This window comes from Heterodontus francisci, chromosome 10 (genome assembly GCF_036365525.1).
Source record: "Heterodontus francisci isolate sHetFra1 chromosome 10, sHetFra1.hap1, whole genome shotgun sequence".
Lineage (NCBI taxonomy): Eukaryota > Metazoa > Chordata > Chondrichthyes > Heterodontiformes > Heterodontidae > Heterodontus > Heterodontus francisci.
Window position 1 is genome coordinate 50808496 of NC_090380.1, and position 144179 is coordinate 50952674.

Consider the following 144179-nt stretch of genomic DNA (forward strand, 5'->3'; position numbering starts at 1 on the left):
GAGGGTGGTGGTTGATGGTAAATGTTCATCCTGGAGTATAGTTTCTAGTGGTGTACCGCAAGGATCTGTTTTGGGGCCACTGCTGTTTGTCATTTTTATAAATGACCTGGATGAGGGTGTAGAAGGGTGGGTTAGTAAATTTGCAGATGACACGAAGGTCGGTGGAGTTGTGGATAGTGCCGAAGGATGTTGTCGGTTACAGAGGGACATAGATAGGCTGCAGAGCTGGGCTGAGAGATGGCAAATGGAGTTTAATGCGGAAAAGTGTGAGGTGATTCACTTCGGAAGGAGTAACAGGACTGCAGAGTACTGGGCTAATGGGAAGATTCTTGGTAGTGTAGATGAGCAGAGAGATCTTGGTGTCCAGGTACATAAATCCCTGAAAGTTGCCATCCAGGTTAATAGAGCTGTTAAGAAGGCATATGGTGTGTTAGCTTTTATTAGTAGGGGGATCGAGTTTAGGAGCCACGAGGTCATGCTGCAGCTGTACAGAACTCTGGTGAGACCGCACCTGGAGTATTGCGTGCAGTTCTGGTCACCGCATTATAGGAAGGATGTGGAAGCTTTGGAAAAGGTGCAGAGGAGATTTACTAGGATGTTGCCTGGTATGGAGGGAAGGACTTACGAGGAAAGGCTGAGGGACTTGAGGTTGTTTTCGTTAGAGAGAAGGAGGAGAAGAGGTGACTTAATAGAGACATATAAGATAATCAGAGGGCTGGACAGGGTGGATAGTGAGAGCCTTTTTCCTCAGATGGTGATGGCAAACACGAGGGGACATAGCTTTAAGTTGAGGGGTGATAGATATAGGACAGATGTCAGAGGTAGTTTCTTTACACAGAGAGTAGTAGGGGCGTGGAACGCCCTGCCTGCAACAGTAGTAGACTCGCCAACTTTAAGGGCATTTAAGTGGTCATTGGATAGACATATGGATGAAAATGGAATAGTGTAGGTCAGATGGTTTCACAGGTCGGCGCAACATCGAGGGCTGAAGGGCCTGTACTGCGCTGTAATGTTCTATGTTCTATCAATGATGCACTCCAGCCGCTGTTGTGCCCACCGGTCGTGGAGCGTCCTATCCTTGCGGCCGAACCTCCCCCCCACCCCCCCTCTCCCCCAGGCTGGTGAGATCCCAGTGGCGGCGGTGGCCTTAATAGGCCACTTAAGGGCCTCAATTGGTCTCTGGGTGGGAAGGCCTTCATCAGCCTAACCCGCCCCCAGGAAGATCACTGGATGATGGGGAGGCAACAGGCCCTCTGCCCCGCCGTGATTCTCTGTGCCCCCACCACCCTCTGGCTCAGGCGGGCTTATAAAATCCCAGCCTTGATGCCAGATGAGGAGAGACAAGAGAAACCGAGGTTCTTTTTACAAGAATAGAGAAAATTGAGGAGATCTGATACAGGTATTTAAAATCATTGAGAGGTTTTGAGAAGTTAAGTAAGGAATCAGCAACTGGAGGGCACAAATTTGGGATCAGTAAAACAACAAACTGGATCTTTATCTTAAACAGTGGGTTTTTATAGCATGGAAAGTCCAACCAGAAACAGAATTCATTATGGCTTTTGAAAGGGTAATGGGGGGGTCTAGATCGAGTAGATGGAGAGAAACTGTTCCCATTGCTGGAAGGGTCGAGAGCCTGAGGTCACCAATATAAGGTGAATGACAAAAGAACCAACGGTGACATGAGGAAAAACTATTTTATGCAGCGAGTGGTTAGGATCTGGAATGCACTTCCTGAGAGTCTGATGGAGGCAGATTCAATTGGGGCTTTCAAAAGGGAATTGGGTAAGCAGCTGAGGAGAAAAAAATGCAGGGCTGGGGGAAAGGAGTGGGACTGACTAAATTCCTCTTGCAGACAGCCAGCTTGGACATGGCAGACCAAATGGCCTCCTTCTGTGCCGCAACCATTCTATGAATCGAAGATTTCAAACAGCCTTCACAAAATTGATGGGCCAAATGGCCACCTACTGTCTAGTAAAAATTTATGATTCTAAAAAAAACCCAATAAAATTGAAGGGAAAAAATAATTATCATTTAAGTTAACCCTTAGGTTAGGTTCTCTCGTCTAGTATTGGTAATGCAATGCCGTTGCAACAATGCTGCTAAAGGGAGGGTAACGCCCAAAGGCTGTTTCGTTTGAGAGAATGCTGTTTTTTTTAAAAAGAGATACAGCACTGAAACAGGCCCTTCGGCCCACCGAGTCTGTGCTGACCATTAACCACCCATTTATACTAATCCTACACTAATCCCATATTCCTACCACATCCTCACCTGTCCCTATATTCTCCTACCACCTACCTATACTAGGGGCAATTTATAATGGCCAATTTACCTATCAACCTGCAAGTCTTTTGGTTGTGGGAGGAATGTAATGTAAAATATCTGAGCTACTTCATAGTGACATAACGTATCCATTCAAGCATCTTTCAACCACAGAGCATGCATAAAACAGCAGGAAGCATAGTTGTTTAAGAAATTCACACACCACACGTAAATATTATTAAAATCCCATGCTGATTAAATATAGGATATCCCACAGAGCAGAACTAAATCTGACTGACAAATGTGAATGACATTTGATTTGTGATCCATACCAATTGGCATATAAATTATAATTTAATTTTACTTACACGAAGTACAAAAAATAAACAATTATTTTAATACATAAAAACAATATTATTAAAGACAAATCATGTGCTCAAAACTATGATGCTAAGTCAACAAAATCAGCTTAATTTCCTGGTGCTCCAGATAGCCATTTTTGGTTAAAATTGAACTGTGGATCAGCAGAGCGAGACAAAGAATGCAGGAGGTCTTTTAATAGTTATGAAAAAAAACAATGACAATAACAAACTGATAGAGCAAAGGAGTATTTTACTCATTTTAAGATTGAAGTATGTTGTCAAATGATACAAATGAACTGTGTTATGAGAGTGCTTCTATTTTTTAAAAATATGTTTTTAAGGACTTATATTTAAATTGTGGAAATGGATTAATTTGGAAGTCTGAAGAAATGCTGGACTTTGTTTTTTTCACTGGGGTCATTGAAAGGACACTTGACTGCGAAAATAATTACTGGAAGTATCAAGGAGTGCTAAAAACAACCTTTACTGCAGATCACCTGTCTTAAGATAAATAAACAACAGGAAGCTTGGACTAAGGGGAGCTGTTCACATGTCAAGGTTTATGGAGGTCAGGAGGTTGGCTTTCTGTTTGGTGTTTGGATTTTGTTTTCAGTTCAGTTGGGGTGTGAACTGTTTTGAAGATGGTTGAAGATCAGCCTGCCGAGGAAAAAACACCCAGCTCATCTCTTTCCTCTTGTCGCTGAAAAAAACCTGCGTATTCAGTGTGATAACCGAAACCCTTGATGCCACATTTCTCCTGAGAAGCTGAAAAATACCTGTCAGTTAATTCTCAACGCCACCTGAAAAGAACGGCTCCAGAAAAGATCCCAGTGACCTATCTACGTGTACTCGGATGCCAGACCAAAAGGGACAACTGACATCTTTCCATACGTTTTTTTTCTGTTCAACTCCCACCTCGGTTGTAACAACAGTAAATTACACCCCACCCTTGGTACACATCTAACATTTGGGAAAGAAAGCTAATGTTATCACTGGGTGCCAATTTGAAAATGCTCTACTTACCAGAACTGTTCATTCTCATTGTGACATGCAAAAAACATTTAAAACTTTGGGATTTTTTTCCAACATGAACTATTCCATATTTCTGGTTATCTATGCAAACCCCAACAGTGCCAATATCCTTACAGTGCCTAAATTTTGCCACTAGTGGTTTCCCCACAGAAATAGCCTCATTACAGAGACTCCAAAGCTCAGAATACTGTATTGCCCAATCATCTTTTTCTGATTTAGAAAAAACTGACACGACATAGTCTTATTATAAGCGATAGCGGGAAGTGTAAGAACTGATAACGAAAATCTATTTGAGCAATAATCTCCAATTATACAAGGCATATAAGCAGCTTTCTGGCTAATCATGCGAAGAATGTTCCAATGAAAGGTTAGGTTTTGATTAACCATAAACCACATCATAAAGAACCTGTTTATGATAATGCCACATGTCGTGTATAGAGATAGTCTTCAATGTTTACTGCTTCTGTACATTTTATTTGAAACTGTAAATATTAATTGAAAGTATTCATCATCATTTTGCTGCACTGTATTGCATGTATGTATGATAAAAATCCATTTGATATCTTCCTTAAATTTTTAAACTTTTATGTAGCTAGATTCCAGTCCCACAGTGACTGACTCTTAACTCTTCTTTGAAAAGGACCAGCAAGCCACTCAGTTACCACTACAAAGTAGTAAAATAAAATCAAACTGGATGGACCACTCGGCTTTGTCCTAGGTATGGGAATGGACACGAGAAAAGCACACCAGGACAGTCAACCCTAAAAAGGTCCTCCTCACTAATATCTGGGGACTTGTGCCAAAATTGTAAGAGCTGGCCCACAAACTAGTTAAGCAGCGGCCTGACATAGTCAAACTCACACAATCACAACCTTTCAGCTAACATCCCAGACTCCTCCATCAACATCCCTGGGTATGTCCTGTCCCACTGGCAGGACAGTCCCATCAGAGGTGGTGGCACTGTGGTATACCATCAGGAGGGAATGGTTCTGGGATTCCTCAACGTTGACTCCAGATACCATGAAGTCTCATGGCATCAGGTCAAACATTGGCAAGGAAACCTCCTGTGGATTATTACCTACTTCCTTCCTTCAGTGGATGAATTAGTGCTCCTCCTTGTTAAGCAGCATTTGGAAGAAGTACTAAGAGTAACAAGGATGTTCTCCGAGTGGGGATTTTAAGGTCCGTCACGAAGAGCGGTTCAGTACTACCACCGCTGACTGAACTCTGATGGCGGAAGATGCCTGACTGGGCCTGTAGGTGGCGAGAGAATCAACACAAGGGAGAAACCTATTTCCTCGCCAATCTACCTGTCTCAGATGCCTCAATCCATGACCATATTGGTAGAATGACTGCCGCATAGTCCTATGGAGATGAAGTTTCATCTTCACACTGAGGACACCCTCGAATGTATTATGTGGCACTATCACTGTGTTAAATGGCATAGTTAAGAACAGATTTAGCAGCTCAAAACTGGGCACCCATTATGCACTGTGGGTCATCACCAGCATCAGAATTGTATTCTACCACCATCTGTAACCTCATGGTCCAGCATATCCCTTGCTATACCATTGACATCAAACCAGAGGGCCAACTCTGGTCCAATGAGGATTATAGAAGAGCATGTCAGGAGCAGCACAGGAAGTGAAGCTACAACACAGGACTGCATGTAGGCTAAAAGCAGAAGCAGCCTGCTAAAGGCAAGGCTAAGCATCCTACAACCAATGGATCAGATCAAAGCTCTGCAGTCCTGTCACATCCAGCAACAAATGGTGGCAGACAATTAAACAACTAACAGGGGAGGAGGAGGTTCCATGAATATCCCCATCCTCAATGATGGCAGATCTAGCATGTGCGTAAAAGGCTGAAGCATTCAGTCAGGAGTCCCTAGTGGGTGCTACATCTCAACCTCCTCCTGCGGTCTCCACCATCACAGATGCCAGTCTTCAGATAATTCAAGTCATTCCATGTGATATCAAGAAATGGCTGGGTGCACTGGACACAGCAAAGGTTATGGGCAGCAACAGCATGCTCAGTTTGGGTTTTGCCAGGGCCACTCAGCTCCAGACCTCGTTACAGTCTTGATCCAAACATGGGCAAAAGAACTGAATTCCAGAAGTGAGGTGAGAGTGACTGCCCTTGACATCAAGGCAGCATTTGACTGAGGGTGACTCCAAGGAGCCCTAGTAAATTAGAAGTCAGTGAGGATCGGGGGAAATATCTCAACTGGATGGAGTCATATCAGGTACAAAGGAAGATGGTTGTGGTTGTTGGAGGCCAATCATCTCAACTCCAAGACATCGCTGCCAGAGTTCCTCACAGCAGTGTCCTCTGCCCAACCATCTTCAGCTGCTTCATCAATTACCTTCCCTCCATCATAAGAACCGAAGTGGGTATCTACATTGATGATTGCATAGCATTCAGTTCCATTTGTAACTCCTCAGATACTGAAGAAGTTCATTTCCGCATGTAGCAAGATTGGACAACATTCAGGCTTGGGCTGATAAATGGCAAGTAACATTCGCATCACACAAGTTCCAGGCAATGGCCATCAACAAGAGAGAATCTAACCATTTCCCCTTGATGTTCAATGGCAATACCATCAGTGAATCTCCCACCATCAAAATCCTAAGAGGATCTGGGTGGGGGTCACCACTGACCTGATACTTCACTGGACCAGCCAAATAAATGCTGTGCCTACATGGAGGAGGTCAGAGTGTGGGTGTTCTGCAGTGAGTAACTCACCTCCTGACTCCCAAACATCTTTCCATCACCTACAAGGCACAAGTAAGGAGTACAATGGAATACAATCCACTTGCCTGAGCACAACTCTAACAACGTTCAAGAAACTCAATATCATTCAGGGCAAAGCAGCCTGCTTGATTGGCACCCCATCTTCCAACACCTTAAACATTTGCTCCCTCCACTACGCACTATGTCTACAGCATATGCCATCTACAAGATGCACTAACAACTCACCAAGGCATCTTTGACAGTATCTTCCAAACCCGCAACCTCTCCCACCTAGGAGGACAAGAGCATCAGGCACACGGAAACACTGACACCTCCACGTCCCCTCCAGATCACACCACACCCTGACTTGGAAATATATCATTGTTGTGTCAAAATCCTGGAGTTTCCTAGGTATGAGCACTGTGGAGGTACCTTCACCAGACAGACTACAGCAGTTCAAGGAGGTGGCTCACCACCACCTTTTCAAGGCTAATTAGGGTGACTTGTCAGTGACACCAACATCCTGTGAATGAATAAAAGAAAAACTGAAGATAAAAGGAAGCACAGCTCATGTTAATTTTGAAAACAGGATATTGGAAGCACTCAAGAAAGGAAAAACTCATTATGGTAGAGCCGAGTTTTGACTCACAGATGGTTTTTACTGATTATTCAAAAAAGTATAACAAATGGCCAAATTTTAAATGCAAAGCATAGGATTGGACTGATAACTGTTCCTTTTTTCTAAAAAAAAGTGGGTAGGCTATAATTCAAAAGCTTTAATAAAATTACAATACGAAACCATTTGTCTTTTTCCCTCATTTCCAAAAAACAATATTTATCAAAGAAATATTTTGCCCATTTTGTATTGTTGCTACTTTTACTTTGGATCCATTTTGTATCAAAAAGTTATGTCAAAAATTGATACAGAGTCATAATGCCTTAGGATAGCGTAACAGAAATTGTGTGGGGAGATGGCTGTGAATGAATCATGCAAAATAAAATTTCATATCTAGTATAAAAACAAGTATTTTCAAACCTGTTAGTTACCTGAAAATTGTATTGTTAATGAGCATCATGAAAAAGCTCTTTACAAAAGCTGTGTCCTCTGGGAAGTACAATGTAATATCAAATTATCAGCATAATAATCAGCACAGATAATAAGATGATTACACATCATAAAAAGTAATGTCCTTGTAAAAGACACAGTCTTGTGGTTTTGTATTATGCATTTTCTCACAGCACAAATGTTTGTCACACTGATTTACTAATCTCACATCAGCACAGCATGGCCTGGAAACTGGATCACGCTAGGAATTGGGACACAATCCCGGTCCAGTACTTGCTGCACGTGTCTAATAAGGCAGTACAACCACAGCAAATGGGTCCAAAAAGTGAAAGGTTACTTATATAACTGTGTTTAACAAAAGTATGTGCTATTGTTTCAATGGCATAGTATGGATAGTTCAGGATCTGCCAGGAAACATCAGCACCTTTGGTGACAGACCTGCTCCTTCAGCCTATTAATCCCCACAAACTTCAACTGAGCTTTTCAAATACACAGGAGTTTGCAGCAGTAGAACATCGCAGATCTTCCCCAACTCGTAAAAAAAAGCACTGATAAACTGTGGGATTAATTTGCAACCCAGAAGCAGCTCACAGGTTGCAGAGAGCAAGTGAATCCAGCATGCTTGGATGCGTGCCTAACATCTCAGGTGAGTAGGAGGTGAAATTGGGAGGAGGGGTGATTGGTGGCTAGTGTAATGTCCTCCACCAAGTTTAGTATGATATGTGAGACAGACACTGCAGGCTGTTGAACAAAAAGGCTTCTTTGTTATTCTGTTTTACTTTCACTTTCCCTTTGCTAGCATGCGTTTTCTACAGCAACTCCAAATGTATAGAAAGCACAATACAATTGCAATTTCAAAACACCATCTCAAAACACAACAACACTACATCCCTCCCATTCTTAGTAAATGAGAGACATAGCATGTTTCAAGGGTTTGTTTCCAAAACTGTAAACAATAAACTTAAACATAAATAGTTCATTTCGTAACATAGTCACTTAAATATGGTGGGTATTTTCTCTCTCGAGTAGGATATCGTCTGACATCAGATGTAGTTGATGTCAGAATCAGATTCAATGCTTGCGAGAGGTGTTTTCAGTGCTTTGAAGAATAACGCGTTTGTGATGGTTTGTGAATCGCGCTTGGCAGTGATCATTGATCCTTTTGTGTTGGTCACAACAAATGGTTAGATGTCATAAGGGGTTGTTTGTTTTTTTTAATATGACCATCATGTTTCACAAGTACTTTATCTCCTGGCTTAAGCAGTGTAGCTCTAAATTTCATGTTTCGCTCTGCATTTACTTTCATTCAACCCTTCTGTTCTCGATCGCGTTCACATAAATGTTGATCATTAGTTTCGCAGGGTAGCTCAGGTAGATGAGTGTAGCTGGAGGTTTTCCAGTAGTCAAGTGAGGAGTCACTCTGTAATAAGAAGGTGATATAGTTCTTGCTTCCATGACTTGTTCTCAGCTGTAGCTAAACAAATCACTTTTTCAAGTTTCACATAAATCTTCCGAATTCTCCATTAAGTTTTGGTCAATGCGGTGTGATTTTCCTATAAGTAAACCTTAGGTAGTTCACGAATTTACTGAACTTATCGTTGTTGAGTGGGGGTCCATTGTCATTTCTTACCATTTGAGGGATTCCAAATGAAGTGAAGAACTGGTTAAGCTTTGGAATGACTGCTTTTGTTGAAGTTGACATAATTAATTCTATGATTGGGAATCTGCTGCAGTCGTCAGTGACAACAAGCAGATGTTCATCTGTGGGCAAATCTGCAAAGTCAACGCTAACTTCAATCTGTGATCCTGGAGGTAGTTTGGACATCTTGAGAGGATCATGAAGATCTGACATTGTGGTTGCTTGACATGGCAAACACTGACTGATTTTGTGTTCTACCATGCAATCGATTCTTGGGAACCATACCTTTTCCCTAAGGAGTTGTTTGGTCTTGACTATTCCCTGGTGTCCTTCATGTGCTATTTTGACAATACATTACCTCAATGAGTGTGGAATGACAATACAGTTGTTGTGTAATACAAGATCAGATGTGATTATAACAGTGAGCTCATTTCGAACATTACGAAGACTTTGTAGTGTGCGATCGATTTCGCTCATAGACGCTTTCTCGATCACGTCTTTCCAGTTTCCTGATTCTATAGCCTCATCTTGTTTTCTTGCTGCTTTGAGCGGCACAGTGGCACAGTGGTCAGCACCGCAGCCTCACAGCTCCAGGGACCCGGGTTCAATTCTGGGTACTGCCTGTGCGGAGTTTGCAAGTTCTCCCTGTGACCGCGTGGGTTTTCGCCGGGTGCTCTGGTTTCCTCCCACAGCCAAAGACTTGCAGGTGATAGGTAAATTGGCCATTGTAAATTGCCCCTAGTGTAGGTAGGTGGCAGGGAATATGGGATTACTGTAGGGTTAGTATAAATGGGTGGCTGTTGGTCGGCACAGACTCGGTGGGCCGAAGGGCCTGTTTCAGTGCTGTATCTCTAAATAAATGATGTCAACTAGTTTTAGCGGCATTGCCAATGCATTTAGGCTTTCAGAGTTAAGATGTTGTTCAACAACTTTTTCCACACAACTAGTAGGACTGACTGTTGGCAGCGGATGTCTTGAAAGGTAGTCCGCTGGGTTGAGCTTGCCTGGCTGATACTCAACATAGAACTTGTACTCTTGTAGTTTGAGTATCCAATGTTGTATTTGAGTTCGTGCTTTGCTATGTGGATTGTTGAACAAGCTCACGAATGCTCAATGATCAGTTATTACTTTAAACTCACTTCCATATAAGTAAATATGAAAGTGTAAGCTACCCCATATAATTGAGAATGCTTCTCTGTCTCTGTTTGCTAATAACATTGCTCTACAGATGTTAATGATCAGCTTGCCATCGCAACAATTGGTGGGTTACCTGCCTTGTTTTTCTGTACGAGAACTGCACCCAAGCCAACTAGGCTTGCATCCACAAGTAGTTGGGTGGTTTTCTTAGGGTTGAGGTAGACATTTGTGCAACCTGCTGACAAATGTCATTTGATCTGGTAAACCTTTTGTTTGTGTTTTATAGTCCAATTCCACTTGGTGGCATCTTTCGTCAGATTGCGTCAGGAGAACATATAGTGAAGCGAGGTCAGGAATGAAACAACTGTAGTACATGACAAGTCCCAGCAGAGTCCAAACTTCATGCACATTTGTAGGATCTGCAGCGTTTGCAATGGCTTCAACTTTGAGGATTTGGTGATATCCCTTCACCGCTGAACACATGACCGAAGAATTCAATTCTGCTTTCATTAAACAAGCACCTGTTTTTGTTCAAGGTGAGGTTACATTCTCTGAGACGTTGGAGGCATGCATGTAGGCATGTCTTGAGTTCACTTTTCTGTGCAGCCTTAGATGAGAATGTGATCACTGATGTTCAATGTGCCTTCAAGCTCTTGAAGTGCACTTTGAATTAAGTGCTGAAAATACCTCAGCTGTTGAGCTCACTCCAAAGTTAAGCCTCTTGTATCAGAAATATCCAATGTGAGTAGAGAATACAGTTAGATCTCTCAGTTCTTCTGCAAACTCGATTTGATGGTAGTCTGCATTGAGGTCAAGTTTAGCAACTTTACAATTTCCTATCTCCATTCAGGCCTTTCTGCCTGTGGACTGTTGCCAGTGTGGAGGTTGATTCACCACTGTTCCTTTTTCACCTCTGTAATATGTAGGGAAATTTCCACAGTCCCATGTTTGAGATTAGAAACTCAATATGTGGGACCCGCATTCCACTGTTCAGCAGCATGTTGGAGTTTTGACAGGGCCATTAAACTGAAACAAAGTCTTGTGCATAAGTCACTAAAGGTGGCAAGACAGGGTAAGAGCAGTTAATAAAGCATATAGTATCCTAGGCTTTGTTAATAGGGGCATGAGAGGGCACAGATTTAACGTATTTGCTAAGAGACGCAAAAGCGACATGAGGAAAAACTTTTTCACACAAGTGGTTAAGGTTTGGAATGCGCTGCCTGAGAGTGTGGTGGAGGTAGGTTCTCAATTGAAGCAGTCAAAAGACTATTATCTGAAAAGGAAGAATTTGCAGGGGTACTTGGGAGAAGGTGGGAGAATGGCATCAGGTGAATTGCTCTTTTGGAGAGCCAGTGCAGACACAATAGGGCAAATGGCCCCCTTCTGCACTGTAACATTTTCTGTGAAAATGTTTAACACCATTCATTTTCTCTATATCATCGACTATTGGTGTCAAGTGTCTTTCTCGTTGTATGGCTTGGTTTGTTGATCACATATCAACGCGGATTGTAATCTGGTTCTCACTCTTGGGTTTCTTGACTACTTGCATGTGTGAGATCCAAGGGGTAGGCTCATCCCCAACCTCTCAATAATGTCAAGATCAAGTAGGCGTGAAGTTCTTTCTGGTCTGTTTCCTGACATGAAAATGGCATTTGTCGCCATTGATGCACAACTGGAGGCACATTCGGGTCAACATGCAGCTTGCATGTAACACCTTTCAGTTTTCCGATACCAGTGAAATGATCAGCTTACATTTCAAGAATGTTTTTGTTATGTGACAGAATTGCATATGTGCAGATCTGCTGCTGTGTCAAAACTGATAAGCATGTTATATACTCCAGATATATCAAACAGAGCTTTCATTCCAGTGTCTTTGAATTAGACTGGCATTTCAAAAGTTCAGAAGATTTCCAGCAGTTTATCACTGTTGTAAGGGAAAATTTTTCATACTCCCTGGTTTGCAGAGAATGGGGCAATCTTGAAATTGGTTGAATGTTTTGTCTCCCATGACATTGGCAGACGTTCCTGTGTCTATGAGAGCATCTGTGTCTGAGCAGTGAATGTTACTGACACGTGGCTGTTTATTGTGTCTGAAAGGGAGCTCAAAAGTATGCTCAGGGTTATCTGCCTCTTCGTTGGCTACATTCGCTTGCCTTTTAGCTATGGTATGCATGCGTGGCACCCTTCTGTTGGTATTAGTCTTAGTACTTAGTACTTAGATTTTGCTGATGAGCACAAATACGAGCAAAGTGGTTAAGTTTTCCACAAGCTTCACACTATTTACCAGTAGCAGAACATTCTGTCTGGTGTAGGTAAGCACCGCCACAGTGGAAACATTCTTTGGACAAGTCGCAACACTGTTTGCGAGACAGCTGTTGTTGCTTTGCATGTGGTTTCCTGGCACATTCATGATGAAAGGTGTTCACAGGAGTTGAGATTGGAGTTTGGTACTTACTGTTAGTAGCTTCAACTTCAGTAGCTCTGGACTCTGAGCAATAGTGATCTTGCTAACTCCAGCAGCTCTGACAGCTTTCTATCTTTCCTGAATGTTTTTTTGGCATATTTGACTGGAGAGACAGCCTTCGATAATTTGTGTTTTGATTTCCCGTTCGACATGTTCAACATCACCAAAGTCACATCTGGTTTCTAGTTGCTTCAACTGCATGCACTATTGATCAATTGTCTCGTTTGCTTCTTGCTTTGCGTGCCAGAAGACAATGGGTTTCATGTATGGTGTTTTGCTTGGGCGTAAAGAAGGTTGTGAGCGCATTCTTTGCTGAGTTGTAGTCATTTTGCTCAGGCGTAAGTGTCCCAAAGATATCTTTTAATTCTTCACCTCCATAGTATAGAAGCAAGGCCTTTTTCCTTGTCATGTAATTGTAAAACCTGCCATCATGTCTTGAACCATCACAGCCACTTTTGCCAACATGGGGATACAAATGATGGCTCAAATGCACATCAAAAGGTGTGAGATTAGGCATAGACAACGCCATACTGATCAGCAACACAGTGAGAATGTGAGATCAAGGATTCAGAATCAGGCTCCTTTCCAGAAGAAACTTTTCAGCAATAATTTGAGATTTTTTTTTTGAACAGATGGTTATTTTGGAGAGATCAGTGTGTGTGTATCCACTGTGCCAGATTACTGTATGTCATTCTAACACAGTCTGAAACTTCAAATGCTGTTTTAAAATGCTGAGTTTAGTAATAAGATATGTGAGACAGTGACTGCAGGCTGCTGAACATAAAGGCTTCTTCTTCGTTCTGTTTTACTTTCCCTTTCCTAGCATGTGTTTTCTACAGCAACTCCAAGTGCACACAAGCACAATGCAATTGCAATTTCAATACACTATCGCAAAACACAACAACACAACGAAGGCCTGCTCCTTCTTTGCTCCACATTAAGGTTAAGTAAAAAAAAACTTGCAACTTATCTTTGGTTGGCAGCCTCCAGCAGTCAATTTAAAGACTGCTGATTTGGCGGCTGGGCAATTGAAAAAAATGACTGCAGCATACGTAACCACTCGTGAATGGAATCCACAAATAGGCTGTCATAAGTTTCGGACACGTCTCCTAACCAATCTGGCTTGCAGTGTACAGCTGATGCGGAATGAATGCGTGCGCGCCGCATGCCATAGTGGGTCTTGCAGTGCCTGTTTTCTGCCTGCGAAATGAGTGGGGCACCATCTAATTCCGAGACCCATATATCACAGAAAACACACAGTTTAGTAGATAATATTTTTTAAGCCATGTTATTTTGATTCTATTTTTACTTGTTTAACATACTGGGAGGTACATCTGGTTTGGAGTTTGTTTTGACCTAGTACACACGTATTTGTAAGATTTGCATGAAGCAGAGTGCATAATCTTTAGTCCCTACTATCCACTATAAAAATTCAGGACAAATATTTAAGAACTTGATTCTAAATGATATCATTGATGTGCAATAGTAGTGAAAGCAGTGTTCTAAGTACATATCATGAAATAGTAAAACTTTAACAGAGTCAAAGACCGTTGTTTTTTTTTGGCTTACAGAGCTCTCATCAATTTTACTGCAGTGTAAACATGAGCAATGTTACAAATTGATATTGATGGGTCACAAATGCTGATTTACTAAAACCCATAACACAATGGACTTGTAATAAAATGAAGTAAGTTGACCTTTTGCTGAACCACATTACCTTCTGGCAGACAGTATTCTGCTGAAAGCTGAATTTTGTATCATCCTGTTTAGATGCACGATGCTCAATTATGTGTATCTATGTAATGTGACTAAATATGCATCCACGAGTTGAGATGCCCACTGCAGAGACATCACTGTCTAGACAGGAGAGCAGTGTTTATAAGGCAAAATGGATTTGATAAAGCTGCAGCAGGATGAAAACTGAGCGCAACTAGGGCAACATAGCACTAAGACACAATGAAAATTTTATTTCCCTGACAATTAATGTTAGTGATAAGACAGCACTGTGCACAGTTCTGGTCTCCACATTATAAAAAAGATATAGAGGCTCTGAGTGGGTGCAATGATATTTACAAGGAGAACTGAAAGTTCATACCTATTAGGAAGATTGAACAGGCTGGGTTCTTTTCTCCAGAAAAGTATGGTTAAGGGGTAACCTAATGGAGGGTAGATGCAGAGAAGATGTTTCCACTTGAAGGAGACACCAAACCAGGGGGTCATAAACATAAGGTAATTGCTAATAAATCCAATAGGGAATTCAGGAGAATCTTCTTTACTCAGTGAGTGGTTAGAATCTGGAACTTACTACCACAAGGAGTAGTTGAAGTGAATAGCAAAAATATATTTAAGGGGAAACTAGATAGGCACAAAAGGGAGAAAGGAATAGAGGGTATGTTGATAGGGTGGATGAAGAAGGGTGGGAAGAGGCTCGTGTGGAACATAAACACTAGCATGGACAAGTTGAGCTGAATAGTCTGTTTCTGTTCTGTAACTTCTATGTAATAATATCATGGGTCTAAAATGAACCAATAGAACAAACTGCAAAACATACAGATATATTTAACGACGATTGAAATTGAATGTATATTACAGATTCCCTGACAAATGTTAGAACAAATAATTTCTTATAATTGAAGATTACAGAATTTGGGCAGATACCATATACATAATAGAAATCAGTCAAAAACTCAACTCATGAAATCTGTAACGTCAGCAGATCCATGAACATCCACTATCCATCTCATCAATCACTTTTAGGAATGTTATCATAAATACTCTCTGATCCCTAAATAATCCAGGAAACTCCAGAATATTTTATCGACACCTACATCTGTACTATTCTGCTCTGACTAGCTGCCCTTTGACAGTCCCTTGCACTCAGATATAATTACAAATATCAGCCTTGGTTTATTTTCAGACCGGCAGAAGTCCCACTCAATCAGTGGTGGTGGCATTCAATCCGCTCATCTTATTCCACCTTAACCCCAGTGGATCTGTCATAATTATGATGGCCTGCTGATAGTATTTTCATGCCCATCAAGCTGCTTTCTCTATTTGGACAGCATGAGGGATTGATGCTGAGATATTTGCTGCAGTTTAGGATGATGGTCGGTACCGGATCAAATTTTTTAAAGTTACAAATTCATGCATTTAAAAAAAAAAATTCAAATTGCCTGCCTCGTGCTTCCAATTACAGTTCGCTCCAGTTAGCTTTGTCACCATAAAGTCATCCTTCAAATTATAAACTCTCCTCCATCATTTTAGCAACACTGGATATTAAGAATGCAATATTTTCAGCATCCACCATCACTTCCAGCAGGAAATACCAGAAGTTGGCAGATGACAGCGAGCCACTGAAAAGCTAATTGAAATAAGGCATTAAAAACCTTTGAGAATCAGGGCCATGTGCTTCATAAAGTATTTGATCATTTCAGTTTGTACTTCTCTCCAGAATATTAAATCTTGTTCCCAACCAGTTATTTGTTCAGTTTTTTTTTTTAAAGAGAGGGTAATCCAGCATAAGCTGTTGATGCTGTACAGAAGTGTGTTCAACATATTAACTACTCTTGGGGCAAAAAAAATCTTCTGATCACGTCACTTCAGGCTTGTAATTTTAAACCACTGCTCTCTAGTCCTCTATTCCTAGTCCAAGTCAAAAGCCCCAATTTCAACTGAGAGCAAAAAGCGAGGGGTGGAGTCAACAGGAGAGTATCAGGCTCATGCCAAATCAAACACTCAAGGTCCAGGCTATTTTAACTCCATGAGAAATAAGTAGAAGACAGTGATGTAGAACATGAAGAAGAATGAGGACTTTGAGATCTATTAGATATGTACACTTGAAGGGTAGGAAAAGGTCAGATGAAATACTTTGCTGAAAATTTTCTCTCTTCAAGTGACCTAGGAATCAAGGAACAACTTTATTTAGCAATAAGCTAAACTGAATGCAGAGGTCTTAGCTCAACAAAAGCCATTGTCACTTTCTTTTAATCATGGCAAAAAGAGAGAAACCGTGAATCAGTTTGTTCATCTGTTTGCTAGATAACTTCGGTGTTAGTAAAGGATCCATTGGCAATTCTGCTCACTGCTGTAAACACCATTCCTAATGCAAATAAACTTGCCAGGCTTCGTAGCATCATACAGCATAGAAGGAGGCCATTTAGCTCTTTACGCCTGTGCTTGCTCTTTGAAAGAGCTACCCAAATATTCCCACTCCCCTCCTCTTTCCCATAACCCTACATTTTTCTCTTAAGTATATATCCAATTCCTTTTTGAAAATTCCTATTAAATATACTTCCATCTTCCCTTCAGGTAATACATTCCTGATCATAACTTGCTGTGGAAAAAATATTCTATTTATCTCCCCTCTGATTCCTTTGCTAAGAAATAAAATTACAGCGTTGTTTCAAAGGAAAGAAAGCACAGAGCCAAGTATATTTCATGAATCTCAGGAATTTTTTGGATTATTCTGCTTTTGTGGTTTGATTATTAAATACAGAACTGATTGAAGAAGTTGTGGCTCAATATAAACTACTTGGGTGGGGAGGCGGGGGGGGGGGGGGGGGGGGGGGGGACCGAATTCAATTTTATACGTGGAAGGATAGTTCTAAGAAAAAACGCAATGTCTAGTCAGATCTTTGACAACTCATGTTCAGTTCACCTCATCTGCAAGTGTACCAATTTTCATTGAAGAACTGAAAAAAATAAAGTTTTATCTGATTAGCATTGGGACAGGTTCAGATGCACTAATTAATTCACTGCCCTCTTTTAAATAAAAGGACGCAAGTAGCTCTTGAATGCAGAATGTTTGTAGCAACTGGAGCAGAATGCTGCACATGCTTCTATAATACCTTATGTGTTGCTGAAGTCGTATTCCTTATTGAAAAGTTTACCCTTGCCAATCATGCAAAAATACTTGGTATTCTCATCTAGCAGCACAATAATTTCTCTCACAATGAAGTGTTGTTAGCTAGGGGGATCATTCTGACGTTGGTCAATCATGTAAAACAGGCAATATCAGATCAGCTGCCTGTTATACGTCTCTTCTAATTGAATTCAATGGAAACAAAAATCAAGAGAGATGTATAAAGGCCACCTGATCTCATGAAAGGTCTGATTAAAGGTCACTGACCTGAAACGTTATCTTTGCTTCTCTCTATCCACAGATGCTGCCAGATCTACTGAGTATTTCCAGTATTTCTTGTTTTTATTACACCTGATCTCATACTGCTTTGCAATATCATGCAAGGTCAAAATCACCCTCAAAGTTTCTACTGAAAATGATATCAAATTTGGTAATTTGCTGAACGTGTTAACAGCAAGGTGCTTCACCCACTGGGTACATTTATCAGGAAATCGCAGGTGCATTACCCACTATTTCCCATTACGCAGGCAAGGTGCCCTTGCCAAAAGTAATTATAAGAATCAAACCTCTGTTGTTAATAAGTTTGGATGTGTTTTACATTAATCTACTTAATGCCAAACTTCAGTGAAAAATTTGGAACTGTAGCTTAACATTTAACTCTTTGGAAATGTAAGCAAATAATGATTTTATTTGGATAATGCTCAACATTAAAAGAAAACGCATGATTAGTTCCCATCAGGTTTTCGACTATCAGAAGTTCTGGACTGGTCATTTACAATTTTTTCAATTTATACACTGTCAATAAAACAAACTCTTACAGTAATAAAGCTATCCAGATATCAATGGCTTTATATTAACCCCATAAAATTTCCGATAAAACTCAACCATTACATTGAAAATATATTATTCAATCAACTCTTGAGAGATGGCAAATTTTAAAAGATAGTTATACAAACAACAACTTGCATTTATACAATGCCTTTAACATAATAAAGCATCCCAAGGTGCTTCACAGGAGCATTAAAGGACAAAATTTGATACCAAGGAGATGTTAGCATAAATGACCAAAAGCTTGGTCAAAAAGGTAGGTTTTAACAAGTGTCTTAAAGGGGGAAAGCGAGGTAGAGGGGTGGAGAGTTTCAGGGAGGGATTCCAGAGCTTAGGGTCAAGGCAGATGATAGCATGGCCACTGAGAGTGCAGCAATTGTGCTTGGAGGAGATTACAGCGATAGGGAAGGACGAGGATTTTTAGATTAGATTAGAGATACAGCACTGAAACAGGCCCTTCGGCCCACCGAGTCTGTGCTGACCATCAACCACCCATTTATACTAATCCTACACTAATCCCATATTCCTACCAAACATCCCCACCTGTCCCTATATTTCCCTACCACCTACCTATACTAGTGACAATTTATAATGGCCAATTTACCTATCAACCTGCAAGTCTTTTGGCTTGTGGGAGGAAACCGGAGCACCCGGAGAAAACCCACGCAGACACAGGGAGAACTTGCAAACTCCACACAGGTAGTACCCGGAATCGAACCCAGGTCCCTGGAGCTGTGAGGCTGCGGTGCTAACCACTGCACCACTGTGCCGCCCATAAAGGATATGGAGGGATCTGAATGCAAGGACGAGGATTTCAAGATTGACGCATTATTTAACCGGGAACCAATGTAGGTCAGTGAACACAGGCGTGATGAGTGAACAGTACTTGGTGTGAGTAAGGACAAGTAGCAGAATCTTGGATGATGCCACTTTACGGAGGTTAAAATTTGGGATGCTGGCAGGAAGTGTATTGGAATAATCAAGTTTAAAAATAAAAAAGGCATGGATGAGGGTTTCAGCAACAGGTGAGCTGAGGCAGGGGTGGAGTCGAGCAATGTTACAGAGGTGGAAATAGGTGGTTTTAGTGACGGCTTGAATAGGTGGTCAGAAGCACATCTCAGGGTAAAGTATGGCACCAAGGTTTCAAATAGTCTGGTTCAGCCTCAGACTGTTGCCAGAGAGAGGGATGTAGTCAGTAGCTAGGGAACTGACTTCGTGGTGAGGACGGAAGACAATGGCTTTGGTCTTCCCAACATTTAATTGGAGGAAATTTCTGCTCATGCATTGCCAGATGTCGGGCAAACAGCCTGACAATTTAGAGACAATGGAGGGATTAAAAGAGGTAGTGGTGAGGTAGAGCTGTGTCATCAGCATACTTGTGTAAACTGATGCTGTGTTTTCAGATGATGTCGCCAAAGGGCAGCATGTTAGATGAGCAATAGGAGGGAGCCAAGGATAGATTCTTGGTGGACACCAAAGATAACAGTGTGGGAGTGAGAAGAGAAGCCATTGATTACATAGATAAGAATAGAGCCAGGTGAGGGCAGTCCCACCCTGCTGGATGACAGTGGAGAGAAGTTGGAGAAGGATGGTGTGATCAACTGTGTCAAAGGCTGCAGACAGGTCGAGAAGGCCAAGCAGGGATAGTTGACTCTAATCACAGTCACGTAGGATATCATTTGTGACTTTGATAAGACCTGTTTCGGGACTGAGAGAGTCTTGGAAGCCTGTTTGGATGGATTCCAAAATGGATTTCTGGGAAAGATGGGCATGAATTTGGGAGGTGACAAAACGTGCAAGGACTTTGGAGAGGAAAGGGAGGTTGGAGATTGGGTGGTATGTTGCAAGAAAGGAGGAGTCAAAGATTTGTTTTTTTGAGAACAGTGATGATGACGGCAAAAGTGAAAGGTGGGGACAGTGCCTGACAAGAGGGCAGGGGGAAACTTTGGCTCGGTGGGCTGGGGAAGGGAGGGAAATGGCAGAAGCAGCTGATTGGATGGTCTCAATCTTAGTGACAAAGAAATTCATGAGGTCCTCATGCTTGCTGTTGGAGGTGGGGGTGGAGGAGACAGGGGAGAGGGGTTTAAAGAGGATGGTTTGCAATAGAGAAAAAAAGCCAAGGGTTATTTTTGAATTCCAGGGCGATTCTGGAATAGTGAGCAATTTTGACAGATAACAGCAGGACCTGATCGTACTTTATATCGTTCAGCCATATCTGGCAGTGAATGCTTAAACCAGTTGTCCAACATATCCATTCAATTCTGCACAGCTTGGACTAATGGGAGCGGAGATGAGGACTGTACGAGGGAGTGGCCAGAATGTGAGAGAGTAATGGATTTAATGGGGACCATTATATCAAAGATGGAGGTGAGATTGTGGTTGAGCAGACCATTAGCTAAAAATGCTCCTTAAAACCTGCCTGTTTTGTCATCTGTCCCAAAATGTGGCTCGGCATCAAAATTTGTTTGCTAACACTCCAGTGAAGTGCCCTGGGACACATTACTACATTTTAGGACATTTTAAAGGTACCATACAAACCAACTCAAAATTCTGGCAGCAGTGGAATACAAACCCACATCTCCAGAGACTGGAGCCTTAATCCAGCGCCTTAGATTGCTCAGCCACGCTAGCATACCATCTGGCCAGGTAAGACTCATCAGCCTTGGTTGGCAGCCTACCTAGGAGAAGAAAACTCTGATTCTAGACCCTTAGCTATGGGCCAAATAGTAAAGTACGTGGGCTGACATTGCGGAAGAACACAGACAGTGCCAACGATGTAGAAAGGGCAGATCAGGTTTTCCAGCTTGTTTAGCAGCTCATCTAGAAGAAGAACCCCAAGATTAAAACCTGCATCCTTTCAGCAGCTCCGCCTGTGGCACACATTGCACCAGTGCAGCATTAGCTGCCTCGGACGAGAGAGTTGGAGTGGCTCACCCACTTAAATATAATCAATGTGCAGGTTGTTCAGCAATCACCAATCAACATAGCAAGCTTTGTGGCAATGGGGATGTGGCAACAGGGACAGGTAGAAGATGCTACTGGCAGTCTTCAGTCACAGCCCTGCACAGAGGCGGCCTCAGAGTGATAGTCATTCTCTCATATAGTCCTCATCTCCACTCCCATAAGTCCAAGAGGCGCAGAATTGAATGGATATGTTGGACAACTGGTTTAAGCATTCACTGCCAGACTTGGCTGAAGTACAATTAGGTCCTATTGTCATCTGTCAACAATGTGTGTACATGTTGTTTCTGTCTGCAAAGAACAGGGTCCTGTGTAATAATATATGTAGCTTCCAGTATGCGCAAATGTGAGCCTGACTGACAATCTGAAATTGGATGTCAGCATAACACTTAGCACGCTGAGGATTAATTAGCAAATGTTGTCCAATCGCAGAATCACATCTAATGTTGGATACTGTGTTTGGAGTTTTGCAAGCACGGGCTGGTGGGTACGGTCTGTACCTTGCCCGTTGCAAACAGGAGAAGGGACATGCTGTTTGATAATGATCCCCCAGTCTTTGGGACGTACGGCCTATATATCTAGCATTGCACTGGCATTGAAGTTCATATACCACATTAGTCATTTGTGTGACAGGCGGAACGTCTTTTTGGCTTGACGGCAGCATCCTGTTAGTTGTGAACAGCACATGTGTTGCTACTGCATAGTCACAGCGTGAAACAGCTAGCTTCACCTGTTGCTCCAATTTTTGGGATATATTACCCTTCCAGGATATTCTGAGGTAGAATGGGTACTTTTCAGGGCCAAAAATGACAGCTTTAGACCTGTTCATAAGTTTGCGTGATGTGCAGCAAGAAATGATCTGATCAGGGTAACCTTTGTCACGCAAGATACCTAAGGCCGTCAACAACAACACCTTATTAGATGATGAAATTGCCCATTGTCTGGCAAAAGCATGCTCAGCAATCGGCAGGCTCGACCACAGGCTTTGGAGAGAGCATGCAGTCTGTCCCCAAACAAAGATCAAAGTCGAAAGTGGTTCTCACATCACTGCTCAATGGCTGTGAGACATGGACAACCTACTGGCATCAGATAAAGCAACTAGATACATTCTACCTTATATTATATATATTATTATTGCATTCTACCATCGTTGCTTAAGATATATCTGCATCAAGTGGCAGGACAGAATCGCTAACACCGAAGTTCTTACAAGTTGCCACATACCTGGTGTTGAGAGCCTGCTCATCAGAGCTCAGCTTCACTGAGTTGGCCATGTGGTTTACATGGAAGATTCACGCATACCAAAGGCAATATTCTACAGCCAGCTGAGCACGGGAACCACACCACAGGATGTCCCAAACTTGGATACAAAGACATTATGAAAGCCAATCTTGAAGCCTATGAGTTGGACCCAATGGGAAAAAACAACTATAGACAGATCCAAATGGAGAAGCCTCTGTCATCAATCAATCGCAATATTTGAGGAGAACAGAGTCAGGTCCCTACAGGTCAAGCGAGCACGCCACAAAGCCAGTACTTTCACCCATCCCGCCAACATTGGCCTCACATGAAACATTTGCAATTGGATCTGCAAATCAAGATATGATTTCACATATGAGATAACACCAAAATAGATGGTGAACAACGAGTCTCCTTGCTGAACACTCATCTATTGAAGTGACAGGAGAATCCATTAAAAGTACCATATGAATGCAAGTTATTATTTTTGAAGTCTTATGGACTCTGTGCAACTGGGAAGCGCAATAATTATGAAAGCCAATAGAAATAGAGAAAAGTAATTACAATATTTTTCTTCTATGGCAATCTTAATTTTTGACACGTTATTTTCTCCACTGAAATAAATATATTAACTCTTAAATTGCCATTAGAGTGATTTGCACCCAGGAACTCAGACAAACATACTTACCTCTTAAACACTGATGATCCTCATGGAAAGGTGAATGTTAGAAATATATATTTATCTGCTTTTGTACTACTTAGGATTTGCAGTGCTTTCCCACCTCTGACAAAATCCAGAACCGACGTGACCACCCCGAATTACCAGGCAGACAGTTCCAACGCGATTCTCCATCTACCCATGCTGCAATTCCTGCTTTAAACAGCCACATTAAATTCTGCCCAGATGGAGCTATTGACAAGGAATGATGATTAAGTCTGACATAGCTTATAAAATTAGGAGAAATTATGGATTTTATATGTTCCCATATATAGAAATGCCATAATGAATTTCAGATAAAAATATTTGTGTTATTTAAGAAAACCCTAAATTTTTTTACTTGTATTTTTTCCATGTCAACATAAAAACATCCTTTCAGCAACTGTTTATACATTCATTGTTCACATGGTAGCAGTGCCTAATTAAATGGAACTATTAGTACTTTTTAACTAGTACCAGAAGAGTGGGAAAGAAATGTGCAATTGTAGTTAACACAGATTGACAATGAGCTTCTCTGTGCAGAGCAGAAGTGATGTCATGTTCGGCAGTCAGCCAGCTAGGATTGTACAGCAACATTCCTGAAAACCTGATTCACACTTAGTAGGGTGCTTCTTATCCAAATTCAATGCAGTTCTTTGTGGAACCTAAATGTCAGACAATGTTTTCCAACATTACATTAAAATTGTAAGATTGAAAAAATTTTTAATGTGCCTAAAATAATAAAATTCGAAAGGGTTAAACTTCTCTACAGCTGTTTGTTGTATCTAAGATTCACATTGAGATTTTTGTCATTGATTTTTACATTTGAATGTGAAACAATGTTAAGAAGGGACACTGTTCTGTTGAAGAAAGCAGACAAAAGCTACAGAATTGTAGTAAACATCCACCATTGTGTGATTCAGCACTCCACATATGTCAGTGTTCTGTTGGACAAACTCTCCGGTTCCTAATTGATCTTTTCAGCAAAAGTCCTGGGATTAACAGGCAAACAAGATGTACTAGAAAAAGCTAAGACTTGAATAGCCATGCTGAAAACAAATGCATACATTCTGAAATGTTTCCAGTACAAGATTCTAAGGAAATCTTCCTTTCATTGCATTGTTGAAGTTGGTGCGTGTTTTATATTACAGACAGACAAAGGGAATAGATTTTCCATTGTTACACTTGGGCAGAAGCATCACATAGGTGTAGCACATTAAAGAGAATTCGGGAAGTTGCATTGTAGATATGCACCTGTCCCATGCGTTATTTTATGCCCAGGAACTAAAGAGAAAAATAATCCTCAAAATGGTAATTCTGAGCACACTAGGGCCATGTTTACTCACCTGGGCATGATGTTCAGAGAGTCGCTAATGAATTTATTAATTTGTTAGTGATGTTTCCCATCTTGCTGTGTTTTGTGTGTCAAAGATTGACTGAGTTGTGTCCATTATGCAACCAATTCAATGTTTGCAGCTTTAGCATTCAAGCACTGAGAAACTGTTTTCTTCAGCTAATTGGAGATCATTTTTTACTTTCCAAGTTGTCCATATATCTACAATAGCAGGTTGGAAGCCAGAATTCAGAAAATAAATAAAATAAAATACTTTACAAATATGGTAGCATAGATAGTATATTGTATTAGTTAGAAAATAAATAAAAGAGGAATATGGGGAAAGTAGCCACGAGCAGACGTAAAATGCTTAAAATATATTTTTAAATAAAATTGTGTTTCAATGTTTGATGCTTTTGGCTAATGTGACAGAAATAAATCTGTTGTGACATGAGAAACTTTACATCTATAATGCTAGTGTTTTGCAGTGATTTCACAACCTAGGTCTTGCAGTGGGAAACAGTGCTTTCAGGAGTCTGCAGCTTAGGGAAAATATGGGCACACAGCATGCTAGTTCCCATCCATAATTCTAAATGGATGGAAACCTACAGACAGCATGTCAACTACTTTCCCAAGATGTGCAACTTGCAAACGGAACAGGCTTGAGGGGCAATGGACTACTCTGGTTCCTATGGCCCCTCGCTGGGTGCACCAAATTGCAGAATCACCCCAGTTGTTCCAATATCACTATATGTGAGCTAAACTCTTAAACTCAACTGGCCCAGGGAGACTAGCATTTCCCTGTATCTGCCAGGACTCCACGGATTAAATTAGGCTACTAGTATTACTTTTACATTAGCAATATTTGTACAATTTTGATGTTCAAAATATGTTTCATGTTCTGGCTTCTCAAGCCAATATTTAAAAGGTTACTGAATCACTAATGTGACTTGGACAAAGATAAACTTTCCCTCCTTGGCCCTCTCAATTTGTTGGGATTTGCAACCTCTTTAAAGTTTATTTACGGGACCACCTCTCTTGTTTCGTGTCTCTTCCCCTCCCCACCCCCCCTAGTAAATGACCAGTATTTAGACTTTTTCATATGACTGTAATTGATTTTTTTCTTGACCATATGGAAATTCAATTAACGCATTGTTAGTAATATATAATGTTGAACAGGCTCCCTTGCTCCCCCCACCTGCAATATTTCTGAATCATCAATCATGTTGAATTTGATCATTCTGTGCTGTTGCTATTCCTGAAGACGTCCATTTCCTATCTTATCTGGGTCACTAAATATTACCCAGTCTAGATGTAGACTATCTCTTGTGGCAAACCTGACATATTGGTTCATAAGTAAGGATGTGATGCATTATGTTTACTAACTCTCACTCCAAATCACTTGGGGCTTCATAATTTATATATACATATTGAAGACTCCCATTGAAATAACCTTCCTGTTTCACATATTCTTCATACCTTCTTTTCTGTTCAGTCTCGGTATCTGGAGTATGCTCCAACTGTTAGTTTTACCCTTTTCATATTCGGGGTGCCCAACCAGAACGCAACTCATTTACAGCCTTTCTACTTCACACAGAATCATCTTTTAATACTTGTTCTTCTGTAAACTAGATTAGAACCACTTATTATAAATGTAGAATTCATTTATTCCCCAAATAACCATTGACTATTGCTCTATTCTGTATTATTATAACAGGCAGCCCTTAACACAAGTGTCACTGCATAGTCTCAGTAACCAGCATTTTCTGCTTTGACATTTGACAATCTCTACTTAACAGACGCTGATTGGTGTCAGCTTCTAGATACACGGTGGTGAAGCCACATAATGTTTTATACATTTTAGCAACTCCTCTTTTAAACTCTAATCTTACATGTCTATTGATATCAGAAGTTGTATTTCAGTAGTCCTTCAAATTAGTCGAGTTTTACAAAACCTGTGATTTTGCTAAATAATAAATTGAAACGGAAATTGTATTCAAACACAACTGCATTATCGAAAATAATTGAGGAAAAAGTAATTACAATGAAAATATTCATAAAACTGCACTGTATTTAAATACAACAATCTTAAATATGTTATAAGACACTGACAATTAAAGAAACTGATGCACAGAATTGTATCTCTGCTGTTACAACATCTGGTGTTTGTTTTAAGCCATATGAAATCAGTAGCCCCAGATCATTACTCGCCTTACTAAGAATGGTGGTGATTATGAATGTTAAAAAAGACCATTACATCTTTCACATTATTTATCTGTTATATCCAGTTCTAAAAGTATAATTTCATTGACATAAGTTTCTTCATGTCAATAGAAGGAATTTGATAAATAAGCATTTCCTTGCTTTAAAGATAGATTATCTTGCTACAGCAATTTCTGTAAATCCTATAGACCCCCTATATTAATTATAAATGACATGCTGTACTTTTATATTCCTTCAGGAACAATAATAGTATTAGCAGTTTCCAATGCATGGGTCTCATGCAACTCCAAAGAAAACTTACCAGATTCATTAAAGCCACTGGCTGTACGAGACCCACATTCTGGGAGCTCCTGAGAGTCATATGATACTTAATCCAAAATAAAACTAGCTAATGTAAATCCATGCTTTTAAAAGCACAAGAAAACACAGGGGCAATATTGTCACTGCATAGAGCTGACAAAAATGAAAGTTAACATGAGGCCTGCCCACGCCCATTTGATTTCTATGACTTCTTGCACTGGCATTGCTATAAGTTAGAGATCCAAATGGGATGGCAGTCTCTACAGAGCATTTGGGACCTGCGAACAGGGCAAACAACTGTGTATCTTCCCAACAAATCAGACTGAAGAATTCTCAAAGAACAGCACAGAGTCTGAACCAAGTGTAAGTTAGAATAGTGAATTTAATGTGAAATTAGGTACAAAAAGTGAAGTAAAGAGAAGGAAAGAAAGATTTAATTAAGAAAGAAAAAGGAGACAAAGAAAAAGTTCAAATAATTAATTTAAAAAATCTCCAACATTAATTAAAATCTGAAGAAATGAGACCCCACACTTGTTGAAGTTAATTTTCAGTGCCAGAGTGGTTTCTTGGCAGTAATTAAAGACTTACAACACCATTAATAAAAAGGGCAGTTATACTGAAATAGACAAGCCTGAACTTTCTGTGGTGAGTTTAACCTATATTTACCATGCAAGTATAGGAATTTCACATGTTCAGATGGCTAGATACCATTTTCACACAGTTTATGGAGGAATGACACATCTAGGACAGCAACTTAGTCTCAAATGTTTAACTGCCCATCTGCATTTGCTTGAAATTGCTGTCCAATATGCACATCAATAATGGTGAGTATTATTTGCATCACCACTACCTTTAGAGTAAATTCTGGCCCAAGATATTTTGTGATTCTTTTCAAATAAGTATACATAAGAATAATGATAATTAGGGTGTGACAGGAAGGGACAGCGCATACAAACTCAAGAATGAGCCAGCAGATAAGACGAGAGGATGTGAACTAACAGAGTGGGTGGAGGGTTCAGAAGAGGTGAGATTTAGAAATCCAAAGAGAAAGGCCAAGGCATCATAATGGTATAGTGTTGTGGGTAAAGACAAGCAGAATGAGACAGGAAGGGTGTTACGACCAAGGCAGAATTAACAAAATTAACTATTTATTAATAAACTAAGTTCTAAACAATATGAGATAACTCTACATGTGAAAAAGATTCTTTTAAAGCTTCTTATTCTTCCTAACCCTCATGCACACACACATACATTAAAAAAAAGAGTTAACCGGGGAAGGCGGCTTTTGCGGTTTACAACTGTTTCTCAGAAATAATAAAATAAATGGGTTGTGACAGTCTGATAGGCTACTTCTGGGTCGGTGAGATGTCCCAGAGTCGAATAGTCAGATACCACTCAAAGTCTTGAAGTGAGATTGTTGAACAGTCTGTGATGGATAGGCATTCAAGGCAATTCGTCTGCAACAGGCGTCACACAGGTCTTTCAGCAAAAGGGTGTAGCAACAGGTCTATTTGGGTTTTGAAGTTGCAGTCTAGCAATAGAAGCTTTCTTGAGATTGCAGGATCTCCCAAAACACAAGAGGAAACAGGAATCACTCTTGAGGCAGAGATTTCCCAGAGACTGGAGGCAATAGGAATTTGTTACCTTTCAAATTGCAGGGGCTTTCTCTATGCAAAATAGTTTTCCTCCACAGAGTAGCAACTCCTTTTTTCCTGGGTCTTTTTTCTCTCCAGGCAGACCCCAGCCATCACCTCAAATGTAGGATTTCTTTTCCCAAGAGAGGCAAATCTTCTTTTACAGAGAGTAGGCCTTTTTCTCTGGTCTGCAAAAACAGGTCTCAGCCAGCTCACTGCATGCTGCTGGTCTAGCCCACACTTCTTTCACAATGCAAAGTGAATCTAAAACCCACAATCAAGTCATGTGACAGTCGTAAATCTACCTGTTGAGCTGCTTGGAAACAAGTGCCTTGCAGTCTGTGCACACTTCGCTCAGTCCACAATTCAAATATCAGCTCTTAAAGCATTTTTTGCAAAGAAAAATAGAAACAGTCATGTAACAAAAGGACAGAGAGTTTAACAGAAATTATACATCAGCAATACGGTCATTGAAGGGAATAGAAGCAAAAAATGAAATTAAAGGTTCTATATCTGAATGCATGAAGCATCTGCAATAAGCTAGATGAACTAGTGGCACAAATAGAGGTACATGATTTAGATCTAATCGCCATTACAGAGACATGGTTACATGGTGATCAAGGTTGGAAATAAATATTCCAGGGTACACAATACTTCGGAAAGACAGACAGAATAGCAAAGGAGGAGGGGTAGTACTGATGATAAAGGATGACATAAGGGCATCAGTGAGAAAAGATCTGGCCTCAGAAGATCATGAAGTAGAATCAGTATGGGTGGAAATAAGGAATAGCAAGAATCAGAAAACATTGGTGGGAGTAGTTTAGAGGCCCCTAACAATAGTTATACCATTGAACAGAGAATGAAACAAGAAATTATTGGAGCTTGTAACAAAAGGTAATATAAAATTTGTGGGGGACATCAATCTTCATATAGACTGGGATAATGAAATTGGCAGGAGTGGTCGAGAAGATGAGTTTGTGGAATGTTTTCGGGACAGTTTCTTGGAGCAAAATGTTGTGGAACCAACTAGGGATAAATCCATCTTAGATCTAGTATTGTGTAATGAAGCAGGTTTAATTAGCAATGTCATAGTAAAAGATCCACTGGGAAACAGTGATCATAATACCATTGAATTCCATGTTAAGTTTGAAAGTGACATACTCTAATCACAAACTAGCCAGTAATATAAAAACAGATTGTAAGGGCTTTTATAGATATATCAAAAGGAAGAGAGTAGCTAAAATAAATGTTGCTCCTTTAGAAGCAGAGACAGGAGAAATTATCATGGGGAATGAGGAAATGCAGAGGCATCGAACAAATATTGTGTGTCTGGCTTCACCGTAGAAGACACAAGTTTCATACCAGAAATAGACAACAACCTAGGGGCTAAAAAGAGTGAGGAAATTAAGGAACTTCATATCAGAAGAAAATATTGGAGAAATTGAAGGGACTCAAATTTGACAAATCTCCAGGACCTGATGGCCTACACCATAGGGTTCTAAAAGAGAGAGCTGCAGGTGTGCTGGCTATGATTTTCCAAAATTCCTTAGCTTTGGGAACGGTACCATCAGATTGGAAGTTAGCAAATGTTATACCGCTTTTCAAGAAAAAAGGGAGAGAGGAAACAGGGAACAACAGGCCAGTTAGCCTATCAGTCATTGGGAAAATGCTGGAATCTATTATTAGGGAAGTCTTAACAATGCACTTAGCAAAGTACAGTCTGATTAGAACAAATCAATATGGTTTTACTAAAGGGAAATCCTATTTGACAAATTTATTAGAGTTTTTGAGGATGTAACTAGTAAGGTAGATAAACAGGAACCAGTAGGTGTAGTATACCTGGATTTCCAAAAGGCATTTGATAAGGTGGGAACTGATTGAGGTATACAAAATTATGAGGGGCATAGATAGGGTAGATAGGAAGAAACTTTTTCCCTTAGCGGAGGTGTCAATAACCAGGGGGCATAGATTTAAGGTAAGGGGCAGGAGGTTTAGAAGGGAGTTGAGGAAAACATTTTTCACCCAGAGGGTGGTTGGAATCTGGAACACACTGCCTGAAGGGGTGGTAGAGGCAGGAACCCTCACATTTAATCATCTAGTCATGCTAAAATATTACCCCCAACTCCATGAGCCCTTATCTTGCAATTAACCTTTTGTGTGGCACCCAAGAGTCATGGAGTCATAGAGACATACAGCATTGAAACAGGCCCTTCGGCCCACCGTGTCTATGCTGGCCATCAAACCTATCTATTCTGATCCCATTTCCCAGCACTTAGCCCGTAGCCTTGTATACTATGGAGTTTCAAGTGCTCATCCGAAGGGCCTGTTTCTGTGCTGTATGACTCTATGACTCTAAGGTGCCACATAAAAGGTTAATAGGCAAGATAAGGGCTCATGGAGTTGGGGGTAATATATTAGCATGACTAGGTGATTGGTTAACAGACAGGAAGCAACAAGTGGGCATAAACAGGGCATTTTCAAGTTGGCAGGCAATAGTGGACTGCCACAAGGATCAGTGCTGTGGCCTCAGCTATTTACAATCGATATTAATGACTTAGATGAAGAGACAGAGAGTAATGTATCTAAGTTTGCTGATAAGCTGATGATACAAAGGTAGGTGGAAATGTAAGCTGCGGGGAGGACACAGAGAGGCTACAAAGAGATATAGACAGGTTAAATGAGTGGGCAACAAGATGGCAGATGGAGTATAATGTAAGGAAGTGTGAAGTTGTTCATTTTGGTCGTAAAAATAGAAAAGCAGAATATTTTTTAAGTGTGTGTCGATGTTCAAAGAGACTTGGGTGTGCTTGTACAAGGAACATAGAAAGTTAACATGCGATACAGCCAGCAATTAAGAAAGCAAATGGCATGTTGGCCTTTATTGCAAAGGAATTGGAGTGCAGGAATAAGGAAGTATTGTTACACTTGTACAGGATTTAATGAGGCCACATCTGGAAATCTGTGTGCAGTTTTGGTCTCCACATTTAAAAACGGATGTACTTGCACTGGAGGCAGTGCACTAGATTGGTCCCTTGGATGAGGGGTTGTCCTATGATGAAAGACTAAGTAAATTGGGCCTGTACTCTCTGGAGATTAGAGGAATGAGAGGTGATCTCATTGAAACATATAAGATTCTAAAGGGGCTTAATAGGGTAGACACAGAAATTATTTCTGCTGATCGGGGAATCTAAAACATGGGGGCACAGTCTCAGGATAAGGGGCTGATCATTTCAGACTGAGATGAGGAGAAATTACTTCACTCAAAGGATTGTGAATCTTTGGAATTCTCCACCCCAGAGGGTTGTGGATGCTCCATCATTGAATACATTTAAGGCTGGGATAGACAGATTTTTGGTCTCTCAGGGAGTCAAGGGATATGGCGAGCAGGTGGGAAAATGGAGTTGAATCCTAAGATCAGCCACAATCATTTTGAATGATGGGCCATATGGTCTACTCCTGCTCCTATTTCTTGTGTTCTTATGTTCAAATATTTGAATATCTTAGCTATGTGTTGTAATGCGGACAGCTATTTAAATCTTCTTAGTTCTGGTTCCTTTTAAGGTATTATCAGCCAATGTTTTTTTAAAATCTGAGGATTAATCTTTGAAGAAAGTCAGATCAGATAGCTTATATAGATAGTGAGAAAAGGAAAAGGTCTATTACATAGGAATATTACTTGTATCAAAGCTTAGCATTATTATTTTCTATTACATGAGGAGCTAACTTAAGCTTATCAAAATCTATAAAAATATGTTGTATTCCCACTATTCTTTTGTTATTTCACTGTTTAATAAATCAGTTTGGTAAATAAAACTTTGTCAAAATCTAATGTGTTGTTACTCTGCTGCTTTCTAAACACAAGATCACAGGATAAAACCAATTGCTGAAATAAACTGAAGAATCTTAATTCTCTAGGCATCCTACAAACTTACCGAGCTTTCTCGAATGGGAAGTAATGTATATATTTTGCACTCTCCACCTCTGTTATCAGAAGTCTACAGAGATGAGCATGTCTTTCATTCCTCATCCCCAAACTATCCTCCATTCTCTACCCCACCCCCAACTATAATACAATTCTTGACCCCCTTTCAATGCTCCACTCCTTAGCCCTGCTGTGTTCGGTTTCCTGATCCTTTCAAAGTGCTTCACTTTCCAGCCCGCTATGCTCCACTCCCAATTCAAAATTGCACGTGGCACAATCGCCCTTCAGATTATCCTTCAATAATGTCATGAGAGATCAGCTAATGTATTGTTGAAAACAGCACCACTTGCATCCCAAATTATGCTGAGGAAGTAGGACATGTGAATGACCAGCACGGTGACATATGTAGAAATTGGTTCTTTGGCCCAACTAGGCTAGTTTGGAGGTGCTAGATTTGGGAAAGTTTCATACTACCTGGTTATAACTGTCAGAAAATGGCCTTGTCCCAAGAGAATTGACACAGATACAATGAGCCTCCCCTGTGCTCTAACATTCAATGTTCACAGTTGCCCGTGGTGTAAGTGAAAAGCCAAATAATAACTGTCCACAGAACAGAAGATTTATCATTAGAATGAAAATATTTTCTACAAGTGGGGCAATAATTAATGCTGAAAGCATTCCCACACTTTTATTGCCTTAATATTAATTGAATATTTGTTTACTGTATGGTTAGGTTGTTTTTAATGTGTCCAGCCATTTCCATTTAACATGTTTGTGTGATTTATTAATGAATTGCATTTTTACTTTAGGGCTTCTTGATGTTTACTTCATTTTTGCTGCAAAATCATCTAGGTTTTTTTTCAGTGTGACTTAAAACTTACATGTGCCCAGCAACACACACTTTTTCTTTTAGTGCTTGAGGGATTTTTTTTCAAGTGCGCAAGGTTTTAACATGATTTTAAATGAATTAAATATTCTAATTTGAACTTCCTGGTTTAGATTGTGTATGTCTGAGGATTCTTCAATCTGACTGGTTGCTTTTTCCACAGGTCCCAGATCCCTGCAGAGAAACAGAACTGTGTCAGACACCCGATGACAGCAAATTGTTGCTCAAAAGCCCACAATATGTTTGTGGGCAGCAGTAAACATACTGAATGGCAAACGTCATTCATTCAGCACTAATTGCAAAATCCAGGCCAGGGATTATTTTGAGAATTATTTGAGAATTACTATAGGCGATCAGGCATTCTGGCTCTGTCCCTGGTACCCAATTCTATTTTGTGCCTCAAGTCAGAAATACATTCTCTTCATCATTGCCTTGACACTTTTCAGTGGGTAATACTTCAGGGAATTGAATTTAGAACTATACTCCATCAAGTTATCCTTTCAATTGGACCAGACACCTGCCAATCTCTTGTAATACTGAGACTCCCTAGGGCAATCTTACTTCTCATCTGCAAGCTAAGTATAGCCAGATAAATCATAAGCTTCTGCTTTTCTCTGTTTCTTGCTTCTGCCCATCCACCACCAGCAACACTTTGCTGTGTAGCCAAGTGTTTCTCATCACATTTCAAAACAGGAATAGATCGGTCATCTCTTGAATGCAGATGGACATGTGCATTAAGCAACATCATTGTCATTTTCTCCAGGTAACAGGAAAGACCACATAACAAAAAAGGCTACTGTGACTTATACTGCTGCAGTCAGAGCATTGCAATCACTATGACATTTTTAGACATGGAGCTGGATTCTTTCTGTATATTCGTAATTGTTTCACAGGTTAGCCAAAACCATCTTATAGACCGCACCTCAGAGAACGATGGGTAATTATTCCTCAGGTTTTCAAAAGGATGTAGCCTTATCAATGACCTATGATTTCAACCTTCAATTCTTCCTGTTCCTCCATGAAGAGTTGCTGGTACAGTGCCGTACTTAGTTGATTGTGACATTAAGTATTAGCAGAATGGACTTAAAACATTAACAAGTGGCACACTAACTATACTTCATGAAATGTCTCCTGAATAACTGAGTATTTTTGCTTTACGAACAGTAAATGTTTGCTTCCTGTTTAATTCCAAATCAGAAAATGCAGAAAATGTGAAATAATGTTAATACCATAAAAGTATTCTTACTTTACAATACCTCAATTTTAAAATTCTCATTCTTGTTTTCAAGTCCCTAGATGACCTCGCCCCTCTTAATCACTGAAACTTCCTTCAGCCATACAACCAGCTCTACTACCCTCTGAGGTCTCTGTACTCCATGAATTCTGGCCACTTGCACATCCCCAATTTTAATTACTCCACCATTGGCATGCATGCCTTCAGCTGCCTGGGCCCGAAGCTCTGGAATTCAGTCTTTCCGCCTTTAATTCTGATGTCCAAACATCTAAACATTCTGTCTTTCTTTTTATGCATAATGAACATGCAAGTAAAATAACAATTACAGCTCACATGTATATAGTGCCTCTGTTACGCCAATGTACTTTGTTGAATGATAATTTTCTTTAATCCACTGATGGAGATCTGAATTGATTTTTTGAAGACATGTTTTTAAAAGACCAGCTAAAAGGATGACTTTGCTGGCAGCTTAAGATGGCTACCTAATTTGCAACACTATATCCTACACTGTAATGCTTGTGAGGAGGGAAACAAAATGTTTGCTCACGCCCCAGCAAGAACCAAGACCCAGGACGTTTAAAGGAACTATCTGTTCTTTTTAGCAAGCGATAAATACTGCTAACTGCTATGTTTGAATGACTGAGTGACTGTCATGTAACAAGCCCCTCCCCATCTGCGGTTTTAAGCTTGTGTCTTTCTGCAGCACAGAGCAGAAGCAACTGGACTCTGACATGTGCAGACCCAAGTGTGGGTCTCTCTCTCTCCAGTCCAGCTTGAAAGCCTTCAAAATCTGCTTGTTGACTGACCACTTTTGCATACTCCGGCTACAAGCAGAAACCCCACTGGAGGAAATCATCCTCATCGCTGTCTCCAAGGGACCCACTGAACCAGTCATCTACCTTTTCAAACTAAAAGCCTCAGGACCACCAAATTCAGCTAGAAGCCAGCAGAATCACCAAATGCCACAGACTGCATACCCCTTTTTCTATAGGTTCTAACTCAACCAATCTACCTTTCCCCACTCTGTAACCTATTTGTCTGCGTGTGTAAACCTCCGGAGTGTGTGCGTGAGTGAAAGTTGGCACATTGTTTATTATTTTATTAGTTTGGTTTAGGTGCAATAAAGTTAACCTCTTTCTTTGTTAACTCAAGAAAACCTGTACGATTGATTCTTGTTATGATCATAAGACCATAGGAACATAGGAGCAGGAGTAGGCCATTCAGCCCATCGAGCCTGTCCTGCCATTCAATACAATCATGGCTGATCTTCCACTTCAATCCCTTTTTCCCACACTATCCTCATATGTCCTTATGTCATTTGTATTTAGAAATCTGTCAATCTCTGCTTTAAACATACTCAATGACTGAGCTTCCACAGCCCTCTGGGGAAGAGAATTCCAAAAATTCACAATCCTCTGAGTAAAGAAATTTCTCCTCATCTTGGTCCTAAGTAGCTTCCCCTTTATTTTGAAATTGTGTCCCCTGGTTCTAGACTCCACAACCAGGGGAAACATCTTACCTGCATCTACCCTGTCTATCCCTTTAAGTATTTTGTAGGTTTCAATGAGATCACCTCTCATTCTTCGAATTTCGAGAGAATAGAGGCCCAGCTCCCCAATCTCTCTTCATAGGACAGTCCTACCATCCCGGGAACAAGTCTGGTGAACCTTCATTGCACTCCCTCTATGGCATTAATATCCTTCCTAAGGTAAGGGGACCAAAACTGTACACAGTACTCCAGGTGCAATCTAGCCAAGGTTCTACACAATTGCAGCAAGACTTCACTACTCCTGTACTCAAATCCTCTTGTGATAAAGGCTAACATACCATTAACCTTCTTAATTGCTTGCTGCACTGCATGTTAGCTATAAGTGACTTATTGACAAGGACACCCAGGTCCCTTTTGTACATCTACACCTTTTAATCTCTTACCATTTAAGAAATACTCTGTACATCTATTCCTCCTACCAAAGTGGATAACTTCATATTTTTTCACATTATATTCCATCTGCCACATTCTTGCCCACTCACTAAATCTGTCCAAATCCCTTTTGCATCTTCCTCACAACACACATTCCCACCTAGTTTTGTGTCATCTGCAAACTTGGAAATACTACATTTGGTCGCCCCATCCAAATCATTGATATATATTGTGAACAGCTGGGGCCCAAGCACTGATCCCTGCAGTACCCCACTAGTCATAGCAAGTAAGTAATCAAACACCTACTGAATTAGCCAGTACATCCACTTTAAGAAAGAATTAAACCAATTGTGGTCAAACAAGGAGAGGGAAAAGACAGAAGCCCTTTGACCCCTCCTCACTTGACCGTAACAGCCTCAAACCTTAAAAAAAAGTTTGAAGGTGTTTCACAAATAAACATAATGAAAATCAACACTGAGTCAGGGAGGGATTGGGAAGGATGACTGAATATTAAATGAAGGAAATGAGTTTTGAAGAATCTTTTTTGAAAATAAGGTGGAGAGATAGCTGCAGTAATTCCCAAGGCTTTGTCACCAATGATACGTCAAAAGGAGGGAAGGCAGGATGTGCAGTTGGCCATTTTTCTCTCAGACTGTCTGTAGATGCTCATAAACTAGTATTCCTGGTCAATTTTTCTGAACAGTGTGTGGCAAGTACTGGTATAACTTTGTAGTCTAATAGCTCTTAAGATTCTTCTAACCATCTCAGTTGCCAAAGCTATCAAATTGGGCAAACCCGAGGCATAAGCCAACTGCATAGTAAGAGAACAGCTCTTGTCAAAGTCAAACATGGTTAAATACAGCAAGCATTGTCTACATGCATTGGGTTATACATGTTTTCAGCTGATTTCACTACCCTGTTGCAACTGATGTAGTCACTCCAAAACTCTGAGGGGGTGAAATGGTTCAACACCAGTGGTGAAAAACAGGCCAACAACAAATCACCAGCACTTTTTATCCTCAGCTTCTCAATGAAAAAGATAATTGGTCACGGTGTAAAGAAGTCTGTTGATTCACTCTCAGCTTGTTTTGCTCTGCTGACCAATTTCCTTTCCTGAATTTCTGTAGTTATTACAGCACTTTATTCATATGTTTGAGTATGCATGCCTAGATCTCAGCCTCGCTTAACTTTTTACCTATGCACGCAAGCAGCAGGGGAACTAAGTGCTGTTAACACCTGATCAGACTACATCTTCAGTGCAATGCAAAAGTGCTGTTACAATTTCCTTTTGCCTTTTTTTTTTTAGCATCTATGCCATAATTTTCTCTGTTCCTTCTCCCTTTTTATTTGAAATTGAAAGTGTTTGGTAGTGGTAGGAGTTGGCATGTTACCAATGGCAGTAAACGCCAAGCCAGTACAATATTGTACAAACCATGGAACCTGCATTAAATAATACACGGAACTAAAACTCTTCAAAAGTTCTAGCTTAGCTGCAACCCTCATTTAGATTTTGTAATAGGACAAATTTTTCAGCTCATGACACTGGTGCTGACCTAAAGTGGAAGTTTTTTTGTATATTTTCAAACCGTTTAACATCTGCTTTTATTGTGTTTGTGTATGTGTGGCATGGCATGGGGAGAGGGCAGAGATACCTTGGGAAATAATGAAAATTAAAGTTGTACTTCAAAAAATTAAATGACAAAAAACAATTTATGTGGATGTAATTCATCACAGAACCAACAAGCTTTCCAAGCTAGCCATCCAAAGCCAGTGAACTTTATTTTCTTTCCAGAAGTTTGATTCCTACCCGACAGCAGTCAAACTCATGGCTCACCTTTTTCTCTCAAACTAATCAACTTGCATAGAAAGCTGTCCTGGTTCCACTTGCACATCCAAAGACAATCCTTTCCCAAACACAGAACAGGTAAAAAGCTGCTCAACTGGGAAACTGCTCCCCCAAATTCCCAAAGGAGAGTTAGTTATAAGTTGCTTTGTTTCTCAAGGCCTCAAACTATTTTCTTTTTAAAATCTAACCTTCAAAAAGCATTGTTCAAATAAACTGATCTCAAAAATATAATTTAGGCATCTAGTAAGATATTTCATCTATAATCCATTACAAGTATAGGTAATGCAACAATATGAAATTTAAAGCCAATTAGTAATGCATCTCAAGCTTGAGTAAACATACTAATGAAAACTATTCAGGTGAATAAAGACTTTTCCTATTTTTGCAAATAAAACCTCAACAATTGAATATAATGAAAGAATTGGTTCTCATCATTGCAGAATTCTGAATGCAAATGTCTAAACTAGCACAAATATTTGGATAGGTTGACAATGACAAATTTATTTCCTTCATATTGAAAATGGAAAATAACATTAAAATTAGGGGTAGAAACATTCCCCAAATAATTCTCCATCTAATATGTGGTATTTAAAAAAAATCAAACTACGCAATTTTTTCCCTTAGTAAACAGAATCAAGCTTAAGCTTGGATTTCCTTCCACAGTTGTTTGTTTCTTTTTCTACAAAGATGAAGGGAGACACAATGGTAGGTCCATTTAAGGCATTTGTGGATTCACAAAACCAAAAACTGTACGTAAAATTCCATGTTGTGATAATTTACAAATACTTTCCTCCCTCCAAAGAATAGCAACCATAATCCTTTGTGACTTAAAAAAGGTGTGCAGTAGGACAGCAACAATGCAGTCTAATTTTATTCAGTCTTGCATGTCGTGCATGCTTCCTGCAAGTTTTACACTTATTTCCTCCAACTCTTCCCAAATGACACTTTGTTGATTTGATAAAGGAAATTGGCTTCTTCAGTCACTGTAAATCAGAAGTCCAGATATTAATACATTGTGCATTACATGGTATAATTCTTATAAAGCAGCATTTCTTCAGAATCATTGTCAGCAATGTAACAGGAGATCAGCTAGTGTAGAATTACATTTACAGATGACATTTACTTTAAATGTCTTAAGAATATCTCGACAGTGAAGTTTTCAGAATGCATCCATTGTTGCTGAGCTTGTTCAGTAGAAATTAGCAAAGGAGTTGATTTCATAGTAAACACAAACCAACATGTCCAAAGAAAATTCTATCCTCCATTTTCCAAAAGAAAGAATCTTGGAAAATTAAAAACAAACTAAACTTAGAAATGGGGTCTCCCTTAGTTGCTCGATTTGATTTTGAATTCAAACTGATCTTAAATCATTCAGTCTGCACAATGGAGCCAAAGGCCTGGGAATTCAGATTCAATCCCTGCACCTGAATGGTGACACCCGTGGTACCCTGATATTGGGCTCACACCTGGGTGGGGGGTCTGGTGACTAAGCGGTGGGGTTGGGAGGACACAAATGACCCACTTTCTTTTATTGCTCCTCCCAAAGTCCCATTTAAATACATACAGGGGCCTTCCTGATGGTTAACTGTGTGAGATCAGCATGCGGCAGGTGAAGCAGTAGGACATTCGAAAATAGGTTTCACAAGGTTTGCAGGACTCTAATTTAAATAAATTATTCTGGGCTTTAGATGTTCCCAATGTGTGCTACTGCCACCAGAACATCTTTCTTATCCAATCTGATGGGAGGTGCACTTCCAGTCAGAAATGTGCATGTGCTTCCTGCCTGCCATAAGTGGGAGCTTAGGCTGCTTAGCGATCCAAATAAATTGGCACTGCATGGCTGAATTTCTAAGCCAACAACTGCAAGACCAAATTGTTATCTGCATATAAGACAGATTTTTCTTGCACAATGGATCCTATCTCTGTCAATACCCCATAATAAATTAACGAATAAGGTCTTGGAATGCAGAGTCAGGGGACAAGTGGCAGAATGGATTTCTAGCTGGCTTCAAGACAGATAGCAGGGAGTGGGAGTAAAGGGTAGTTATTCAGAGTGGCTAAAGGCGGGTAGTGGTGTTCCACAAGGGTCAGTGTTGGAACCACTGCTGTTCACAATTTACATCAATGATTTGGACTTTGCAATCAAAAAACATAATTTCTAAATTTGTGGATAACATCAAATTGGTGGGTGGGGGTATAGTCAATACTGAGGGGACTGCAAAAAATTACAGGAGAACATTCGTAAACTTGCAGAATGGGCAAATAATTGACAAATGAACTTCAAAACAAATAAACATGAGGTATTACATTTTGATAGAAAGAATAGGGAATACTTGGAAGGTGCGAGTCTAGTGGGGCAAAGGAATAAAGGGATCTCAGAATACAAATATACCAATCACAAAAAGTTGTGCCACAGGTTAGCAAGGCCATAAAAAATCAAACTAAGCACTAGGATTTATTTCTAAAGGGATAGAATTGAAAAGTAGGGAAGCTATGCTAAACCTGCATCGAACCTTAGTAGACCACACTTAGAGTACTGTATGCAGTTCTGGTCGCAATATGATAAAAAAAGGATAGAGAAGCACTGGAAAGGGTTCAGAGAAAATTTATGAGGATGATACCAGAAATGCGAGAGTATACCTGGCAGGAAAGGATGGACAGGCTGGGTCTCTTTTCTCTTGAAAAAAGGCTGAGGGGTGACCTAATAGCTGTCTTAAAATTATGAAATGTTTTGATAGAGTGGATATAGAGACAAATCTTCCCACTTTTGGAGAAGAGCACTAGCAGAGGCCATCAATATAACATAGTCATCAAGAAATCCAATAGAGAATTCAGAAGAGACTTCTTTACCCAAAGAGTGGTGAGAATGTGGAACTTTTTACCACAGGGAGTGGTGAAATGAATAATACAGATGCATTTAAGGGAGAAGATAATGGAAGGTTGCACTGATAGATTTAGACAAAGAAAGAGAGGAGGAGGCTCAAGTGGAGCATAAACGCTGGCATGGACTGGTTGGGCCGAATGGCCTGTTTCTGGGCTGTATAACACTATGCAATTTGTCAACCATACTTTCTAGCAGGGGTTAATGCTTCACAGTCAGGAGTGGAAACTATATGTCCCCATCCCTCCTATGATACCAGGGCCTAAAGGGTTAAATTATGAGGACAGGCCACGTAAACTTGGTTTTAATTGAGTTTAGAAGGTTGAGAAGGCATTAAAAGGTTTGATAGGCTACATACTGGGAAACTATTTCCTCTAGTGGGGGAACCAGGAATGAGCAAACATAATCTAGAAATTAGAGCTAGGCATCCTGGCGTGAAATCAGGAAGCCCTTCTTCACACAAAGGGTATCAGAAATCTGGAACTCTCCAAAAGGCTGTGAATGCTAGGGGTCAATTGAAGATTTCAAGACTAAGATTGGTAGAATTTTGTTGGGTAAGGGAATCAAAGGATATGGAACAAATAAACTTGCAGAATGGGCATGCAATTGTCAATTAATTTTAATATAGAAACGTGTGAGATGGTACATATTGGTGGGAAGAGCAAGGAGGCCACATACTCATTGGGCATTAGGGGCAGGATTATATTCTGCCCTTGTAGACGGGCACAAAGGCAGGGTGCAAACAAAACGACAAGGGGCACCGTTCCCGATGTTGCCCAGGCCCTCTGCCATTTTGTCCTGGGCAGGGAAGACCAAGGAGAGCCTTCCCACCCCAGGTCAATTGAGACCTTCAAGTGGCCATTTGCTGGCATGACCTAATCTTTACAACTCCATGCTGGCTCTCTCCAATTAGCTGAAAATCTTCATGATGTTCAGTCACTCTATCCTTTAATTTCCAGACAACAAATGTTAGGCTAACTGATCGAAAATTCCCTGGTTTCCCCCTCTCACTTTTCTTAAATAGCAAAGTGACAGGTGCAATTCTTCAAAGCAACAGTTCCAAAATTGAGAACACTTTGGAAGATTATAATGAGGGCACCTATAATGTTCTCACCTACTTCATTTAAAACCCTGGGATGGAAACAGTCTGGTCCTGGGGATTTTTCACTCTCTAATGCCATTAATTTCTTCTTTACTATTATTTTGCTTACATTAATTTTGGTGAGTCTTGGTTCCTGAGTCAATATTAGTTTCCTTTCACTGTCCCACTGCTATCCTGTTCCTGTACTGTAAATACTGACACAAAGTAATTGTTCAACATGTCCATTATTTCTTTATTTTTATTGACAATATAACCATTATCTGTTGTCAAGGAACCCACATTGCTCCGGACCACCTTTTTTCCGAATTGTAAAAATTTGATATCTGTTGCAAGTTTTTTCTCATAATCCTTTTTTGTAGCTCTTAATATATGGCCTGAATTTTATTAGCGCGCTGTGCTCTGTGGCAGCGAGCTTTGAACCTGGCGGCCTTCAGACGTGGAAGTGCCACTGAGGAGCCCCCATGATATTACGTGCGGGGGCTCATTTAAATGGAGGGGGCAAAGTGGCTGCCACGACCACACGGGAGTGGCTGCCGTGTCCTGGGCAATGGGGTCCAGCACCACTGCGCAGGCGCTGGAGCTATTTTTAAAGGGCTTTAAGCCCTGAGAAGTCATTTTACATTTTAAAAGTACAGTATTAGGAATTTTTTATTAACACATAATAAAGATATGGAGGCCCTTCCCCAAACTCCCCAATGGTCATATCATTGGTCCTTATTGACAAAACTGACTTTATTCCCTACCTGAACATTTCCTTCCAACCTTCTAACATTTGGCCTCTAACCCCTGCCCACCATCCCAAGTCAATTAAAATTGTCATCCACGCATCCCACCCCTCCCGCCCTGAAAATTTTATTGCTTGCCCCTCCCCACCAGGTTCTCGCCTTGGAACTCAGTACAGAGTTCCAAAGGTGCGCGAAGGACGAACGGCGGCCGTAAAATTGGCACGGTATGGCCGCCGCCTGCAGGTAAGTTTATTTGTATCTTATTTAGTTTCATTTTAGTATGCCGATGAAGGGCCCACCACCAGGCGGTTGGGGGGGGGGGGGGGGGGCCGCACCGAAGTCCCCCCGCCGCCGGTAATGTGCGGCGGCCCTTCTTGATGTCACGGGTCGAGGCGGGGCCCCCCTGCCGCAACCTGCAGCGTCGAGAGGCTGGTAAAATTCAGCCCTATATTTCATCACCCTTTGCTCTTCTTTTTATCTCTCCCAATTCGCCAGGATCTGTGCTTTTCTTGCATTTTTGTATGCTTTTTCCTTTATTTTATGCTGTCTCTTACCTCTTTAGTTGTCCATAGCTTTCTTGTTTGGCAAGTAGAGCTCTTGCCCCTGAGGAAAGTACACTGCTTCTGTATCACATTAACTTTTTTTTGAACACCGCCCACTGATCTCGTGATCTTAACCCATTTACAGATTTGTCCAGTTTACTGTGGATGGTCTCTGTCTCATCATATTGAAGTCAGCCTTATTTAAATAGTTAGCCTTACACAAATGGGAACTCAAAATAGCTTTCTTTGCATCCTCCTTTTCAAACGTATGCATGAATAGCATCTGCAATATTTCCATATATTTGAGTCAGTTGTGTAAAAGAATCTGGAGCCATTCAAGGTGCAGACCACCAGCTGCGGTACAGTTAGTGGTTAACCAATGGGTTCAGAGAACTGAGGACGAGCACAGAGTTGACCATGAGCCACAGAAGTGATCCTCAGATGCAGCAGAGGTGTGTAGCACCCTCGTGTGTTGGCAGTGCACGCCAACAGATTTGATATACCAGCAAAGGATCAAGCAGCAGTGGTAGTGAAACCCAAGGACCAACAGCAGTGAAGAACAGGGAACCAGAGGAAGGCAAAGAGTTAATCTACGGGATCAGTGCAGATGAGGGAACCGGTACAAGGAACACATCTAGGGTGGTGAAGAGCACATAACATCTAGAACAGCAGTAGAAGCTTTAGCAGCTCTAATCCACTCCAGCAAAGAGTGATGCAAAAATTCTGAAGGATGAGCAGGGCTAAGTCAGTGGCCATAGGAAGCAAGTAGATCGCAGCACAGAGGAAGAGCAGAGATCATTCAGCATCATGAGACAGAACGGGCACCAGTAGGATTAGGTCTTGCGGGTGATGGGTTGGTGGGGGGGGGGGGGCGTGGGTGGGGGATTGTCACAGCACAAGAGAAGATTATCTCCCAACATCCAACCTGCAGGACACTGTGAATAAAAGTAACACAGTACACGCTTGTAAAATAATACTTCAAGACTGCTGCCTCAAAATCAGGCATGAACCTATAGTATTCATTGCAGAAGTTGCGTACAAGCTGTACATTGGTCAAATATGGGGTTTTCTTCTCTGTAGGAGCAATGACACCTTGGACATTGGGGAATTCCACCATTCTATAACAATCTAGCGAGGGAATTCTAAATCACGGATGGCCATCCGGAAGTGCAGGTGGTACCTCAGGAAGCTTGGCCCATTTTCAAAGCCAGGCCTCATTTAAATGCAGATTGCGAGCTGCCAACTGAAGTGAGTATTTAAAGGCAGCTCACTGGGTTCAGGTTGACAAAAAGTAAGTTGTTGGATGTGGTTTGGGAGGGGACAGCAACAGCCCAAACTATTTTAATAGGGCCTGGAGGTACACTTCTTGTCCCCGAAAGTAGTTATTTTACCTAACTTGGAGGACCACCGGTCTGCCCCATATTTTGTAAAAATAGGACAGGCATCCTATCTACACAACAGGACCCAATTAGTATAAATTCATGAGTAAAGCAGGGCACTGCCTTAATAGAGCTGTGGGGTGGAAAAAGAGTGGACTACACTGATTTTAACATCTGTGGCCACTTCAGGTAGTTGCATTAACACAGTGACTGCATTTTTAAAAAGGTACTTAATTGACTGTAAAGTACATTATGACATCCTGAGGTCATGAAAGGTGCTATACAAATGCAAGTGTTTTGTTTCCTGTTGCTCTATATGAGCCCTGTGGAAAGTGATGTATCAGCTTCTTCTGGTTCATGTAAATGTAGTGTAAGCCAAGCTCTTTTCTGGTGAATTTTACTCATATAAAAGGATCAAACAGGGTGCAATACAAAGAAAAATTGATGCCAGGATATGCTATCTTCTGGCTGTGTGAGCTGAGAAGGGCAGATTGCCAAAAGGCAACAAAAAATGACTCACAAATTATGTTATGTATTATTTTTTATCAAATCTCACTGCATATCAGATTTTCCCAGTTCCATTCACAACAGCATTTCTTCTTGAAGATCCTTATCCATTACAGTGCTAATACTGAAATCTAGGAGAAGTTAAATCCACTACTAGATTGTCTGCTGCTGCCACCTTTATTATATTCTTAACACAATTGTTGCAACTCCCATTGCTGTGCCTCCCGAGTCTGCCACAGCTTGAAGTGTTTATTTTTATGTTCTCCAAGTGTATTATATCAAATTCACCATCTTGTCTGCTGCTTCTTCTGCTGCCAGTGCCAAGTATTAAAGTATTTTCTAATATCTTCATGTTGATTTAAATCTCAATGAATAATGGAAGAACAATCATGTTCATACTTCAACAGGAAGATAATTATTCTGTTGCAGAAGCTGAATATTCGGAAGGCAATCAAACTGAAATGTTTCGATAGTTGTATTTCTGATTACCAGTGATCCATCTCTTAACAAAGTCTCCCACTTCTGAAAATACAGTCTGAAGCTTTTCCAATAAACTTTCTAACAAACTGGCCTGGAATTTCCTATACATTTGCTCCAAAAATTGGTGTTACCGCAGTTTAGTGCCAATTTGGGCAAAAAGGATTCCGGAAATTCGGGTGCAAGGGACTTTTGGCAAATTTACACTACGTGCAAATTTCCTCAATCTTTTACACTGATTCTGTAAAATTTCCTCTGCAACTCTCTACTGCTTATCAATACAGCTCCAATCCCATGCATATATGCATCTCACAAATTTCCAGCAAGTTCTGAACAGGCTGTAGGACCCAGTGCTTAATGGCAATTTAAAAAATTATATTTTTCCTTGTGAACTGAAATGTATTTTTGCATGTTTGAATGCATCTTTATACCATCAGAATGATTTGCATTAAAAATTGGAAAACTTCCACAATTGCATTTTCTTAAACATGCTGGGCTTGAATTTCCTCAAGATTTCTGACTGAAGGATGGTGTAAATTTACACTATTTTAGGAAATTCCAGGATTTTCACTGTTTTATGTCAGCTACATGGTAATTTTCAGTGGCCATGAATCCACACATAAAACCCCTTATAATTTGAAGCTCAATTTAGTTTTCTCACTTAGAACCAGAGCAAATCCAAACTAGTGCAGCATCGACAGTGCTACATGGGAACATACAGGGTTTAAAGCTATGTTGTTAACACATACTGAGCAATTGTTCTTATTCATTTATTCATTCACAGGATGTGGGCATTACTGGCAAGGATCTATTGCCCATCCCTATTTGCCCTGCAGAAGGTGTTGGTGAGCCACCTTCTTGAACTGCTGCAGTCCCTTTGGTGAAGGTAGGGAGTTCCAGGATTTTGACCCAGCAACAATGAAAGAATGACAATACATTTCCACTCAGGATGGTGTGTGAGTTGAAGGGAAAATTGAAGGAGGTGGTGTTCGCATGGACCTGCTTCCCTTGTCCTTCTAGGTGGTAAAGGTCATGGGTTTGGAAGGCACTGTTGAAGAAGCCATTTGGTGAGATGCTGCAATGCATCCTGTAAATGGCACACACTGCAGACAAGGTGCACCAATGGTGGAGGGAGTGAATGGTTAAGCTGGGGAATTGTAAATGGAGCGGAACAATGCACAATAATCAGCGAACAACTCCACTTCTGACCTTAGGATGGAGGGAAAGTCATTGATGAAGCAGCTGAAAATGGTTGGGCCTACGACATTACCCCAAGGAACTCCTGAAGCAATATCCTGGGGCTGAGATGTTTGGCCTCCAACAACCTCAGCCATTTTCCTTTGTGCTAGGTAGTGAAGAGGTTTTCCCCTGATCCTCATTGACTTCAGTTTAACTAGGGCTCCTTAGTGCCACACTCAACCATCTCCTGCCTTGACGTTCCAGACTCCCCAACCAGCAGAAATAGTTTATCTCTGTCTCCCCTTTTAGTTGCCCCTAATATCCTGAAAACTTTGATCAAAGCATCCTTTAATCTTCTAAATTCCAGGGAATGCAACCTAATTTGAGAGATTGCTCTTAATGACGTAAGCCTTTGAGTCAGGGTGGGATGTGGAAATCATGCTTCCTCTTGTGGGAGAATCGAGAACTAGGCGTCATTGTTTAAAAATAAAGGGTCACCTATTTAAAACAGAGATGAGGAGAAATTTTTCTCCAGGGTCGTGACTCTCTTCCTCAAAAGGCTGTGAAAGCAATGTCTTTGATGTCTTAGGGCGGCACAGTGGTTAGCACTGCAGCCTCATAGCTCCAGGGACCCGGGTTCGATTCTGGGTACTGCCTGTGTGGAGTTTGCAAGTTCTCCCTGTGTCTGTGTGGGTTTTCTCCGGGTGCTCCGGTTTCCTCCCACAAGCCAAAAGACTTGCAGGTTGATAGGTAAATTGGCCATTATAAATTGTCACTAGTATAGGTAGGTGGTAGGGAAATATAGGGACAGGTGAGGATGTTTGGTAGGAATATGGTAGTGTAGGATTAGTATAAATGGGTGGTTGATGGTTGGCACAGACTCGGTGGGCCGAAGGGCCTGTTTCAGTGCTGTATCTCTAATCTAATCTAATATTTTTAAGGCAGAGGTAGATAGATTCTTGATAAGCAAGGTGGTGAAAGGTTATCGGGGGTAGGCAAGAATGTGGAGTCGAGGTTAAAATCAGATCAGCCATGATCTTACTGAATGGCGAAGCAAGTTCGTGGGGCCGAATGGCCTACTCCTGCTCCTAATTCGTATGTTCGTACGTAGATATCATTCTAGTAAATCTATGCTGCACGCCCTTGGAAATGCTTCTGACTGAAGATGGTGGCAAACGTTTCAGCCTTGACTTTTGCTCCGATCATTTAAAAAAAAATTAATTCACAGAATTTGGCATCACTGTCAATGCTGGCATTTATTATCCAGCCCTGTACAACTGAGTAGTTTGCTAAGCCATTTCAGTTCAGTGGGCAGTTAAGAGTCAACCATTGCTGTGGTTTTGGATTCACAATAGGCTAGCCCGGGTAAGGATCGCAGGTTTTCTTTCCTAAAAGATCTTCGTGAACCAGATGGGTTTTTAATGACAATCTGGTAGTTTCATGGTTACCATTACTGTGACTAGTATTTTTTTTATTCCCAGTTTATTTAATTAATTAAATTTAAATTCCCCAGCTGCCATAGTGGGATTTGAACTCACATCTCCCAATTATTAGCTCAGATCTCTGGCTTACTAGTATATTAACATAACCACTATGCTACCATGTCCCATATTGAGGATGGGGATGTTCATGGACCTTTCTCCTCTCAAAAATTGTTTGATTGCCTACTATCACTCACAACTGGATGAGGCACAACTGCAGAGCTCTGCTCTGATCCATTGGTTGTAGGATTGTTCAGTTCTTCCTATAACATGCTGCTTCTGCTGTTTAACATGTATGTAGTTCTGTGTCATAGCTTCATCAGGTTAGCACTTCATTTTAGGTAAGTGCTGCTCCTGGCATGCTCTTCTGCACTCTTCATTGAACCAAAATTGATAATAGAGTGAGGGATATGCCAGGCCACGAGCTTACAGATTGTAGTTGAATACAATTCTGCTGCTGCTGGCAGTCCTCAGAACCTCATGGATTTCAATTTTGAGCTGTTAGATCTGTTCTGGATCTATCTCATTTAGCACAGTGTAGGTGCCACACAGCACAATGGAGGGCATCCTTGGTGTGAAGACAGGACTTTGACTCCACAGGACTGTGAGGTGGTCATTCCTACCAATACTGTCATGGATAGATGCATCGGTGATAGGTAAATTGGTGAGAACCAGGTCAAGTAGATTTTTCCTTCATGTTGATTCAGTGAGTATACCTATGTCAGGCTGTTGCTTGACTAGTCTGTGGGACAGTTCTCCCAATTTTGGCATAAGTTCCCAAATGTTAGTGAGGAGGATTTTGCAGGACTAACTGGGCCGGGTGTGCCAAATCCCATACCCAGGTTGATTCTGGTGGCCCATCTGGTTTTATTTTTATTGTAGCTTTTCATAGCAGTTTTGATACAACTGAGTGGATTGCTAGGACACTTCAGATGGCAGTTAAACATCAGCCACATTACAGCGGGCCTGGAGTCACATGTAGGGCAGACTGAGTAAGGACAGCAGATTTTGTTCCCTAAAGGAGATTAGTGAACCTGTTGGGTTTTTATAACAATCTTGTAGTTTCATGGTCACCATTTTTGAGACTGGCTGTTTAATTCCAGATTTATTTCATCTACACGATGCACCTGCAGCAACGCACCAAGACTCCTTCAACAGCACCTTCGAAACCCTCGAGCTCTAGATGGACAAGGGCAGCAGATGCATAGGAACACCATCTACAAGTTCCCTTCCAAGTTACACCATCCTGACTTGGAACTATATCACCGTTCCTTCACTGTCGCTGGGTCAAAATCCTGAAACTTCCTTCCTAACAGCACTGTGGGTGTACCTACCCCACATAGACTGCAGCGGTTCAAGAAGGCAGGTCACCAGCACCTTCTCAAGGGCAATTAGAGATGGGCAATAAATGCTGGCCTGGCCAGCAACAGCCACATCCCATGAACAAATAAATAAAAAAATTAACTGATTTTAAAAGCGCCTGCTACCATGATGGGATTTAATGTCAAGTTTCCGAATCATTGGTCCAGTGATATAACCGCTATGGTACCATTGACCTAACCTGCCTGACAAGTAATTGACAGAATCAGATCAGACACCCAGATTACAACTCCAGACCACACTTCCATCAATTGACTTTCCAATGACTTCAACTACAATTAAAATTAGGTGGGTGGGGTGCAAAATAGACAGATGATCTGATCCAGTCAGTTTCCTGTCGGATGAGTCAGATTAAATTTACTCCCATAGTTTTTTTAGCAGTATGGAAAGAACTCCAAAATGTAGGAAGCACAAGGGAAGACAAAAAGTGTCAACTTAGTGAGAAAAAGATGATCAATAACACTGTTAAAAGGGGAAAATAATGCAGAAAATTTGGCAGATATACTCTACAGTATGCTTTGGAGAATGTAGCAAATAAAATAAAGTATAATTAATTTTCTTCCTGATAATGTAATACTTATATGACAAGAGGTAAAAAAAAATGACTGTGTTGTCAACAGGAGTGGTGATGGGAAAAGAATTCTGAGTAAAAAGTTCATGGGTATTTCTTTGATTACCTTGATTCAATCTCCAAATTCAGATAAATTGGATCGTCACTCAAGGAGTTTGCAGTTGTGGCTAGATTGATTCTGCTTCAGGCTGTAGTAAGAGGATTTCAGCACTTGCTTTACTGCTGACCTTGCTATCAGCTTCTCATCCCAGTTGTCACAAAATTTTTTAAAAGATGTTTCATTGTCCAAGTCAATGCATGAAAATCATTTGTGAAAGATCTAGGATAACGGCATTACCATCCTAATAATTTCCCAAAGGAGAAGCTAAGTTTTCAGTAATATATATTTTATGTGACAGCAGCAGCTGGAGAGAAATGCTATAGAAATTTAGCTTACAATGTCAAGAACAGAAATTTGTGAAGGAACTGGAGTGATACTTTCACCTAGGTCAAAACGGATAACAGAATCACATTACGTGAATTCAAAATAGTCACTAGAATATTATAAAGTACCTCAGTTGTCTATTGGTTGAAACACAGGGCTGGATTTTCCCTCAGGGAGCAGGAAACAGAGGTTGAAACTATTTCTGGGCCTTAAACCAGGCCTTGGGGGGAAAACAGTCACTCATTGTGGTTTTCCCCAGACTGGCCAGAGGACAGGCTCGCATCCAATTAAGGATGGTGGGCAGGCTGTCGAAGTTGGAGGGCCAATCAGAGCCCTTCCAGCATGAAAGTGAAGCAAGAAACAATGGAAGATACGTAAGGAAGAGGGTGCTTCAAAATGGAGGTGCCCTCTCTCCCACTTCTTCAAAGTTTAAATTAAAAGATGGATTTTGCAGCCAGGCCACCACTGTGGGGGGGTGGGGGGAAGCCCCTCTACAGGGTGGCCCTTGGCTGCTCCTACACTCGTGAGGACTTCTAGGTCTGCCAGGAGCACTGGCTCCAGTGTGCCGCCAGGAGGCTGCCTCCAAGCACCTGAACTGGGCCCCCGCCGCCTGTAGGGACCTGGGAGGCCAAGTGGAAAACCCCATTCAGCCTCCTTTAATTGGCTTCAATAGGCCCTTACCAAGCTCAGAAACCCACCGTTTACGGGCGGGTAGCCTTGCCACCCTCCCCCCCCGCCATCCTGCTTCCGTAAAAATGAGCCGGGGGTGGGATGGAGCCAGGAAAGTGGCGCGCAGGCCTACAACGCTATTTTTAGCTCCTTCCTACCTCTGATCCCAGCCCCAGCGGGGGATAAAAAATGCTGCCCACAGTCTTCAAGAATTTCTCACTAGTTGCTTATCTTCTTGACTTTTTTCAACTATTATACATCACTTTGATTGTTATTAGTATATTTATATATCTACACATTAAATTTTAAAGGCATATTCTCCACTGTTAATGTGAGAAAAAAACAAAATAGAATCATAGAATAGTTAAAGCACAGAAGGTGGTAATTCACAGCCTGTCATATTTGTACTGGTTCTCTGCAAGAGCAACACAGCTAGTCCTACTCCCCCGCCCTTTCCCCAGAGCCCTGCAAGTTGTTTTTCTTTAGATGCTTATCCAATTCCCTTTTGAAAGCGTTATATATGGGGAGGAACTTGTAAAGAAAGACAGACACCAAGATGCCCAGATCACATATTTAATATCATAACACACTGGGCATGCTCATATTTATTTATTTATTTTTTTTTTTAAAAGAGATACAGCACTGAAACAGGCCCTTCTGCCCACTGAGTCTGTGCCAACCAAAAACCACCCATTTATATTAACCGTACAGTAATCCCATATTCCCTACCACCTACCTACACTAGGGGCAATTTACAACGGCCAATTTACCTATCACCTGCAAGTCTTTGGCTGTGGGAGGAAACCGTAGCACCCGACGAAAACCCACACGGTCACAGGGAGAACTTGCAAACTCCGCACAGGCAGTACCCAGAATCGAACCCGGGTCCCTGGAGCTGTGAGGCTGCGGTGCTAACCACTGCGCCACTGTGCCGCCCTAATAATATAGGAATACATTATACTGCTTCCCCCTTTTTAAACAAACCATTTAACAGATACACTAACTATACAACTTCAAAATCAAACAAATCTTTGAGAATATGCACACTTGGCAAAAAAACTGACACTTTTTCTTTAAACAATACTTATAAAATTATTCTAAGAACTGGTTTATGAAGTCTTCCTGATCTTCTCACAGGGGTTGGTATCGAGTTAAGTTTTGGACTACCTGCTTTCAGTTCAGGACTTACAGAAGATCTTGTTTCTTTTTCCAAAACTGACAGAAATCTGAACTTGTTCACACTCTGGAAAAGCTTGCTATCAAGTAGGTCAGGCTCAAGTTTTGATTCTTCCCTTGCTGGGATCACGTGAGTTACATAGACTCTTTAAAATGGATGAGTCGGCCATGGTTGTAAAGGAGATTTTGGCGGCTTCCTAGCTACTGACTGCAGTCCAGGAGTCAAAGCTTAAGCCAGTCTGTTCAAAAACTTGGTGTCATATTTGATGCCGAAATGCACCTCCGACCTCATAATCGTGCCATCACTAAGGCCTCCTATTTCCATTTCTGCAATATCGCCTGACTGCCCATCTCAGCTCATCCGCTGCAGAAACCCTCATTCATGCCTTAATTACCTCTAGACTTGACTATTCCAACGCACTCCTGGCTGGTCTCCCACATTCTACTCTCCATAAACCCGAGGTCATCCAAAACTCTACTGCCTAGGTCTTAGCTCACACCAAGTCCCATTTCCCCATCACCCCTGTACTTGCTGACCTACACTGGCTCCAGATCAAGCAATGTCTTGATTTTAAAATTCTCATCCTTGTTTTCAAATCCCTCCAAGGCCTCGGCCCTCCCTAGCTCTGTAATCTCCTCCACTAGTTGCGTTCACTCTTGGTCAGGGTATGTGACGCGAATGCTCTGCGCTTCTCTTGACCATCATCCATTTCAAGATGATCACTGCTCCTACTTCATTGTGTGAAACTTCACATACTAGCTTCAGGTCACGAGTAGTACATCATTGGTCAAGCTCCTCTTACATGCTTCATAAGCATCTTGTGCTTTAGACTATTCCTGTTCACCCCTACTCTGTTTCCTGTCACTCAGCCAACTTCGTATCCATGCTGCCACTGTCCTTTTTATTCCATGGGCTGCAACTTTGCTGGTAAGCTATTATGTGGCACTTGATCAAAATGATGTTCTGCACGTTATGCTCAATTCAAAATTTTTAACATTGAAATCAGTGTACAGAAGAAAATTTGGCCCATTTGTGACTATATATATCACTTTTTTTCTTACGTTACAGAAATATTGATTTGAAACTATTAAGAAAAAGTATTTTTTTTCTTTTAAAGCTTCTGTTCTGTGTTGTGATATTGCTTTAGTGGAATATGTAAGTAGTGAGTGTGCATTATCTTGCAGGAAGTGATACCATACTGTCACAGCAGTAGGAGTTGTGTTGATACCTTGTAAGATGTGCATGTAGAGCCCTCCTGTAACTTGTATATAGTACTATGAGTCTTCAATAATAAACAACCCAAAGTACATGCCATTCATTATGTGATTGGTAAGTTTTTGTGAAGAACCCAGTAACACAACACTTTGAAAGCCTGAGACATTCACCACCCCCCCTCCCCTTTAGCTTTTCCCAGCTATCTCAGCTTCTTTGCATACTCTTAAGCATTCAATCCACTTCTTTGAAATACAAGTATTGCCTCATATTTCTGTAATGTTCAGGGTTTCCAAACTATTGATGTCTTTCTCCTGGAATGTTAAAATGTACAAAAAGGGGCATGTAACAAAAGAAAAAGTGAAGAAAGTTCTTGCATTGATATGGCACCTTATCAAGTCCTCAGGATCTCCCAATACACTTTATAATCAATGGGTTGAAGTGCAGTTACTGTTGTTATGCAGGTAAATATAGTAGCCAATCTGAACTTGGCGAGGTCCCACAAACAGCAAGATTGTCAGATTTTGGTGGAGAAGAAGCAGATATCCCTGTTTTTCCACCTGAACAAAGATGGTAGGACCTCAGTTTAACACTTCATCCAAAGGACATAGCTTTCTGATTTCAGGTTCAAAAGCAAGACTTCTACCAACTGAGCCAAGCTGACACAGAGGGCTGGATTTTCATGTTGGAGTCGGGTAATTCAATTTTTTGATCACAAACCCACCCTCGGGGGCGGGGGGGAACATAAATAATGCACGATATTCACTGGGGCGACCCCCTTAGTTAATCTGGAGACAGGTTTGCCGTCCAATTAGCGGCTGTGGAGGTAGACGTCTGAAGTGTGGACCCAATTTAAACAGACCACGGTAGCCATTACTATGGCAGCTGTTTAAATCAACTTAGTGAATCTTTCAAGATTTCCCAGGAGGGCCAGAGGCCTGGAACCCGGGGCAGGGCTGGCTCTAGGTTTGCTGATGCAGACCTAGAGGCAACATTGGATGCCTTAGGGAGAGGAGGGTGGTCCTCTTCCTGGAGGACGAAACAGGCCTGGCAGGATTTGTGAGCGACAGAAGTATAATCCATAGATCCTGGATCCACTGCGAGAAATGCTTCAATGACCTCATACAATCTAGCAAGGTGAGTGCAACCCAAACATCAGGACATGCCTCTGGGTGTTCACCCTCCAGCAGACACACCAGCTGAGGAGCCTCAGCGTATATGCTGCTCCTGAACATGGGAGGAGTGTGTGCCCAGGGCACTTACTGAACCCTCAGAATGGCTCAGAGCCATAGTGCTGCTGAGGACCTGTCACCACTGAGACATGCATCTTCTAATGAATAGGAGCAGCTGGAATTGGTCATACAGTACAGCATTGTCTTATCTCGCTCTTTTTCGTCCATGCAGGAGAAACAGGCATGCAATGTGAGCGAGAGGGCCCAGACTCTAACCAGACCCTGGCGAAATGGGCAGTCATGGTGGAGATGGTGATTATAGAGTGCAATGTGCTCATTCAGGAGGTGCATTGCACTTCACCCCATCCGACAGCATGCCAAACACTGAGCTGCATCGGGAAGCTTCAGCATTGCAGAAGCTTCCGCTCTCCAAGGCTAGCTCTCATGATCTTTTCTTGTGTCTCCCACAGGCACAAATGCAGACCTCCATGGAGATCCTCTTCCTCCCAAGTAACAGTCTAAGAGCAACAGAAGGAAGCAAAAGATACACCATCACACCTTAAAAGCGCATTATCCATCAGCACAAATACTCTCATCAGTGGGTCCTCATGTGCGACTTGCACGTGTCACTGGGTGAGCAACACAGCACTAGTGAGCAGAAGGTGGTGTCGGAGGTAGAGGGAGCCATGATCAGTTCCTCTCGAAGGAGGGAGGACAAACACAGCCCTGCCCGGATGGACATAGATATGGGGCCTTGGGGGTCACGAGAAAGGAGGCTCTACTTGGAACAGCAGTAGGAGATGTGCTCCCACATGTTAGAGTTCCCGAAGGCAGTGCTGGCTTATAGACTGAGAATGGAGGAGCCCATCCAGCTCACGTATGCCACCATGTGTCAGGACGATGAGCGCATGAGCTCTTCCACTGAGATAGTGGCCAACCTCATGGAGAGTCATACACGGCATCAATGAATGGATGCAGTAGCAACGCACTGGCATGCACGTCACACTGCATAGCACAGAGCGGGCAGTGGCGCTGGGGGCACAGAAATGCTTGGAGTGGATGCAAGTTGCACCCCAGCTAGTGTCCCCCTCCAGGTATTCGGTGCGCCTGCCAAAGGCTGAGGATGTCGTGGAGGAAGAGGAGGGTGCCACCCCTCATTCGGTACCATCATCCTCCTTGGCTGCTCTGACGGTGGGAGCCTCCGTGCTGCAGGACCAAGTGTTGAATCTGAGTGAACAGTCACTGGGTGCCTTGAAGGCCACATAGGTGCAATCGATGATGCCCTGCACCTGGGAATCCAGTGAGTGTGGTGAAATCCATTGCCCTTTGTGCCTGCAAGGCTTCATCTGTGGTTAAGTGAATGTTCTGTTCAGCTTTGGTAAAGAGGGCATTAGTGACCTGTGAGATACAGTGGTATGCAGCCATTTGTGAGATACAATGAAGGTCCACAGCTGATCCTTGGAAGCAGCCAGAAGTGAAGAAGTTGAAGGCCACAGTGACTTTGACAGCTACTGGCAGGACATAACAACATGTGCTGTGAGGTAGTGTCGTCTTCAGCAATGGGGGCACAGATGTCTTTGACCATCTGCCTGGAGGGTCGCAATCTCCTGTGGAGCTGGATCTTGGTCATCTCTGGATAGGATCTACCAGCAAAGGAGAAGCTATGTGGAGGGTATGGCCTCAGTGTCCTTCCAGCATCTTGTTCCTCTTTCCTGCCCACCCCCCCCACCCCCCCCCAAAGCCCAGGGCTCCACTCTTCCTGCAGAGGTGTTGGCCCTCATCACCACTGGGCCCAAAATCTGAGCTTCCTGCCCATTTGCGGTCAGCTGGCTGTCCAATTGTCCTTGGCAGCCTTGCCCCCTGTTCTTCTGCCCCCACGATGCCAGAAGGGCAGCACTCCCCTTCACTGCTCGAGCGCTGATTTTCCACTGTGTCCGAAACTTGCACAGCAGTTAACAGGGCACCTGTTACCCAATGTCTGAGTGCCAAGGTAATTCCTTGGTGTAGCCATAATTGCCTCCCCACTCTGTACCCATCTCCTTTTACCTGGTTTGCCCCAGAGAGCAGGTCTAGCCTGTGTCCCCCAAGGAAACTCTCAACACCATTAACGAGGTCTAATCAGCTTTGCAAGTACCTTAATTGGCCTTAATAGGGGATGTGGCTGGATTGCAATCCTGCCCTCCCCCCGTCCTGGTGAACATAGCCACACCAAGAACAGCATCGGGAAGCCTCCGATCCAGACATTGGCAGCGCCCAAAAATTCAGTCCTAACTATCTGCTTTCACTTAGGATTTATAAGAACTGATAGTTACCATTAGACCAGTCCTCCCATTAATCAACAGGGGTGTAATTTTAGGATGCAGCAGGAGTCGAATTGCCTAAAATCTCTAACACAATTGGGACTAAGAGCTGCCGGCTCGCTGATTGGCCAGCAGCCCCATTCAGTGGGACTTCCTGCTTCAAGGAGGTTGAAGTCCTGCCCAAGACCAATTGGCCAGCCAATCAGCGGGCTGCCAGCTCTTAGTCCCAGCAGCGCCACTGGGAGCAGTAGCCAATGCTGAGACTACACCCAGCTTCATGAGAAAGAGGCAGGATGACCCAGGAAAGGAGACAAGTATTTGGGGCCTCTCTGGGGACAGATCGGTGGCCCTGGCAAAGCAAGGAAGATTGTTTGGTTTGGGGGGAGGGGGAGACAGGACAGTTGTATGTTGGGAGAGGTTGGGGCTTCAGGGATGGCCCTTCATGGGGCAAAGGGTGGCCAATCAGGAGGGCCACACCCAGCCCTCCAGAAGGCCGCATGTTTTCACCAGGCAGTCTTTTTGAAGATTCTGCCATCTGGACGCCAAGAGTAAAATGCCCGCGGCGATGGGCAGAGGCCCTGAAGTGCCAGGTAATTGTGCACTTAAGAGCCTCGATTGGCCTGGGGCGGGCAGGCAGGCCGCTTCTCGCTGCTGCTGCCCCACAAAAAATTGCAGCAGGGGCGGGAAGGGGTCAGGAATGGCCATTTAGCCCCTCATGTCTGCTCCACCATCCAATAAGATCATGACTGATCTGACTGTGGCCTTATCTCCACTCCCCCATAACTCTTTACACCCTTGTTGATCAAAAATTTGTCTAGCTCAGCCATCACTGCTCACTGGGGTAGAGAATTCCAAAGATTAAATGACCCTCAGAGAGGAAAGTCCTCCTCATCTCTGTCTTGAATGGGAGACCCCTTATTCTGAAACTGCCTCTTAGTTCTAAATCACTTTTTGTGAGTCATGTACAAGAACACCCAGATCCCTTTGTACCTCAACATTCTGCGGTTTCTTTCTATTTAAATAATATTCTGCTTTTCTCTTCTTCCCACCAAAGTGGGCAACCTCACATTTTCCCACATTATACTCTGTCTGCCAAATGTTTGCCCACTCACTTAACCTATCTATATGCCTTTGCAGATTCTGTGTCCTCCTCACAACTTGCTTTCCTATCTATGATGATGTTGTGTACATTATAGCTAAGTACGACAAGCAACTTGCACAATATTGCAAATCATCCATCCCCATGATTTTTTTTTCCCCCTGAAGTAAGTCAGGAGAGGAGAACAGGGTGTAAGTGGACAGGAGGGTCATTCAGTTCTGAGTACTGGGTTGGGGGAGTCTCTTTGGGTCTGAATACAGTGCAAGAGGGATGCCAGCAACCTGGGTAAAAGATGTGCTGACAACTCTAGGATTTGGTTTCCAATGGAAAACAGCTGGAGCGTCATCTAAATTCCAGCTCCTCCTGCTTCAGCATTCCCACGCCGAACCTACCTGTGATTCAGCGTGGTGTCCAAGACAACAAATATTGTATTGGTCTGGAGCTTGCAACCTGAAGTGGGAAACCTATTCAGGGAGAGCAGTTCACAGATTAAATTTAAATGAAGCCCAAGCTCAAAATAGCCTAATTTTCATAATTGTAAGAATCACATGTTTAAGAACTTTTCCGATATTTACACATAACTTGAAGATCACCAATTGGTTACAGTTTGTTTTAATTTGTGTGTTATCTGCTTCAGATCTTCAGAGTGTATTGAAATAAATTTGCCTATGTTAAAATAAATTTACCTGTGATTAAAAGCAACACAGAAACATTGCATGAAGTGGGAATTAAAAGTGTTACAGAAATGCCTGATGACATGCTATATAGAAAACTTTCAATATTTTAGACAGGCAGAGAAAGCAATGTATACCAAGATGTAAACAATGATAATAAAATTTGACCAATTTCATACTACTAGGGGACAGATCTATGAGCGAGAAAAAGCATCAAAAAGCCCCTCATGCCTTCTTTCGGTATTAGCAGCAACCAACTGAAGAGAATAGGAATTCACATTTGGATGACAATAGAGGTCCTGTGGTGTGTGAAGCAGCGCCTGGAGTGGCTATAAAGGCCAATTCTAGAGTGACCGGCTCTTCCACAGGTGCTGCAGAAAAATTTGTTTGTCGGGGCTGTTACACAGTTGGCTCTCCCCTTGCGCTTTTGTCTTTTTTCCTGCCAACTGCTAAGTCTCTTCGACTCGCCACACTTTAGCCCCGCCTTTATGGCTGCCCACCAGCTCTGGCAAACGCTGGCAACTGACTCCCACGACTTGTGATCAATGTCACAGGACTTCATGTCACGTTTGCAGACTGACCCCCTCCAGGCACTTACCCATTGTCTCTCGAGATAAGGAGGCCACAGAAAAAAAAAAGAGGTCCTGATAAAGTGAGGTAAAATGATACATTTCAGGGTGTGTTCTAAAAACAGCTTATTGCACCACGTTGCTGTCTGTGAATCAAAACAACAGCCCCTTTTATTCTTAAAGAATATCAACTACACATACTTCTTATGTAGGTCTTCTTAGCTTAACTTTTTTTTAAACTAATTTTCAGACTGCTTCCTAAACAAAACCTCATATTCATTTGCCATTCTTCATTGTTACAGAAAATTCAGTGTATTGTATCCATTTCAAACATGCCAGAGGAAGGTGTACAGATGTTTATTGTACAAAAGAAAGTAGAAGCAGCCCAAACCCAACACTCTCACTTATGCAGAGAAACTTCCTGAGTATATTGACAGAAAAGATAACTTCAGCATTGTTCTGAAAAAGCTCGTGAGATGTACAAAATAGGAGTAAGCCTCAGGAGCATAATTTCTTGCTTGGAATTATCATGAAATTACCTCTAATATTTCATGCCAGCCTTTAGTCAAGCACAATCACACAGTGAAATAATAAGTGACCTTTCAAACCATTCACAATTATTATGCCATTAAGATAGTATTCTTGGTAATCATCACTATTTGTTGAAGTCCATTTCAGGCTTGATTTTCATATTTGGCATACACCAGATGGACTGTGGATGGGGCAACTTCTCCAAACAACTGGTGGTGTCAGCCAGAGGCTCCATCAAGTTTCATGGTTGGGCCTCATTTAAATGGAGCAGGTGAACTGCCAGTGCTAATTGCTTGCCATTTTGGAGGGCAGGAAATAAAGCAGAATATTGACTGATATGAGCTTGCAGTAGCAATTAAAGAGGAGGACTGAAAAGATTGTGGTCAACTTTTTACAATTTATATCAATGACTTATATGAGGGGCGCAATGGCAAGGTAGTTAAATTTGCAGATGACACAAAGATAGGTAGGAAAGTATATAATAAAAACAAGAAATGCTGGAAATACTCAGCAGGTCTGGTGGCATCTGTGGAGAGAGAAGCAGAGTTAACGTTTCGGGTCAGTGACCCTTCTTCGGAGTTCCTAGTGTTATAGATCTTCATATCACTTCCCATTGCCACCTAACCAATTAACATCACAGACATACAGAGGCCAGGAGAACACCTATGTTGTTGTGTCCTAGTGTTGCGTTGATATTATCTCCATTACATATTTAATTCTGTGGTTCATAAATTCCTTTTCTGCAGTTAATGATTTGAACTGGAGGAGGAAAAAGTACCATTTTGAGCTTGAGAGATTGAGCATTCCTTTTTCTGCTCATTTACATTTGAAACCTACCCTTCATTCTGTGGGAATCTCCGAACTAAAAAAGGACGATTATATAAGAAACTATTCTACAGAGAATTTAATGAAGATTACTATGGACAATAAGCAAAAATCTTGGTGTTATTAGTCTCAATATTACTACACAGCAAGAGGAAAATGTTAATCCACCTCTTAATATGTGGTTCAATTGTCTATGAAAGCAGTACACAAGTAAGATTTGTTTAAATGTTTGGATCCAACCTGCCACATTCCCCTGTATCCCATGGGCTTTCACTTTACTGAACAGTCTGCCATGCAGGACCTTGTCAAATACCTTACTAAAATCCATGTAGACCACATCCACTGCACTATCCTCATTTATCTTCCTTGTTATTTCCTCAAAGAATTCAACTAAATTATTAAGACATGACCTTCCCTTAACATATCCATGCTGACTATCCCTGATCAGTCCATGCCTAAGTGACAGCTTATCCTGCCCTTCAGAATTGATTCTAAAAACTTACCCACCACCGAAGTCAGACTGACCAGCCTATAGTTATTTGGCCTATCTCTCGCACCGTTTTTAAACAACGGTATAACGTTCGCAGACCTCCATTCCTCTGGCACCTTGTCTGTATCCAGTGAGGATTTGAAGATGATCCTCAGCGCATCTGCTATTTCCTCCCTGGCTTCCTTTAACAACCTGGAATTCAACCCATCCAGCCCTGGTGATTGATCCACTTTCAAGGATGTCTGACCCTCTAGTAATTCCTCTTTCATTATGCTAATCATATCTAATATTTCACACTCCTCCTCTTTTACTACAATGTCTGCATCATCCCTCTGCTTTGTGAAGACAGAGACAAAAAACTCATTAAGAATGCTGCCCACATCATCTGCATCCACATGTAAGTTCCCTTGTACATCTCTGATAGGCCCTACCCTTCCCTTAGTTATCCTCTTGCTCTTAATGTACTGATAAAACATCTTTGGGTTTTCCTTGATTTTAACTGCCAATATTTTTTCATGTCCTCTCTTTGCTTTCCTACTTTCCTTTTTTACTTCACCCCTGCACTTTGTATACTCCTCTAGGCTTTCTAAATTATGAAGTTTTTTGTGATCGTCATGAGCTTTCTTTTTCTGCTTCAACATACTCTGTAAGCCTCTAGAAAACCAGGGGGCTCTGGATTTGCCATACCATCCTTCATCTTTGTGGGGACATGCCTACACTGTGCCTGTAGATTCTCGCTTTTGAATGCCTCCCACTGGTTTGCCACTGAATTTTTCTTCCAGTAGCTGTATCCGGTCCACTTTTGCCAGATCGCCTCTCAGTTTTGTAAAATTTGCCTTCCCAATTTAGAACGTTACTTCCTATCTTATCTATGGCCATGTTATGAAGAGTGCAGCAGACCACCGCATGATAGAGACCCTTGCAGGAGGGTAATGGAGGGAATCACCCGACCAATCCAGACACCAGAATCGCATCTTCAAAAGCCAGATGGCTTGTTCCATGGCTGCCTGACTGAGGAAGTGCCAATGGTTGATCACCTGTGGCTGGGGCTCCTGTAGAGGGGTCAGTAACCATCCCTTCAAGGGATTTCCCCAGTCTCTTAAGATCCATCCACACACTTTGGAGGTTGGAGTGAAGATCCGAGGCAGCCTGGACTGCTGGAGGATGAAGGAGTCATGTCAGCTGCCAGGAAAGCGAGTGCACACATTGAGGAAGCTCTTGATTTTTAAAAATTCATTCCTGGGATGTGGGCATTGCTGGCTAGGCCAGCATTTGATTGCCCATCCCTAATTGCCCTTGAGAAGGTGGTGGTAGACCAGTTGGATGTCGGAAGTGGAAGCCCGTCCTGTTCATGGATCTCACTGGCCATTCACTGGGTGCCTTGATGATGCCTTCTGCCTAGGGGAATCCAGCAATTGAGGCAAAACCCAATGGCCTCTGTCCTTGTGAGGTAGAGTCTGTCATTAAATGAATGCGCTGTCCAACTCTGGCCAAGAGGGCATCAGTAACCAGCAAGATGCAGTGAATTGCAGCGTCTTTAAGATGCCACTAGATCCACAGCTGATTCTTGGAACGATCCAAATATGAAGAAGTAGTTCAAGGCCACATGGACTTTGATGACTGGCAAGGCATAGTAACCAGTGCTGTAAGGCATGAGGTCTTCAGCGACGAGGGTACATATCTCTGTGACCATCTGCCTGGAGAGTTGCAGTCTCCTGTGGCACTGGGTCTTGGTCATCCCCAGGTATCTCTGTCTTCGGCAGTAGATCCTGAGCTAAGGGCATGACTTTTATGTTCTTCCGACCCCTCTTTCCTCTTCTGTGCCCTCCTGATGCTTGAGGTTCTGCCCTTCCTGCAAAAGGGTGCTGCCCTCCATCACTGTGTTCAAAATCTGAAAGTCATGCCCCCAATTGCAAGCTGGAGCCTTCCTCAGACAACACTCGATCTATGCTAAAATGATACACTACATGGTGGTAGTGTTGGCATTGGTGAACAACCAAAGAATTTAAAGAAAAATACTTGCTGGTACAGTACAGCTTGAAGACTGAAAAAAACTGCTTACCTGCAGAAGAGGCTGTGAAGTGCTCTGGAGTTGCTCTGACACAGACAGTCTGGAAGTCAGTGCACAGAAATACAGGCTGCACCACAGAGACATGGTGGCCTTCAAGAAGAATCCAGCGATCAGGAGTGTCACAGTACCAACAATCGGGGATCAGGTAAGAAGTCCTTTGAAAAGGTTGCAGTAATTTTCTAATGGCATTGTGCACAGAAAGGGAAAAAAGGCAAAAAACAAAATTCTGAACTCGGGATGGACAAGAGGGTGAAGAGCGTGAAAACCCCTGATAAAGCGCGGGAACTGCTGAAGAGCAGGAAATCCCAAAAAAGTGGGAACTCCTGAACAGAGCAGGGACACCTCCATTAAAGCAAGCAAGCCTAAAGAGAAAAAAAGTTCAAGAAAGGTTAACATCCTAAAAAAAGTTTTTAAAAGTCTAGCAAAGAATGGATTCGAAACATATGATGTCTGAAAGCCTCCAGAATTGGGAAGGACCCAAATCAGATACAGAAAAAGATTTCTAAAATTTAGAATAGCTTCTTAGGTACACATAAATCAGAGGCTAAGCAAGCTAATACTTTATTTATACTCCATGGGTGCCATTACTCATGTGATTGTGAGGCAAGGCATAAATGAAGCTTCTGACAAATTTGAAGATGTTTTTACAAGCATTCAATAAATATTTTAATGAGAAGTAATAAGATCCTGGAAAGAGCAAAATTTAATACAAGAGTCCAGAAGATAGGCGAATCTGTAGATGCTGTCATTAATGATTTGTACAGACTGACTGAGGGATGCGAGAGCAGAGAACTGAAGTCTGAGTTGATCATGGACTGTATAGTAGTGGGAATAGCTGACATGTCTTTATCAGATCTCTTACAGTCAAAAGATGACGTCACCCTCGAGAAAGCGATTCATATGATGTGACAGGCAGAGGTCCAAAGACAAAAAAGAGCTTCTCTGAGGCCTTGGATCAGAAAAATATCCAATGACAGTTCAGTTCCTGAAGTCCAGGACGGAAAAGCTATCTTTGGATAAGAAGGTACACACAAGGGAGAGGGTGCAAGACACCGAGAAACCATGCTAGCACTGTAGAGCCAGAAAGACCCACAGATGGGATCAGTGTCCTGTTAATATAACAGAATGCTTTAATTGCAAAAAGGCAGGCCAGTTCGAAAAGATGTGCTGGAGCAAGACCTCTTCTCTCAGTTACAAAACAAAAAGCCTTCACACACAGAATGGTGAATGAGGTGAAACAACTTCCAGTGGAAGATATACCAGGAGACTTCCAAGGGGAAATTAATGACCCCAGTCAAGAATTTTGGACAGCAGACATCTATGCTAATGGGCATATTACTAATTTCAAATTGAACACAGGTGCAAGTGTCACAGTTCTGTCAGACCAAAAGCCCTGGTTGATGAGTCATTGCTTTCAACCAGTGGACACACAGTTATATGGTCCAGGACCATCTGACTCAACAGGACGTGAAATTTATGGACGAGATAGAGTGCTATTCACAATGCACTGCACAACAGTGGCCTGCAAGAAATTTGTCACTGCCAAAAGCATGAAGAATGTATTTGTATATCTAAATACTGCACACAGGGTTGGCCACAAGAATGTCCCAGTGGTACGATCATGAAAACTTCCTACAAATTCAGAAAACACTTCACAATTATCGATGATTTGCTGGTGTATAATGACAGACTAGTCAGTCCGAGTTCACTCAGATCAGATATCTTGGAATGTCTACATCAGGGCCACATGGGCATGATGAAGTGCAGAGCATGGGTTCAGCCATCAGTATGGTGGCCAGGAATATTCAAAGAGATAGAAAACATGGTCCTGAACTGCCAAGTATGTGCAATACATAGACCGGAACAGAAGGAACCTCTGATTGCAACACAGTTTCCAACCAGAATCTGGTAACAGTTAAGAATGGATTTATTTATGCACAATAGAAAATTCTATATAATTATGATCGATTGAAGTGAAAAGGTTGTACTCAATAACAGAATCTGTTATCCGAAATTTGCAGGAGACCTTTGCGACACATGGTATCCCTGACTAAGTCGAGTCAGACAATGGACCACAGTTCGCAAATGAATACTTCACACAGTTAGCAAGAAAATGTGGATTTGAACATCTCATGAGTTCACCATGATATCCTTAGTCAAACAGCGAGGCTGAAAGATTAAGAACCATAAAAGCGTTGCTAAAGAAGAATGAAGATCTTCCAAACGCATTGGTTAACTATCGATCTACTCCATTGTTGTGTGGACGATCACCTTCTGAGCTGTTGATGGGGACGAAGATAAAAACCCAACTTCCCATTTTGCTTAAAAAACTACTTAAAGACTACCAAAAAGTCCAAGATAGAGAGAAGTACTACAGAAACCAACAAGCTCACAATTACAACAAAAGATTTCATATTAGACACTTACCTCAGCTAAAGGAAGGCAAGAAGGTATGGATATGTGACCTAGAATGGAAAGGTGTTGTCATCCAAAAAGAGTAAAATTATCAGCGATCGTATCTAGTATGCACAGCAGAGAGTACTATATGACAATATAGGAGAAACATAACCCCTATTCCACAGAAGCAACAATCATTTATGTGGACAAACCAGATGACGATCAAGAAACCCAGAGTCAACAGAATACAACAAACATTGGTCAACGCCATCCAAGTCATCCAAAAAGACTTTCAAGCAAGACCACCGATCTGCTGAACCCAATAAGAACATGATCAGGAAGAGTCATGAAGCCTCCTGATAGGCTGAATTTGTGGTGGACAGAGACTTGGGGGGAGATGGGGTGGTATGTAAAGTCGAAAATAAGTGAATATATATATATTAAAAAAAGATAGGGACAAAAACTTGGCGGGGGGGGGGGGTGGAGATGTAGTAAAGTGCTTGAAAGGGTTAATCTTTGAGACAGTAAGAGTAAATTCCTCCCACTGTAGTGATGATGATGTGTAGTCATATGGGTATTAGGCTGAGAAGAAGCTAGATGCAGCACGAGGTGTGCTGGCTAGACAGTCTTGTGGAGAGTGTAAATAGCTATGTCTGTATAGAACAATTGACTTATTCTTTAGCCCTACAAAGAACTCGAGACTTCTTTAGACAACACTCGATCTATGCTACAACAATACACTAACCGATCACACCCACAACTCGGGCACAATCCATTTGCAGCATTACAGGTAGGATTTTCATCACTCAACAGATTTAAGAGAAATACATTGAACAGTAAATACTTCTCAATGTTCTTCATTAACAGTCAGCTGACTGGGTTTGGTGAAACTAGAGGAATTTGTATGGATAGTGCATCAATTCCATGATGGAAGAGTGGGAGCTTCTGTCACCCTGCCCAAGCCTTTCTCCAATGGATTTAAATGAAGGAGGAATGCTGAATTTAGCTTCTTTAGAATCTTATTTCCAGCTATTATTCATGATGCAACAAAACCATATGCAAATGCTTTTGCAAATCCAGGAAGGGCTTCAATCCAGGTAAGATATGAGCCTCGACAAAGATCACAGATAAAATAGCATATGACTTTTTTGTTTTCAGATGATTGCACTTTAGAGGTGCGTATTAGTTGGAACTGCAGCTTATTAGCAACTGGCTTTCCACAGAAGCAAACAAGTACCATAATCACCATAGTCTTGAAGAACAGAAAGGTCATGATCTGCCAACATCAGTAAAGCACTGCTTCAAATTAAATACTCCATTGATCAACTAGATGTTGTCCATCAATTCATTGTGTGTGGCATAGTTAAAAGATGATGGACAGTTCTTTTGTGGGAGCAAAGCCATCTTTTCAACCGAAGACTGGAAAAGCCTGCCTGGAATGAGAATAGTGTTGCCATTACCATTCTTGTATATGGAAGTGTGGATGTGTTCTGGTGAACATATTTAGCAGCTTGATAGATCCAAGATGTTAACAAATGAGCTATCAAACTTATCAAGTAGTAGAATAGATTTGTCAACTACAAGGTCCTTAAGCAGACCCAGGCCATCAGCATTGATAGCATGCTGATAAAAGCATAACTGTACAATCAGGACATGTCCTCTGTGTAAAAGACTCCAACATGTAAAATTGATCCCATGCAACAAGCTGAAACAAGTCAAATGGAAGCAGGGGAGCAGCAAAAGAGAGATCAAAAAGCAGAACCTCAAGCCAGGTCAACAGTTAGAAAAAAATTCATACAGCTGATTTCATGAGCTAGTGACATGACCTGGTGATATGAGCCAGTACAAGCACAGAGTTGTTCATTATTCTGCTATTAACATTCTCCGTGGACTAAAGTTTTGTCTTTTACTACAACTATTACCACTCCCTTTGCCTTTTGTTCTGACATCTCTGTCATTTAATCTCTCCTGCCCTCCGTCCTATCACATACCTTCCCTTTTGTTCTCCTTACCCCCTCCCCATTGCTCAAACCTATTACATTTCTAATCTTTGCCAGTTCTGATGAAAGGTCATTGTCCCTCTCTCCACAGATGCTGCCAGACCTGCTGAGTATTTCCAAAACTTTGTTTTTATTTCAGATTTTTAGCATCCGGAGTATTTTGTTTTTATTTATTAGCTGAAGCAGCAACAGTGGAAACATGAACAGCAGCAGCCTGTTGCGCTCAGTTTAACTTTGCAAAATATGATGGAAGAAACTTTCCTCTTTCATCTTGGCCTCAATAGTCAGCAGCATGGTCATCAATTCTTTTTCTGATAAAGTTATCCCTCATTGTGGTCACTAGTCACTTTCCTACCACAAATATGAGGCTCAATGGTTTTCTGTTAGCTGAGCCTCTTCCTTTCTCCATTTATGGACAGGGGTGTAATATTCATCACCCTCCACTTCATTCATACAATTATTTGTTTCAATGATTTTTTTAAAAAAATATCCATCCCTCTCCAATTACTGAAACAAAATATTCATTCAGTATCTCTGCCATTCTTGTATTCATCTATAAATCATTGGTAACATTAATTTTACAGTTCAACAACTGACTCCTTGAACAGCACAGTATTCCATCTGCATAAATGAAATATCGATTCAAACACAACACAAAATAGATTCAACTATTCAAGCTACTCGGAGATCAACAGTAAGAATACGTTAGAAAAACTCCAAAAGAAGATTATTAAGCTTCCAAACCTGTGTGTCCCTGGTTCTTCAGTTATTCTGCTCCAGTGTGGGAAACATACTAAAATTAAAACAATAGCAACATTTTACACATAACGACAGGAAGCATTTATTTCTGGGGACAACAACATTATAGTAATCAACTCTGTTGGTAGCAAGCCTTGATCAGAGAGAATACTGAATGGATTTTCAGTCCCTTTCTTTTGGCAAAGGAATTCAACGCTGCGTATATTGTACAGAGAGTTGTGGATTCACACCACTCGGTCACTCTGCTGGTATTCTACCTCTTTGACTCATCTCAGGCTTCATCAAGCATACTGATGTAATGAATATAATTTTGTAGCATCAGCTCCCTTTGCTACTTACAATCTCTTCTAGTTCAGATGGATATTACCAGTTATAAAGAGCAGCAGTGAATATCTTGACTGAATAGACAATGTGACACTTTCACCATCTATAGGCTCCTGAAAAAGCTGAATGCATCCTAAGTGGTACTTACAGCATTGTGCCATCAGTGTTTTGTGGGGTCATTTTATTTGTTGAAAAGAAATGGTTTACTAGTTCAAGGGAAGCAAGGAAAGAGAACATAAAGGGCTATATTTTCCTCTGTTTGGAGAAATAAGGAAGAGCCTAAATCATACGACCAAGCGGTAACGTGGGATGAAAATAATTAGTCAACTGCGCTGCACCTATAATAATCCTTTAGCACTTCTCAAGCAGTTAATGAGCCATTTAACTAATATTAATGTTGGTAAGTTTGTTAATCCAGCTGTGGATAGTGCAATGGTGTGAATGGCTGAACATAAATTGAGAAAATTCTGAATACTCGAGAGATACCATTTCCAGGCACAAATCCACTGAATTGTAAAAAGGGTGTGAGAATGCTCACAGCTCCCTATTGATAAACATTACAGTTCTAAACCCCAGAAAAAAAGTATTTCCTTTTTACTTTTAATAATGATTTTTGCACAAGATATAGACCTTGAAGACCCATCTTTATAAGAAAGCTATGTCATATTTTGCATCAAGAGTTTTTACAAGCATCATTAGACATCTGAGATAATATTCCAGTCTACTAGTTTTTCCTCAGAATTTTTTATAAATATATTTGATGTATCAACACTGTTAGGTGCTATTTAGTGATGTTGATATGTTAATAAGGCTCTATTAAACCCCCATTTAAAAAATGAAATTGAACTCTCAATTTTTAAAACAAAAACATTAATTTAAATAATTGCAGTACGAATAATTTGGTGATGTTGTATTTCCTAAGGATTTACAAAAAATGTTGCAATGAAGCACTTCCGACACATTGGAGTTTGATACGGTTACGCCCAGGTAAGAAAGGGGTCCAGGGTTCCCCCTCAGCCTTCACCTGGTCTTACCGTAATACGGTTTAATTTTAAGTACAGTTTTTTTTAGCTCCTCCTTAGTGAATCCTTGTTCATTAACTTCCAATTATAAGGCAAAGGAACTAACCAAACAAGTTTTCTTAGGTTTAAAGAATAAAGGTTGAACTTTATTAAACTTAAACTCTAATTCGGTTAATGCTACAGAGATGTGACATGCCCATGCTAGCATGCATACGCGATACACACATGCAGATAGAAACAGAAAAGAGCAGAAGAAATAAAGTGAAAAAGTTTGAGGCAATATCTGAAGATGGTTTTGGTTACTGTTCTTCAAGCTCGCTGTAAAATCCTTGATTGTAGGTAGGTCTTGCTTTTCGTTGAAGCCCAATATTCTTCTTAAACCTTGTTCGATGTAGGAGACTTTTCTCTCTTGAAGTTCATGTGTCCTCAGTGGATCCAGAGGCTGGTGAGAAAGAGATGAGAGCAGACAGGAGAGGTCTTCTCACTCCAGGAGCAAACAGTCTTGCCGAGTTCAAAAATTCTGGCTAGTTCAGCCAGTTAGTCATGTGACCAGCTGGTTTAACCAGTCCTGGATTTGTGGATTGTATCGCCTTAGCAGTCTCTGAAGGTGTAAAGAAAAGCATTCCAATGTCTGGTGATCAAAATTCATTGTGGGTTGAATGTGTCAGGGAATGGTCCTTTTGTCTCCACAAGCACTGTCTATTAGTATGCAAATGTTTTTCAGCTAAGTGTCTGGCAGCCCTGGTAACAGGCCTTCTCTTCTTCCCAGCAAGTTTAAAATCAATGTTCATATGAAAAAATTAATATGCCTCATTCTTGGCAGGTGGGGGCCTGCATGACTGATACGTAAATGGATCCTTCCAATACTTTGCATTCGACAGTATTAGAAATGCATATCTAGTTTCACATAGGAATTCAATTAAGCATCTATATTGCTACCACCTAGGAATGAATGCAAGTGTATATTTTAAGTAGTACATTAATTACTGTCCCTCCTGGCCTAGTGGAATAATACAGTTTGGGTTACCCTTACTGAGGATATGAAATTCTCTGCTGCTACATGCAGTTGAATCATGAATGCATTTATGAAGATTCCCTCTGTTCAATATTCTAGGTAAATTAGAAATGTTATCAAAAAATATGTTCATGATTCTGCAAGGATGCATGCAAGTCTATAGATGTTCCTCGTCAGTCAGTGGATAGCGTAGCTGCTCGTGTTTATGTACACTGTTAGGCAGAAGAAGCTGTTTTGTTCTGAATAGCCTCAAACCTGGTACTACTGAAACATGGTGGTGGGAATTTTAACTTCTGTATTCAGCTGTATTAGAATAGCAAGTGGTTAAAATAGAGCAGCTCCATTTTTCACTCTTTTCCCACTGATTTTGTATTTCAGCAGCAGATGGGACACTTGTCAGATTCAGACGGGTGTTTTGTGAATTAATACAGGTCAGAGTGCCATAATGTCAAAAGGGACCCAGGCCTGAGCGGGGACTTCACAGCAGCTTTCCTACTCTATAAGACCAAGTCAGCAGCTGTCAGGAAGACAGGGTTTAAAAATTTTCCTTTGTTAGGCCAAGATGAGCAGGGGCTTTCCAGGCCACACAATGAAAGCCATGGCCTTCCTGCCTGAGATGCCCCTCCTGTGAGAACACCTGAAAAACCCTTCCCCATGTCTTACTTACTTGCTGCGAGCCTTCCTTTGATGCCGGTAGGTGACGTCTAGATGTCCAAACTTGCATTCCTGCCCCCCAGCCTGCTGTTGCTATATGCCTAACCTACAAATTCGGGCATGCAGAAAAGGCCCTGGAGCTATAAGTACCTGATCCTCAAATGTAGGCCTGCGATGTATTGCCCCTGCAGGTTAAAATCTACCCCAAAAGTTCTGCTAAGCTGCATGGCCAGATCAGTGGCTGAGAGCACACACACACAAAAAAAAGAGGTAGTTGCAGCTGCTGATTTCACCATTTTTGCACTTTTGGGAAAGATGATGATGTGCACAAAATAAAACAGGTTGTGGGGCAAGAATACTGAAAATATTGAGCTTCTTGGTCTGCAGTTATCACAACCTCCAAGGTGCTCATTAAATAGAAAACAAATATTAAGTTTAATTTGAAAAATTAAGAGAAGCTGAGAGCACAGGCAGCACAGAGAGCAAGCAGAAAGCGAAGGTTATTTGCATGTTATTTATTCAGGCATGAAAGGCAACCAACCAAGAGAAGGAACAATGAGCATCTCTGTGCCCATGCACTTTCTTGCAAAGTTGTGATTCTTCCGGATGGGTGCAGCCGAGCCGAGTCATTAAGGGAGATGTTCAAGGTCGGGGCTGTTCATAAAGTCTGATGCGGTGCAAGTGCAAGTTATTTTGGTGATTTGAAGACAATGTGGGAAAGTTCTTGATGTTTTACTGAATTGCTGCTTTTTCAATGTATTTATTATGTGTGAATTTATTTATAATGAGATATACAGTGAAATGTGGGGAATAGTTCTGGTTTTCTGTGGCAGTGTAATTGGACAGGATTTATTTGTTTTTCTGTGACCAAGGAGATTGTCTATTGCTATTCTACCAGAAACAAAAAAAATTCAAATTCAGGGAGATTCTCCCCCTACCCCCCACAACAAAACAAAACAAAAGTTTAAAAAAATTAAGAAAACAAGATTTATCCAATAAGGAAGAAAAGAGAAGAAACCTGTCAGATAATGTACTTAATGCTCATGATGGGGGCACAAGATTAGAAGTTCAATTGTGTAACCCTTCCTATTTGGAAAGATGCCAAGATTGTGATGGGGAGCATGCAAGGCAATGTTGGTACAGTCTGGGGCACCTTGTACACTGGAGTTGCAGCAATGCAGGCAAAGCCTAGTGCTTTCTTGGCTTGCTTCACTTTGTCTATTGGGAACGAATTGTTCCTCCTGGTACAGTCAGCCATGGTAATTTCTCTGATATATCGCAGTATACTGTAAACTGGAAAATGCCACAGATGTCACCAGCCGCAGCCTAGGAGTCTGTTGCAGAAAAAAGTGAAGGGCCACAGTGGCCTTGACAGCCACAAGCAGTGCTGCCCATGCCCTGGTATGGCTGCAGTGAAGTGAAGGCACCCGAGATATCACTCATCAGTGAAGTTCATGTCGGAGAAGCGCTCCCTAAAGACCCATCGAGGCTAGGGCCTTCTCCTTCCTCTTCTCTCAGCTGTTCCTACCTTGCTGACTGTTCCATCTCATCCTCTAGTCCCAAAGGCAACCACCCCAGTTCACCCATGACACAAGCAAACTATTTAGAAGGGCAATATTGGTCCAGCACCAACAAAACTTTTCATCAAGTCAAAATCAAGTACTAGAAATCAGAGAAATGCCACAAGTAATAGTAAACAGCCACTCAAGCAGAATCAAAAGGCAATTTAAAAAAAAAGAATTTAATATGCTGCACCAGGCTCAGAATAGGAATATTTCCATGTTCTGCTTCAATCTCAAAATCACTATCTGAATGAATAGGGTAAAACTGGTAAATATTCTTACTGTCAATTCAGCATTAGGTACTTAAATGCATTCTTCAGCTGTGACTAACATTTCTATGCAAATATGAAGTTATCTTCTTGGGAGTATGGTCATTTTATAAAACATAATTTTTACCTGTAGAATCATGTCTGCTTCAGTAAATTCAGCACTGAGTCATATCTGCCCATGTTGCAGCATACTAATAAACTGGAAAAAAAACATTTGATGTTAAACTCTGCTGACATCTTTTCCCTATTAACTTCCACTTCAGTTAGTATTTCCATCTAAGTTCTCCAACAAAGATCTGCCTATCAGAAGTTTTAGGAAACAGGGATAAAAAGTAATAATTCAGAATGCTTGCTTTTGCTCCTAAATTTTTTGCCTGTAATGTCTATGAATTAATAACTGCTCTGTCCATATTTTCATTCAACTGCAATTACATTAAATACTGGATAATTGGGACAGCAATTACAGAACAGTAATCTCATTGAAGGATTCACATGACATCATGACAAATTGCAATGACAAAGCATGACCGATTTATAGCTTTATTCGGAACTCCAACTTCGGAATTTACAGCACAGAAACAGACCATTCAGACAAATTCATCTGTGCCAATGTTTATATTCCACATGAGCCTCCTTCCATGCTACTTCATTTAACCCCTTCATCTATCCTTCTACTCCTTTCTCCCTCATGTGTTTATCTAACTTTATGCTATTCACCGTAGTTCCGCATCCTCGTTACTTGCTGGGCAAAGAATTTTCTCTCAAATTCCTTATTGGATTTATTAATGACTATCTTATATTTATGGCCCCTAATTTTGGACGCCCCCACAGTGGAAACACTTTCTCTATATCTATCTTGTCAAACTCCTTCAATAATTTGAACAACCTCTATTAGGCAACCTCTCAGCCTTCTCTTTTCTAGATAAAGGAGCCCTAGCCTGTACAGCCTTTCCTGATATGTATATCCTCTCAGTTCTTATATTATTCTTCTAAACCTTTTTGCACCTTTTTCAGTGCCTCTATCTCCATTTTTTACAATATGGAGTCTAGAACTGTTCACAGTACTCCAAGTGTGGCCTAAATAAAGTCTTATCTTAGTTTGCCATAACATTTCAGTTTTTCAATTCTATTCCCCTAGGAATGAGCCCCAGTGCTGTGTTTACATTTTTATGGCCATATTAACCTATGTTGCCACTTCTGGTGATTTGTGAATCTGTACCCCTAAATCCCTTTGTTCTTCAATCCCATTTAGACTCTTATTTTCTAAGATAAGAACTGAAAGTGCTGGAAATACTCAGCATGCCAGGCAATATCTGCAGGGAGAGAAACAGAGTTAACATTTCAGGCTGATGACCTTAAATCAGCTGTTACTGCTCTGCGTCAGAAGATGGAACACTGGGTGTAGGCCCGACAGAATTATGCAGAAGTTGGGAGGGCGGACAAGCTGCACCCACACCCGCAGGGAACAGCATGTTGTTCCCTTTGGAAAAACCATGACAGCTTACAATTAAGGACTACCAACATTGGAAAAAGCAATAGATTCTACATCATCCAGCTGACGAAAGCAGACGGCTCTGAGCTCTGCTGGAACTGTTGAGGCTGGCCTCAAACATTATTTATAACAAATAAGTACCGGAGAATTAGACAGTTTTAATTCATTTCTGCTGGTTTGTTTTGCTGGCCCATCTGTCATTGCGTTCCCCACAAAGTCCCTCAAGAGTGGCCACATGCAGGAGGCATTCATATGGCCACATCATGGGCTACATGACTACCACTAGCATAGTTATTGTGCTCGTTTCCGCTGGTAGAAGAACACTGTTTTTCTTTGTGTTTGTAGTAGAAGACAGCACGCAACCGAAAAGAACAAGTCAAGACTGGTGGTGGTGTGCCTTATTTGCATTTCCTGAGCCCAATGGAAGAGGAAGCAATGGAATTGGCAGGGCAGCAAGGCGGCTGCTCCATAGCAACTGGAGAGACAGGGGTGCCACCCAAGGGAATGAGTGCAATATCCTGGGGCACCAGGGTGCATGTGACAGAAACAAGTCATGGTGCTCATGTGTCCACCACTGGATACATGGAGCTCCACAGTAGGTGGTTGAAATGTCACGATGGGAAACCCATAACCCTTCCATCTGCCTGTTCTCTCATGCAGGCCATGCTCATCAGCAAGAACAAAGAGCTGGAGAGACTCTGAAGAGGAGGAGGGAGCACCGCCTCATCATTCCCTCGCACCCTCCACCAGCATAGATAATATCCCATTGGTGGGCATCTGTTTGCATTTGGATTCAGGCACACAACCTGGTGAGCACATCACAGATGCACTGAGCAGCTGACAGATGCTGTGACAGCCAAGGTCACTGAGAGTCAGAGGACTGTGGGAGGCCAGGCCCATGGTGAGCCCCAGGCGGAGGGTATGCCTCTGGAGTCACCAGCCACATAAGAGATGAGGCAACATCTGGCAGCGGATAACGGAGGAATCCATCCAGGCCTTGAGTGCTGCCATGTCCCTGACTGGTGTATGTGTGGTTTCTCCATCGAAAGATTGGCTACTGTCATGGAAAGACTGATCCAATAGACCACTCAGTTACTGCCAGAGATGTATGCAGACCTGCATACCTTTGCCTTGTCTATTAGCTCGATGCAACAATGGCAAGGCGAGGGGTAGACAAGGCACCTGGAGTCTCCACCACAGTCCTTGTACCTCCCTGCTGACCTGAGAGGGACAAGCGTGCCTTGCAAGAGAGGAGGATCGGCTGCCTTCTGCATCTGGGGGCACCTTTCAGGGCGAATCCAGGGTGGGCAGCAGCTCCTCAGCCAGTGATGCCAGTGCCTCTATCATCCCCTGACAACAGAGGGGAGTCCAGCGCCTGTGCAGGAAGCCCTCAGTATGCCAGGGCCCTCCAGGTCTCAGGCAGTCAGATGGCAGCCAAGGTCATCCCAAGCCAGGGTCAGCAAGATCAGAAGCCTGCCTCTACCTCAGCTGACAATGCAGGGGGAGCACCACAGAGGAGCACCCGGAAAAGATTTAAGAGCACCGAGACGCACTTAGGGGTTCACAGGTGAATGTGCATTCCAAACACACAGGATTGCATTTGTTGTCATGCGAATAAAAAATCTCCCTACATCTCCTTCCTATTATTGATGCCCTTTGGGTCTTCATTTAAACCCTGCCTCTCTCAATGCTGGAAGTGAGACACCAAGCCCTGAGTGCTCAACGCTTCAGCCTTGCCACTGTGCGATTGGCACCTGGGTGCTGGATGCTGGAGTGCAAAAAAGAGATAGCAACAGGGCTGCTTAAAAAAATATGGCTTTATTGGTGTGGTTCCAGAAGGTGGTAAGGTTCATAGGAAACATGAATGTATAAGGGCATCTCGAGCCACCCTTGCACATATCTCATGGCGCCATTCCTGCTGTCCTTGGGCTCTTCATCTGGCACTGCCTGGGCAGCATCCTCCTTCACATCCTCTTTACTAGAGGAGGCATTACACTTCACGATATCCTCACTAGTCAAAACCTCCCCCCTCTGTGGCACCAAGTTTTACACAGACCACCATGATACGAGAGACTCTGACCAGGGCATACTTAAGCACTCCACCAGATTGATCTAGGCACCTGAATCTCATCTTGAGGAGACTGACGGCCTACTCGATGGTCAGTCGGGTTGTCCCATGGAAGATGTTGTACCTCTCCTCTGCATCCTTGCGTGAGTTCCGTACAGTGGGTAGCCCTTATCTCCTATGATCCACCCAGAAGGCATGCGGGGGGAATGGAAAAGCTCTGGCACCTGAGACTGCCTTAGTATGTAGGCGTCGTGGCTGCTTCCTGGGAACCTTGCACGGACCTACAAGATCTGTTTGTGGTGGTTGCAGAGCAGTTGCACATTGAGTAAATGGAAACCTTCCATGTTGATGAAGGCCACAGGCTGGTCTGTTGGAGCCTTGATAGGCACATGCATGCAGTCGATGACACCCTGCACCTGGGGGAATCTAGCGATGGCCCTGTACTTTATAGTCTTCTCAGCCTTACTGTTTGGATCGGTGCAGAAGCGCACAGTCGCTGGCCCTCCTGAACAGGGCATTGGTGACCACTGTGATGCACCGATGCGCCGCAGACAGAGATCCCACACATAACCCCAGTTAGTCCCTGGAATGATCCAGTGGCAAAGTTCAGTGCCACTGAAAACTTCAGTGACACTGGCATTGAATTTCCACCAAGTCCCATGGGATTCAGCTCATTCTGCATCATGGCACACAGACCAGTGACAACCTCACTGGAGAGGTGGAGGCTTCAGAGACATTGCCACTTGGCTGTCTGCAGGTAGTTGAGCCTAGGCCGGTGGACCCTTTCTGGAGGGTAGCTTCTGCGCACAGGAGCCTATTGATGTGCCCTCGGTGTCCTGCCCTGGTATCCCGACCCCGGCATCCCGACCCCAAGGCTGGCCCTTCTGTGGACCCTGAAGTTGCTGACGTGCCCCTGCCCATGCCTACACCTCTAAGACACTCCTCCCCCTTCTCAAATGAAGAAGTGGGGTGAATCAGGCCCATGACAGGTTGCCGCTGATCAAGTGCAAGGCCTTCACAGCCAATGGTCCTTCACTTGTCACCTCTGATGAGGTGGCACTGCCCCAATGACACCCTGGTATGTTCCCCCACAGTGCTGGCACCTTTGACCTTTGCTCCCACTACTGACAATGATTCCCTATGCCCTCCCTCTTTCACCCTCCCTGCTTCGTGGCACTGCCTCATCTGATGGCTTCCCAGTAAAGCCAAACCTGAGCTCCTGCCTCCCTGTTGCCTCCTTTAACCGGACAAGGCTCTGAAGTCCTATGGTTCCCATGCACCATTAGTTAAATCAGAACCAGTGAATAAAACTGCTGTCTATTGGGCTCTTAAGTACCTTAATTACCTCTCCACCACTTAGATGTGCAAAGTCCACCCTCCATGTCAGCCACCAACAGTAAAACACAGAAGGGATATCACGACATCAGATTTCCATCCCTATTCTGTGCCCCCCTTCCTCTGTTCCCATCACCAAGGGCCCCTTAAAATTCAGCCCTTCTCTTCCTGCAGGACAACGCCACACATAATACCTGAGAGATGACCAAGATGCTGGGGGTGGAGGTGGTGGCAGAGGTGTGGTAATGGTAGACCATCATGAAATTTGAAGGGTCCAGACTGGCACCCAAAGCTCAACCGATTTAATCCTTGGTCCTCTCTTTTGGCAGACAAGTTCAGCATGCTAATCATTCTTCACAGGTTACTGGGAGCTACTGAATTTAGGCCTCTAAATTAATTTCACCACTCAAATTATTCTTTCAAACTAGGTTCTCATCTATCCTGACTAATTATATAGCCATATAAGTAACAGATGATTGTTGGAAATGTCTTCAAAAAGTTTCAACACAGGGCAGTCCATTTTGTGGAGCCTTCACCAGATTTTGTGTCCTACAAACTGAATGAAATGACTCAGCCAAGTGGCAGAGGGCACAAGCACGCGCAAAAAGAGACAGAAAAAGTTTTTAAAAAGTATTCAATTAAAAAAAAAATCTCCCCAGTAATTAAAATCTGAAGGAATGAGACTCCACACTTGTTAATTTTCAAAGCCAGAGTGTATGTTTGGCAGTAATTAAGAATTACAACACCATTAAGAATTTACTCACACTGGAAAGGACATGCCTTAATATTTTATGCATGTTTAGTGGGTATTTATCATGCAAGTACAACAATCTCACATCCTTCCATGTATTTCAATTCCAAGTCTCTTGCCGAGATACTGGTATAGTGCAGCTTCTGGAAAAAAATTCTGAGTGATAGTATTGATCGTTATTTGGAAAGACACAGATTTATCAAGAAGACAGCCAGCATGGACTTGTTAAGGGAAGGTCATGTTTGACTAACTCAATTGAATTTTTTGAGGAGGGTCAATGAGGGCAGGGCATTTGATGCAGTCTACATGGATTTTACCCAAGCTTTCAAGTAGTTCACACATGGCAGATCAATCAGAGAAGTAAGAGCCCATGAGAATTCAAGGGCAAGTCGGATTCAAAACTGGCTCAGGAAGCAAACAGTAATGGTCAAACAGTATTTTTGTGACTAGAAGGCGGTTTCCAGTGGGGTTCCAAAGGGCGCTCTACCAGGTCCCTTGCTTTTCATGGTACACATTAATGATTTAGACTTAAACAGAGGAGGCATGATTAATAAGTTTGGCTGTGTGTTTGATGTAGAAAAATGCTGTAGACTGCAGGAAGATATCAATGGACTAATCAGGCGGGCAGAACTTTGGCAAATGGAGTTCAATCCGGAGAAGTGTGAGGTAATGCATTTGGAAAGGGTAAACAAGGCAAAGAAATATGTAAGAAAAGTGTAGAGGAACAGGGGATCTGACGGTGCATGTCCACAGATCCCTGAAGGTGGCTGGACAGATAGATAAGGTGGTTAAGAAAGCAAAGAGGATACATTCTGTACCTTGCTCATAAAAGAAAGTAAGAACAGGTGGTTATGCCAGAAATATATAAAACACCAGTTAGGCCACAGCGAGTCACGTCAATACAGGAAGGATGTGATTGCACTTGAGGAGGTACAGAGGTGATATATGAGAATGGTGCCAGGAATGGAGAATTGCAGCTATGAGGAAAGATTGCACAGGCTGGAGTTATTTTCTTTAGAATAGAGGAGGTTGAGGGAAGATTTAATTGAGGTGTATAAGGTTATGAGGGGTCTAGATGAAGTGGATAGGAAGGACCCATTTCCGTTAGAGAGGTCAATAAGCAGGAGACGTAGATTTAAAGTAATTGGCAGAAGGAAGGATTAGAGGGGAGTTGAGAATTTTTTTCTCACTGTCTAAAAAAGGATGTAGGAGGCAGAAACCCCATCACATTTAGAAAACACTTGGATATGACCTTAAAGTGGCGTAACTTACAGGGCTACAGACCAAAAGCTGAAGAGTGGGATTAGCCTGGATTGCTCTCTTTCAGCTGGCACAGATGGGCCAAATGGCCTCCTTCTCTACTTCTAGAGGAGCAGGGCAACCCAGACAGCAATCTCCTGATTTCTGCATTTAACTTGAGTGTGCAGTTGCCAGAAGCTGACCAATTTACTCTTCAATAACAGTGAGTGCTGTTAGCCTCACCATTATTTTTACTGCAAAACCAGGCCATTTTAAAACTGCAATTTGTGACATCCACTTGCAATGCAATAAACTGTTAACTGCAACAACTGAAAGCATGTTTTGGCTGAAGTTTTCAGAACTCCCTCCAGACGGTGGGTCACCAACAGTAACTTAGTACAGTTCGTTAACAAACAAATCAGGATCTATACCACCTGATCTTTCTGTCATCTACTGGTGTAGATTTAACTTTACCTTTATGGATGCACTGATAAAAAGTCTGCTTAATGTGGAAACTTTCAATAAATCTTAATACTCACAATTAGAATTGGGAGCATGACCATTCTTCATGTAACTATTATCATAAAACAAAAGCCCATTTTCCCACGCAAACCCTCAGTTCCTATAAAGCAGATATTAAATCGTACACACAAAGTTTGCCTTAGGTGAACAATCAATCTCTTTATTGTTAACTGAAAACAAAGAGAAGTCCACTACATCTCAGATTGCGGATGATCTAAACCTTGTTAAACAAACACATTATTAAAAAAACAATGGGCTGGATTTAAGGAGCCCTCGATGTCGGGATCCATGGCAGGGAGTGGGGGCGCCTGAAGCTAGCCCTGGATGAGGCCCGCCACAGACCTCGACACCAGCACAGCCCAGCCCAGCCCAATCCTCCCGATGGTGGTGAGGCACTGTGGCGGCCACCCTGCTGCTGGGTGATGGGACCATAATTTGAATATTTAAATCAATTAAAATAATTAATTTAAATAAACTGACCTCGCCTCCTGATGTCCCGCTGCGATCTACGGCCCAGCAGCCGGCACTCCTACACCTTCGGATCCCCATCCTCGAAACGAGGAGCAACACTTGGGGGGGGGGGGGGGTGGTGGTGGTGGTGGGAGGGAAGGAGCTACGTTTTTCAGTGCGGGAAGGGAGGATGGTGTCAAATTAATGTCATGGTGTAGAGGATGGTGGGAAGGGTTATAGTTTAAATTTTGTGCAGTCCCTCAGGGTAGTGTCCTAGACCCAACCATCTTCAGCTGCTTCATCAGTGACCTTCCTTCAATTATAAGGTCAGAAGTGGGGATGTTCACTGATGATTGCACAATATTCAGCACCATTCGTGACTCCTCAGATACTGAAGCAGTCCATGTAGACATGCAGCAAGATCTGGACAATATCCAGGCTTGGGCTGGTAAGTGGCATGTAACATTCACACCACACAAGTGCCAGGCAATGACCATCTCCAACAAGAGAGAATCTAACCATCTCCCCTTGACATTCAATGGCATTACCATCGCTGAAACCCCCACTATCAACATCCTAGGGGCTACCATTGACCAGAAACTGAACTGGAGTAGCCATATAAATACCCTGGCTACAAGAGCAGGTCAGAGGCTAGGAATTCTGGGGCGAGTAACTCACCTCCTGACTCCCCAAAGCCTGACCACCATCTACAAGGCACAAGTCAGGAGTGTGATGGAATACTCTCCACTTGCCTGGATGGGTGCAGCTTCAACAACACTCATGAAGCTCGACACCATCCAGGACAAAGCAGTCCGCTTGATTGGCACCTCATTCACAAACATTCACTCCCTCCACCACCGACGCACAGTGGCAGCAGTGTGTACCATCTACAAGATGCACTGCAGCAACGTACCAAGGCTCCTTAGACAGCACCTTCCAAACCCTCGACCTCTACCAACTAGAAGGACAAGGGCAGCAGATGCATGGGAACACCACCACCTGCAAGTTCGTCTCCAAATCACACACCATCCTGACTTGGAACTATATCGCCGTTCTTTCACTATCACTGGGGCAAAATCCTGGAACTCCCTTCCTCCAGCACTGTGGGTGTACCTACCACACATGGACTGCAGTGGTTCAAGAAGGCAGCTCACCGCCATCTTCTCAAGGGCAATTAGGGATGGGCAATAAATGCTGGCCTAGCCAGGGACGCCCACATCCTATGAATGAAATAAAACGTTTGGGTGGGGGGGTGGGGGTGGGTGGTGGTGGAAGGTCAGTTGGTAAAGGTAAGTGTTTAGGGAAGAGGGAACGGAAAATAATTTGTTATTGGGGGGGGGGGGGGCAGTGGAGAGGGGCAAGACAGATGTATTTATTTAATTTAAGTAAATCTTTCTTTAACTATTTAAATATGGCGGTAGGGCTAACAGCCTTTTAAAAACGGCGCACAAGCAACTGACTCCATTGCCGGGCATGGACAACCTGCCCCCTCCATGTGATCAGGGGAGGGGCGGGCAGCCTCCCTGGCTATCTAAATGAGCTGCTGTGATTGGAATCGCGATGGCTCTTTGGCGTGCGGCCCACTCAGGCGGGCCGCCATTTTGCTTATAAAATTCAGCCCCATTAGTCTAAACTATCAAATATGTTTATTCAAGGATAGAACCATGTACACAAACAGTAAAAGCTGGAAGTAAAAATCTGTCCCCAACTACAGCAGTGTGGAGCCAGTTCACAAAGGGTTAAACAGTTGATTCTTATACATAACTTGAAAACAGTACAAAAACTTTTTCCAGAGATGATGACAATCAGATCCCTTTGCAATGCAAAAGGCAAACAGTTTTGCAAGAATTATGTAGACATATAGCTGCAAAGTTACATTGTGTCAGACAAAACTGAACCAAACACTGGTCAACAGATCTATGACATGTATGCTTCGGATTCTCGTTTGATTCAACGGATTCCTTTCTCGGCAGCCCATCCGAGAATGGACTGTGCATAGCTTATTATCTTGTTTCACTGTTAATAGTTTACAATAGATATATCTGCATTTGAATCATCGAGAATTGTTACAGTGGGATATCAACAATTATCAACTTTGCAATGAAAATCATATGAAAGAAGTTTGTACCTTCCAAACTATTACTATACATTTCATTACCTTGCTTTTTCATAGATCTTTCAGCTATCTTTGGGTGGATCTCTAGAGGGGAGGGTGGGAAATCAGTCAGGTAGCCATTCTGCCAGTTCCTCAATAGCTGCCAACATTTCTGAGAGTTTCCAATTCCAAAACTGAAACTCTCCATCAAAGGACAGAGAATAGCAGCTTCCAACTTCTACTCTGCCTCCATTACTCTTCCTTGCTCACTTGTGCTTGTGCCTCACCCGGTGTACCCACTAAAAAACAACAGAGTCTGGAGCAGCTCAGGAGTCGAGGAGTGGCTGCCCCCATTCATGTGAGTGAGTGAGTAATGAGAGCAGGAAGATCAATGCTGCAAATAGACCCCAAGTGTTCCATTAGTCTACTCCTTTGATATCTTCAAAATGCCAAACTCTACAGAATTGTCTGTTCATGTTGATGAGGCGAAACCCAGGGAGACCTCCTCCAGTTTGGATATACTGGAGGTCAGCCTGCATCACAGCTTGTGTGAGAGTAAATAACATGCATCATGCAGGTCATTTGTGTACTGTTGCATTGTAGCATCACTGCTTTAAGTAATCAAATGATAATTGTAGATTGAAGTGGCAGTTTATATGATACCTATTGTTGCAGGATGTACAATCATGTGAAGCTGGGCAAGAAGTAGTTGTTTGCTTTTCATGCAACCCCAGTGTGTAACAGGGCGAGAGGAAACTTATTAGCATGCATAGTTTACCATCTTTTTTCTATAGTGCAATGGCTTGCTTTGGCTGACGTCCTGAGACTATTAGCCTTTGTCCTCATCTGTTTCAGGTCCTCTAGATGTTGCACATTATATTTAGCTCGATAGCTACCTCCTGTCATGCAGCCAACATATTTCTTCGAAGAGTGACATGGATTGCCAGATAAAGCAAAATCTTTAGCTGCACTTCTACAAGTACTTACAACATTCACCTGAGAATCGAGCTGAACTGCTTCTTGCTGAAACCATCCCTCCTCCTCTGCACAGCAACAAATAAACATAGAAGCATAGAAAATAGGAGCAGGAGTAGGCCATTCGGCCCTTTGAGCCTGCTCTGCCATTCATTATGATCATGGCTGATCATCCAACTCAATAACCTGTTCCCACTTTCCCCTCATATCCTTTGATCCCTTTAAACCCAAAAGCTATATCTAACTCCTTCTTGAAAACATACAATGTTTTGCCTCAACTGCTTTCGTGGTAGCAAATTCCACAGGTTCACCAATCTCTGGGTGAAGAAATTTCTCCTCATCTCAGTCCTGAAAGGTTTACCCCGTATCCTTAAACTATGACCCCTGGTTCTGGACTCCCCCACCATCGAGAACATCCTCCCTGCATCTGGCATGTCAAGTCCTGTTAGAATTTTATAGGTTTCTATGAGATCCCCCCTCACTCTTCTGAACTCCAGTGAATATAATCCTAACCGACTCAATCTCTCCTCATATGTCAGTCCCACCATCCCAGGAATCAGTCTGGTAAACCTTGGCTGCACTCCCTCTATAGCAAGAACATCCTTCCTCAGATAAGGAAACCAAAACTGCACACAATATTCCAGGTGTGGCCTCACCAAGGCCCTGTATAATTGCAGCAAGACATCCCTGCTCCTGTACTCAAATCCTCTCGCTATGAAGGCCAAAATACCATTTGCCTTTTTTACCGCCTGTTGCACCTGCATGCTTACCTTCAGCGACTGGTGTACGAGAACACCCAGGTCTCGTTGCATATTCCCCTCTCTCAGTTTATAGCCATTCAGATAATAATCTGCCTTCCTTTTTTTGCTACCAAAGTGGATAACCTCACATTTATCCACATTATACTGCATCTGCCTTGCATTAGTCCACTCACTCAGCTTGCCCAAATCACCCTGAAGCCTCTCTGCATCCTCCTCACAACTCACCCTCCCACCCAGTTTTGTGTCATCTGCAAATTTGGAGATATTACATTTAGTTCCCTCATATTCATGATTTAGATATATTGTGAATAGCTGGGGTCCCTGCAGTACCCCACTAGTCACTGTCTGCCATTTGGAAAAATACCTGTTTATTCCTACTCTTTGTTTCCTGTCTGCCAACCAATTTTCTATCCATCACAATACACTACCCCCAATCCCATGTGTTTAATTTTACACGCTAATCTCTTATGTGGGACTTTGTCAAAAGCCTTCTGAAAGTCCAAATAAACCACATCCACTGGCTGTCCCTCATCAACTCTACTAGTTACATCCTCGAAGAATTCTAGCAGATTTGTCAAGCATGATTTCCCTTCCGTAAATCCATGCTGACTCTGTCCAATTCTACCATTTTTCTCCAAGTGCTCTGCTATAAAATCTTTGATAATGGACTCTAGAATTTTCCCCACTATTGACGTCAGACTGACTGGTCTATAATTCCCTGTTTTCTCTCTACCACCCTTTCAAATAGTGGGGTTATATTGGCTACCCTCTAATCTGTAGGAACTGTTCCAGAGTCTATAGAATCTCGGAAGATGACCATCAATGCATCCACTATTTCTAGGGCCACTTCCTTAAGTACTCTGGGATGTAGATTATCAGGCCTTGGGGATTTATCGGCCTTCAATTCCATCAATTTCCCCAACACCATCTCTCTACTAATACTGATTTCCTTCAGTTCCTCCCTCTTGCTAAACCCTGTATTTCCCAACATTTCTGGTATGATATTTGTGTCCTCCTTTGTGAAGACAGAACCAAAGTATGCATTTAGTTGGTCAGCCATTTCTTTGTTCCCCATAATAAATTCCCCTGTTTGACTGTAAAGGACCTACATTTGTCTTCACCAATCTTTTTCTCTTCACATACCTACAGAAACTTTTACAGTCAGTTTTTATGTTCCCCGCAAGCTTACTCGCGTACTCTATATTCCCCTTCTTAATCAATCCCTTGGTCCTCCTTTGCTGAATTCTAAACTGCTTCCAATCCTCAGGTCTGTTGTTTTTTCTGGCAAATTTGTATGCCTCCTCCTTGGATCTAATGCTATTTCTAATTTCCCTTGTAAGCCATGGTTTGGCTACCTTTCCTGTTTTCCTTTTGCGCCAGACAGGAAAAAACAATTGTTGCAGGTCATCCATGCGCTCTTTGAATGTTTGCCATTGCCTATCCACCGTCATCCCTTTGAGTAACGTTTCTCAATCCATCATAGACAACTCGCGCCTCATACCTTCGTAGTTTCCTTTATTAAGATTCAGGACCCTAGTCTCAGAATCAACTATGTCACGCTCCATCTTGAAGAAGAATTCTATCATATTTTGGTCGCTCATCCCCAAGGGGTCTCACACAACTAGATTGTCAATTATTCCTCTCTCATTAAACAATACCCAGTCTAGGATGGCCTGTTCTCTAGTTGGTTCCTGAACGTATTGGTCCAAAAAATCATCCTGTATACACTCCATGAATTCCTCCTCTACAGTATTGTGACTAATTTGATTTGCCCAATCTATATGCAGATCAAAATCACCCATAATTACAGATGTTCCTTTATCGCATGCGTCTCTAATTTCCTGTTTAATGCCATTCCCAACATCGCCACCCAAACCTGTCCCCTTTAAGAAAAACTGCATCTTTTAAGAGTAGTATCTGCATTTTCTGCTCACAGTAATCTCCCACAGACAGACCTAATTGAGCTAGATGCTCATCATCATTATGAAATGATATTAATCTGAGGAAATTCCACAGTGGCTAAACACAATTTTGACAAATACAAAGCTGGCCACTCAGTTAATGCCACCGGATGAGTGAATGTTCCCTTTGATTATCAGTAATGAAAATGGCCTTATCATATCCGCTTCTTAATGCTCAGCACTTTCCTCTCTTTTGCAATACTGTTAGTTACTCTTTTCATGTAGAAATTCTTCTCCTTGCAGTGGCTTTGTGCCAGGAGAGCAGGACTTCCACCCAGCAATACTCCATCTGAACCTAAAATACATATTCCTGGGTCGGGACTGATTTGATATGCAGGGCTGGTTCCCACCACCACAAAGATGAAGCCTGCCACTGCAAAAGAGGAGAATTCCTCCATCAATGGTTTGATTGAGTGGGCGGAAAAGTGGCAAATGGAATTCAAATCAGAGAAGTGTGAGGTATTGCATTTGGGGAGGGCAAATAAAGCAAAGGAATACATAATAAATGGAAAGATATTGAGGGGTAGAAGAAGTGACAGACCTTGCAGTGCATGTCCACAGGTCCCTGAAGGTGGCAGGGCAGGTAGATAGAGTGGTGAAGGCAGCATATGGATTGCTTTCTTTTATTGGCAGAGGCATAGAGTACAAAAGCAGGAATGTGATGCTGGAATCGTACAGAACACTGGTTAGGCCACAGTTGGAGCACCACAATACAGAAAGGACATAATTGCTCTGCAGAGAGTAGAGGAGATTTACAAGAATGTTGCCAGGGCTTGAAGGTTGCAGCTATGAGGAAAGATTGGATAGGCTAGGGTTGTTTTCCTTGGAACAGAGGAGGCTGAGGGGTGACTTGATTGAGGTGTACAAAATTATGAGGGGCCTAGATAGAGTGGACAGCAAGGACCTGTTTCCCTTGGCGAGGAGGTCAGTTACCAGGGGCACAGATTTACGGTGATTGGTGGAAGGATTAGCCGGGACATGAGGGGAAACTTTTTCACGCTGAGGGTGTTGGGTATCCGGAATTCATTGCCAGGAATGGTGGTGGAGGCAGAGACCCTTGATTCTTTTAAAAGTTACTTGGACATGTACATGAAGTGCTTTAACCTGTGGGGCTATGGACCAGTTGCTGGAAGGTGGGATTAGTTTGGGCGGCTAGTTTGTTTGGCTGGTGCAGATACAATGGGCTAAATGGCCTCCTTCTGTGCTATACTTTTTCTATGGTTTCTATGGTTCTACAAGACCACCATTATGGGAAAAGAGGAGATGAGAACCATGTTAAAAGGGAAGTAGTGCCCAGAAGTTTGGAAGAAATATTTCACTGAAGGCCTTGGCCAAGAATAAATGCCTTCAGCACTAAAGTGCTGAAGGCAAAATGAAAGGACAGGATGGCATTACAAGGCTTTCTCCCTTTGGGAAAAAGGGCACCTCATTGCTGTAACTTTTGCTTCCTAGATCCTACCACTACCTTCCATATGATAGCCCTAGGAAATGGTTGTAATAGGAGCTGATGACAGAAAAATCCAATGCCTGCTCTGGCCCTATTATCCAGTCCTATTGCATGCGACAGAAGGAGTGGTCAGCAGTGGTTCGGGTGGAGATGGACTTAGAATAATAAAAGTCAAGCAGTAGGCCTGTCTACCTGCATTTCCCATTGTTGTTGACTGCTATCCCTACTGATTTTGGATAGGATCCCAGTGGAGAATCCTGCACTTAGTATTCTTTGATGCAGAGGAGAAGAAGAATAGAACAAGATAAGACCGGTCAATCATGCTCATTCATACTATAGACCACGTGCAATATTTTCTATCCATTCAATGTACTGCACTAGAAAAGGCTCTGCATTGATTTGTCCTGCTTCCAGACAAGTACATTGGACAAAAATTCCAGAATTTCTAACATAGAATCATAGAATGATTACAGCACAGAAGGTGGCCATTTGGCCCATTGTGTCCATGCTGGCTCTCTGCAAGAGCAACTCACCTGGTCCCTCTCCCCTGCCTTTTCCCCGTAGCCCTACAAATTTCTCTTCAGATAATCATCCAATTCTCTGTTAAAGGCCTCTATTGAATCTGGCTCTACCTCACTCTCACGCAGTACATTCATACCCTCTCGCTGCATAAAAATGTTTTTCCTCATGTGACCATTGGCAAAAGAAACAATCACCTTACATCGATGTCCTCTACTTCTGATATGCCTCTGCCTACATTATAAAATTTGTATTGTTTAATTTTACTTGACATGACGAGGGTGATTTTACTTTGCATACTACCAGTGCAGAGTATTGCCTACTGTCAATGCGTATTTGAATTTTGTGGGTGCACTAGCAGCACATATTCAGATCAGCCATCACATCATAAACAACTTTTCATTATCCTCATCTATACCTATCCTTGCAACTATACATGTGCACTACAGAACTCTGTTGCTTGTGTCTTAACCCGCACCAAGTCCCATTCCCTTATCACCCCTGTGCTTACTGACCTATATTGGCTCCTGGTCAAGCAATGACTCTCATCCTTGCCCCTCCTTATCTCCATAATTTCCTCCAACCATACAACTCTCAGATATCTGCGCTCCTCTAATTCTGACCTCTTGTGCATCCCTGATTTTAACTGCTTCACCACTGGTGACCACGCCTTCAGTTACCTAGATCCCAAGCTCTGGAATACCCTCCTTACACCTCTCCACCTCCTTACCTCGTTTTCCTCCTTTAAACACTCTTTACTTCTACTACTTCTTTGACAAAGCTTTTGGTCATCTGACCCAATATCTTATGTGGCTTGGTGTCATATTTTGTTTTATAATGCTCCTGTGAAGCCCCTTTGGGATGTGTTATTATGTTATAAGTTGTTGTTATTACTTAATCAGAGGCAGAATTCATCACTCTTCGACCAAGGAGATGGACTTCTCTCCTAACTTCCTACATTAGGAAGTGACATTCACAAATTTTTCATCATTGGCAAAGATATTAAAATATAAATTTCAAATCACCAATTTACTGAAGTAGAACATTGCGACAAACTGACTAGCAGATATTAATTTGCAAACAGATTTTTATATTTAAAATGTAATTTACCGTAAAAGTCAATATTACATTCTGATGAGTCAGCCAGCAATCTGATTTCAAACCAAAAATGTATTCTGCAAGATTCAAATCCTGTATTTACTCAAGTACTTAAGTCAGAGTGCAATAATAATCCAAAGTGAGCTACGCTAAGCAAGAAAAAAACTCTAGGGATAGAATCTGACTTTGGTGGAAGCTCAGCAAAAATGGCCATTACTGTCTTTTTCTGAAGTTTCCATCAAAGTTATGATGTGTGATAGAAATAGCCCCTGCAGATAATCTACTCCCCAAGTTCTTTAAGCACCAGTACTGTACCATCTTAGTGAATCTACTCTGGTATTTCTCAAAGGAGCATGCAATCTCCGTCATGTTGCTCCTTCTTGTTCTACTTCACTCTTCATCTATTTCTTTCTCTTCTGCTTCTCACTCTCATTTGCTTTCCATCATGCTTTATATCTGTCTGTCATTTTTGTCTTTCATTTCCGGTGATATGGTACGTAGCACGATGTGTTGGTGTCGGGTTCCACTAACAGCTGCAGGATGCATTTTCTGTTGGTGAGTGTAGGACACATGTTGGGCAGATACATGGTTCCATGCCTCATTGGCTGGTCACAGGAAGGATTTTACCACGGCAAATTGTTGCTGCATTTCCTACATTACAACCACAACTAGACTTTATGATGTTCCGAAGTACTTTTAAAGTGATGAAAGGCTTGCATTTATATAGCACTTTTCTTTCTGTTGCTGTCTTCAATCCCATGTAGTTTTATTTTCTACGGTGGAAGTGATGTTTCCATTTTTCCTACAAAAGTGCATAATTCAAATTTAATTACGTTAAAGGTCATTTGCCACTTCACAGTCTGCAAGTTTTCCAATATCATCTTGTATTATGTTGTATTCTTCCTCAGTATTAGCTGTACCTCCAGTTTATTATCCTCTGCGAATGTTGATAGAGTTACTTGTTCCCAAGTCTAAATCATTCATGTAAATTATGGATAAAAGCACAAGATTGATAAAGTACAAGTTAAATATATTACAACTCAAGTCTAAAATAGAACATAAAAAGTTGGTTTCCATAGATAATTAGAGAGGTTGTTACAGAGGTAAGTTTAAAAAAGATTACATAGGACAGGAAATAAACCAGTAAAACAAAGAACTACAGAAGTACAGCAGCGAAGTAAAGAGAGATTATGAAGGCTAAGGGTAAGTATGAAAAAGGCTGGTGATCAACATACAGGGACATAGCAAGACCTGACATTCATCCTCAATCAGCATGGCCAAAACAGATTAACTGATCATTCATCTCATTGCTTTTTGTAGGACTTGGCTGTGTACAAATAAGCTGCTATATTTTCTTACAAGACAGTGGCTGAACTTCAAATGTAATTTCTGAGCTGTGAAATACTTTGTGATACCCTGAGGATGTGAAAGATGCTTTATTCATTATTTCATTTGTGTATGTCTGTGTGTCAGCAAGTGAGAATGGTGGCCAAGATATAAGAGCATTATCTGTGAGCTTCAGAGAGTCCAGTAACTTTGCCTTCTTCTGCTCCTTCCATGCTTTCATGTGGAAGATTGACCAGAGTATCTCCACCAAGGAAGTCAAGAGCTTGTCATTTCAAGTTCAGATCTATTCCCTTCTGGGATATTCCAACTGGTCATGCAAGCAGAGAAGTTGGCATAACATGCTGAAGGAACACATATACATTGATAGACAGGTTTTTAAACTGCCACTCTTATCTCAGTTAGCCGGAATCAGGCAGAAAGATTGTGATGCATTGAGTTTATGCTTGAAGCTCCTTGAATAAAGCCAAGGCTTTCAATTGTAAATTGGAGCTGTATTGGTGCTCTACTTAGGAACATAGGATTTAGAAGCAAGAGTAGGCCATTCGGCTCTTCGAGCCTGCTTCACCATTCGATAAGATCATGGCTGATCTGGTTGAGGTCTCAACTCCACTTTCTTGTCTGCTCCCCCCCCCACCCAATCCCCCATAACCCTCGACTTCCTTCTCTATCAAAAATATAACTCAGCTTTGAATAACTTCAGTGACCCAGCCTTCACTGCTTACTGGGGAAGAGAATTCCACAGGCTGATGACCCTTTGAGGAAAAAAAGAATCATCTTCATCTCAAGAGGGAGACGTCTTATTTTTAAATTGCGTCCCCTAGTTTTAGTCTCCACCCCCACCCCCCACCCCCAAAACCCAGAGGAAACATTCTCCTGGTATCCACTCTATCAAGTCCCCTCAGGATCTTACATGTTTCAATAAGATCACCTCTCAATGCTCTAAACGCCAATGGGTATAGGCCCAACCTGTTCAACCTTTCTTGATAAGAAAAGGCCTTCATCCCCGGAATTAGTCAAGTGATCCTTCTCTGAGCTGCTTGTAATGCAATTATATCCTTTTTCAAATAAGGGATCAAAACTGTACACAATACTCCAGATGTAGTCTCACCAAGGTGCTGTACAGCTGCAGTAAACCTTCCCTACTTTTATACTCGATTCCCTTTGCAATAAACACCAACATTCCATTTGCCTTTTTAATCACTTGCTGTACCTGCATACTACCCTTTGTCACAGAACCGTATTTATTTTCTCCTCGGATTAAAACAGGTGCCTTTAAGACCCTTAAAAACAGTGAACCTTTAAGAGAGAGAGAGAAGGTTTGGATTTCTGAGGCACAGTGTGCCAGCTGCACCTGTTCCTCAGCCACAGCAGGGGAGGGAGGTCACATGGTGCAATGTTTTGATTTGACTGTGTGGAAAAACCAGTTATGAAAGACTCAGCAATGAAGCGTGCTACTGATGAGAGATATTACTCAGAAATTCTACAAGGAGCTACAGGCTGAGTTAACTGCCTAAGGAGAAAAAGCCCTTTTTTTTTTTTGAACAGACCGTTTGAATTGAATTAAGTTTCAACTGAGACTCTGTCGGCTTTAAAATTCAAGTTGACCTATTGCTGTGTTCATCGTTGAAAAAACAATTTGATGCCTGCTGCAGCTGAAGAGTTTGAATGCCTATCAAGAACAGACTGTTTCATCAAATGTGTGTGAACACTTCGAGATTATTTGTACAGTAGGATACTTCAGCCATCAGGAACCTAATCCACAAAGACATATTTATTTATTCTTAAGAAACAGCTAATTTTTAAATTGCGTCCCCTAGTTTTAGTTAGTTTTGAATGTGTGTGTGTGTGAATGGGGGAGTTAGGTTAAAATAAGAAGTTATAAGGCCTTTAGACATAGGTTTATCTTAATAGTGTTTCAGATTTAGTTTTCATAAATAGTTAATTTGTTGTTGTCTAAAGATACCTGGTTTGGTCGGTTTTATTCTGGAGGTTTAATTTGGCTGTTTTCCAGTTGAGTGGGAAAACTTTAATAATATTCTGTGACTTGTGAAGTGATGGGACTGAATTGACAGTGCAGTGCCCCTGCCTCAGTCGTAACACCTTTTGGTGATTCATGTACCAGGCCACCCAGATCCCTCTGTACCACCAAGTTCTGCACTCTCTCTCCATTTAAATAGTATACAGCTTTTCTATTTAGCTTTAAAATACTAGTCTTAGACCCACACTTCTCCCCTTCAAACTGAATGTGAAATTCTGTTGTGTTTTGATTGCTGTCACCTAGAGGCTCCTTTACCATGGTTATTGATTAATCCTGTCGCATTATACATTACCATGGGTATGGGTATTCATAGTGAGCAAAAAAAAAATTGTAAGATTGTTTTTAAAGTGCAATTAATATGCATTGACTTGAAAGGAAACATCACATACTTATCTGGAATGTGGCACAGTTGGACTAATCTTCCTTTGGCAACTTTTGTAATATGTTCTATTTTCATTTCAAGCCTCTCCATTGGGTTTTCTTTCACATCAATTTTGCCTGGCATTTCTTTTCCACACTGTAGCAAAGGCTAACAAATAATTAAAATTAATTTAATAATTTTACATTCGAGTTGCTGGTATCCTCCATTAGGCTAGCTATCGGTGCAAGGTTGAAGCTAAATATGAATGTGCTAATTATGTAAATAAATTGATCTGCATAGTTTGACAAAAGTTACCTCAATGCATTATATAGTAACTTGGGCCCAACAACTGACTATTATATAAGGACAGATTTTGCCAGGCTTATAGAACTGATGCTAATAGCTTTTAATACCAATTTGTAGTGACCTATCACTTGTCCCAGCAAAATCTTAACTCGCAGGTGGAACTGAAATTGTCAAATCTTTGCATACATAATAAATTTTCACTAGACTGTTGGAACTGGTTATAGTCCAATTATATATTTTTTGATAAGTCGTGTTGAATCATGACATTCTGGTGTACTTTTTTTTTGCGTTATTCATTCATGGGATGCGCATATCACTAGCAAGGCCTGCCTGCATTTGTAGCCCATTTCTAAATGCCTTTGAGAAGATGATGGTGAGCCATTTTCTTGAACCGCTCCAGTCCTTGTGGAAAACTTACACACACAGTGCTGTTCGGGAGGAAATTCCAGGATTTTGACCCAGCAACAGTGAAGGAATGGTTATATATTGCCAAGGTAGGATGGTGTGCGACTTGGAGTATGATGTGCAGCTGGCGATGTTCCCATGGGCCTGCAGTCCTTGTTCTTCTAGATGGTAGAGATCACTGGTTTTGGAAGGTGTGATCAAAGAAGTCTTGGTAAGTTGCCTCACTGCATCTTGTAGACGGTACACACTGCTGCCATTGTGCGCTAATGGAAGAAGAGGAAATGAATGTTTAAGGCTGTGGATGGTGTGCCAATCAAGCGGACTGCTTTGTCCTGCTTGGTGTGGAGTTTCTTGCATGTTGATGGAGCTGCATTCATCCAGGCAAGTGGGGAATATTCCACCACACTCCTGCCATGCCTTGTAGACAGTAAAAAGGCTTTGAGAAGTTAGAAAGTGAGTTACGTACCATAGAATATCCAGCGTCTAACCTTCTCCTGTAGCCACTGTATTTATGTAGTTTGTCCAATTAAGTTTCTGGTCAATGCTGACCCCCCCCCCCCCCCACCCCAGGATGTTGATGGTGGGGGATTCAGCAAGGGTAATGATGTTAAATGTCAAGATGATGGCTTAATTCTCTTATTGGAGATGATCATTGCCTGAAATTTGGGTGGTGCAAATGTTACTTGCCATTTATCAGTCCAAGCCTGCCTGAATGCAGACATGAACTGCTTTATTATCTGAGGAGTTACAAATGGAATGGAACACAGTGCAATCATCAGCGAACATCATGGCTTCTGACCTTATGTTAGAGGAAATGTCATTGAAGAAGCAACTGAAGATGGTTGGGCCTAGGACACTACCAAGGAACTTTTGCTGTGATATCCAGGGACTGAGATGATTGACTTCCAAGAGCCACTTCCATCTTCCTTTATGCTAGGTATGACTTTAACCGGTGAAGAGTTTTCCCCCGATTCCCATTGACTTCAAAGCTCCTTGATGCCACACTTGGTCAAATGCTGCCTTAATGTCAAGTGTATTCCTTCTAACCTCACCTCTAAAATTTAACACTTTTTGTCAATGTTTAGACCAAGGCTACAATGAGGTCTGGAGCCGAGTGGCTCTGGCAGAACCCAAACTGAGCATCAAGGAGGTTATTGGTGAGTGAATGCCACTTGATAGCATTGCTGACAATGCCTTCCGTAACTTTGCTGATGATTCAGAGTAAGCTGATGGGACAGTACTTGGCCAGATTGGATATGTTCTGCTTTTTGTGGACAGGACATTCCTGGGCAATTTTTCACATTGTCAGGTAGATGCCAGTGTTGTAGCTATACTGAAGTAGTTTGGCTAGAGGCATGGCTAGTTCTGGAGCACAAGTCTTCAGCTCTACAGCCAGGATGCTGTTGGGCACATAGCTTTTACCTAGCATGTTTCAATAATAAATTTGAATTTGTAGAAGCTTTTTTTGACTCCCCTAGTCCAACATGCACTACTTCAAAATTAAAATGTCCAGTATGAAATGCCATGCCTTAGTAAGATCACAAGTGTGCAATTTGATGGAATTCAAATGGAAGCATATTTTTTTTTTTTAAACATGTGTATTAATGCTCCCTGCAGTAAGCCAATATGTTGTCACAAATATACATATTCAAAGTTTGGCCCTCAAACTTATTTATATGATACATAGGTTTGTAGGAAGACGCCAGAATAGGATCAGAAATGTGATTTAAGTGTGGGGTTATAACTATAGAATTAAAATAGCTCAAGGAAACAAGTTAATGACATTATATCCAACAGTATTTTGGACGAAAGATTCCTTTGCGAACGTACATGATTAATTGAGCCACAAGATGAACTACTTCATTATAGTACAGGATTCCATCTCATGGGAGAAAAGTCTAGTTTCAAATTGAATGGATTCTTAAGTGAATTCAGTATCACACACTAATTGTTTCCTTTTGTATCATTGTTTCTTTATCATGTGCACATTTTATGTTCTCTGTTCCAATATGCATCATCTTGCATTGACCTGCATGAAAAATCCATCTGCCATCTCATAGACCATTTGCTTTTTTTGGCCATGACTTCTTGACTGCTATGCATCTTATACTTTAAAGCTGGCACATAGCTTGATATCAGAACATTATTAAAAAAGCACCTTCCAAGTCATCTATCATCAGCAGTACACCTCTTTATGGACTAACAATGACAACTTCAAAATCTAGTCCATCTCTTTCTCTCAGCTGAAGAAAGAAACATGTTTGTAAACTTCAGTCATTGGGATCTAAGGCAATGGAATTCAGTAATAAAATACAAATGTAAAAAAATGCTTACGCATGACTGTTGTAAGGAGAATTTGAATCTGACACCAAAGATGGTTGTAACGCAAACCTTTTACTTTGTTCAACCAAGTCTTGATATACTGAATGACTCTAAGCAGTCGTCACACAGAGAAATAAATGCAATTATCCTGTTCTTCCTCTGGATAGAGAGTTGTAACCCTCATTGGACATAGGAACATGGGAACATAAGAGTAGAAGTAGGCCATTCAGCCCGTCAACCCTGCTCCGCCATTCAATTAGATCATGGTTGATCGTCTACCTCAATGCACTTTCCCGCACTATTCCCATATCCTTTGATGTCATTAGTATCCAGATATCTATTGATTTCTGTCTTGAACATGCTCAATGATTACCCCAGAGGGTTGTGGAGGCTCAGAAAATTCCAAAGATTCACCACCCTCTGAGTGAAGAAATTCCTCCTCATCTCAGTCTTAAATGGCCTGCCCCTTATTCTGAGATTTTGTCACCTGGTTCTAGATGCACCAGCCTTTTGTTCTTATCTCTGTCTACAAATTATGAAGGGAAGCTTAAGATCTTTAAAGGACTCTATGCACATAAACTGTCCTTAGCCTGAAAACTTACCAATTTTGTAGGTTTACTGCATCAACTACTGTAATAAACTGACTTGGTGGTACAGGATATTTAAAAAAAAATTGCTATTTTAAACAATAGCATTTGGTTGATCAGCACAGAAATGAAATAACTTCAGTTACCCAGATAAAATTAAAATATCAAGTGATATGGGTAGTCTAAATCCAGTACCTAGTGATTACTATTCTGCAACATAAATTAGCAGTGTTGCTGCTGAGGCAAAAAAAATGCAAATAGTAATGTGGCACTGTCATAGTAGGGAAGTGTTAGATTACAATTTGTTTCATTATTCAGTATAATGGCAATTTTGCATTCCATCTGACTCTTAACCTCCCTGACCTAGGCAAAGTTGATAAATGGATTCAAAGTGGAAACGCTCCATTAGGCAGCACCACAATTTTTCATCTTAATGATTACACTTGCACAAAACGAATTTTACAAGAATATACATTCATCAACACATTTAAAACAATTAAAACCAAAATAAAAGAGCAAGAAAGCAATACTTAAGAGATTAAAGTGCTAAATATGATCATATTCTTCTTCATATTAATTTGACCTTACAGAAGCTTCCACAATGCGTCAGTGAGTAAATGCAATATAGCTACAGACAGTCGTTAAAGGCCACTGCAAGCTGCAACCAAAAGGCAAAAATCGGTAAATGCGAGGAGGAAGACGAGGATGAGGTGGGCTCCTCCCAGCTCCACTTTAACCCATTTGGGCTGCTGCCAGCCATCACTCCTCCTGCCCATCGCAACTTCAACCACTCCTCCTGAATGCCAACAAAACCCCCACCCTCTGAATGTCTTTGCTGGGCAGGGGGCCTTCCATGACAGAGACTCTCAGGGCAGTCTGCACTGCCTCCATGCATGTTCAAGACTGTCCTTGGCCCAACTATCTTCAGCTGCTTCATCAATGACCTCCCCTCCATCATAATGTCAGAAGTGGGGCTTGTTGATGATTGTACAATGTTCAGAGCCATTTGCAATTCCTCAGGCACTGAAGCAGTCTGTCCCACACACAGTAAGACCTGGACAACATTCAAGCTTGGGCCGATAAGTGGCTGTAACATTCACACCACACAGGTGTCAGGCAATGGCCATCGCCAAGAAGAGAGAATCCAACCATCTCTCCTTGACATTCAACAGTATTACCATCACAGAATCCCCCGCTAACAGCGTCCTGGGGTTTACCATTGACCAGAAACTGAACTGGAGTAGCCACAGCATTTATGTGGCTGCAAGAGCAGGTCAGAGGCTGGGAATTCTATGACAACTAACACACCTCCTGACTCCCCAAAGCCTGTCCACCATCTACAAGGCACAAGTCAGGAGTGTAATGGAATATTCTCCACTTGCCTGGATGAGCGCAGCTCCAAAAACACTTAGGAAGCTCAACACCATCCAGGACAAAGGAGCCTGTTTGATCAGCAGCACCCCATCCACAAACATTCACTCCATCCACCACCTTAAACATACACTCCCTCCACCACCAACGCACCATGACAGCAGTGTGTACCATCTACAAGATGCACTGCAGCAACTCACCACACCTCCTTCGACAGCACCTTCCAAACCAATGACTTCTACCACCTGGAAGGACGTGGGCAGCAGATGCACGAAAGCACCACCATCTGCATGTTCCCCTCCAAGATGTACAGCATCATGACTTGGAAATATATTGCCATTCCTTCACTGTCACTGAATCAAAGTCCTGGATCTTCCTCCCTAACAGCACTGTAGGTGTACCCACACCAGACGGACTGCAGCGGTTCAAGAAGGCAGCTCACCACCACTTTCTCAAGGGCAATCAGGGATGGACAACAAATGCTGGCCTTGCCAGCGATGCCCACAACCCATGAAACAAAAAAAAAAAAGATTGCAATCTTTTCAATTCACCTCAAAACAACTAAGACACTGCTTGTGTGAGCTTTCAACATAAAATTGATGGTTGAAACATGGTTGCTACTTCTTCCATGGCTAAATGTTATCATGGAGCCCTCTGGTTAGCTTTATACACTGCTAGCCTGAGACTAGCTGCCTTCTTATTGTAATACAGTCATTATATAACTCCAGATTAAGAACATTCTCAGAACTAAATTTTGCATACATACACAGGATTCAGAATTGCATCTGCCCCACCCAAATATAGCTGCCCAATAAACATGTACTAAGACCAGCCCACAGGATGTAATTGAATGGACTGGTTTGACTCCTTCCTGAGGAAATCATTGATCTGTTCCAACCACTTTGAACAGCATGTGATTTTAGGAAATTAGTACTTGTCCAGGCAGCTATCAGGGACAGTATGACATTAATGGCTCTGCACTCAGACACAGGAACAACCTTTGGATACACATGGCATATGAAACTGGAATTTATTTTCTCTGCAGCCTGCCGAAATAGCTAGCTGCACTCAGTTGTAGCCCTGTGAGATCTGTGATCGGCAATGAAGAATCCAATAAATAGTCTCTATACTGGGCAACAAATGCTCAATTTTGTTACACCCTTTACTATCAAATGCCTGACACCACCACTGGCAAAGCTTACACTTCAAGAATGGCCATTTAATTAGGCAACATAACAGAGGGCTGTTGGTATCCATGGTACCAAGCCCAGCAAGATCTCGATCTTCCAAGGGAGGAGGAAAAAAATGGCAAAATCATTTTTCTTCAAAATGAAAATCCACAAACACTATGGACCCAAAAATACAATTTAAAATTGAGATTATTGATGGGAACAAGATCTTGATGTTTAATTACAATGTTTGTTATATATAATTCTTACTTAATTAACTTAATGCAATGTACACATAAAAAATTACATGCAACAATCACCAACCTTAATTTTGAGATGCAGGACATTTACAGGTGACAGCTAACAATGGGAGTGGTTATATACACATATGCACAAAACATTTTTGACATATTAAAAAAGGACATAGACAAGAGACTGTTAAAAGGTCAAAACAACAGATGAAAATAAACCACATATCTACCATCAATGCAAAACACCATGGCTCAAATGACCCCATCTTAATCTACCTGTTCATATATTTAAAGACTTGCGCAGAGCAGTGGAATAAGGGTTAACTATCACAGGAAAAGCAAATAGTGGAATTAACCTGGAGGCAGGCTGTTGAATGTATTGATACACAAGGAAGTTTGGTAGGTGAATGGATGATTTGATAATCAATCATATTTTGTCTGATGATTTTCACACTACATTATTGCATCCATAGACATTGGTTAAAATTGCTTAATAGTTAAAGAAACCACAATATCCCCATGTATAAACACACCAGGACAATAATATTATTTCATGTGCTCTCTTCTGAGGAAGTTGAATCAAATGATCTTCAGGATGAATCCACTGGAGGAACAATCACCAGAGCAACAACCCAGATGCAGGAAGTTGCCCACAGATATTTGGCAAAGAAACACAAGGCAGTGATGAAGAAGAGTTAGCAGAGGTGTGGGTTGCGAAGGAGACAGTAGTTGCAGAATATAGGTCAAAACTGCTGAATACTCTTCCGGAGTTATTTCATGATAGAGAACCTGGTCTGCCTTATTACTGTCAGCACTCTGTGACATTGCCGTTGTTGGTTTCCTACTCACAGAAGTGCATCAAAACATCAAATCCCTTGCACTACCATCAGTTTGGAACAAAGTGATTGTTCAACATAGTACATATATTGTTTTAACAGAGGGTGTTACAACACAGGAAACTGCCTGAAGGTTTTCTGCATGCTTTTTCAAATAAACTCAAGCTAGGATGGACCACTTCTCGGTCTCAATTTCTGCTATGTATCACTTATCCATAGACACAGCAGCAGAAGCATCTTATGATTAATCCATAACAAGAAATGGGAATATTGAGGACCCACATTTTAAGAATTGGTCAATCCTGCCTCCAAGTTACTTGGAAAAAAAGCTGCAACAAACAATCAGAAAGGGTTTCACACATCTTTTAAAGGGTCACTACCCTAACCTCAGACAGATCAGGGAAATTCATGACAATATATGAAGGTAAAAGTTTAGATTGCACATGCCAAGTATGGAGTTGTGCCCATGGAAGCATATTAGAAAATCACATCTTATTTTGTATCAAGTAATGGAAAATCATGGGCTGTATGACTACAATACTTTATAATATTCCTCACTATGTGTTCCCAGATTAAGTTCTGTGGGTGAAGTGCACAGTATTCTGTTCTGAATACCGATGAAAGTGATGGTTCACCTGGGAAGTGCAGCCAGAGCCAAGGCCATGGCATCACGGGTGGCTCAGCTGCACAGGGGACACAAGGAAGACTGGAAGAGCCATTGGGATTCGATAGTCAGGGGAACAGCCAGTTGTTTCTGTGGCCGCAGACATGAATCCAGGATGGTGTATTGCCTCCCTGGTGCCAGGGTCAAGGATGTCACTGAGCAGCTGCAGAGCATCCTGAAGAGGGAGGGTGAACAGCCAGCAGTCTTAGTCCACATCGGAATCAATGACCTAGGTAGAAAGAGTGATGTAGCCCTGCAGTCAGAATTTAGGGAGCTAGGCAAGAAATTAGCAAGCAGGACCTCAAAAGTAGTAATCTCCAGATTATTACCAGTGCCACGCGCAAGTGAGCACAGGAATAAAAGGGTAAGACAGATGCAAATGTGACTGGAAAGTTGGTGCAGGAGGGAGGGTTTTAGATTCTTGGACATACTGACTCTGGGGGAGCTGGGACCGGTGAAGGCCAGACAGGTTGCGCTTGCACAGAGCCAGGGCTGAGTTCCTTGTGGGATGTTTTGCTAATGCTGTTGGGGATGGTTTAAACTAGTTTGGCAGGGGGATGGGGACCTGAGGATAGAGTCAGTTGGGACAAAATCAGAAATGAAAATGGAAGGCAGAAGAAGTCTGGAAGGCAGAGGAAACAAAGGTTAGAAAATGAAAAAAGGAGATAGTTTGGCAGTGCTCAAAAGGTATCTACATCAATGCAAGGAGTATAGTAAATAAAGCAGATGGGCAGAGGGCACAGATGGGCACGTGGCAGTATTATAGCATAGCTATTACAGAAGCATGGCTTAAGGAGGGATGGAATGGCAGCTCAATGTTCCTGGTTACAGGGTTTTCAGATGTGATAGGGAGGGGGATAAAGAAAGGAGGGGGAGTGGCAACTTTGGTCAAAGAAACAACTACAGCTGTGAGGAGGGTTGATATGTTGGAGGGTTCATCAAATGAGGCCATATGAAATCGAGCTAAGGAACAAAAAAGGGGCAATCACACTGCTGGGAGTGTACTATAAACCCCCAAAGTCAGAAGGAGGTGGAAGAGCAGATATGTAGGCAAATCTCTGAGAAGTGCAAGAACAATACGGCAGTAATTGTAGGAGATTTTAACTACACCAATATTAACTGGGATAGTTTTAGTTGAAAGGAATTGAGGGAACAAAATTCTTTGGCCAGTATGTACAAAGTCTGAAAAGAGAGGGCACAGTTTTAGATTTCGTTTTAGGAAATGAAGTTGGGCAGGTGGAAGGAGCAGCAGTGGGAAACATTTTGGTGGTAGTGATCATAATTCAGTCAGTTGGAGCAAAATTACGGAAAAGGACAAGGATAGAACAGGAGTTAGAGTTTTCAATTGGGGTAAGGTCAATTTTACTAAGCTGCAGAGCGATTTAGCGAAAGTGGACTGGAAACAGTTACTTGACGGTAAATCAGTGTCAGAGCAAAGACAGGCATTCAAAGGGTTCAGAGTAAACATGCTCCCAGAAAGAAAAAAGGGTGGGATGGCCAAATCGAGAGCCCCATGGACGTCAACGAGCTTACAGAGTAAGATAAGGCAGAGAAGGAAAGCTCATGTCCGACACCGAGAACTCAATACCACAGGAAGCCGGGAGGTGGAGGGGGAAAATTAAAAAAGGAAATTAAGAAAGCTAAGAGATGGCATGAAAGAATATTGGCAAGCAAAATCAAGGTGAACCCAAAGATGTTTTATGGGCAGCACAGTGGCACAGTGGTTAGCACCGCAGCCTCACAGCTCCAGGGACCTGGGTTCAATTCTGGGTACTGTCTGTGTGGAGTTTGCAAGTTCTCCCTGTGTCTGCGTGGGTTTCCTCCGGGTGCTCCGGTTTCCTCCCACCGCCAAAGACTTGCAGGTTGATAGGTAAATTGGCTGTTATAAATTGCCCCTAGTGTAGGTAGGTGGTAGGGCATATGGGATTACTGTAGGGTTAGTATAAATGGGTGGTTGTTGGTCGGCACAGACTCGGTGGGCCGAAGGGCCTGTTTCAGTGCTGTATCTCTAAATAAAAATAAATACATTAAGAATAAGAGGATAACTAAGGAAAGAGTAGGGCCCATAAAAGACAACAGGTAACCTATGTGTAGGGGCAAAAGATGTTGATATTGTTCTTCATGAATACTTTGTGCTTGTCTTCACAAAAGAGGGGGATGATGTCGATATTGTAGTTAAGGAAGAGGGGTGTGAAGTATTTGATGTGATAAACATAGGGAGAAAGGAATCATTAATGGCATTAGCATCATTGAAAGTTGATAAATCACCAGGGCCGGATGAAACGTACCCCAGGCTGTTAAAAGAAGACAGGAAATAGCAGAAAGTCTGACCATCAGGGGATCCAGGGAAATGTAGCAACGTGGATACAAAACTGGCACAGTGGCAGGAAAGAAAGGGTAATTGTTGACGAGTGATTTTGCCACTGGAGGGCGGTTTCCAGTGGTGTTCTGTGGGGCTCAGTACTAGGTCCCCTGATTTTTGTGGTATATATTAACAATTTATACGTAAATGTAGGGGGCATGATCAAGAAGTGTGGTAGATAGCAAGGAGGATAGCTGCAAGACGATGTCGACGGACTCTTCAGGTGGGCAGAAAAGTAGCAAATGGAATTCAACCCGGCAAAGGAATACACGATTAATGGGAAAAAACTGAGAAGTGCAGAGGAAGTGAGGGACTTTGGAGTGAATGCCCACAGATCCCTGAAGGTAGCAGGACAAGTTGATAAGGTGGTTAAGGCAGCATATGGAATCCTTTCCTTTATTAGCCATATAAAATATAAGTGCATGGAGGTTATACTGGAACTGTAAGAATCAGTAGTTCGGCCACAACTTGAGTACTGTGTGCAGTTCTCGTCACCTCATTACAAAAGGGATGTAATTGCACTAGAGAGGGTACAGAGGAGATTTACGAGGATGTTGCCAGTATTGGAAAAATGCAGCTATAAGGAGAGATTGGATAGGCTGTGGTTGTTCTCCTTGGAACGGAGAAGGCTGAGGGGAGATCAGATTGAAATGTGCAAAATTTTGATGGGCCTGGATAGAGGGGAAGTGAAGGGCCTATTTACCTTAGCAGAGAGGTCAGTGACAAGGGGGGCATAGATTTAACGTGATTGGAAGATAGATTAGAGGGGAGATGAGGAATTTTGTTTCTCCCAGAGGGTGGTGGGGGTCTGGAACCCACTGCCTGAAAAGGATAGTAGAGAGAAACCCTGAACTCATGTAAAAGGTGTTTGAGTATGCACCTCAAGTGCCGTAACCTGCAGGGCTACAGACCAAATATTAGAGGGTGGGATAAGACTGGGTGGCTTGTTTGTTTTCGGCCAGCACAAACACGAAGGGCCAAGTGACTTCTTTCTGTGCCGTAAACTATGATTTTATAATTCTATGATGCATGGAAAATTTACTTCACGGTCTCCAGCAGATACATGGGTGATGCAGTGCTGTCCAAGGCAGCTGTGTGGCATCAGGCAACCTTGTACAAGTGGCTGCATTTGCTGCCCTTAAAACCCAACAGCCCAGTAACTTTATCAATAGACACTCCTGACAGTGAAATAGATACCTCAGTTTGCCATAAATGCAGGTTGAGTGCCTTCTGTGTCACAATTTGCTTGCCACTAGGTTCAACACGCAGCACTGCCACTGGCTCAATACAGAAGTGCATATCAGTAGGGTATATGTACACTGAGAAGGTAAATACAACAGAAAAGCACAATGAAGTTGTACATTACAAGCATTTAAAAACCATAGTCAGGGTATTTCCATTTGCCAGTCCATGATTTCCACTGCGCACAACAGCCACCCCTCCATCCCCCATTCATTTCAATCACCAGGCAAAGTATGGCCTAGCGAGCACATAAGCAGAAAACGCCAGGCCACATATTTAGAAAGATCAACTGATAAATAAAATTTCTCTTTTTTGTCTTAAAAGTCAATCTTTTGTTTTAAACATTTTGCTCAGGAAAGAGTTGCTTTTTGAAAAGTAAATATATCCAGTTCTTTAAAAACACAAAGCAGGCAAAGCAACCAACAATTGTAGGTATGTAATTAGGGATCTATTACAGAATACATAAACAGTGAGATCAGGGGCCGGATTTTTAAGTGGCCATGGAGTTGGGAGCTGGTGTGGACATCTTGCAATTTTTAATGTGGGGCGGTGGGGGTGCGGAGGTGTGGGGAAGAAGGGAATGGGGAACCCGCTCTCACCTCCAACTAAGGGGTCATTAGGGGGAGGCGGTGGCGTAGTGGTATTCTCACCGGACTAGTAACCCAGAGACCCAGGGTATTGCTCTGGGGACATGGGCTTGAAGCCCACCATGGCAGAAGGTGGAATTTGAATTCAATTAATAAATCTGGAATTAAAAGGTAGATTAATGATGCCACGAAACCATTGTCAATTGTGGTAAAAACTCATCTGATTCGCTAACGTCCTTTAGGGAAGGAAATCTGCTGTCCTTACCTGGTCTGACCTACACGTGACTCCAGACCCACAGCAATGTGGTTGACTCTTAAATGGCCTAGCAAGCCACTCAGTTGTAAAAATCCACTACAAAGTCAAAGTCAATAAGGAATGAAACCAGACAGACCACCCAGCATCGACCTAGGCACCGGAAACGAAAACGGCAAACCCAGCCCTGTTGACCCTGCAAAGTCCTCCTTACTAACATCTGGGGGCTTGTGCCAAAGTTGGGACAGCTATCCCACAGACGAATCACGCAGCAGCCCGACATAGTCATACTCACGGAATCATACCTTACCGACTTAGTCCCAGATACCGCCATCACTATCCCTGGGTATGTCCTGTCCCACCGACAGGACAGATCCACCGGAGGTGCTGACACAGTGGTATACAGTCGGGAAGGAGTTGCCCAAACATGGGTAAGAAAACCTCCTGCCAATTACTGCCTACCGTACCCCCACCCCCAGCTGATGAATCAGTACTCCTCCATGTTGAACAACAATTGGAGGAAACACCGAGGGTGGAAAGGGTGCAGAATGTACTCAGGGTGGGGGACTTCAATGTGCATCACCAGGACTGGCTCGGTAGCACCATACTGGCCAAGTCTTAAAAGGACATAGCTGCTAGACTGGGTCTGCGGCAGGTGCTGAGGGAACCAACAAGGAAGAAAAATATACTTGACCTCGTCCTTAGAAATCTGCCTGTCGCAGATGCATCTGTCCATGACTGTATTGGTAGGAGCAACCACTGGACAGTCCTAGTGGAGACAAACTCCTGGGTTGACATTGAGGACACCCTCCATCGTGTTGTGTGACATTACCGACGTGCTAAATGGGATTAAGCAGATCTAGCATGCAAAACTGGGCATCCATGAGGCGCTGTGGGCCATCAGCAGCAGCAAAATTGTACTCAACCACAATCTATAAACTCATGACCCGGCATATCCGCCATTCTACCATTAGCCGGGGGATCAACCCTGGTTCAATGAAGAGTACAAGAGGGCATGCCAGAAGCAGCACCATGCATACCTCAAAATGAGGTGTCAACCTGGTGAAGCTACAACCCAGGACTACTTGCATGCCAAACTGCGTAAGCAGCATATGATAGACAGAGCTAAGTGATCTCATAACCAATGGATCTGATCTAAGTTCTGCAGTCCTGCCATATCCAGTCATAAATGGTGGTGGACAATTAAACAACTAACTGTAGGAGGCTCCACAAATATCCCCATCCTCAATGATGGAGGAGCCCAGCACATCAGTGCAAAAGATAAGGCTAAAGCATTTGCAACAATCTTCAGCCAGAAGTGCCGAGTGGATGATCCATCTCAGCCTTCTCCTGAAACACCCAGCATCACAGATGCCAGACTTCAGCCAATTCGATTCACTCTGCGTGATATCAAGCAAAGACTGAAGGCACTGGATACTGCAAAGGCTATGGACCCTGACAACATTCTGCAAAAGACCTGTGCTCCAGAACTTGCCGCGCCCCGAGCCAAGCTGTTCCAGTACAATTGCAACACTGGCATCTAGCCGGCATGTGGAAAATTGCCCAACTATGTCCTGTCGACAAAAGGCAGGACAAATCCAACCCGGCCAATTACCGCCCCGTCAGCCTACTCTCAATCATCAGTAAAGTGATGGAAGGTGCTATCAACAGTACCATCAAACGGCACTTGCTTAGCAATAACCTGCTCAGTGAGGCTCAGTTTGGGTTCCACCAGGGCCATTCAGCTCCTGACCTCGTTACAGCCTTGGTTCATACATGGACAAAAGAGCTGAACTCCAGAGGTGAGGTGAGAGTGACTGCCCTTGACATCAAGGCAGCATTTGACTGAGCAAGGCATCAAGGAGCCCTAGCAAAACTGGAGTCAATGGGAATCAGGGGGAAAACTCTCTGCTGGTTGGAGTCATACCTAGCACAAAGGAAGATTGTTGTGGTTATTGGAGGTCAATCATCTCAGTCCCTGAACATCACTGCAGGAGTTCCTCAGAGTAGTGTCCTAGCCCAACCATCTCCAGCTGCTTCATCAATGACCTTCCTTCAATAATAAAAGGTCAGAAGTGGGGATGTTCGCACAATGTTCAGAACCATTCGCGACTCCTCAGATACTGAAGCAGTCCTTGTAGAAATGCAGCAAGACGTGGATTGATAAATGGAAAGTAATATTCATGCCACACGAGTGGCGAGCAATGACTATCTCAAACAAGAGAGAATTAACCACATCCCCTTGACATTCAATGGGATTATGATCTCTGAGATCGCCACTGTCAACATCCGGGGGATTACCATTGACCAGAAACTGAACTGGAGTAGCCGTATAAATACCGTGGGTACAAGAGCAGATCAGAGGCTAGGAATCCTGCGGCAAGTAACTCACCTCCTGACGCCCCAAAGCCTATCCATCATCTGCAAGGCACAAGTCAGGAGTGTGATGGAATACTCTCCACTTGCCTGGATGGGTGCAGCTCCAACAACACTCAAGAAGCTCAACATCATCTAGGACAAAGCAGCCCGCTTGATTGGTACCACATCCACCACCTTCAACATTCACTCCCTCCACCACCGACGCACAGTGGCAGCAGTGTGTACCATCTACAAGATGCACTGCAGCAATGCACCAAGGCTCCTTAGACAGAACCTTCCAAAACCACGACCTCGACCATCTGAACAGACAAGGGCAGCAGATGCATGGGAACACCGCCACCTGCAAGTTCCCCTCCAAGCCACACTCCATCCTGACTTGGAACTAGATCACTGTTCCTTCACTGTCACTGCGTCAAAATCCTGGAACTCCCTTCCTCACAACACATTCGGTGTACCTAAACCACCCGGACTGCAGTGGTTCAAGGTGGCGGCTCACCACCGGGGGGGAGGGGGGGGGGGGGGGGGGGGGTGGTGGTGGGGGCTCGCATCGCAATTTTCAGAGAAATTCGGCTAGTCTGACCAGTCTGGTGCACGACAGTGCATGGCTGTTGGGCTCGCAGCGAGCTAACTTTGTGGTTTAAAGAAGAAATATTTTTGGCCCACAGGGATCTTGCACATGGCCCAGTGCAGAACATTTGTTTTTAAATTATGGAGCCAGTGCATCACCTATTCATTCTGCTAGCCATTTGAGGAGCTGCCTGCTCTCCTCGGCTAGGCAGTGGTAAGCCACATCATGGCTGCTGCCTGCTTTTGCCACTCCAGCTCTGCAAGCAGCTCCTGCTGCCGATCGACACTCAGCAATGAACGGCACAGTGGCGCAGTGGTTAGCACCGCAGCCTAACAGCTCCAGCGACCCGGGTTCAATTCTGGGTACTGCCTGTGCGGAGTTTGCAAGTTCTGACTGTGTCTGGGTGGGTTTCCTCCGGGTGCTCCGGTTTCCTCCCACAGCCAATAGACTTGCAGGTTGATAGGTAAATTGGTCATTATAAATTGCCCCTAGTATAGGTAGGTGGTAGGGGAATATGGGATTAGTGTAGGATTAGTATAACTGGGTGGTTGATGGTCGGCACAGACTCGGTGGGCCGAAGGGCCTGTTTCAGTGCTGTATCTCTAAATCTAAAAAAAATCTAACTCAACTTCTGCTCAAATACAGCATTTATATTTGAAGATTGCACGTGTTGGCAGCACAGCTGAGACGCGGAGTCGGGACCTGGAAATCATCCGGGCATTAGGTTCCTGACCCTGATTCGAAAATACAGCGCCAGATCTTTGCCCATCCCCCTGGCTGCCTTGGCTTATTTGGGGTGTCCTGTGGCTTGCTGTTGCTGCTCATTAAATTCCACTGCAGGACCTTTATTCTTTGTTGTATTGCATAGCTGTAATACACTGCAGTATTTTTCCCCACCTTCAAATGGAACATACTGCAATATCCTCAAACCCAAGTGGTGCCAATATTTCAAGCATTATGTTAGCACCCAAAATATTAGCTCAGTTAGGGCCTTGCCTCATACATAGGCCTCACTGTAATCAAACTTTTGCTGGGAAATAGCAATTGTGCAAAGGAGTCATCATATCTGCACACTGTAGCACTTACCTGCAAGGAGTCTGCTTTATCAATTTGCTATGTCACATTTGACTGTTTTACTCACTTCTGGCGATGTTGGGATGATATTTTAACCTTTGTTAGCAGCATTAACTTTAAGTCTGCTCTTCAATTTATAGCACAGTTTTTGTGATTATTCCTACCTGTGCAATTTTGTATGTATTCCTTATAATTGGCATATCACAAGACCTTAAGAATCAAATTTTAGGGGTCATTTTAATCATAGAAATTTACAGCACAGTAGGAGGCATCAAGTCCATTGTGTCCATGCCAGCCAAAAAAGTAGTCATCCCACCTAATCCCACTTTCCAGCTCTTGGTCAGTAGCCTTGTAGGTTACGGCACTTCAAGTGCATATCCAAGTACTTTTTAAATGTTATGAGGGTCTCTGCCTCTACCATCCTTACAGGCAGAAAGTTCCAGATCCCCACCACCTTCAGTGAAAAAAAATTCCCCTCAAATCCCCTTTAAACCTCCTATCCAAAATCTATGATCCCTGGTTAAGAACCCTTCAAACAAGGGCAATAGTGTCTTCCTATCCACTCTATCTAGATCCCTCAATTTTATACACTTCGTTTAGGTCTCCCCTCATTCCTGTGTTCCAAAGAAAACAATCCTAACCTATCCAATCTTCCCTCATAATTAAAATTCTCAAGTTTAGGCAACATCCTCGTAAATCTCCTCCGTACCCTCTCTAGTGCAATTACATCTTTCTTATAGTGTGGTGACCAGAACTGCATGCAGTACTCTAGCTGTGGCCTACTGTTTTATACAGTTCCAGCATAACCTTCCAGCTCTTATATTCTATGCCTCGACTAATAAAGGCAAGTTTCCCATATGCCTTCTTGACCACCATATCTGCCTGTCCAGGCACATTCAGGGATCTGTAGACATGCACTCCAAGGTCCCTCTATTCCTCTACATTTCTCAGTATCCTACCATTTATTGTGTATTCTTTTGCCTTGTTTGCCTTTTCCAAATTTATTACCTTCCCTGCCATGCCTTTATTTAATGATTATTCACAAACACTTACCAGCTACTCACCAATTGGCTCCTTCCCTCATTGGGACGTCACTATAGCTATTTTGTAGATGTTGATTTTGTTGTTGGAGATTTCATTGGAGGCTACTTCCTCTGCTTTAGCCCCTCAGTTACTACGATCAGTGACCAGCCAGATCCAGTACTGCTGCTGCTGCCAGTGAGTCTCTCTGTAATATAGAGTCATGTCTCCCTGCTCACCTAATTAATGCCTCTAGACTTCAGCTGTCACTTTCCCCCACTCCCTCACTTGGATCGTCCCGGTTTTGCAAAAGGCCAGTACTGCAACTCTTCTCTCAATCAGCAAATTCCAAGTTAAGTACTTTTGTTAAAGCAGTACTCCATGCTGCTTACTTGGGGGTAAGAATCAGAATAAATTTATACCACTTTTGACCAGTCTTGTTCCATTGTTTACTCAGACTCTCTTTTCTCGTTACAATTAACAGAGAGAATTGGAAACCAAAGTGACCTTACTGCTGTAATTTTATCCTTGTTAAATGACATCTGACCTTAAAGAAGGAGCTTCATAATCAAGACACTTGCTCAAAATTACTGTTAAGATTTGGGATCCATTCTGATGTGTTTCTCTCATTTCTATTTGTTTTTACATTTGTTTAAATAGTGGCTGTTACTATCAAAAGGGAAAGTGCATTAACAGCCTAAAGGAAACTGAATATGCATACAAACATTGAAGCCAACATCCCTAATGTTAACTACTGATGTTACTTTCAGCTACCTTCATTGACAGAAGCTCTGATTTTAAACCATGCCTACCTAGCATGAACACTCAACAGGAGAGTTAAAATGCTGGTTGGACGCCAACTCCTGTGTTAGTTACCAAGACAGTTACACCTGCTACCATTTTAACCCCACAGATTCGGATCACGCATGAGGCATTCACCACAGGCACTTTCTAAAAAGTCAGATTCTGATGCGATTTTAAATGATGAATCTCAAATAGTGCCAGAGCAGCCAGGAAAACTTGGTGGCAGACAGGGCTGGGGTGGGGGGGCAGATGAACCTTTGCAAATAAAACTGTTTCATTGTGAGCCTATGGGAGCAGCAGTGCTCCTCCTGGTCCCACAAGGAAACCTTGCCCCTCTCAGACCATGGAGTGTGCTCTCTCCCCATCCCCGATCGACTTGCCTTACTGCTGGAGACTGTTCCTGGAGGTTCCCAGCAGTAGCTTCCACATCATCATTGCCAGCTTCAGGCAAGAGTCAGCATCCACAAATTCTGATGTGGCCCAGAAGTTAAAATTGACAGGCCTCACACTGGCACTGTCTCGTTCCTCCTGTCCCAACTATTACACGCCACACTCACACCCGAGGTTAAACTGACGGCAAGAAAATGTAAAGCCCCCAAGCCAATACCCCAAAGTCAACGAAGGATTTGCTTTTAACCAACAGTATTCAACAAAAATAGAAAACAACGTCTTCATGCTGATAACTATTTTCACGGTTCTAATTTCAAATGCAGTTGGAAATCGTTCTGTAAATAGCTACAAAGTGATCCAAAAATCAGACTCAATATATTAAATTTTCTCCACTGGTAAATAAATTCAATGACAATTATATTTTTAATTCTAAACTTGCATTGTGGCATAGTTAGACATTCTTAATACAGAACAATGAGAAAGTGGTTAAAAAAGGTCTAAGACTCTGAAAAACACACTTCTGTTGTCATCAAGTTATGCAAAAATTTGATATCCTTCATGTTTTTATATAGGTGTAATTAAACAAAGTCTGAAATATAAAGCACTTGTCACAATTTAAAATATTTCACTTGCTACTCAGAACAAGGCTGAGAAAGTAACAGAAAATCAGATCTGATGCCTCTAATACGTCTCTTAGGCCAGCTGCTTCGCAGTTTTCATAAGTAGTTGGAATGAATCATCCTCTGATTTTTCATTCCTCCCTGTGGGGGAAGCACTTGGCTCCATTTCTAAGATGACTGAAATCAGGGATTTAACATGTAGGGAACTGTATGCAGGAACAAGCATTCCATTAATCTGTGGCTAGAACGCTAGAATACAACCATGCCCATTTTAATAATAAATTTATACTTTATTCCAATGCTAAATATGGTACAACATATATAGCCCACAGCATGAAATGTCTCAATTTTATGCAATAAACTCCACCTATAGCAGATGTAGTTTGCCTAGACAGATCCATCAAACTGAACAAATCTCATTTGGCCAAGCCAAGGAAGTGAGCAAGTGTACAAGATTCATTTGCTCATCTGGACAGGGTTGTCCGTCCATCTGAACAAATCTATTTGTTTTGTACATATGTTGAAGTGTTTGGTATCTTATGCACAACAAACTTTACCCAAGTTTCCATGATCCAACCCAATTATCCAGGCTTCCGTGACCTGATCTGGGTAACCCAACTCCAAAAGGTCTCCCACCACCTGACCTGGGTAACCTGACTCCAAAAGGTCTCCCACCAGACTGTCTCTCCAGGTCTTTCAACCCACCATAACATCCTGGACGCTATGACCCAGCAGATCTCACTGAACTAACTTTCTCAATTTATTGAATTTCTCATGATTGGCTTTAATAAAAAGCCAAAGTCTTGCATTTACATAGTTCCTTTCACAACTTCAGGATGTCCCAAAGCACTTTACAACCAATTAAGCACTTTTTGAAGCATGGACGCTGTTATAATGTAGGAATAATTCCTATTCCAATTGTACTTTTACTTCAAAGCTTACAATCCATCAGATCTGATTGGTCCAGCAAATCAAATTTGTGCTTAGAAGTTATGGAAGCTTACATTGTACAGAATGATATTTATTCTGTGTACATGAACTATTTTGCCGTAAGCCACCAGTTTTTTTTTAAATCAAGCTGCTGTTTACTTGTTTTCACCTATAGACAGAGTCAGCTGTAACTATAGAAACTCATTTGTAATAGGTGTAAATATTCTGGGGTGTCAACAATACAATGTGTCTATGTTGTGCAATAAGAAAAGACAAGCAAAACATGTTTGTCAACAAACTTCCCACTAAGGCCACTTCTGAAAAGCCACTGCACGCATGCACTATCAATGCAACTTCAACAAATAATGCCAATTGATAACAGAGCAGAATGTAATGAAAACTGTGCTAAACATTCTGGGATGCCCGTTTGTGCTATTCTGCATGGTGCGACCAAAAAAACAAACATTACACTGGACTAAATATACACCATATAATTTTATAAAAATTCATTGTGCAAAATAAATTCTGGATTTGATAGATGGGCCAAGTCTAACACTCGTCTCAATTTCAGTGACCCACATCAATGTATGTTGGGACTCCCAATGGAGGTCCCAATTGTTCCTGGAATCAGCTGCCTCTTTGACCTCCTCTTATATGCTATATGGCACAGTTTCCCAATCATGTGATGCCATCACGTGCTTTTGTGCTCTCTGATAAAATAGTCCATTACAGAAAATTATTCTCCACTTGAAGCAGAATAAGTTTTTTTTCAGATTTGGTCTTGTTTAGAATATCATTGGTTCATTAGTGTTATCAATAATTGTTTCAGATACACCATGTATCCTCCTCTGGTGGGGCTGGCATTTTCAAATGGCCCCCATTACACTTGCTGGCCTCCTTGGCAAATGTCCCCTGGCTTTCCCAAGTGGTTGTTTTTTTTTCTGATTGGTACTCCTTTGCTCCAATGAAACATTTGACTAGGGTTTTTAAGGCCTCCATGAGGTGGTGCAGAATCCGCAGAGTAACCATGTCTTCTGCTCATCCATAGTTTACACATTTAATTCTGAAAATTCTGTCTTCTTAAACAGTAGAGAGGACACGAGGCAGTATCAGGTCCAACATATCCAAAGACAGCCATATCTGGAGGAGCAAGATTGTAAATTATTCATCTCTGCCCTAAAACTACAGCTTGCTTCTTAAAGATGGTACCTACGAGCAGTTTACATACATTACAGGAAGAGTAGTACATGTGCTCATTTATTCCTCTGCTTTTTGCATCTGATTGTTATTGTTCAGCTGCTTCCAATATTTTATATTTTGCCTCAATTTTTACAAAAACAATACAAAACATTGCTTCATAAAATTATATTCCATATTTGTGCAGTCCATTAAGGAAAGCTATAAATCTACTCATGACGTTGATGTAATCGATGCGTTCCTTCACTTATGGAAAAACGCCGTAGTACATAATTTCTTTGGCAGCATTCTATCATCACATTTTTTACTCTATTAGTAAATGGCAGCAATTTAAACTATGGAATTAGCAATATATTTCAGGCCTCTCCTAACAAAATATTATTGATGAAATGTTGACTCCAATTACAGTCATCTCTTGAAAGCTGGTGCCTGAAATTTCAACATTCATTTGTCTATTTTAGTTATATACAAGACCACTTGTCTTATAGAACTTGCACTTCAAGAATTTGAAGATTGTGATTGATAATTCTGACACTTCAGGGTTCTTAAAAACATCTAATATGCCTAAATATACCAAACACACTCCATACTTTCATTTTGTTCTTGTCATTACTGTGAATCAGTTGAATCAAAAAATTAACTGCACTTTTTTCTTTCCTTCAGGGTAAAGAAAATGGTCATAAAACAGTAAACGCAACAAATACACAACACATTAGACACTATGCGTAAAAGATAAAAATTAGTTACCAGTTTGGATGAATGATTGCACACTCAAAATGTCATAACCTGTCTTTTATCTTTACACATGCTGATTGACTCCACTGTGCATTGCCAAGATTTCCTGTTTTAGTTTCAAATTTCTAGTTTATCCTTCTTATTTGCACAATAAAGTTGTCACCTTAAATGTGAACATTTATTTTAAAAATGAAAAAAATTGGAATATGATACAAGGTCAATCTTGTATCTTGCGTTATTTACTCAGATCTATCTGCAACCTGTGCATCACTAACTTGGACAATCAAAAGCCCTACAGCAGTTCAGCTCTTTTTTTTTTGTTGCAAGGTTTTACAAGACACCATCAACAGGATATAGCTTCTCCTTCCTAGAAAACAAAGAATTGGTCAAGTTGACCAATAGCAGAAGACCCTGCTCCTGATGGGAGCAGATCAAATAAGCGAAGTCAAGTTTAGATGATGGTAAGCCCTATAGACATTATAGCCCTAGTAACTTCCTGTATCTGTCCACAATGCTTGGAGGTAGGAATTAGACCAAATGTGTGCAGTAGACTGTCTGTTTCAGCAAAGTTCCAGAAGCATTTGTCAATGAGTTGGGTGGAACTTGAGCAAGAATGGGTAATGACACATTTTCTATTTTAAAGCTTTAACTTCACTTTCAAATATCCCATTCTATATATATTTATTGTTTTTATAATGTAAAAACTATATTAAAATCTTTCTATAAATCTGATACTAGCAATGCAAGTCACTTTACATCTGCCCAAATATTATTAGTTCACAGATGTTGCACACTAATAGTACATGTATTTCCAGTCATCACACATTGCAGCCAGTGTACCTAAATAGACCCAGTGACAGATGGTCACCATAGGATATAGTGTCTTAAAAGGTGTTATATAAATGCAAGCTGTTGTTGGTATTCAAAACATCATAATGTAATTATTTTGACTGTTGTTGCTACATGGAGCATGGTTATTATATTAAGTGGTGCCCTAGGGCACTTGCCATAATATTTTAGGCTTCTGTCTGGAGACACTGGGGCAACTCAGTCACTCCTACAGGTTGACCAAAAAAGGCCTAAACAGCCCCTATAGGTTGTATCTTCTCTATTATTCGACATCCAAGCTGCAGCCATAGGGCAGTAATCATGCCAGTTGGCTTTTGTAGGATCCAGTCCCTCAAAAGAATCATCTCAATGCTGATGGAAATAAATATTGGCTGGACAATGAAAGATTTGTTCTGAATGAAGGGGAGGTGCAGAGTTGCGGAACTTCGCTTGCTGCAATGTTGTTTAAAGACGCCGAACAAGGGAATGGAATTGGGGCGGGTGTTCGAAAGCAGCAGCACGTGGCTTTGTAACACAACAGATAGAAGTGGAAGAGTAGGTGGCAGAAGTAGGACATGGCCATATTCAGGATAATAGTTCGAGCGAGTTCGATGTCTCTGCAGAATTTGAGCGCCCCCTATTTGTCTACCAACAACAAAAAAATCCAAATTCTTAATTACTATCGCCTCTTGTCGGATGCAGAACAAATACAGGCCATGTGATCTTCCCCACACCAAACATCTATTTTAAATCCTCCAGCCTTTTCTCGGGGTTAGGTTTCCAAAAGATGGCTTCAAAATGGGAGTCATTCTTCAGCACAAGTAACAAGAAGCAGCAGGGGTTAATGCTGCTAAAGGACCAGGCGGCATGTTTTTTGTCCAGTTCAACAGGAAACTATCAACCCAGGCCGGTACAAACACAAGATGCCTTATCCACGACTAGAAACAGGTGCCGGTTTCAGGACCACGGACCACAAAGTACGGATACAAACTACACAAGAACTAAATCGATAACAGGGCAATTAAGCTAACTTCCGACTTTACTCCCCAGAGCCCGATCTTTCCACATCCACACACTCCTTACGAAAAGCGGTTCCAGCACAGCGTCATTCTCAGTTTACTTCAAAACATTTTAGACTTTAAAGGAGTCTAATTAACCAGTGCCCCTTAAATCATATTGTCCTTGATGGATGATTGTTTTGGGGAAACTATCCAATAAATAAGTTGCCTCCCTCCCTTCAGAAACACCATAGCAGCAAGAAAACTTTTATTCTTCAGTTGCCTTACAGAGTTGTCCAGTGTCTAAAGATTAAGAAAAAGTGTATCAGAATACCATTCACTTTTTTGCTCTGGAATAGATGGCGACATTGGCTTAAACATATTGTTACTAAAACTGTGCAGTACGAAGAATTCATTGCCCAATCCCAACAACTTGAGTCGATAAACGTTACTAGGTAGTGATTTGACGGACCGTGTTGTAGAATAGCATTGGCCTGTCAATGCACCCACATCTCCCAGACAGTTCATGGATTGGAGCTCGCTGCTGGCGAGCAAGAAACTCAGTAAAGCAGGCGATTGGATGCTTACCAAGGGTTTATCATTGCAGCTGAAGAAAAACGATCCTTATTTACAATTTGTTAATTTACCACAAATGGGGGCAATTGGAATTGAAGCATGTCAGGGCGAGATGCAGGTTTAGCTATCCTTATATGTGGATGAAAGTTTCCCTCATTATAGTCATTGGTGCACACATTAAAAGCATGATTGTATAAGGGGCTCTTGCTATTTTAATGACAAATTCTTAAAATGTTAGAACACTTACATTTAAAGATGCAATTGTCTTCAAAGTACCAAAACCGAAACTAGTGTTTGTCCCATATCAACCCCTACTGTTCAATGAACAATTCAGATTTATCTTAGTTCAATTTGTTTCTGAGACAGTAATTAAAGATGAGAATTTTCACTAGGAGTCGTTGCTACAGAACCTAAATACGAGCTGCGTGGGAATAGCTTCACTACAGCTTTAGGAACTGCGGTACAGATAAGGCTTCTGGATATTTCAGTGAAGCTCGATGAGATACTAGCCACTGAGATGTGTTCAAATGCAACAACAAAAAGTTTAGAAAATTAGAGAATCGGGTATTGTAGAATGGAGACTCCATCTTTAAGTAGTCTGCCAAATGACTGACTGCAGCTTTCAAATCCAACACCAAAAACAATTCAAGTGAAATGTATTGTGTTCTGCTGGCTCCCTCACACTATCTCTCTAGGGCGGCCTGAATACCCAGATTTTTTTTCCAAATTTCTTCCACTCTTAAATATGTATTTCACTTACCACCGAATACCGTTTACTTGCTGTCTGTGATTTTCCCGTAGACGAGGGGCACGACGTTATTTTAAAAACCTGTAATCCATAAACTATGTCGATGTGATGCCCTACACCGCACTGTGCATTCAAACATAAAAACTCTTTATGGCTCACATTTTCTTTTTACATTTGCACTCACGCCAATAACTGGTGGAAAGCTCAAACCGGGACTGCCTTTAAATAAAAGCAATAATGTGCGTAATTCACATTACTAATACAGAAATGTAGCCTAATGGGTGCTGTTAGTCGGAGATGATTACCAGTGGATGTTCTTTTATCCCATCCAACTCGGATTCTGTACCAAAAAATAAATGTGACCATCCGCATTCTATTTCAAAGGTATGTTTCTGAAAATATAGCGTAATATCATTTTAATTTATGATAACTAATACACATAAATACAGCCACGGGTTGTGTCGTTGATTGCAAACTTTACGACATATATCTTAACAAAATGCAAGCTCTAGCCATATGTCCATACAGCACAATATCTGCAGTAACTTAGGGAGACTCGAGTAGGGGAACTGCCATAGAGGCAGGTAATCTAAAATGTATCCGGCTGGCTGTATGCATTGACAGCAAAATGCACGGGAGTTTATGCAAGATGTGTGAGGAAATCTTACCAAAACCTTCTGAAATGATCTGCTATGCCCGATGTCAGTAAATGACACCTTTGATCATTACAGCGCCCACTCAGCGAAAATGCCACCGCTTCTCCTCCAATCTCACCTCTTAAATAGCGAAAAAGCCCCTTCACAAACGCGCCAAATTCACCGCCAGGATAATACTTCCATGTGCACTTGCATTCCCTCTGAAATCACAGCTTCATCTGTCCTGGAAGTACCCAGTTTCCTTGCAGCAGAATGAGCCAAGTGTTAGAAAAGAGAAGGGACTGTGAGACAGTGCAAGACTAGAGAGAAGTCCGCAAGCTCTATGACAGGGCGTCGCGACGGCACAAGGCAACGTGCATTCTCCTTTTCAACCCTCCCATGGTCTAAGTGCACGCTGCACAAGCAGATAATGGAAGCGAATAAAATATGAATCTACACATGCACACTGCAAAAACAGATTCAGGATTTTGCGCTCCCACTGCTGTGAGAATGCACCGAGTTCCCGCGGTGCAACAGTGTCTCCCCGGTCCTAGCGCCCGCCAAATCTCCGTTGCTGGACAATAATCCTGATTTTCAATGAAGCAAATGGATGGTAGACGCCAAATATAAAAGTACTGATAATTGCCGATACCGTCCTGGACTGTCGGGCGCAAAGAAAGGAAGCCTACATTTGAAAGGTACCAGAGTGCAGAACTCCGGTTCAATGCCTCAATGCTTCCAGATACTTGCACAGAGTTGTCCTGATAGCCACCCAATGGAGTTTCCTGACAGCAATGACGCTGGGAAACGTACTGTCCAGATACAGTGAACTAGATCCTCACGGGAGAGAGCTCACCGAGCCTTGGATAGAGAATCTTCTCGCTACATAATAAATGCACTTCAATTCTTTGACTGGATTTGCTTTTAACATTTTTTTCAAATAACTCCTCCCATCGACATCTTCCTTTTTTCATTCGCTACAGTGTGAAGTCCTTAACAAAGTTTCCCCACTGCTGCGGATGAACCAAGAGGCCGCTATAGACCGAAAATAAATGCGATCAGAATTTCGATGAAGTGGCATTCACGAGATGAAAGAGCTCTCTCAGTGGGGAAATCCGTTCTGTTTACAGACTCTGCTACAGAGGCACAGTCTGTGAAGGGAAGGGGACTCGCCAATCACTGTCACTCAGTGCTCACATTACAGGAGGTAAATGTGAAGGAGGTTAGAGCCAATGTTCTTTTATCTGCTACGTATGTTTTATATACTGTATGGGGAAGGTGTGATGGTACTTTGCTATTCTCATATTCAATAATTCACAAGGCGTGCGCTAAACTGAATCACTGGGTAGGTGATATGAGACACAGAAACAAACATACTCAGTTGTTGTCATTTTATTTTCACGAACACATGGTGTACCTATATCCATACGAATAAAGCAATTAATGAATCTGATTGTACCCTAGTTAGAATCTTTTTTTTTGTTTTGCAGTTCCAATGCAAAATCTAAATGTTGGAGCTGTTGTTCTGCCAGTAGGAAAGGCAGTGTGCCGATTCAAGTCACTTACTGAGCGACGAGCGGAAAGCAGCGGCAGGGATTACAATCTATACCTGCTGACCTTTTCAACAGCAATTAACCAGGCGCAATTGATTCGGTTTAATTTTGCTTTTGATCAACTTCAACCCGTAGTGAAATTTTAAAAAGGTCTTTTGACTTAGATAAGGGTTTCCCTGTCAATCAGACGGCCTTTAGTCAACACCCTCTTTCACGGCAGAGGTAATTAAGCAAACTAAGTGATAATGGGAGTCAAAGGATGGACTAATGACACTAATGGTAACATGTTAGATGGAAAGCTCTTTGATGAAGGAATCAGTGCCGTGAAAAAGTGATGGTATTACAGGATGTGAAATCATCGCCGGTCAGGATATTGAAAAGGATTAAAGCGCCAGCAGTTTGCGAAGTGTGTGGCTTTGAAGAGAAGCTCCCAGTCTGCTCATGAATAGTTCTTTCTTGGTTCCGAAAAAATATGAAACATTTGTTATCTTTCCTATACTACACACAAGAATAGTAGATTAGAAACAAATAGAACAAGCCTTGTGTGACACCGGCACAATTACTCAGGAAAAATGCTTAACATGGAAGTGACTTCAGTCTGGAGACAGCTACAAGTGTGACTTACGTTGTTCTCACATGTGGAATAAATGCAAAGATTTGTTGCTGATTATATATCGTTTTTGCATTGCACGTTTTTTTGGGAGGGGCAACGGGTGAAAGTTTTTTTAAAATGTGTTTTATCCTTGATAGTACTTTTAAACTGTATATCGGTAAAGGTCGGCTGGGAGATTTTCGTTTAGCGATGTCAGGGTGCTGTGTGAGGGCAGTGATATTGTGGGCAGACTGCGGCATTTCTGCAGAGAATAAAAGCAAAATACTGCAGATGCTGGAAATCTGAAACGAAAACATAAAGTTCTTGCAAAACACAGCTGGTCTGGCAGCATCTGTGGAGAGAGAAGCAAAATTAATGTTCCAGGTCTGTGACCTTTCATCAGAACTGGCAAAGGCTGAAAAAGAATTAGATTTTAAGCAAGGGGAGGGGTGGGGGAGAGAACAAAGGGGAAGGTGTTTGATAGGGCAGAGGGCAGGAGAGATTAAATAACAAAGCTGTCCTGGGACAAAGGCTAAGAGTGTATTAATGCTTGTGGTAAAAGACAAAGTATTAATCCAGAGAGACTGTTAATAGCAGAATAATGAGCAGCTCTGACTACATGAAAAGCAAGCACATGGTTAAAAAATAAAATATTAAAAGGCCAGTCATGCTCTGAAGTTATTGAACTCAATGTTGAGCAATTTTCAGGGTACTGAATTAGACGATCAGCCATGAACTTTTTTGAATGGGGAGCAGGGCCGAATGGCCTACTTCCGCTCCTATTTTCTATGTTTCATCCCTCTGACACTGACTGCAGCTTCAGGATTTAATCCAAGTGCAAAATAACATGGAAATCTTCAAGTTGTGATTTGCCAATTATTGGGCTGGATTTTATGGGTTCCCCCTGAAGCGGGGTCAGAGGCCGGGGGCCCATAGAATCCCAGGGGGACAGAAAGCCCGTTGCTGCCCTGTTGCCAAGTGATTTTGCAGGGTGTGAGATAGGCCAATGATAACCTTCTTGCCGAGAGGCCAATTGAGGCTCTTAAGTGGCCTATTAATGCCCACCTAAGAGCTTTTCCTGCTGCTGCCAGGATCTAACCAGGAGTGGGGGTGGGGGGGTGGTGCCTCCACCATGCAAAATGAGGTGCCAGCCCTTTAGAATTGGGAGGTGGACCCTCCTTCGTTGACAATCTATGGCTCACAGAGGACCCCCATCAGCAAAACCTACAACTCCCTGACCGGGGCCTGCCCCGGTGGCACTGACGATACTGCTGCGCTGCTGGCCCTGTGATTGGCCAGCAACTCTTGGAGGCAGGATCCTGGCGTGGGACACTTAGGCTAAAAAACACTGGAGGATCACTCCGGGGGTGGATGCACAAAGAGATTGAGGTGGAGTCCCCCCTGTCTTTTCAGCCCAGTGCCTGGGGTCCCGCCTCCTCCTCCTCTGCTCTGTCCTTAGCTATTCTGTGACTGCGCTAGGGCTGGAAATCAGTGATGAAATCAGTTGATGTGGTGAGAACATCTCCTTTTCCATTCTCAGATTGCCAATAGAAACTCCATAAAAAGTTACACCTTGTTCAATTAGGTGTAATTGGGTTTTTAACAGTGATCTGAGTAACAACTATTGCTGAACAACAGATCTGGTCCTGTAAATATAACTTAATCTTTGTGGAATGTTGTTAAATATCCCCATTATGACTGATTACTAGATTTTTAAACTCATTTTTAAAAAATATTTTTATAAGTTTTTTTCATGCTATCTTAGCTTCTACCTTCACTCCATGTGTATGTCCCAATCTTTATTTTGCTCCGTGAGAAATTTTTGGAAAAGTCATTTGATGTTAGTACTTTTCATTTCCTGGTTGGGGGTGAGAATGCTTGGACAGCTTGATGGTATCACTGCAGTTCGAGGCTGGAAATCCTCATTAAAGAACGGGACCATTAATTGCATGGCAAAAGGGGACATTTTTTTGCCACCACATTTTCTAGATCTCTCAGCAAGGCTTTTCTCAAGGTCAGTGGTGAGCGCCCTTGCTTCACCGCTGACTGGAAAATCCAGGCCATTCCTGGGGACTGGCATGCTCAAATTATCTTCATGGTTTGGGTTGCTTTTAGAGTTCTCTTTCTTGAGCTTCTAAATATATTTTGCTGCATTTTGCTTCAGGCATTACTTGGTTTTGCCACATCATCTGCCATTTTTGCAAATTATTTATTTTTCCCCAAAACTTCTTCACAATTCTTGGTTTGTTATGTCATTTAAGTAAAACCATACAATGTGGTGAGGATGCAGAGGTTCTCATAGTGCTATGTGCTTTTAGATAAGGAAGACATGAGAAACCAATAAATGCAGGTGAAGTGGTACCTAAATGTTTTGTTGGCATTTGCCACTATCGTGGGACATTTCATCAGAGATTTCATTGGGTGACAGGGTTCTCTCAAGTGTGAGGCAATGAAGTAGCATCTATATGGGCATCTGGGCTCCTCATGTCAACCTGCATGAAGAGAAAGGGTTTATACTCAAAAGTAGTGTTCAGGTAGTATCTGACCACAGAAATGTTATGTAAGTTTTTCAGCCAGTAACAGGAGATAGTGGTGATGCCTTCATTATGCCTGAATCTAAAACCTGGTTCGGGTACAAAATTAGAACCCGACCCGACCAAAGCCAACCCAAACCTGACCCGAGCCTGAGCCGTTTAATTTTTTCGCGCCCGATCTGACCTGACGTGAATCTCCTTCATCTGTTCCGGCGGCAGGCTATTCCTTGCAGCTGGAGTTGTGGGGAATCATGGGTAATCCTGATGCCTTGACTTTCCAGAAGCAGTGTTCAGCCCGACCCAATCCAAGCCCAAATGCTGGACTTGGAATTTCGACCCGACCCGACCTGAACCTGACACGTCGTCGGGTCTAGTTGGGTTTGGGTCGGGTAGCCAGGTTTTACCTGAATCTATGTTACTCTGGTTTTTTGAAGGAAAAGACACACTAGGACAGATAGTTCTTAGGAGGCAATGGCAAACATCTGCATCTATGACTATCTATCCCACTGCCAAAGCCCTCTCACAGAAGAGGAATGGTTTGGACTGGAAGCATGAACTGATCCTCTGCTGTGAACTCAAATTAAAAGGAAAGTATGCCATCTAACTTTGGCAGAATGAAAGAAAATGTGTCAAAAGGATACTGGTTGCATAAAATACTTGAAATAGTAGAATCATAGAATGGTTAGAGCACAGAAGAAGGTCATTCAGCTCATCGTGTCCATGCTAGTTCTCTGCAAGAGCAACTCACCTAGTTCTACTCCCTTGTCTTTTCCCCATCGCCCTGCAAATTTTTTCTCTTCAGATAATTATCCAGTTTTCTTTCGAATGCCTTGATTGAATTGCTTCCACTACACTCTCAGGCAGTGCATTCCAGATCCTAACCACTTGCAGCATATAAACGTTTTTCCTCATGTAATGGTTGCTTCATTTGCTAATAACCTTAAATTGGTGTCCTCTGGTTCAGGATCCTTGGGCCAATTGGAACAGTTTTTCCTATCTACTTTGTCCAGACATCTCATGATTTTGAACATCCTATCAAATCTTTTCTCCAAGGAGAACAGACTCAGCTTCTCCAACCTATCCACGTAACTAAAGTTCCTCATCCCTTGAACCATTCTTGTGAATCTTTTCTGCACCCTCTCTAATGCCTTAACATCCTTCATAAAGTGTAGTTTCCAGAATTGGATACAATACTCCAGTTGAGGTCACACCAGTGTTTTATAGAGGTTTATCATAACTTCCTTAATTTTGTAAGCTATACCCCTATTTATAAAGCCCAGGATCCCATATGCTTTATTAACCACTTTTTCAAACTGCCCTACAACCTTCAATGATTTGTGCACATATACCCCCAGGTCCCTGTGTTCCTGCACCCACATTAGAATTATACCCTGTAATTTATATTGTTTCTCCTCGTTCTTCCAACCAAAATGAATCACTTCACATTTTTTTGCATTAAATTTCAGCTGCCACTTGTACACCCATTCTACCAGCCTGTCTATGTCCTCTTGAAGTTTATTCCTATACTCCTCAGAGTTCACAATACTTCCAAGTTTTGTATCATCTGCAAATTTTGAAATTGTGTTCTGTACACCCAAGTCTAGGTCATTAATAAATATCAAGAAAAGCAGGGATCCCAACAGCGAGCCCTGGGGAACCTCACTTTATTCTATGGGCTCTAAAGTACTTCTCAGGAGATCCTGTAGGTCCCAGCATATATGTTAGGACCTGTGAGTAATGTCTGTAAATGGGGGCATGTTTAATTTCATCCATCTCCCGATTCCAGTAAATGTTTTCCTCATTTGCAGCCAGTTGTAAGAGACCTGGGTGACTGTATTGATTTGGTAACTGGCCTCCTGCATATAGCTTGTGCCCTGTGCTTTTACTGGATAACAATCTTCAACTTTGAATAGGGCAACCTCCTTTGGTGCAGCTCCTGCAGCAGGGTCATGAAAGGGAGCAGTGCTGTTCACACATAACTGTGCCATGTTGACAATTAATCAACTTTTCTGCCACCACCACATCTTCCTCTTCAGTCATAAGATATTGCCTTGCTAAATGTTATGCTCCCCAGCCTAGTGTGCTACAGATCAAGGTGTCTGGGCAAACTTTTCATGTGTCACTAATCTATTCAAATTAAGAACAAGGGCTTTAATGCAAAATTTAGTCTAGGTGGCCCTCTCTGCTGCCTCTTGCACATAGATTTCTTCAGTCTCTCTGAAGGCAGCGTTAACACTAGATAGGTCAATATTTGGATTGAAACATATGTTGCTTTATTCCATAGTAAAATGAAACATACAGGCAACTGGTATGATCAGAATTGTTAAATTCAATTGATAAATGTATTTTCGCATAATGATACAAAACAAAGAACACACAATGTTATCTCTACTTCAGTGGGTCATTTTACTTACTTTAACTGAATAATCTCTTTGTACCCTGTTCTGCAGGCCAGGGCAGAACGCACTCTCCATGCAGTTTCGTGCCTTTCACAGTCTTTTGCTATCTATCTGCCTGCCTGTGCAGTATTCTTTTTCCAAAAGGCAGAGCAACTTCTTTGGTATCTGTGCTTTGCTTTTAAAAGCCTCCCATTCTTTTTCAAGGTGACTTTCCAAATACTCAGGCAAACTAAGAAGTCAGTTATTGTTTAGTCTCTGGGAGAAGTAACTTCCAGTAAGCATATTAAACAACTTTCATCTAGACATCTCTTTTTGTTTTAGCTCACTTTTAAAAACCTAGCATTAAAAGTAATTCTTCTTCCAACTTCGTTCTGCGGTGAAATAATCAGAAAAAATCCAAAAACATGACCATTTTTTTTCTATTTTTGCAAAATCAGAGCTTGTGTTTGTGACTCCTCTTCCCACATAGTATGAACAGCTCTACTGCAGGGAAAGTGCCCTTTGGTGCCAAATATGGCAACTCGCCTTTCGTCCACTTCATGTATCTCTAACTCCACAGCTGCATTGAGGAATGAAATGATTCTTTGGTTATGCTGTGCTATCATTGAACCAATTCAAACATTTTGCTTCTTTCCTTCACCTGCACCGCCAAGTGCTTCACATTTACTGTGCAGCTGCAACCATTTATGAAATGCAGCTATGCAATATTTTAATTCTCTTCCCTCAGAGACATTGAGCTGCCAGCTCAGGCCTAATTCAGGCTAGAAGTTCACTGTCTGTGTAGAATGAAGCCGAGCCCACCCCACAAAATCCCACAGGGTCAGCTTGCAGCGCTCCAATCCTGCAATCACAATCCTGGGACTAGAAATATCCTCTATGATATATTCAAGTTATATGAACAGCAGAATCAGGTTATATTTGCACATCCAAATATTTCAGTCTGATTTTTACTTTGTTTCTATAGTTATAATCTAGACAGTGATTATTTCTATTTTCATCAGAAGTTCCTCAGTCATGCCTTGCTCTTTTGAAATCATTAAAGTTCTACAACTCTCCATTTTACTACAATCTTTGCCTGCTTTTTGAATTCCAGCCCCAGCTTTTCTCTGACCCCTCTATTTTGAGGGATATTCCCTGTAAATGTTTTCACCTTGCTTGTGTGGAAGATAAACAACATGATTGTTTGGGTTGAACAACCCATTTCTGTGTTGTAATTGCTATGTAATTCACCCAACATTGCTGTTCATTCTCAGTCATCACTTTGGTCTGATTCTTGCTTAGGCTTAGTTCTAATCCCTATTTGGTCAACATTCTCAGACTCACCTCTGAGTTTATTTGGGGAAGAGAATGTCAGGTTCTGATAATTCAGCACCTTACAGATTAAATTTATGTATAGTTACATCACAATCATTGAAATTTTATGATAATAAAGTAGAGTATTTCAGTATTTGTTAGGTTTTAAGTTATTTCTAAATTAAAGTTCAATTTTGGTCTCTCAGGGAATCAAGGGAGGAGGCAGGAAATTGGAGTTGAAGCCCAAAATCAGCCATGACTATATTGAAAGGCAGAGCAGGCTCGACAGGCCGAATGGTCTACTCCTGCTCCTATTTCTTATGTTCTTAAATTGATTTTTTTTCTGATTATAAGGATCACCCAAACAAGTTTAATATTATAGTTATTCAGCATTACTTTAGCTGATATTTTGAGTTTGGAGAATATTGTATACACCCAAAAAGATAAATTTGTTATCTAATCAGATATGATTCCATCTTTTCTTAAAATGCATATGTATAGTGTCCCTGTGGACCATACACAGCATCATTTGCTTTGTGCTATTAATACAGTAGTTCTAATTAATTTATACACGTCCAAAAGTGAAATTGTCAAACCACAAATGTCAGTGTATTTTGCCTTACTTAAATTTAAAATCTTGATTTATGTCTCTTCCTTCTCCCTCTCAAAACTAATCTCAATTCGAATCATATGGTCACTATTTGCAAAATGTTCTCTTACTGTCACGATCTTATTTAATTCTGGTACTGCTACATTATATCATTTAAACTGAACTTGTGCTTCTAAGCTTCTAACTCATTTGTTTTATTTGTTATGCTATGTGCACTTGTGTACCAAACTCTTAACTCTTATTTTGGTAACTATCCCTACCCTAGCCATATGTCCCAATGGTGTGTTTCTTGCACTTTGTGACTTATCTCACTCCTTTGTTGATACTTTGTGCATAGTTATACAAACATTTTAATTTGTACTTATTTTTCACCACTTCTATTTTATTAACAGGTTGTATTATTACTTCCTATAATCTTTTCAGTTCCCAGAGTATTCATGTTATCTTAACATTTATATCTTCATTAGAATTCTTCAGCCCATATCTCTTTGCATGCCACATTCTTTAGTATCATCAACATATGTTGGAGTATTAATGGAAGAAAATATAGTTCTGTAATTCTTATCCTCAATATATGGCACCGATTTGAGAATAACTGACTTCTCAGTTGTCTGTTCGTAAAGAGGTCAGTTGCTCCTAATCTGAATAGCCACTAAGTTTTCATAGTGTTTGTAGATGGATTTATGTGTGACAGAAGTCAATAAATAATTTATTCCTGAAAGTAAGAATCAAGTTATAGCTGAATTTCCAGCTGTAACTATTAATTTGAATGGGTGGGCTATTATGGCTTGGAATTGCTTAAGGCTACACTGGCAGGGATTGCAGATGACTGCTTTAGCAGGGAGGGATGACATGGCATGGGAAAGAGCTGTTCAGTAGTTGTGGGAGTTGAGTGAAAACTGCTGGTAGGGCTTGAGTCAAGATCACAATAATGGCTGATATTGCTGAACATTGCTGGCAGCTGTTCAATGTCTTCTATGAACTTTACTACAAAAATGTCAGGGATGGCTTTCAGCATTGCTCTGAAATCATTAGAAGATACTAAGATTTGGAAAGCTTGTCCGCTGTTTGTAAATAAACAATATGTATGACTAAATGAAATAATTTTCCTCAAATGTTTGAGGAAATCATTGTTTTAATGGGAAAAAGTTCAAGCACGTTGCAGACTTTAATTGGCAATCAATAAACCAATTCAATTATTTTCCCCACTGCTCTCATTGTTTACATATCAGCACTTTACCCCAGGAGGAAATCAATATCTGCTATAATGAAGTAGTTCAAAGGCATTTTGCAAATACCTGAATTCTCCACTATTTTTATTGGGGTTTACACATTGAAGAAATTGTAAGTCCTGAACTCACATTGTGGGGTAACAGTGGATGTATTCGAATGCATTGTAAACAAATCCTTTCTTCTGTTTGAGCAGAGGCATCAGGTGTTTAAAATAGAAGAATTTCAAATGAAAATATTTTCCATTTGTCCACTACTATCCCATGGTCTAATTTCCAGAAAATAATCTTTCACAAACAAACCCCTGCCACCAAAATAACAGTATTGAAAGAGTATAAATGCCATGCACTTTGATGTAATGAGACTCTGGTCTGTTTCGGTTCAGTTGTTTCTCAATCCTGATGAGGATTTAAAGAAGAAAGAAAGAACTTGCATTTATATTGCACCTTTTATGACCTCAGGACATCCTGAAGTGCTTCACAGCCAATGATATATTTTGACGTGAAGGCATTGCTGTAATGTGGGAAAGTGAGGAGAAACTCAATTATTGTATATGGATCTTTATACGTAATAGTTTCTTCTGAAGGTTCCAAAAAGTTAAATGTGTGCGAACTTTTAAATATGTGTTACTATCAGCAACACATATCCGTCCCCTGGCCAGGCATATCAGAAATGATAGGTGCGTCCATGATTTTCCATCCAAGCATTTTAATGATTGTAAAATTGTGATCACATTCTTGATATGCATGCTCACTTAGCAGGTGAGGATCCCTGCCAGTAGCATACATTTGGGAAATTAGTACCAATTCTTCTTTTTAATATATAAAGCAGGGTAAACATGGAATTAAGGTAAAAGTACTTCAGAGCAATATTTTAACTGTCTAATGCATCTTATTATGTCATCTGCACAAGTAATTTAAGTAAATTACATGAACAATTTAATAGCTTAAAGTGAAGACTGTTTAGAGGTGCAACTTCTAAATTTACTTCAAACATGCTACATGCAATATTATTGATTTGCAGTGCCAGAAGACTAATGCATAAGAAAAGGTGTGTTGGAATATTTTGTTTGGGGGTAATCAACCAAGAAACTGGCTTGGAAAGGGTGGGCTGGAAAGGAAACCCAATGATAAACCATGTTGGTGTCCTCCAAAGTTCTAAGGATGAGGCTACAGAGAGACACAGAATAATTTATGCAATTCAAATACACCAGATGAATATGAACACAGAATTATTGCCATGTGCTTCAATGAGTTTGCAAATTAATGCAAGCAAGTAGGTGAAGAAAGATGCTATTACACAATCTTAACAGCAATGCATCAAAGACCTTGCATTTGTACTTCCTCTTTACAAAATTATATTTCCTGTTGTCTTTTTAATGTCACACTTTTTCCTCAATTCTTCCATTATAATATACACATTTATAAAGAAATTGCCATTGTAAATTTGTTACCTTGTAAGAAACCCCTCCTGCCAGTAGGGGTCTTTTAGTATTTCAGTTGTTTTGCTGTGGAATATTTCACTAAAATTGTTACACATGTGCACTCTGATCCAATTATTCCCCCGACCTTCTAACACCAACTCCCCTCAAAGTTATATTTTGTCTTTCCTCCATAGAAAAAAGAGTAACTTTAAATTGTTGCGTTCATAATAACAAAGATTATTCACACCAGTTAAAAAAGACACTGAGATGTTAGGTGGTTAAAATGCTAATGAGATAACTTTGATGTCATTCCTCCATAGATTGTTAATAACAAGCAATTGGCTAACCTGACTCAGCAGTTAATAAACACCAGGCATTGTGTTGGGAAGTCTCTGGTTCCTTTCTGGTTGTGAACAGCAGCAGAAAAAAACAGAAACATTCAAGTTTTAAAGAGAATGCTGTGAGGATAATTACACCCAGCAAAGGCATCAAAAAGATTAGAATTCAATAGAGAAGCTAGAAGTTATTCTGTTTAATTGGACAAGACAACACAACAATGCAGAAAAGACTGGCACCTTCATAATTTTGTATTACTAGTTGATTTCCTGTGGAATTGCACAGTGTAGTATTGAGATAAATGAGGATTACAGGGTGGATGATGATTGAAATGCATGATGACGGATTGGGAAGAGGGCAGATGGCTAGGTGGAGGAAAGGCAATTGGAGTAGGAGGGATGTGGAAGGCAAAGGGAGAAGAGGAGAGGATGAGGAGGTACGGGGATAGAGAAAGGTGGAATATTATTGAAAGGGAAAAGGAGAATGAGGGAGAGGGAAACGGGAGAGATAGGATGAGAGGAGAAAAGGAGTCGACAATTTCGGATCTATGGTATGTGGGAATAGGGTTGCGATTCAATGTTTTTTCAGACCACTTTGTCACATGAATGTCTCAATTTACTTTTGTTCTACAATTGCTTTTTATACTAAGTGGGCGCAAAGAGCTACATCTGAGGCATTTTTATTCTGTGCTTTGGATGCAATGAGGGAAATTATGTTTCAATGTGCAGAGGTGAGTTATGGCAAATGTTTTTACGCAATCAAGTTACTTCATCTCTGTGGCCTTGAGAGTTTGACAACTTCTTCAAACTCACTCTCTCAAAATCTATTCAATGGGGTGATGAAAATTAATCCATCAGAGAACAGTGCTTCAGCTAGCTTACTGCACCAGGATTCCATGATCTTCTTTACAAGTGAAACATCAAGAAAGTGCCATATTAATCATTTGGCCACTTGACCCTTATATCAATGCATAGTTCAGGTTGCTGATAAATTCAGAAAGGTTTATGTTGTTTTGTTTTAATTGTCATCTGACAGATCAGGTTGTTTATCCACCGTTTCAGCGTGCATTACTTGTGATCAGTTCTCCAGATGTGAAAAACGTGTCTTCCTCACTGGCTGTATGAGTATTTTGTGTGTTATTTTTGTTTTGGGGAGATATGAGAATTTACCCGTAGTCTCTTGACCAAGTAATCCGCCATACTCAAATATGTTGCTTGCAGTGCCACCTGGTGGATGTAATTAGGATTTGGACCCAAAGTTTGGAACAGAGGCTTAGGATCAGATGATTGATAGTTATGTAATGTGCCACTTAAGTTAATGAGTCACATAATGTTACTCTTAAGTTAATGAGTTACATAATGTTACTCTAACAGCACCCCTACAGGTACAATACCATTGGAATACTGTGGCCACTCACCATTTTTAATATACAATAGATTATACAAAGAAATGTGCTCATTGAACTGTCCTGAATCTGATTATATTTGTTGCTGTGTGTTCACTCACTGTAAAATAATGCAGTTTAACAATTCACATGTGGTATGTCTTACTAAGTATTTTCTCAACCACCTTCAAAGTGATTGAAGAAGTAGCTATCTAGAAGTACACAAACACACAGTTCAGATTGCATAAGGACATAAGAAATAGGAGCAGGAATAGGCCATTCAGCCCCTTGAGTCTGCTCCACCATTCAGTAAGATCATAGCTGATCTGATTGTGGCCTTAACTCCACTTTCCTGCCTGCCCCCCATAACCCTTGACTCCCTTGTCAATCAGGAATCAGCCTTGAATATATTCAATGACACAGCCTCTACTGCTGGGGAAGAGAATTCCAAACACTAATGACCCTCTGAGAGAAGAAATTTCTCCTCATCTCCATCTTAAATGGGAGACCCTTAATTTGAAACTGTGCCCCCTAGTTTTAGATTCCCCTCAAGGGGATCTCTCAGTATCTACCCTGTCAAGCCCCTCAAAATCTTATATATTTCAATAAGATCACCTATCAATCTTCTAAACTTCAATGAGCATAGGCCCAACCTGGTCAACCTTTCATCATAAGACAAACCCCTCGTCCCAGGAATCAACCTAGTGAACCTTCTTTGAACTTTTTCCAATGCAAGTAAGTCCCTCCTTAAATAAGGTGATCAAAACTGTACACAGTACACTAGGTGCAGTCTCACCAATGCTCTGTACAGCTGCAGCAAGACATTGCTACTTTTATACTCCATTCCCCTTGTAATAAAGGCCAACGTTGTATCTGCCTTCCTAACTACTTGCTGTACATGCATGCTGACTTTTTGTGATTCATGCATAAGGACACCCAGGTCCCTCTGTACCACAGCATTCTGCAGTCTCTCTCCATTTAAATAATAGTTTGCTTTTCTATTCCTCCTGCCAAAAGTTGGCAACCTCACATTTTCCCACATTATACTCCCTCTGCCAAATTTTTGCCCAATCACTCAATCTATCTATATCCCTTTGCAGATTCTTTGTATCCTCCTCACACCTTGCTTTCCTACCTATCTTCGTATTGACAGCAAATACAATACGTTCAGTTCCTTCATCCAAGTCATTAAAACAGATCTAAATAGTTGAGGCCCTAGGACTGATTCCTGTGGCACTTCACTAGTTACAGTTTGCCATTCTGAAAATAACCCATTTATCCTGATTCTCTGTTTCCTGTTAGCCAGTCCTCTATCCATTCTAATATATCACCCCAAACACCATGAGCTCTTATCTTTTGTAGTAGCCTTTTATGTGGCATCTTATCAAATGCCTTTTGGAAATCCAAATACACTACATCTACAGGTTCCCCTTTATCCACCCTGCTGGTTACATCCTCAAAGAACTCTAATAAATTTGTCAAACACAAACCATGTTGACTCTGCCTGATTGCATTGCAATTTTCTAGATCTCCTGCTACTATATCTTTAATAATGGATTCCAGCATTTTCTCAATAACAGATGTTAGGCTAACTGGTCTATAGTTTCCTGCTTTCTGTCTCCCTTTTTTCTTGAACAGAGTTGCTGAATTTGCAGTTTTCCAATCCACTGAGAGTTTCCAGAATCCAGGAAAATTTGGAAGATTACAACCAATGCATCCACTATCTCTGCAGCCACTTTCTTTATGACCCTCGGATACAGGGGCCATCAGGTCCAGGAACTTGTCAGCCTTTAGTCCCATTAGTATTCCCATTACTTTTTATCCAGTGATAGTGATTGTTTTAAGTTCCTCCCTCCCTTTTGCCTCCTGATTTTCTGCTATTCTTGGGATGCTTTCTGTGTCTTCTGCTGTGAAAACGGATACAATATACTTGTTCAAAGCCTCTGCCATTTCCTCATTTCCCATTCTTAATTCCCCAGTCTCACCCTCAAAGGGATGAATGCTCACTTTAGTTACTCTTTTCCTTTTTATATATTTGTAGAAGCTTTTACTGGCTGTTTTTATATTTCTTGCTAGTTTTCTCTCATACTCCAATTTCTCCCTTTTTTTTAGTCATCCTGTGCTGGATTCTAAAATTTTCCCAATCTTCTGGCCTACCACTAATCTGCACAGCATTGTACACCTTTTATTTTATTTTGATACCACCCTTAACTTCCTTAGTTAGCCATGATGATGCAACCTTCTGGTAGAGTCTTTCTTCCTCAATGGAATATATCTTTGAGAGTTATGAAATATCTCCTTAAATGTCTGCCAATGCTTCTCTACCATCTTATCTCTCAACCTATTTTCCCAGCCCACTTTAGCCAACTCTGTCTTCATACCCTTGTAATTGCCTTTATTTAAGTTTAAGACACTAGTTATGGGCCCACGTTTCTCACCCTCAAACTGAATGTGAACTTCATGATCATGTTTTGATCACTCATGCCTAGAGGATCCTTTACTAGTGATCTTTAATTAATCCTGTCTCATTACACATTACCAAGTCTAAATAGCCACGTCCCTGGTAGGTTCTAGAATGTATTGTTCTAAGAAACTGTCCTGAATACAATCTATGAACTCATCCTGCAGGCTACCTTTGCCAATTTGATTTGTCCAATGTGAAGATTAAAATCGCCTACGATTATTGCTGTACCTTTATTGCAAGCCCCGTTATTTCTTGATGTATACTCTGTCCTACTTTGTAGCTGCTGGTAGGGGACCTATAAACTACTCCCACCAGTGACTTTCCTTTGTTATTTCTTCTCTCTACCCAAACTGATTCTACATCTCGATCTTCTGAACCATGATCATTTCTCACTATTGTACTGATCACATCCTTTATGAACAGTGCTACTCCACATCCTTTTCCTTTCCTTCTGTCCTTCCGAAATGTCAAATACCCTTGAATATTCAGGTCCCAGCTTTGGTCAACTTGCAACCATGTCTCTGTAATGGCTATCATATTATACTCATTTATTTCTAATTTTACTATCAATTCATCAATCTTGTTACAAATGCTGCGAGCATTCAGATAAAGAGCCTTTAATTCTGTCTGCTTACCATTTTTCCCTACTCTGACCTTATTTGCTGGTGCACTCTTTTGTTAGTAAACTCTGTCCCTTCCTGCCACACTCTGGTTTTCATCACCCATATCATTACCTTGCACTGTTTTCTTGTCCTTTCTCTTTAACTTTGCTAATATCCCTTCATGTGAACCCTCACCACCACCCCCAATATTTAGTTTAAAGCCCTCTCTACAGCCCTACTTATATGATTTGTGAGGACACTGGTCTCAACGCAGTTCAGGTGAAGGCCATCCCAAAGGTACAGCTCCCTCTTTTCCCAGTACTGGTGCCACTGCCCCATAAATCAAAACCAACTTCTCCCACACCAATCTTTGAGCCACACATTCAACTCTCTGATCTTATTTACACTATGCCAATTTTCTCATGGCTCAGGTAGTAATCCAGAGATTGTTACATTTGTGGTTCTGCTTTTTAATTTAGGCCTTAGCTGCTCATACTCCCTCAACAGAACCTCTTTCTTAGTCCTACTTATATTGTTGGTACCCACATGCACCATGACAACTGGATCATTCCCCTCCCACTCCAAGTTCCTGTCCAACCCCAAGAAGCTGTCATTAACCCTGGCACCGTGTTAATGGTTAATTATCTTGTTAAAGGTAAACAGTTGAAGGGCATTGTTCAATTAAGGATTTGAAGCGAATATAAAGAGAGCCTGCTGGACACAAATGTGGTTGGTGAACAGAAGACAAATATGTGTAAAGCTGCATTTATCAAGAACAGGATCTGCATCGAGTTTTATTCTTTACTGTTTAGCTTGGATCCATTTAACAACCGGGCAGGCAACACAGCCTTCAGGACTCTTGCTCTTGAGTGCAGAGAAACATATCTATCCCCCTAACTATATTGTCTCCTACTACAACTACATTTCTTTTAACTCCCCCCACTTGAATGGCCCCCTGCACCACGGTGCAGTGGTCAGTGTGCTCATCCTCCCTGCAGTTCCTGCATTCATCCACACAAGCTGCAAGAACATCAGACCTGTTGGACAATTGCAGGGCTGAGGCTCCTCCAGTGATACCTTCTGAATCCCCATAGCTGTCTCTCTTGCAGTCACACCCTCCTGTCCCTGACCACAGACCAAATCAGAAGTACCTAGCCTAAGGGGTCTGACTGCCTCCCGGAACAAAGTGTCCAGGTCATTCTCCCCCTCCCTGATGCTTCGCAGTATCTGAAGCTTGGACTCCAGCTCTTCAACTCTGAGCCAAAGTTCCTTAAGCTGCAGACACTTATTGCAGATGTGGTTGCTGTGAATCATGCATGTGTCCACCAGCTCCCATATGCTACTGCTGCAACATATCACCTGCCCTGCCATCTGTACTGTGTTTTATTTAACAAATTTGCTTTAGAAATATCAGTCAAGAATTATCTGCAGTTATGTCAATTGGTTTAATTAGTTAAGCTATAAATGTAATGCAATACTTATATCTTTCCAGTACCAGTTAAACTACTGCTTCCGTTTAGAGAGAGAAAAATATTTACAACGCACCAGTCACTCACCTGCCTGCTCACCTAATTAATTCTTCCGGGCTTCAGCTCTTACGACTTTGGCTGGTCTCCGGCTCCCTTTCTCAGACAATTCCATTTTTGTAAAAAGGTCAGAACAGCAGCTCCTCCCTCACTGCACCGAATTCCCACACTTACTAAATTCCCAAGCTCACACTCTGTCTCAAGCTGCACTCAGTCACGAGCTGCTACCTTCGTGCCTGCTTACTTTGCAATGGGGGTCCTATTGATATGCAACAGCATAACCGAGGAGTATATGAGACAGTGCATGTACTCCCCTTAACAGGAAATGCTCAAATCTCTTACATGAGTAACTAGCATTGCAGTACCTGTGAAAACAGCTAAGGCAAAACCTTGCAATCTAATTTGAAACAGCACAGGCGATTGAATATATCTCTGATTAAAAATGTTATGTCTGCACACCTTGGTCCAGTTATCCTCAACCCTTAAATCTCATCATTGTGAAGACTGCATTTGGTCTTCATGCCATGCATAGAATGCTATGGGAGATTGACTGCTCTATATAATTAAAAGTCTTTCTGCTATTGTGTAGCATAAGTATAACACTTTCCAAAGGCATCGTATCTGAAATTATGCCTTTCTCATTAGTGTTATATGTCCACAGAGCAAAATAATTGAGATTATGTTACAACTAACTATTCAACTGACTTTGTGGGAACTAATTAAAACAAACAAGAGGTATCAATAAGGAGTAAGTAACCAACAGAAAGCAAATCCAGTCTCGTAATTTGTTCTCAAAACTAAAATTTGCAAGACCGCAAGATCGATCACTCATGCTGCTCAAATCATTTCCTCACACTATTTGGCAGTCAATTTCTTTTTTTCATTCAGATCAACATTTATGGCTAGAAATTAGGGGAAATATCAGCCAGTCTGCACCTGTGGCTATGCATGTATCTGGTGCAGAGGGCACAGAAAACCTGGTTGTGACAGTTGTAAAGAGCTCCCGGTCTTTCTAAATACTTTTACACACAAATGTAAAGTCTTGCATCTTTGGACAACCCAATTGTATGGGGATGATAAGGAACAAATTTCTGATGTAAATGTGGCAAAATGCCATACATGTCAAAATTATGTTACTTTAATTTTCATTTTAGTAAGAAATAAGCACCACCTATTTTGGGTGCATTTCCATCATCCAACCAAAGGCACACCAGACAAATGTACGGGATGCTGAATGGACAAAGATCCATTCTTATGATCTATTGCACTCAATTTGTCTACTTCCAGGTGAATTGGATACTTAAGCTTGGCCTTACTTTGGTTTTGTAGTCTTCATCAACATCTTCCATACAGTTAGCCATGCAAAAGTATACTGAACAAAGCCCATTCATAAATAACTTAGTTCCCATAATTAAATTCTTGTACAATCATATAGGATCTTTGACCCCCTAGTTGATATATCTGTGTTATTTGGAACATAATGGGCAGAATTTTATGCTCTACCCCGCAGAGGGTTTGGAAGCGGGGAGAGCATAAAATTAGGTCATATGTTGGTGGGGAGTTCCTGCCACCATCCCACCTCCATCAAAATTTAGTCTGGAGTGGGAAGGCTGTGAACACCACCAATGGAGGCCCTTAACCGGGTACTTAAACCCCAATTAAGGGCCTCATCCTTCCGCCGCTGCAATTAGCCATGTGACAGGTGGCCCTGGGAACCATGGCATGAAAAATAGTGCGGGCTGCTTCCCAGCTCTGGGGGAGTGGTGGGTGGGTTTCGCTCATTAAAAGGCACAGTGCCTGAATGAGGGACCCGACATTGGGAAAGGGTGGCGGACCCGCTGAGAGCCACACCCCTGCCCTTGCTATCAACCCCCCTACACAACCCCTCCCCTACGACCCCCACCCTGCAAGACCCTACCAGTGGTCTGGGTCCAGCACTGCTCCTGGGCCTCCGGTAGCAGACACTGCCTCTGCAGTGACACTGCTCAGTGGAAGAGCTGTCAGCCTCTGATTGGCTGGCAACTCTCCAAGGGCGGGACTTCTGGTGATGGGGTCCTTGATCCTGTGAAAGGCCTGCCGCTGTCCACTTAAATGCCTGATTGGCACTAGATATGGCAGGCCTTCCGGAGAGGAGGCGATGCGGGGTACTCAGCGTCACTTTTTCCGGCCGTCAAGACCCCCGTCGCCAGAAAAAAATCCCAGCCAATGTTTCACCCAACCAGCTTTACCCAAGATTCTATGAAATATATACAGCCCAATACCTCCTGGTGGCCCTGCTGAGCTGCCAGCCCTCTGATTGGTTGGCAGCACTTGGAGGCGGGCTCCACATCCTTAAAGGGACGGGAACCCCAGTGCCACACAGTTAACTCCCTGAGTGCAGTAAAATGCAGCCGGGGTCTCCCAAACGGCAAGGTGGGGCTTTCTACTCCTTTCTGACCTGGCGTCATGACCCCCACCGCCTCCATAGAATTCAGCCCATAGACTTAGGTGGGTGCTATTCTGGCCATGCCCACATCCAACTGTTCCGTCACCGAAAGGAAAATTAGCCTGTGTATAATGCTCATTCATACGTTTGTCACAAAAAGTAGTAATTGTGTATATCTGGCATACCCTTGATCCTCCAAAAATAAAATAATAAGAAAATTCAGTGCACTGCACATTAAACTCTTCCCTCCAAATAACCAAGCTGACAAATGCTCAGTGAGTGAGAATATTTTCTAAAAAAACATTTTTTTTCAAGTTAATTGCAATTCTCTCCCCATGCACATCATGGTGAGAGAGGCTCATGCAGTGGGATAGAACTTTCCCATTCAGTGTCATAGAAGACAGAGGGTATCAGTGGATGGGTGTTTTTCTGAATGGAGGGATGTGACTAGTGGTGTTCCGCAGGGATCAGTGCTGGGCCCTTTGCTGTTTGTATTATATATAAATGATTTGGAGGAAAATGTAGCTGGTCTGATTAGTAAGTTTGCGGACGACACAAAGGTTGGTGGAGTTGCGGACAGTGATGAGGATTGTCAGAGGATACAGCAGGATATAGATTGGTTGGAGACTTGGGCGGAGAAATGGCAGATAGAGTTTAATTCGGACAAATGTGAGGTAATGCATTTTGGAAGGTCTAATGCAGGTGGGAAGTATGCAGTAAATGGCAGAACCCTTAGGAGTATTGACAGGCAGAGAGATCTGGGCGTAGAGGTCCACAGGTCACTGAAAGTGGCAAAGCAGGTGGATAATGTAGTCAAGAAGGCATACGGCATGCTTGCCTTCATTGGTCGGGGCATAGAGTATAAAAATAGGCAAGTCATGCTGCAGCTGTACAGAACTTGAGTTAGGCCACACTTAGAATATTGCGTGCAATTCTGGTCGCCACACTACCAGAAGGACGTGGAGGCTTTGGAGAGGGTACAGAAGAGGTTTACCAGGATGTTGCCTGGTCTGGAGGGTATTAGCTATGAGGAGAGGTTGGATAAACTTGGATTGTTTTCACTGGAACGACGGAGGTGGAGGGGCGACATGATAGAGGTTTACAAAGTTATAAGTGGCATTGACAGAGTGGATAGTCAGAAGCTTTTTCCCAGGGTGGAAGAGTCAGTTACTAGGGGACATAGGTTTAAGGTGAGAGGGGAAAAGTTTAGAGGGGATGTGCGAGGCAAGTTCTTTACACAGAGGGTGGTGAGTGCCTGGAACTTGTTGCCGGGGAAGTTGGTGGAAGCAGGTACGATAGTGACGTTTGAGAGGCATCTTGACAAATACATGAATAGGATGGGAATAGAGGGATACAGACCCCGGAAGTGCAAAAGGTTTTAGTTTAGGCAGGCATCAAGATCGGTGCAGGCTTGGAGGGCCGAATGGCCTGTTCCTGTGCTGTACTGTTCTTTGTTCTTTTGTTCTTTGTCAGCATCATAATTCCATGGCAGATACACCACAGCCAGCTGCGGAGTGAAGCTGCTTCTGATCTGTTCCAATGATGTGTTTTAACTCCTAGCCAAAGCTCAGAAAAACACTCCCTGCTGTACCAGAGTCGTAGAGCTATACAGCACAGAAACAGGCCCTTCGGCCCATCGTGTCTGTGCCGGCCATCAAGCACCTATCTATACTAATCCCATTTTCCAGCACTTGGCCCGTAGCCTTGTATGCTCTGGTGTTTCAAGTGTTCATCTAAATACTTCTTAAAGGTGACATTTCTCTGTGAATGAGATTGTAAATTCCATTTGACAACAACAATTCCAAAGGACGGCACCTAACATGGTACAACATTCTTTTACTATTAGACTGGATTATGTACTCAATTCCTAGTATAAGGCTTGAACCCACAACATTTTGACTCAGGAGTATGACCACCGGAGCAAAGGTGACAGTAATGTCATGCAAGCACCTAATGTGTTTCACATCATTCTCTTATGATGTGCAGCAGCTTCATTTTGTCTTTGTAGCTCGGCATTTCATTTAAGTAATTATCAATTGTGAATTCACACACATGACTAAGCACTAAATTGCACATGAAAGAAAACAATTTACCTGCATCCTTGTGTAATTTACCTTCAAATTATTTTGCCTGATTGGTTGCAATAACATATAAAGTTGTCTTTAGGTGATCGCTGTCAGACTGAATACTTTTCTGATGAATTTATCCACTGAGGATGAAATAAATCATTCAGCAAAACTAATTAGGGAGAATACTTCTGCAAAACTAATGCTTGAGCCATTTCCTATATTGGCCAGTAAGTGCAAAAATCAAATGACAAAAAGTACAGCCATAAGACATTTTAAAAACAAAAAGTTAAGTTACATTAATTTAGAATAAAAATCCAAAATAAAATGCAGAGAAGTACATATCTCAGTAGACACAATTTAACGAATTTTCCAACAGTTTCCATGGATTGGGTAATTCTGCAGTGTATGAATAGTGGGAAATAAGTGCTTTACAATTGCACTAGAAATACTAACTGGAGATATAATTATGAACGCATTTATAATATCTGTACAGATAGTGACCAGAGCAATTCTGTACCAGGTATTATCAAATATTTTACTACAGCAGATTGGGGAATTTGACAAAATGTTCATTGACCATCTTCTCAAATATCACGAAGCCTCAAATGTATAAATGCATATCTGCAGAGTATTAAATTTCACATCGTAGCCCATCCCATTCTCCATCTATCTGGCTCTGACATCACATGCTTCTTAGGCTTAACTTTGCACATAGTCATTTACACAGAGACATTTACAGCACAGAAGGAGGCTATTCGGCCCATCAAGTCCATGCCCATTATCCCACTCTTATAATGTTATGCACTTACCTTAACTTTTGCTATTATCGACAAGTCTTTTGTGATAACCTTCACTGCTGCAATAATTTTTGAACAGAAAGAATAAAGCTTGTGTTTGTGAAGTCTCTTATATTTGCCAAAACACCTCATTGCTCCAAGCCCATCCTGGAGAGCAAAGGTAAACCCCCTAGTTTCTTTTCTCCACAACTATCTCCTAAAACTCCTCTCTCCAGCCTCCTCCACCCACTAAGATTACTTCCAAATGACGTCCCTCGGCAACATCATTCCAAGACATGGAGTCAGTTTCCACATGCACACTGATGACAGCTAGCTCTACATCTTCATCAATACCCCACAACCCCTTCATTGCCTCTGTGTTGTTTGACTTCTTGTCCAATACCCAGTCTTGGATGAGCCACTATTCCCTCTAGTCAAACATTGAGAAGACTGAAGCCATCATCTTCAGCCTCCACCACAAATTCTGTACTCTCCCCATCTAATCCTCCTCCCTGGCAGTTGTCTCAGGCTGTTCATGATCTTGGCATTCTGTTCAAATTCAAGCAGTGGATTTCTGTGTCAACAAGATGCCAGAGGAGGCCATTGGTGGCTTCTGGCATGGCAGCTATTA